This window comes from Pezoporus occidentalis, unplaced genomic scaffold (genome assembly GCF_034315485.1).
Source record: "Pezoporus occidentalis ecotype Australia unplaced genomic scaffold, CSIRO_AGI_Poc_V1 ctg58, whole genome shotgun sequence".
Lineage (NCBI taxonomy): Eukaryota > Metazoa > Chordata > Aves > Psittaciformes > Psittacidae > Pezoporus > Pezoporus occidentalis.
In genome coordinates, this window is record NW_026915921.1 from 3,215,940 (window position 1) to 3,360,118 (window position 144,179).

Here is a 144,179-nt window from a genome sequence, read left to right on the forward strand (position 1 = left end):
CATACCGTGCGGAGATTCCAAATGAGAAAGTAGAACTGGAACCTAGACAGCAGAATTGCCAAAACCCATGAAAGAAAGATGTTGTACCACAAATCAAAAAAAGGATTTGAAAAACCCAATAATACAGCTAAAAAAGTGAATGGAGTTTGATATGCAAAGTCTCCCAAGGGAGGAAGTAAGACTAAGGCCAAAATGCAGAGGTAAAGCTGTAATACTCAGCAGAAGCTCAGACAGGAGTGAGTCTGGGCTGTGAAACCGTGCTTTCCCCCCAGGTATGGATGTTTCTTTTCTCTTCTTGCTGTTAGAGGTCTAGTAATGTGTCATATTCTTTCTCCAGAGATGGTCCTCAGCCAAACTACCAAATCACCGCTCTCAGGTGACAGAGAGCAGAGTAATAAATGCATAGACTGAACTTGATGATAAACGAGGTGGTCAACATGGCTTCATGTTTCTAAATTTTCACATTTTATTTATTTTTTTTTTTTTAGACCAGACAACACGCTTTATCAAAACAGAGCAATGCAAAGTATTCAATGGTTATGAAATTCCAAAACTGAAGTTGCCGCACCTCTTATTCTGGTTATCTGGTTATCTTCATCCTATGAGTTCCTGCTTTATGATACACAGATAATTAACACAATGGCACAAAACATCTTTTTACCCACATCATGCTCCATCAAACACACAGATGGGCCTTTTCTGCTCTTCAGTATTGTTCATAATAGAAGGTATATGGCAAAAAATACAATAAGAAAGTTATTCTCTGGACCAAAATGTAACTAAGGGAAAGCCAGGAAAGTAAACTTGTCCACTGCAGTAATTTGCATATATATGCTGAGCAAGTCAGTCATGTCTATTTGCCTTAAATTTGCCTTTACATTGTGTGCCTAAGCTCCCTCTCTGTAAAATAGGAAATAAGGGGATGATATTATTGCAGATGTACAAGCGAATAATGTCTTTCCAATGCTTCTTTTACTTCCTAGTCTAGATTTAGTCATTAAGAATGAGGAAAAATGAAGCTTACTGACTGAGCACTACCTGTCTTCTGCTCTGATTTAAGCAGGAACCTGGGGGAAAAGGATCTTTATGTAACATGCGTAGCTAAAGCACATAAAAGAAAACCTATTCACCAAGACCTGAACAGAGATTGCACAGGTAATTTTGTTCTCAGCATTTTCTGCCTCTGCATGTGTGATTCCACTATCTGCATAATGTTCCTTTAGCCATTTCTTTGAGTGTATGATGTATCTAAAGTTAATATGCTCCTCTAAATACTTAGATACTTACAGCAGGATTAATGTAACTCCAGCTGAGGCTGGTGAGACCCTCCCGCATGTATATTAAAGTTAACAAGATGGCTTGTTTGAAGAAAAGTTCTATGAAGAAGTGAAAGCTATTTAGACCTCACTTTGTGTATATATAAATATAAATATATTTTTATAATTTATACTCTATATTATATAATAATATATTTAGATATATCATATGCATTCTTATATATTTTTGTATATGCAGCAGTTACCATCTTCAAAATAGTTTTAGAATAGTAACTGTGAAACACTTTTGAAGTATCTTTCTGTTTCTAAGAACATGAAGAATTTTTTTTAATTTGCAAATGGAGTTTGAATTCAACAGACCTAGAATCATAGAATAGAATACTTTGGGTTGGAAAGGACCTTAAGATCATCCAGTTCCAGCCCCCCTGCCATAGGCAGGGATCTGCTCATTTTCAAAGAGTAAGAATTATAAGTCTACAGTATTGAGAGCTAAATTTTACTTCTTGCCTTGAAAAACTTCCCACTAACTTCTGACAAGTCTGAGTAGCCTATCAAATTAATATACACTTCATATATAGGCTTCATTAATCTACACAGAATATGTTGTTCATCAATATTAAAAGTACCCTAAGAAGGAGAGAGGGCAGACACTGAGAGGGGGTTGTGTCTCATCAATTGCTGTGCAGCAGGTCAACATCATTAAATGATTATGGCATGGAACAGACCGTTTATACAATGAGGCTATTCCTAATCCCTTCAGTTTAGGGGCTAAGAATGAAAAGCAATTTTTATATTAGTTATCCTTATCTCTACTTGGTTTTATTCTACATTCCTTCCTCTGTCTATTTTCCTCTGCTCTCCTCAGCAGTTGTAATTTCTGGCTGGAAAATCATATCTGCAGGTGATTCAGCTTTTTTCATTTTCCTCTCTCTTTCTTGCCTCCCTGATCCCTTTCCTTCACAATACTTTTCAGCTTTCCTTTTTGTTTGCTTGTTTTGGTTTTTTGCCCCTCTCTTTTCCAGCTTCTCAGGCTCAATTTCTGCTAAAATATCCAATTCAGTCTCATGAAATACAGGTTATTTAATTATTTTTTAAAACACTGGATTGATTTATAATTTCTGGCCTAGTTTTTTGGTTGTGGTAAATCAGCAAAATTTTTTAATCCTGTTGGAATTTCCTAAGTTTGCATTTTTTGCTGGATCTATCCAGACCTCTCCAGATTTATCCATGAAAAATGAACTAGATTTTAGTACAAGTTTAACATTCTTTGGCCGATGTTGCTCTTGGCTGAACATTTGCAGAAGGAAAAAGATTTTCTCTTTACGTAGTGAGTAACTTTACAGATGACGTTGTCACAGGGCCGGGTACTCTGGAATGGAAAAGTAACATGATAAATCTTGCATCAAAAGTAGTTTATCTGTAGAAAGAGCTGTTGTGAATCCATAAAGACTTAGAAAGGGGAAACTGGAAACATGTTACAGGCACCTGCATGTTAATTCATCAGTCTTAACTGAGACCAACTTCTTTAGCCCTCTAGAGTTGTTACCAGAAGGGAAGGAAAAAAAGAACCCCCTGGGTGTCTGTGCTTTTTCTTTTTTTTTGTAATTGCCTGAAACTTTCATAGGGCAAAACTGAGCCTCCTGAAACCAAATGATAAAGGCACTCACTCAGGTACTGAACGTGGCAGGGAAGAGCATGATTAATGCCTTGTTGGACTGAAAAAGGAGAGGAGGCAGGAAGGAAAGGAAGGTTTCTGAGGATGGTGTGCTAATACTAATTCAATTTTTTGTTATTTTCATAATTAGGTTGTCTTCTCACTATCTAAATGGGGAAGGTAAGGGCTGGCTCTCTAACACACCAGCAACCAAGCTGTCTAGCAAATAATACATCTGAAAATCAAGTATTTTCACCTTGTTTATTCCACTTTATTTCTGGCACAAAGGAGAATTAATTGGGTGGTTTTGAGTTCAGTGTACCTACATATATTTACAGTGTATCTATACCTGAAAAATATATTCCAATGAGCTTCAGCTTTCATCAGACTACATCAACAAACAATAGTACTACTGTGTGTGTATGTACATGGGATGCAAGGTATCATTGTGGTGGCATGGTGGCACTTTGTTAGATGATATGGTATGAGTTCTTCAACTTAGACAATACAAAAATCTCCCACAACTGCATGCCATTTTTTAAAGGAAAAGAGTAAATTTTCATTTTTAGTTAATGTTACCACAGTTAGAGTCTTTGATTTGATGAGATCCATTTTAAATGAAGCTTTTTGTATATTCCATTCCTATGCAAAATGAATTGTATTGAGGTGACAACTCGCTCTCCCTGCTTTCTACACCCACTGTCACAACAGATGGATGGGTGATGGGATCTCTCCAGAGGAGATTGTGTCCTTCCTTCTGGCGTGGCTATTGAACCCCCTCTTATCTGAGTGGGCAGCCAGCATCTGGCCCCTTCCTGGGTGTTTGTATCACAAGATGATACTGGTTACACATGGTTTATATCTTTGCTGTAACCTTGTTTACAAAATATGTATGTATGTATGAAAGCAAGAGAAAAACACAAAGCTTCCTCCCTCACCATTTTCTTGTGATCCATCTGAAGGCAAAGTGATGCAGGAAGGAAGCAAGGGAGGAGGAGAGGAGGGAAAGTCTTTTGGTTTTGCTTTGGGTAAGCTTCATCAGTAAGACAGTAACCTACAGTCACTCATAACCTGCTGCAACACCATCAGCCCCCTAGAGTAGTCTGGACTTCTGCTCTGACAAAGGCAAATGGCCAGACTGCACAGGCTAGCTCATTGCTCCATATAAGCTCTGATTTGTACCCCCTTACACTTTGAAAATAACGGGTACAGCATGATAGCTTAAAACCCAAGGCAGAGGATAGCTTTCCCTACTGTGCATCAGTCCATAATTGTGATGAAATGTGGCCAGCTAAATATGTCCAGATGGACATCTCTCCTTTGATGCAAAAATCACTAAAATGCAGCAATATGTGGCAGTCTAGGCTAGAATAAACTTTCACACAGAGCATTAGTACAGAGCACAAAGTTGAAAAAATTATTCTCCACACTTGTAACTAAAATAAAGAAGCCATTAAAGAGACTCTGTAAAAGTTGCTACTTCATGGATCTTTAATACGAGGCATGTAAAACTCTGAAAACAAGGAGTTTTGTCATCTTTCAGCCAGTCTGCTAGTGCTAACATGTAAAATGCTTCCAACATACCAAAGTTCTCCTTTCAGCTGAATTCTAAGGAAATATTTTTGATCAAATACTCTATCTAATACTATGTGTTTATCATTTTCAGGCTAGGCTACAGAGGGATTATACACTGCAGCGACTTGCACCAGCACAAGCCTTGAGATAAGACAGGTCCCAGCAGCTAGCTAGTCCCCACTTGACACTGCAGTTAAGCTGCAGTGGCTTTGAGGAGGCTATTGCATCTGTGTCTGGTATTCCTATTGGTGCAATGGCTGTCCTTCAGGCTTTTCCTGAATGCCATGGAAGCACACCAGCTGGTCCCAGGAAAACTCTTGTATGTGGGAAATTTTGAAAAATGATGTTCAATTTACTGAAAAACCATTGAAAAACAATAAAAGTAAAGAGAAGTACCACTGAGGAATCTGGGAGATGTCTTCCTAACTGGGCTTTATTAATGATAGTTTGCTGCTGTGGTTATTTTCATACATTTGATGAGCACACCAGAGCTATTTTCCTTGCTCTGTATTTGTCTTATAAAACTCCAAAGCATAAAACTGTCACTCGTGCTTGCCAGGGATGAAACGTTGGTGTGATGTAATTTAAGGATAGGCAAGGTGGCTTAACAAATGCTTATGCTTTATTTTTAATAGGTGGGTTTATGCTAAGCATCTTTGTTTTGTAATAACTTTTTTAGCTCATGTGTTGTTTATCTGTCATACAACTATGCAGCTCCACGCAGGGTCAGGGAAGCCTTTGTTCAAAATAGTCAATGCCTTTGGGGGACAAATAAACTGGTAGCCTGTTTTTCTAAGGCTGATTTATTCCAACAGGGAGATCCTCATACAGTGTGAAGCAGCACTGTGCTGATCTCAACACATCTACTTTGGTGGGGGATAAAAATCCCCTCCAAAGCGTGTGTGATTTTCTCCTTGGGCTGATGCAATTATCACCACTGTGCTTGAGGATGGGTTTGCCTCGGTCTCCTCTTTACAGTCTAGCGACCCTACAGTGCACTGTTTATCTCTTTGCTTCTGTTGAAGGTGAGCCATGCTCATGTGGCAAGCTGGATTTGTGGCTGGGTGAATTTGTGCCACAGGATCATCAGATGATGGTAAGATCACAGTAGCCATGGCACTGCTGAAGCCTTGCTGCTTGCACCATAGCCCCTGGGTTCACCCTGTTTGTCCAACCTCAGCCCACGGCGTACTGCTGGCACCTAGGCTGTGAGCACCTCCAAGCCTGCGTTTGCCTCTGCATACCAGCAGCATGCTTTCCTCCCCACAGCACGGCATGTTGAGGAGTTACGCTGGCTTGTGTTTCCCTGCCAGCAGTGGCTTATTGCGCTATATTGATCCGGCTTGCTTCTTACGCAGGGCAGCTGGAAAACCCCATGCTGCTGCTCCTGCTCAGTTTATTATTTAAAATACATGGTCCATTTGACTAGCACTGCGTCTGTGTTTGTAGGTTAGACACAGCTCCTCTGGGTCAGTTTTACGTCTTCAGCTGTAAATGTAGGTCAGCTGGCTCACATGCAGTGTGTTCCTTATCCTTTAAAGCACAGGTCCTCACACGCAACTTCACAGTACATTGCGTTTGCCCATCTTTTATAAAAGCTCATTTTGCTAGAGTAGTAAGTGGTTCAGCAGCTTATTACATTAGCAGGCCTACCAGCAGAGCAGCAAATTTCCAGTCTAGGTATTGCACACTCATAATGAGGGCGTTTTCTACTGTTTCACTTGAGGTTTTTCCTGCTAGTTTTTTGATAAGGAGACGCTGATCTCAGCTCTACCAGTGAAATTAATTATCAGGTGTGATGGTTGATGTCTGTAAATCAAAGCAAGTCTTTCACCTTTTCTGCTGTGCTCAGTCTCTCTTCTGAGATTTTTCCATTCCTGCGTACTCGAGACCATCAGAGGGTTGAAGTCTACATGAGAAAAGGATGCTCACAACCAGCCAGTTGGTTTCAGTTATACTGCTGAAGGACTTGCCATTTCCTTTATCATATGCATTTGCTACATTGTTCAAATAAGTCAGAAAGTAGTTTACATATCATAGAATCATAAAATCCTAGAATAGTTAGGGTTGGAAAGGACCTTAAGATCATCCACTAAACCACATCACCCACTAAACCATGTTACCCAAGGCTCTGTCCAACCTGACCTTGAACACCGCCAGGGATGGAGCATTCACAACTTCCTTGGGCAACCCATTCCAGTGCCTCACCACCCTTCCAGTAAAGAACTTCTTCCTTATAGCTAACCTAAACTTCCCATGTTTAAGTTTGAACCCATTACCCCTTGTCCTACCATTACAGTCCCTAATGAAGAGTCCCTCCCCAGGATTCTTGTAGGCCCCATTTATCCTTCGGTATGATGCTTAATATACAGTGATTTATTAATTTGATAAATACTAATTAAAGAAAAGAAAGGTAATGCTGGGGATGGAAACACAGTAGCTGTAGCAGCAATGTAAAGAAAAGCATCTTAGGAAAGGTTAGAGGAGACTTAAAAGCAGCAAATCCTACCTGCTGCCCAATTTTCATGTTTGTGAGATACGTGCTGTTGAAGTTTGTGGGTTTGAGAGCTAAATTTGGGAAGAAAAATACTTGTTGTGTTGACTAATGGTAATGTTTCACACCTTTGAAGTTAAAGACATGTCCAGTGCCAAACCCTGCCTCCATGAGTGGCTGACAGCGCTGAGGATGTGTCAGGATGAACTGCAAGACTTGTACCTTTCTTTTCCTGAAATGTGTGCAAGATTTGGTGAGTCTGTTCTGTACCACACACTTCATTTGGACACTGGGATGGAATACATCAATTGACTTCCACCTACTTGGCTTACTGCAGCTACTTCGGTCCTTAAAGACCAGAGGCAACAGACACAAACAAAAGTTCCCTCTGAATATCAGGAAACACTGTCACTCTAAGGGTGACCGAGTACTGGCACAGGCTGCCCAGAGAGGTGGTGGAATCTCCATCCTTAGGGATACTCAAAAGCCATCTGGAAATGGTCCTGGGCAACCGATTTGAGGTGGTCCTGCCTGAGCAGGAGGGTTGGACAAGATGAGCTCCTGAGTTCCCTTTGAACCTCAACCACTTTGTGATTCTGAGATGGCTGATGTGCAGTGTTTCTAAAAGCAGACATTTAAAGAGAGTCAGCAAGAAAATTATAAGGTATAAATGATTTTTTTGAAGCAACTTAGTAACCAGTTTTCATAGCATAATATGTGGTCAGGAATAAGTTTTATATTTATCATTGAAATTACCCCAAATCTTCTCTTGAGATTATTGTCTCTTTCTGGAATGAAAACATGAGCTAGATTTCAGCACTGGAAACCACAAAATACTGCACAGATAGGGTAAAACTTGAGTTCAAAGAGAAATAGTGTTGGGTTTGATCTCTGGCTGCTGCAAATATCCACATGTTAACTCAGTCATTAATATTTGGGCTAAATTCTAGTAAGGTATTTAAGTAAAAAAATATATCTATTAGCAACAGAAGTTAATTAGCAACAAGAGTCATGTATAAAACAACAGTTTGTCTCTAAGGATCAAAAATATATGGATGATGAAAAACCTTTGCGTATCTATTTACTATGGAAGTATATACAGAGCTGGCAGAGACTGCAAATAATAAACCATATTCTTATCCAAGACCACCCTTTCTCCCATTGGCAGTGAAAAGAAGCAGACTGTGGAGAGAAGGAATTACCAGAACTGGCTACTGCAAAAAATCACTGTCTGAAAAAACTCTGTCAGGGCATAGAAAATGAAACCCATTAGCCAGCAGGAGTACTGGTCTGATCGAACATGCTAGCATGTACTCATTGTAAGGAGCAGGCGATATGACTTTTACTCTGCTTTCTCCCTGTAGTCTTTAATCCATTAGGAGCTACTTGAACTGGAGAAGACTGCAGTCTGATGACTTATATTGAATGATATCTTTGTGAATCCATAGTTTGTCTAGAAGCTGGAAGATATCTTTTAGAAAGAGGCAATTATGAAGCTACAGGGAGAGACAAATCCTCAGGTGATTTTCTTCAAAGCTTAACCACTACCCTGATTAAAAATGCACACATTATTTCTAGTCTGAATGTATTTAACGTCAACTAGATCTGGTTGTCAGATACCATTATACTTTTTCTTTCTTCTAAAACAGAAAGCCTTATTGTATCAGAACTCTTTTTTTCTCTCTGGATAATTCTAGGCTGTGAACATATTAACCTTTCCTTTGCTGGACTGCTGCCTGAGCTCTTGTAGCCACTCACTGCAAGGTAGATGAGACTCACTCCTCAAACACTGGTTTGGGGCTATCCCTGGAATACTTACAAACAGCTTTACAAATGGCAAAGTGTTTATAAAGATTGTTTTGGATATTTTTTTTCCTTTCAGAGGTTTTCTTTTCCTCTTGCCACTATCCACACATCCAATTCCTCTATCTTCGTTGCCCAGGCAACCTCTGCTGTCTGAGCCCTGGGTGCAGTGCTCTCCACCACAGAAGGAGGCCGATATGAAGGATGGAGGAACAGGTAATGAGCTTAAACGGCTTAGGAAAGCCCAATTAGGTGACTGATGTCAGTAACAGGATTTTTATTTAAAGGTTAACAGTGCTAATAAATGCATTTATGCAGATAATAAAAAAAAAATCCTATGACTTGCAAGAAATAGGAGGGAGGGGTTTTACATCAGTGCATTTCTACTGTCAGCTGAAGTGTGATTGCTAACAGTAATACAAAGACATGAGTGACATTTGCTAAGCATCTTACTTAAACTGAAACTGATACAGCTTGTGTTTCTTTATGTATGCATGTCCTTGAAGTAGCAGAAACTACCATCCATGCAAAATAAGACCATTTAAGGTATTCTGAAAGGGCTTATATTGAGACTTGACTTAATAAATGAAATAAAATGAAAGATCATGAGCCATCTCTATCAAAACCACTTCAAATAAATAATAGAGATTCATTTGCCAAACAGAATTGCATTTTCATTGATGATCAGTAGTTGTGTTGTTTTACAGCTACAGACACATTTGCTTGCTGTTAAAGATACAGCAGGTCAGAACAGGAAACTCACTCCAACAAAAGGAAAGTTTTGACATTTCAAAAGTCCCAAAAGGATGCTCTCAAATTAAAACTTTCTTCTGGTGAGGATTTTGGTGTCTCTTTTGGTCCAACAAAGAGATGAATCACATGCGAACATCTCATTTCTAAGTAGTTAGACTGGATCCTGGATCCAAATGGTAATTCAAGTCAGTTTGTACCACCGCGTCACTGTTTTGAGGCTGGTGGCAATCCCTGTGAGCTTCAAAGTGTTGCAGGCTCTTGGTATGTAGGTAGAGTGTAGTCTTTGAACTCTATTTTCAAGAGCTTTTAAGCTTTTGAAAGCTTTTGACATTTTGCACTCCCACTGACTGATATGGGTATGGTACTTCAGAGATCTCTTGGCTTATTGATCGTCTTCATTTGCAAGCACGAGTGACTTATTCTAAGAGGGCAACAAAGAAAAAAAATCTCAAAGAACAGTAATTTTAAAATATTAGAACTATAATAGATGAGAAAACAATCACATTATTGAAAGAGAGCTATACCAAAGGTCACAGTTTCTGCCATCACTCAAAGAGGAGAAAAATCATATCATCACATGGGACCTTGCTACCACTTGAATCAACACCTTCCTCCTACAAAAATGTTCAGTTTTCTCAGTACAAAATAATCAAGGCTACTTCCAGTTGTCTTGAAGGAGCTCACAGGCTCAGGGGGTTTTGAGGGATAAAGCATTAGGAAGATTCTAGCTGCAGTTAAGGAAAAGAAATGTTCAGACAACTGAGTTTTTATTTAGACATGAATCTAAAATGCCTAACCACCAAAATTATGCTCTGAAAATATTCCGTTTTCTGGAAACATTACTATACTGCTACAGCTACCACTGTCAAATCAGACAGTGGTAAGGGTAATGAAGCAAAAGAGTTTTCATTGAATAGTCTTATTTCAGCCGTCCCAGGCTTAAAGCACAGACAGCTTCAGGCTTTCTTCAGACAGAGAGGTGACAGTGCTTTTATGGCCAAGGCTGGTTTAGGGAGCACTCCTGGGAGAGTGAGACTGTATCTTCCCTATTTCCACTGCATTTTTATTTGTAAGAAATACGGTGGGGCGTATTTTGTGAACGTTTTCCTAGGAAAAATTCTTCCACAGAAATGCTGTTTAGTGGAACAAGGAGGAATTCACCAAGATTAATCATTCTCTGCTAAGTTTTTTTGGTTTAAATTTCTTTCTGATCAAACTGCTTTTTTTTGAGTTCCCTGAAGACAGCAGTTTCTTACTGTTCTGACTCCCATGAGGCAATGAAAGACTGAGCTTCTGGAAATTTCAATTATTATAATCATTTTTTTTAAAGGAGCTAAAATTAAAGTAGAAGTGGTCATTAATGTGTAACTTGTGAAGTTTATCTATTATACAGATGTTTTGATCAAACAACTGTACAATACATTATACGTTTTGTTCAAACATGCTGAATAAAATATAAGTTAACTGAATAGTTTACACCTTCTTGCTATAACTTCTTAGACTAATAACTCTATAAAAATCACAAGTTTAAATTAATTTAATGAATTAATAAATAAAACAAAAGATTTTTTTTTGTCATTTTCAGCAATAAGCTTTCAGTCCCGAATTTGGAGGCTGCAGGGGGGAAAGGTTTTTCTTTTTCTACTCTTCCCTTTCTCTTTCAACTATCTTCATTGTACTGGGGAAATTTAAAAGGTTAATTAAAGAAGGGACAGGGAGAAACAAAATGTAACATGAAACTTGGAGACTGAAATCCTCTGTAGTTTGGTTTTTATTTTAATTTTCAGTGAAAATCCATTTTAAGCGGAAAGTCACAGAAATTTCTAAAGCATTTTCAACGTTTTAAATAAAATTTTAATTAATTTTCCTCTGTTAACAGAGAGGTTTGTATTTCATATTTATTTAATTCCGAATTGCTAGCTGTCTGTTTCTAAATTTTCTAATCTGGGGGCTGCCGGAAAGATTTTGAAGCATTTTACAATACTAGAAGCAGTGTAGTTGGTGGGCAGAGTGCAGGTGATGGGATCAAGCTTCAAGGCAGAGTTTTCTCATGGCTGCTAGCAGTAAAGATATATTTTGATGCCAGTCTAGAAAGAGTGGCATTTCCAGGTAAAAATAATGCAATAAGCATATTCTGATCAAGCAGCTCCAGTAATAACGTGTCCTAGTAGCCACTGTAGTCATGATGAGGTTTTTTCCTCTTATGAATTTTTATGACTTTCAATGTTTTGTCCTGTAGTTTGTAAAGGAAAATTGGTTGTCATACAATTACAAACTGGGGAAAGCAGCCTTGAGTTTCCATCTTAAAAGAGATAAAGGGTACCAAGAACCACCTCAAGACATGTTCCCATGGGAGTGTTATTTAGAGACCCAATTTTTTTTAATCCTCTTGTCTCAAGATACATCTCCTATACAGAGTTAAAACATACCAGATACTTCTATGATAACTCTTGATTGGGATTAACAAAAACAGTGAAACACTGCTAATTAGATTCTTTCCTCTTCCCTTTACAATGGTATATTTTGTATTTTATTTTCATTAAATATTCTTTTTTTTTTTTCCATTCCAGCAGGCAAAACAGTAACACATTCCCCAGACAAAGCTGTAGGTGTGTTGCCAAGGACAACAGTTTCAGACATAAATTACTTTTGAACTGCAAACCCTTTTATTGCTCTTTATTGAAGGCCATCTGTATGTTGTTATGTAAATTTAAGACTTTCAACTAACCCTCCTGAACACAGCAATTTGGTGTGTTAGCGAATGTCCATACTAGAGCCAGTTTTCACAAGGCACTGACATTAAGTCACAGACTGCAAACAGCTATGCCGCAGCACAAGTTTTGAAACAAATTTCATGAAGTAGCGGAAAACATTTGGGAAAGAGCAATTCCTAAAATGCAACTGAAAGAGAATGAAAGCAACCCTATGAAAAAATCACAACTAATGATTCACTTTATTGATTATATGTGTCCAAGAAAAAAAAGCACAGTGCATTCCACAGGATCTCCCACTTTCCAAATTGCAATTTCATACTGGTTGCCTAGACTTAATCCTCCATCACTATCAATTGGAGCATTACTTTGTCCTGTTGAAGCTGGTGGAGCTTTAATAAGCTCTATATTTGCTGAAATGTGGACTAATACCTTACAAAAAATTTTGCCTGATGGTATGAAGATTTCAGTCAATTAGAAAGAAGTTCTCAAGCCGGAAAGATATTTTTGCCTTGGTATCAGATTCACTCCTTGACACTGACTGGGGACAAAGATGAGTCAGGTTCTCAGGGAAAGCGTGCAATTGATGGCTTTATGAAATTGCACTGAGTTATGCCAGTAGAAGACCTGGCTGTTACTCTTTGTTTGTTTTGGTTTGATTCTTTCCTTAATGATCCATAGATGCACTCTGTGTCTGGCTAGATCCAATTATAAAACTTTCAGGTACATAAACCGTTTGGCTTTTGTGCCCTGTGCCTTACCAAAGACACCGTCATGGCTGAATCAATTGTAAACATCGTTACGTTAGTGAGTTAGCTGAAGAATGCTGAAGAGTTTTGAACACTGCCTTTTTAAAGACATCATTAATTTGTTTCATTCCTTAAAGACCTTCTGAGGTGTTATCTTTTGAGAAAAAGAAAAGGCTGAATAGCTGATAGCAACACAAAACACAGAAATATTCAATATCATAGAAGGATAGCCCTCCAAAAAAACCAAACCCAATCTTTAAAGGTGGCAGCAGAGAGAAGATGCTGCCAAGTTTTGCATCTGACACTGTTTCATATTTTATAAAAACTCCATGTAGTAGATTTGGAGCTTGGATGTCTCTGTTCTGTTAAACGCTTGAATGCAGTACTTCGGGTGGGGTCTCACAAGAGCAGAACAGAAGGGCAGAAGCACCTCTCTTGACCTGCTGTTCATACTTGTTTTGATCCAGCCCAGCATGTGGTTGACTTTCTGGGCTACAAGTGCACATTGTCTTTGTTTTCAACAAAGATTTTCTAATGCTCTTCATTTGTTGCCAAAACTGAGCAATGGAGTCACAAAAAATATAGCCTAAAAATAGTTACAATATGTCTAGAATAGCCATTGCATCCCTGAGAGCAATAAACAACAAAACAAAGATTCCTTGCTTATCTTGCATGACTTTTCCAGACCAGAGACTGCAGAATGTGTATATGCCTCTGCTGATCATTTTCCTGCAGGATTTGGACCTTGAACCCTTAGACCTCATGCATCCCAAAAGTATTAAGGGCAGCACTCGGAGAGCCCTACGCTTTCCATTACTCTTTATGTAGTTACACGTTACTGCAGGGCCAAGTGCTCTGCAATGTGGGGTACTGAGACTCCCAAAGCCTTAATTTTCCATCCTGGTAACCAAGTCACTTGTGGGTTAAGTGTTATCCTGGGTTCAGCAGTAGCAGTCATTTTTTCTCCTTCTTAGTAGCTGGTGCAGTGTTGTGTTTTTGACTTTCAGCTTCGGAACAGTGCTGGTAACACCAATGGTTTTAGTTGTTGCTCAGTAATGTTTAGTCTGAGCATGGCCTTTCTGAGCCTCATGCTCTGCCAGGGAGGAGGGGAAGCTAGGAAGAAAGAGAGACAGGACACCTGACCCAAACTAGCCAAAGAGGTATTCCACACCACAGAACATCATGCCCAGTATATAAACTGGGAGTAACCTGGAAGGGAAGTTCTCTGCTGGGTCGGGCTAGGTATCGCTTGGTGGGTGGTGAGCAGTTGTATCCTCTTCCCTTGTTATTTCCCTTATCATTATTATCATTGGTGGTAGCAGCAGTGATCTGTGTTATACCTTAGTTACTGGGCTGTTCTTATCTCAACCCGTGGGAGTTAATATTCTTTCGATTCTCCTCCCCATTCGTCTGGGAGTGGGCGGAGCAAAGAAGGTGGGGGAGTGAGCGAGCAAGACCGCGTGGCTGACTGAGTTTAAACCACGACAATGACACATTAAGTTAAGACACAAAAACTGCTTTAAAAAAGAGTTTGAACACATCTGTTTCAAGATCTCGTTTAGGGCTCTGTTTAGTGATTCAGTATTATTTCCTCTGTCTTTTCACTTTCTTAGAGCAAAACTTCGGGAATCCCCATGCTCAACTATCTATTCCCCACTGTCCCACTAGGATACAGAGTACAACAGGTAATAAAATGTAGTGGAAGATAACCCATGCATCATACTTAGTACATTAGGTAAAATAACTGCCACAGGAAGGGTAAAAAAGAAGAAAATCAAAACATAATGTTAAGATTTTTATTATCAGCAGTAAGAGATGGACAGGTAGGTTGTCAGCAGTGTATGTGCATCCAAATGTCTGTGGAAGTCAGTTTATGTGTCAAAAGGTGATTGAGAACATAAAGGAGAGGCAGTGCCCAAAAGGGTTAGAAAGATAAAATACATACATCGATGTAGAGCTGAAAATTGCAGAACACACCTCTGTTGGATAACATGATTAGTGAGGAAAGAATTGCAGAAAGATCATTTGGAAAGTGCTAGAAGGAATAAAAAATATAGCAAGAGATATGCAGTTACTTTGTGTTTCTGGAGTACCTTGGATAAACTCTTATATGAAATACAGTGCAGAGAAAGAGCCTTGGGTAACTTTTCATGTGGGTTTTGTCTGGACAGATTATACCTTTCATATGCATGCAGAGAAATCATTTTGAATTAGTTTTCAAATGAGCTGTTTGAACAGGAATTTCAAAATATGAAGAAAGGAAAATGTTAGAATTTAACTTGGCAGAGGCGCAATTTGAGGGATTTGAGGGATTTCTCTAATTCACGCCATTAAAAAGGATCACTTACCAAGCCATGCTTAACTCCATTTGATAAAGCATAGCTCCCTAAATAAATGGCTCTGCAAATATGGCTGGGCAGACTTATACTATTTAAGCAAAGGGGATGAATCATTGATGATACAACGATAAGTAACAGAAGAAAGGAAACAGAGATGACTTTTAAGAAAAAAGTCATGGGGACATGGGCATTAGTCAGTCTGTCAGTCTCCCAAAGGAAGCAAAAGAATATTCAGGAAAAAATTAGACACTGCAATACAATAAATGGTCTGAAAGCGAAATAGAGCACTTCTTCATTGGCAAGGAGTACAGCAGAAAAGCAATCTCTTTTCCAGCTCTGATGCTCTAGTTCTTTTGCTTCACTTACAAGTCTTCTGGCAAACGAGTTTGCTAAAGACTGGCAAGTGAAGCTTAAGGACTACAGCACTAGAGCCAATGAAGAAATGCAATAATTCTTTGCCAGTCAACTAAAACAGCTAATGGAAACTAAGCCATGTTTAATGTTTAGTTTTTTTTCATGTCAGTTACTTGAGGCTCATTCTGCTTTGAATTTCCTTTATGGAAATGTAAAAACAAATGTCATATGGAAATGTAAAAACAAATACCATTTGGAAATGTATGGACGTACTCAAAGTGTTCAGTTTAATATTTTCCTGCGACATACCTCTGCCTAGTCAAAGCAATGTCAGTTTTAACTAAGCCCATTTTCCTAGTTTGTGATTTCACTTTTACAGCATAGTGCAAATTTTCCTCTAGGAGAGGAAACAACCCACAGACTCCCACTTAACACTTTTGCCAGTTTCTCACTCTGGCCCAGTGTCAGACCCCACCTTATGAGTCAGAAGTTCTTCAAACAGTGATTTGTTTGCCAGTTGCCTGAAAATAAGACAGTAAAAACTAGGGCTTTAGAAGCAGACCCAAGGACACCAGGAACAAAATTCCTTCCTCTCTGCCAAGAGAACTGTGACCGATATTCCCTGGAGCTGCTATTTACCATTTTTGGGACTTCTAACTAGAGCTGAATCTGAACCTTTTACGCATCACAAACTTTGTACATCGAAAATAAAGCTTAGCAGCTAGCCCTCGTTTTAGCCTGTTTAAGGACCTGCTTGAAAGAGTGCCATGGTGTACAAGGATGAACAAGCAAATGGGTCCAAAAGATTTGTTTGTGCTGCCATTCAAAGGGACCTCATCAGGCTGTAGAAACAGGCAACAAGGATCTTCTAAAATTTAATAAATAGAAATGTAAAATCCTCTTCCTGGGGAGAAATAACCCTATGCACCACTACAGGTTGGAGGACAGCCAGCTGGAAAGCTTTGCAGGAAAGGACCTGAGTGGCTGGCCTGGTGGGCACCAAGTTGCTCAGGAGCCAGCACTGCATCCTCACATCACCCTTCTAGCCCCAGCCATTCTGTATATTTTTGTCCTTGATGTCTTTGTGAAACATTTCATGTCATATTTTCCTCAATCTTAGCAAAAATTTATCACATGCTACTCCTGTCAGCTGGCTGAGGGAAGAACAGCCTTGCCATCAGAAGGGACTTTCACCCATCCCCTTTCACCTGCTTTTAACTCAGCTGGTCTCATGCAAACCTATGATGCTTCCGCTCTGGTTACTCTGTAATGCAGATCCTAAGCAATACAAGCATAAGAATCAGAACATTTGTAAGTACAATAAGCCTGGCAGACAAGTTATAATGCTGCAGACTGATCAAAAGATGTCTTTCATTGTGAAGCTGAGAATACTGCAATTCAAGAGAAATTAAAGTCTTCAAAGTTGTGGCTGTGCAGCTCAACAGATGGGCTTCTTCAAAGATTCATTATTAGTCTAACGGAAGCTATAAATACCAGAGTGTGAACCCAGCAACCAAAACACACACCTGCCAGTTTAAATGTGTCAGAAATATGGTCATCTCTCTGCAGCAAAGGCAATGGGAAAACACGTCTCTGTTGGCTAAAAAGAGCAGCATTAAGCACCTTGTCTTGATAGGTGAGACACAATGGTTATTTTCAAAATATAAATGATTAGACCAAATGGGATGTAACTCAATTTCATTACATTTTTAGGAAAGGAACATGAATGCAAACACAATTTTATACAGAGGTTGTAGTTCTGTGGAACAAGGAATCTTTAAGACCCGGGATTATCCTACAGGAGAAAATTTCAGCTTCTTTTCAGTACAGCTCTTTGTCCTCCCTTCCCTACACAACTCCTGTCTCTGCTTCTGTTGCTCAGATTAGTTTTAGGCTGACACCCATTAGACAATGGCAGGCTGTTTCAGGACTGGAAATGCAAAGCGGCAAAGGGAAACATAACAGAAGGAGTACGTAACGACATGGCATCTCTAGATCTACCAGTAGACAGATGCCAACTAAAAGGAAAACTCAACATTGTAAGCTTTTTTGAAAGCTCCTCCTACACTAGGTTTAGAAAAGCCCATGCTGACAGCCATGCTGCTGTGGTTACACAGCTGTCAATACCTTCACCATCTAAATTAGCACTAGCTTCAGCATTTGCATGTGTTGAAATCTCACCATCAGTTGTGGTAGCAATATAACTCCACAAAAAACCCTCCTATGCTTGGGAGCACAAAGAATAAAAGCAGGGGAACAGCCATGTAGAATATTTATATTGGACCTTCCAATGCATGGGCATGGTGGTTTTTGACACAGAACAGGCTTAGTGCTGATGGATAGGACTGCTCCCAAAGCAAAAGACAGTGATTTTAGCTCCCTGCTGGGCTCTTTGCCACTGCTCCGGACAATGAATTGAAAGTCTGTTCTTCATCCTGGAAGAGAGTGCCTCTTTGCAGAGACCCTGCTGAATGAGAAAGTTTTAAAAATTACTCTTCTTTGTGTCCCTTGCAATCTTGAGTTAGCACCAGAGAAGATGTGGCCCTTGTTTGGTTGCTCACATGGTTACATGCAGCAATAATCTTCATCTTAGGCAGCAAATACAGAAGAAACCTCTCTCAATTCTGCTCAGCTCTCACCCCACATGTCTGTTTCCAGCTGCTGCACTGTATCATAGAATCACAGAATGGTTTGGGTTGGAAAGGACCTTAAGATCACCCAGTTCCAACCCCCTGCCATGGGCAGGGACACCTCACACTACACCATGTCGCTCAAGGCTCTGTCCAACCTGTCCTTGAATCACTTACTTTCATAGGGTTCTTCTGTGCAGTGATTTGCTGCATCTCATCTTTTGATAGCATGTTGGAGCTTATACTTAAATATTTTATCTGAGGTTTCACTGGCTTCACTTCGCTTTCTCCTCACCACTTCTGTTCTTCCTTTCCCTCTTAAAGCTAGCTATACCATCTATGATTCTATGATTCTGATACCATTGTGTTAAGCCTAACTCTTCTCTGAAACTGAAAGTGAATTTGCCTAGAAAACAGTCTTTCCTTGCCCAGCATGGGTTATCTTACTCCTAAAATTAAAAAAAAAATCTGCAAAACATAGGGTTTTATTTTGCACTCTCAGATTTATTTTAGGCCAAGAGGCCCAGCATCAGTGCCTTGTTTATACCAGACAGCAGCTCTGAGAGTCTCCCAGTGAGATTGGGATCCCTTGTGTTCACTGCACACAGAGTGACTCTGCACTACCTACATTTTGCAATACAGGAGATGCAGATGGTGGGTTATGAAGATGCAGTCACAACTATTCCATACGATTCAGGTTTATTCCATAACTGGAGTCTGGAGGAGCCTGGGATTACACAGATTTTCAGAGCCTGGGCACAGAGAACAGTAACAAAGAGGTTCTGCATGCAAAACCAGCTCATGTTCTAACTCAGCTGGATATATCAGCTTGATGCTGTGCTGGAGAGGTTCTCCCTTGCAGACAGGTGAAATCATCTTGGTTAACTACATGGTTTCTGATCTGAGCTATCTGCATCCGGGTGGCTCAGCAAGCTTGCTCCTCCATGGCTGCGAAAGACCACGCAGGCATTCTCTGCTACCTAGGACAAAGGCTTTGACTGTCCATCTGTACAACAGAAATATATTGTCCTCTTATGTTTTGGAGGTCTTGTAAGGATTGTCACATTGAACAGTTTTATACACTCAATTACTATGGTAATATAAATATGATTGATAAAAGTAATATTTATTATAGTGGCAAAATTGCATTAAAATGCTGTCAGGCCTCACTGAGCTTCAGGTATTGAAAATTCAGAGATTTACATTTGATTTTGTAGTTGGCTGAGAATCAGTTGTCGCTAAAACCTGAGGTGTGGGACTCCAGCCGTGGTAAGAGTGCTGCAACTTCATCCTCCTGTCACTGGCATGACTGTTTATGCTCACATTCATATACAGCACAACTCAGGTTATGCTTTTGTATGAATCCTGAAGGGTTTGGCAAGGATGAAAAGGATGGTAAATTGTTAGATAAAAGATTTCCATCAAGACATCTCGCACCTCAGTCCCCATCCCCATGATGTGTTTTCTCTGGCTGACACCATCATTCTGCTCCTTTATGTAGAGGAAGCTGGCAACAAATAAGCATTAGTCAGACTTTTTTAGGTGGGCTTTTACTTAACCTTTGTTTGGAGCAGCTTTGTCACAGTTCTCTATGCTCATGCAGGGAGTCCCTATTAAGCTTACCAGAAGTGTGGGGTGAAAAAAGAAAAGAAGCTTTGTGCAAAGTGTGTAGGTGGGGAGAGCCACTGATGAAAGTGGCGATTTGAACTCAAAGCTGCTCATTTCCTTTGGAGGAGAAGAAAAATTGAGGTACATGAAGGAAAAAAACAGAAATTGCTGAAGAATACTGTATAAGCATATCCTCCACAGTCTCCTACAGCAGGTGGTCGTATTTGGAAGGTGAGCACACGTTTTCACTGGAGAAGAAAGGCAACATAAAACACATATAAATTAGCAACCAGCTGAAGTTAAAAGTTAACTTTTACAGAAAAAGGAAGATATACTCCTTTGCTCCACATGAAGATAGGCCTACAAACCTGAAGAGAACTAGTCTTCTATCTAAACTGCTTGAGTCCTGGTAAGTCGAAAGCTATGACAGTGGTACTGTTATTCTAGTAATGCACTATTGTAAGATATATTCTCCACATTTTCTTCTGCTAGTGGATTTTCCACACAATATATGCAGTTTCTGGCAAAAAATACAGATTTAATTTTAAGTTAAGATGAAATAAATGTTGTTTTCTTCCTATTGTATTTTAGCTATTCTATTTAATAAAATAATTGTGAATTTTTAAGGCACTTTGTATATTCTGATTGTAGCATTCTCAGAGCAAGAAGGGGAACAAATATATGCTTTCTTCATGAAGTATGTATCAGTAGGGTTCCCTGTTAATTTTCATTGAAAAGTGGAAAGAGAGGAGGTTTGTTGATAAGAAAAACAGCCTTCAATGGCTCTTGGAAATTAGAAAATACATCCCAAGTGTGCCTAGTAATCTTTGGGAGTCACACTCAGTCAGTAATACTTGTCTGCACTCAGTGCACGCAGTTTACTGAAGAGGGTCACTTTAATTTCAGTATCCCTGGAGAACCTCTAAAATCTCATCTAAAGTTCATCATTTCTTAGGCTCCATGTGCTTCACAATATTCAACAATTGTGTATCCTATAAATCAGTAAGTCTTGATGTGAATTGAAAAGCCCTGGCTGGAGTGTTTAAGAGAGCCGGCTGTGGCTTTTTGGCTTTCATCCCTGTTTCCAGATGGTAACACGCATTTAAAGACATTGCATACATTTCCACCCAAAACATAAACAAATAAACAAAACCTGTGCTAAAAATGTTCCAGCGTTTACAAAATCAAGGACCAGAAGTTAAGAAACGTGAGAAGGCAGGGTCACTGTGAAGCCAATCCACAGAGTACGAAATTAGAGCTTTAAACACTCTGCCTCACTTCTCTGAATTTCTTATGCATGAGTGATTAAATTTGTTTGCAGGTTTCACAAGGATCTGCAATACCTCTCATTGCTGTCCGTAATGGATGTATTTTTTTGCTGGGTCAACCCTAGCCTTTTCACAGCAACAGTACAACAGTAGCTCTCAATCAACTTCAGTCAAAAATACATAGAATCATAGAATAGTTAGGGCTGGAAAGGACCTTAAGATCATCTAGTTCCAGGCCCCCTGCCATAGGCAGAGACACCTAGCACTAAACCATGTCATCCAAGACTTTGTCCAGCCTGGCCTTGAACTTGGCCTTGGCATCTGTATCTTCACTTTGTTCCCAGTGGATGATTACTGAAAGGGTCTTGTTGCCAGCCCCATGACATCGTGTCCCCCATGAAGGACTGAAAGCCTCTTCCCATCTCCCCTGCCTGACAAGGCACCCCACTCTTTGGCAGATACCTGAGTCCACCTCTATGCTTCTTTTGCCCAGAGTTTTCCTTCACCTACGCAACGCCAGCCCAGTTTATCTCTAAGCATCAGATGCACCCAGGACTTCTTTCCCACTAAGCTGATACAGCCTATTAGCAACTTTTCCTGGGGCAGTTCCTTGCCAGTCTGATATTACTTATGTATTAAAGGTTTATCCGTATTCTGTCCTGCAGCAATACTCAGAGCAGCCTCAGGGCAGGTCTGGGCAGGTTGAGCACACATATTTGTAGAACCAGTTTCTTTCACAACACTTCACTTTTGGAAATTTGGGCTAATCTGCAGCACACACATACCAAATTTTTCTTCCTGGAATCCTTATACAGAAATATCCTCCCATTTTATACGGTTTAGCTTTTGTTTATGATGCTGGACACAAATTTCCATAATGGCATTGATATATCACTGTCTACAAGTCATTACCATGACTGAGTTATTTATGTCCCTAAATATTTACGTATTCAATTTCAACCACAAACTATTTATCAAACAAAAGCAATCACTGTGAAACAAAGTCAGCCTTTTGCTTGTGAAGAATGATCCAAATATAAGCACTCTCTTCCTTCTGACTACACATTAATCTTCTATGAAATAAAAAAGTCTGTCCCTTCTTCCAGGCCAGGAGCAGCAAAATGATTTCAAACTGTTTTTGAATCATTCTGTAGAAAATTGTTCTTTTGAGAAATCCTGGTCAACATATTTAGTGCCATATGCATATTTCATGTCATGATGGATCAGTATTAAATGTACATAACAGCAGAATGAGAAATACAGTATGAAAATGGCAGCAGTCATTTATTTGATAACAATCTTTCTTTCAAATGGCAGTATTAGCTGTTACTTTACATGCAAAACACACCCTATTTCATTGGCCAAGTTGATGTTTTTTTTATTTTTACAAAGGGATGAAAAGTTCACCAAGAGCTTTGCAAAGGACTAGAGAATAAGACTGAATTCAATGGAGCAGAGCCCAGCTTTTCTCTGGCTGAATAGTTTGCCATCATCCTACACATCCTAAGCCAAACTGGGCCCTTCAGGCTGATTTTACTACTAATAATTTCAACATGGTTTGCTTGGACCACTGCATCCGTTATATGAGCTGCTGTATACACATCTCTCTGCAGAGACACTCCCAGAAAAGAGAGACCTCCCAAGTCCATCCCTCTGTACTAAGGTGAGACCATCTGTACCTAAAGTATTCCCCACAGGCTTTACATTGCCAGCTCTTAAAAATCTCAGTAATAGGAGTCCCATCAACTATAACACCAATAACAACACATTTATTATTAACAGCAGTGTTAAACATTGCCTTTCTAGCAAGTGCTGCTGTCATGTTGATAGAAGCCAAGCACATAATACTTTTAAAAATCACTTAAAACTTCGGTGCTTTGTTTTAGACTTATTTCAAAGCAATCTTGGCTCATAAATGTTCACTTAGCAATTGCTGGTATTTCAGTGTATCTTTCTGGCAACTAAGTTTGATTCTCCAGCTACATCTATCTGCATCAGGCTCTACTAAAACACTTATCCCTTTATGAAAAGAATGCAAGGTTCCTGTGTCTCTAGTAAAAATCGCAGTAATTGAGAATATTAAACTTGCAAACAGTTCTGCACTATACAGTTCATGGTCAGATCATTCTCCGAGTTGTTTATCCACATAAAATAACTCTTTTACTGATTTGCATATGAGAGGCGTATACATTTCTGGATTTTATTGTCATCATCTGTTTACTTGCAGCTAAGACACATAAAAGAGCTAAATTCAATGAATAAATTATTTGCTGTCAACAGTCCACCAAGCACTCATTTCTGTTAAAATTAGAATACCGTTGGTTAGCTTCAAAGGAATTCTTTTTGTCTATTTTTTTTTAATGGACCAAATTTCTAGAATAAATCAGCTGAAAGAAACAAAAAAGGCCATAGAAATATTTGTTCTGCCATGTCTTGGGTGAAACAATGTGTGTCAGCCTAAAAGAAGCTGTGGTTGGGGATGTTCCTTTGCCAGGCCCTGCTGTGGGCCATCCTCTCCTCTCTGCAGACCCCTCTTAAACTGCACAACAGCACCCGTGAAGCTCACGTTCTCCCATACTGACATTTTATGCAACAGAAAATTGAAAACGTTCTCCCATACTGACACTTTATGCAACAGAAAATTGAAAACAAAGCAGCTTTTTGCTGTGAACAACTGACATCAGTCCCTGGAGAGCTTCAGAAAGCAGCAGATAGAAAGAAACCAAGAAGGCAACGGGCTTTGAAATCATGGAATTTGCTGCTTCCACTGCCTCGTAAAGACAGGATGATGTGCGCTTGTGGTGGGAAGTCACGGGTTATGATATGTAGCTAGAAAAATCCTACCTCTAATGATACATGTGTATTCAAGCTCTGTATAAGCATGACATGCTCTATAGACACAACTCCGAAAAAATAGATTGTACCTTCCACCACCCCAATAAGATGGTGAAGTGAGTTAGGATTTTTCTCCAAGATGTCCTTAGAAAGGCAGGAATCCAGCAGGCAGTGTGGATGAGGTGTGGGACGCAGCGACAAGAAATAACACCTTTGCCAATTGCAGCAGCAACACCAATGTCTCTACCAGATTCAGAAAGCCACATCCATCATAGGGCTTGGCTACTTAAGCTAGACTGTGCTAGTTAGTTTTTAAGACACAGCCACATAGTCATAGTCAAGTAAGTTTTAATTAAAACCTAAATATATTAATGGATCATTTAATTGCTCTTCATCTCCTGCAGTGCACAGGCAGTTGAGATATCTGACTATTTCAGGGCTGTTTTAGCTGGGCTGTCTTTGTACAGAAGTAGGTGAGTTAAAAATACGTGACCTACCCATGTGGCTTTGCCTTGAGATAGTTACTTTCAGAATGTAGTAGCTAAGGACAGTTTTCCTTAAACTGCTCACACCGGTTCTGTAAGGATCTGGATTTGCATATGGACTGGGGACATCTGAAAGTTTACACCATGGGCATGCTGCTTGTTAATGATTTTTTTCCCTAAATTTGGCTGGAAAAGGAAGATTTAGTAAGCTACATGGGCAAGAGTCTAGGACAGGCAATTTGGAGCCATGCCATGCAATGCAGACACATTATGCCATTCTGATTAGCAACACCCAAAATCCAAAGGTCTTGATCAGACTGCTTGGCTCTGAGTGATTAATAGTTACTGCTAACAAAGAGTTGAGTTTTACAATAACCCAGAGCAGGTCCCGTTTCTCCTGCAGTAACATGTTTTTAATACAGGGATTCCTACTTTGCTCTAAATCTACTTTTCAGGAACTAAACCCCACTCATTCTTTCTCAAGCTCACAAAGCAATTTTGTTTGTTCTGGTAAAACAGCAAAGGATAAAGCAAGCTTATCTGTAAACAATTTCTTTTTCTTTTATCAGTTCCACATGTTTCAGAGATTGCTTGCCACAATATCAGAAAAGCTCCACTTAAAAAAAAGGAAAAAGGAGCCTGACTCACATGTTGGACTGCTGAGATAACACTGCAGAATTGGGCTCAGGGGGAAAAAAGACAAGGTAATGTATCAGAAGCGCAGTGTGCTGGGGCTGCAGCTGCTATTATTTTGTGGTCCTAAAATGCCTTATAATTAAAAAACAGCTGCCACAAAGCCAACCAGAGTGTAATACTGGAGTAGAAGAGCATGCTAGCAGTGCATCCCAGATGCTGTGAGAATTGACTCTGCTCAATTCACCAACTGTTAAAACAACTGTCAGTATAGTTCTCTAAAGTATACATATGAATACATACATGTGAAGAGGAAATGCTTTTAACAATTAGTCAGAGCAGAAACACTGACTCAGCCCTAGCTCAGCTCTTTTGCCAACCCTTTTGGTGCTCTCCATGCAAGCAAATGGATCCACGCAGAGTGAGCCAAGCCTGTTTCTGCAAATGATGCTGGGAAGGGACTCTTCATTAGCACTGTATTGATAGGACAAGGGGTAACAGGTTCAAACTTAAACAGGGGAAGTTTAGATTGGATATAAGGAAGAAGTTTACTGTAAGGGTGGTGGGGCACTGGAATGGGTTGCCCAAGGAAGCTGTGAATGCTCCATCCCTGGCAGTGTTCAAGGCCAGGCTGGACAGAGCCTTGGGTGACATGGTTTAGTGTGAGGTGTCCCTGCCCACGGCAGGGGGGTTGGAACTAGATGATCTTAAGGTCCTTTCCAACCCTAACTATTCTATGATTCTATGACAGTGGCTCAGATGGCAGAAGTAGGGCAAGTATGCCCTAAATGCAATTAATTAGCTGGGTTGGTAACGCTAATGTGTGCTGTTTGCAGTGCCAGACAGAGCTGATTTTCCTGATTTCTTATATCCTTGTCAAACGTGCCCTTCACCAAAACCCAAAAAACATGGTTTAGTTGTACCCAAAAAACATACATGGTTTAGTTGTACATTATAGTGGCAGTCATAGCCTTTTATCTCTGTCACAAAGATAGCACGACAATCCACTACAACAAAGTTTGTTCAAGAAGCCAAGCTTTCTGGTTTTAATTAGGAGCAGTAAATTACAGATGACTAAAACGATGGCTCTACTAAGTTTTAATGGAAATGAATTTAAATGTGTTTCTAACATTTTCAATACAGCTACCATAGTTTTTTAAGAGTACCATGAAACATTTTACAAACATTAATGGGACAGCATCTTCCTTTTAGTGTTATTTTTGTCCTGTGGCTTTTGCAGGTAACATTAAATTTAACTCTCACTTTCTGTTGCATGTTGGGGTAATGAATATCACCTCTTGTTGGGATATTTTTTTCTAAAAAAATAAGAAATAAACTATTACTTTAAATAACTATCTAAAATTATTAATTCACAGTATTTTATGTTGACACTTTAATGGGATTATGGTGAAAGGGGAAATAAAATTTCACCTCTTCAAGGCTAATTGCAATAACTGAAAGCAATCACCTTAGTTTACACATTTATGGAATTAATTCTCTTATACACAATTAGAAAATAATTTTAAAGCATTGAATTAAAAAGTAGAATAAATTTAAACTGTTACACAGTAACATTATAAAAAGATATAATACTATATCATATAGTACATTTATATTGGAAAATACTGAGGTACTGACATTTAGAGACTTGAAACTGAAGCAAGTATGTTCCCATCCTCATAAATTCTTGCTGAATTTAGATTTCAACATGGTTCAGTAGGTTCAAAAGCAATAAATCAGCCCTAGAAAAAAATGGAAAACTGTCTTAAAAGAACAGAAGAAACTATATGAACACACTTCTTGCTCTTCAGATTGCTTTCTGACTTAAACTTTTATGGTGCAGTTCACCTGAGTGGATTACAGAGATGGCAGTTTAGCCCCTGACATTCTATAGCCCCTTCACAATGAAGGAGCAAAACAACCATCAAGGGGAAAACACATCCTGCCATGGAAATCCCCAGTGCTGGTGGCTGATGAGCAGCCCTGGGTATGGCAGGAGCATCCATGAGCTGAACAAAGTAAAATGCAGAGAGAAAAGGATTCTGGCTCAAAGCCTGCCCTGCGCTTGCTTCAAGATGCTGAACAAAAAGAGCTATTCTTCCAACCATTCCCAGAGACACACTGGTACCAAACTCTTTGTCCTACCAAATTCCCACTTGTTTTCAAATTTTGCCATGCAGAAGTTTGAGCATTTAGCACTGAATCTGTTTTTTCTCTCCCTCTCTTCTTCCCAGCTCCTAATCTCTGCTTATTTCAGCTGAAGGATCTAGATGCCTGTCCTGGAGCTCACCTGGGTGAAAAGGTCACACCCCCGTTCAGCAGCAGCTTCTCACCTCCACCTCCCTGGGAAAAACTGCCACCTTTTCAAATTGCCTGCTGCAAACTGCTCAGCCAATGGCTCCCTAACCCGACTTAGCCAAACCCAGCAAGTTCAGTTAAAACATCGTAATATTTGCTTAAGCAAAGAGCTCATCCAGGCCAGGCAGCTGTCAAACCCAGCGCCTCTCACTGCCCTCACCCGACCTTCCAGCCAGAGATCAGCACCTCCTCAGGGCTGCACTTTAACTGCTGTTTGGTTTGGTTTTAAATACCAGTCAGTTCAGAGTTTGGGGCATGCAGTACAGCTAAAGAAAGAAACTGTCCCAAATGGAAATGAGGGGAGGAGGATGACTTCTGGCCAAGGGTTGGAGCCAGCATCCTCACAGGCAAGGGTGGGTGTGGCATCTGGAGATACTTCACCTGGACCTGCCACTGCTTCAGCAGAGTTGCAGTACATCTTCTATCTCAGATTGCCGCAAGGCAGCCTAGCTGTGGGTCAGCATGAGGGTAACAGGCTTTTTGATATCCTGAATTACCTGAACACAGCCCCCTCAAGAAGCAATTTGAAAGGTTTTATAGTTGCTTCCAGAGAAGCAACATTTTCTTTCTCTCTTGTTCATCCAACACAATTGTAACTGCATTTTAATGATCACAGAACTCAGACTTCAGAGCAAGCAGCTGCTTTACGATGAATTTGCATATGTATAGTTTTAACAGAACAGTCGCCTTCCTTCTTAAATTATTGAAGGGCTCTTGGATGAACCTGTCAATATGATATTTTGCTGAGAAAAGAAAGAGAAAACTGTAAGAGCTAATAATAATGACAAAGGACCTGGTATAACCTTGTTGCCCACTAAATACCCTATTGCCACTGCTAGTAACAGGCCACAGACATCACACTAGCTTTTCAAGGTCACAGGAGTGAGGCTTGCCAGGCTTTGCCCAAGCTTATCTTAGTCTGCCTTGAGGTAGTTTTAGTTTGTTTAACTGTAACAGCATTTTTCCCTAATGAGGTGGCTAATTGCTAACTTGTTTGAATAATCTACTTGCATATTCATTGAGTATAACTGTACTTTTTATACGGCTAGGAGTAACAAGCAGCTATCTGGTGCAGACTGAAATATTCGTGACCTCAATAGGATGATGCTGTGTAGAGGAATGTGGCATGGTGTGATCAGAGCGGGACCCAGGATGGGGTGCAGAGCAGTACAGGCAGGAGATGACGATGGAGCAGGCACAGGCCAGCACTGGATGGACATTGCAGGCTATGAACTGCACACAGTGAGCTGTTGAAGAAAGGAAGGATTTGGAGCTATGCAAAACAGGTTCCATCTATAACAAAGCAAGCAAACAGGAGGTATGCAACACTGCATACAATATAAGGATATTGACAGGTAACATGAAATTGCAGCCAGTGAAGACAGAGAAAAGGGTAAATCATCAGAATCTATGTAAAGATGTTCTTAATGATAGTGTCATGTAGGCTCTGGAGTGAGGCAGAACATGTCGTCAACATCATGTTACTGTTGGCAAAGTGGAGGAAGAAGTCTCCCCCACCAGTGTCCCACTGTCCTCTGAAAGGACCTGGGATGTGATAACTCAGCACACAGCCACCATCCTCTGGGGCTGAATCCATCAACCTTGCACCCAGAGGGTGGACTGGGGCAAGTGTAACAGCAGAGATGGGGTAGAGATTGGGAACTGTCAGTATAACAATTTCACCTGTATTATTAATTAGACTTTAATACTATTCATCTGTCTATTTCTCACTCAACCTGTATCAATGAGATCTGGGCTAGTAATAACTGTTCAATTAGACTGTTCAGATTTGAAGTACACTAGCAATAAATTCTTTCCATATAAGGCTTTTTTATCTCTTCACCCATAAAAAGGTATTTTAAGTCTAACACTGAAGATGCAGTGACTATTTATAAGACAGCCAGGTCAACAGTGCAACAGCTATTTCTGTCTATATGGTAACTGGTATGTTGAGGTGGTAAAGAAGGAAAGGACTATAGTTATTAAGCAATCCCAGAGAAACGGGATTCAGGCAAAGGAATTAATTTTCTCCCTGGAGTTCAATGACAAAATAAGATAGCCCTAAATCTTTAGACATGAAACCTATTTAAGAAGAGTTATAACGTTGCGCTTTTCCCTGGTTACATTTTATTTAGTGAGATGTATTTTTAGGTTTGTATTTTGCGTGTTTGCAGTCTGATTTGACACTGCACTCGCATTACAAAACCCAACACAACCAAAGGCAGCTGTCCTCACAGTACTGCCCAACAGTTCCTGTTCAGTCTGGGTTACATTCTCTGTATGTTACAGATCTACTTTTAGCACCTCCACTTTTGACAGCAACCCCTCAATATTGTCAGTCTGGGCTATGCTTATTTAGCTGCTTGGCCCAGAACAGAGGAATCAGTCTGAAATCTTTACTCTAGGTTTCCTTGCAATCTAAGCCAACATACGAACGGGGTATGCTTTTCTACTCAGGGCATGAATTTTAACAGACAAATGCGATTCTCTGGCCTACACTGTAAAACAGCTATAAGAAATAGGAAACACTTAGCTGTGTGATCCATGTTTCTGTGCTTGAGAGCCAAGAGGGAATTGCTCTCATACTTGCCATACCATTCCTGAGCTATTTGTTATTGCTAACTTCTGTAATGCTTTTTTCTTCTGCTGAAACCACAATATGGCAGAGCAAAAACAAGCTGTGCTGCCAGCACTGAGCAGGCAGAACACACACACACAACAAAAAACATCCTGAGAAAACATAAATCACATTTTCTTTAGGAAGTAGGAAATTTCAGTAGGGAAAAAAGGTAAAGGAAAACAAACTAACAAACATTTACAACAAACTTTACATGTGGCTCTGTTACAAAGACTGCTCAGCCCTGAAGTCTCGTTGTAGCATCAAAACCTGCACTTGCATTTAGAGATCTCACAAATACAGCCCTTCTTTTTGACTGGTTGGTTTTGCTTCCAGGCATTCCAGAGATTTCCTTCTCCTGAATCAGTAAAGACCAACTCAGAATCACTAAAAAGAAAAGAGCAACTAGAAAAGTGCGACAAGAGCTGAAAGCGTAATAAATCACACTGCTAAGCCAAAGGGAAAATGTTTGCTTCCTCTTCCAAGCAGTGACAAAGAAGAAAACACAATACTCTCAGAAAAGGAGGCTTTGACCATCTCTGCTTTGGCACTGGTCACTTTGCTTCTCTGCTGCTGAAAAGATGCATCTCTGATGTGTAAATGGGGAATTTTTAAGCTTCTAAAACAAATTGGTGCTGCAGCCCTCGCGGCTGGTGGAATAAAAAAATAAGAAAAAAACAAAAGGCAATTCCAGAGAAACCAGCTAATTCTGTAAAAATGCAAGGAAATATCCCCTTTGTTATAGTCAAATGTCAGCCTGATGTGTGGCTGAAAAAGTCAAGACTAACGGTGTTTTTTGCCAAGCCACAAAAATGACTGAAATCGTGTTTTGTATCTAGTGTCTCCACAGATATTTACTTTAGTTTTATAAAAAATAAGAAATTAGGGCAAAAGCTATAGTTCTATAGTCATCCAATGCTAAGTAAAATGTTTTGCTAGTATGTCTATGCAGTAAGGTTCTGTTTAATGTAAATAAATGCATCAAAATTTGGCTGTTGCCAATAGCAGCAGCAACACATGAATGGGAAGCTCGGACTCCCTGATGCTTTACCAAGTCACTGCACTAGAATGAATTCTAATTAACACAGGTGTGACTGAGAAGAAAATTAGGCCTCATCTGTAGTGTGGATCTAAACATATTGCTGGTGCTTAACATATAAGTGTGGTTAAGAGAAATGAATTTTCTTCCTCTATACAACTGTTCTTACTAAACACATCCTTCTAAATGTCAGGCTCCCTGAGGAAGTAAACACAGTGTGAGTCATAAGCTTCTTTAAATGCAATGCCACTATACTGAAAAAAAAATGGAAATTACTTTTAATTTTCTCCTTAATGATACTGAAGAGTGCATATCTGCAAGATGACCAAGTCTGACACCTAAGGCAGAAGCACAGATGCAGTCTCTTATTGTCTGTAAATCATCGCCCATTCAGTATTTCTTATTCTAGTACCTTGCCTTAGCTTTTTACTTCTCAGAATTCAATAAATCATATCATGAGATTTAATCATAGCCTTCTGTATGAGTTATGAAATAATCATTGTCTGCTACATTATTTCTCCTTGATAACTTTGTTGCATAGTGAAACTCCAATGTCCTTTGCATCAAATAGCTAATTCTTTATTAACAGAGAAACAACAGCAGCAGCCCATAATAATCCTTTTCATTATGCTCCAAAACCCTGCAAAGTCCTTGGTGTTTCTTGTATTGTGAGACTCAGACACAGAAGTCAGACACCTCTCATGAGATTGCCAAGAGAAGAAGAAAGGAGAGGGGGAGAGGCAGAAAAGGAAACATTTATCACTGGAGATTAAGACTGAAATTCAGTATCATGAAGTAGAAAAATTATTCCCTTCCTGGGGCCAATTACTAGGGCTGACCCAAAGCACAGAGGCCTCCATATCTGAACAGGAAAACCAGATTACCCAGTGCTTCTTGCTCACCTTTATCTTCTCCTCTCCCTGGCTGGAGTCTCACCACCTCCAAAACAGCCTGGACTCCTCAAAACAATGCAGGTTAAGTGGAGATGTTAGAGTGCAACTACACTACAAGCAGGCCTACTTTAAGACAATAAAGCAGAGGGGAAGCTCTAGTGCTTAGTGAGTCATTCATGGCACGTGCAGTCCCTCTAATGGGCAGTGGCAGAACCTGAGCAGCCGCAAAACTTTGGACTCAAGTTTTGCATGGGATGCCCATGTATCATCCTGGATAAATATACTAACCGGTAAGGACAAAGCATTACTCAGTGCATCTATTAGGATGTTACTAAAGAAAGAAAGGAAAAACAAGAACAGACCGCTAAATCTTATTTACAAACACTCTCCTAGAATTCATCTCAATTTTCAAGCCATTTACAACTTTGCTAATGTCTTGTCTGTCTCCCCAGCTTTGATTCTGGTATGTTTTGGCCTCACTTCTGTGTCTTTATGTTCCTCTTGTTCCTTTAATGGCTTATTGTTGCTGCTGCCATTTTTTCCTGTCAGCCTCCCTGTGTATTTTGTGTATTTTGACCATTTGCCAGTGGATAACTGTTCTGTGCAAGTCAAGCAATTTATAACATAAGAGTTTTCTGAAAAGTACTTGAGTGTGTTTCCCCAGAGATACCCAGGAAGCCCAAACTGTACACAGTCCTTCTGTTCTGGAGTAAAAGATGGGAAGCTTGAAACATCAAAAGACTGTTAAAGGAAACATCAAAAATAGTTGGTTCATACAAATAGTCCTCAGTTGCGGATGGAGAGGACAACTGAATGGATTATCTTCCTTCTCCATTGCATCTCTCAAATGAAGCACAAAATTTACTTTTTGGTCTGAATTTCCCCCTACCACCACCACCTTAAAATTGTTTTCTGTGACTGGAACTCCATTACCTTTAACTAAGCCCTGATTTATCCATGGAAGAGCAGCAACCATGGAAAAGATGAAATGGTATGTGGTTTTAGTAGAAGTCATTGCCATTGATCTCATTTTGTGGTGACATCTCAAGCCAGTTGCAGTTACCCCTTGCATGCCATCACGGGTTAAAATATTTTGCTGTTTTGTAATAAAAGACATAACTTACACAGGTGCTGCTAAATTGCTTTGAAAGGTTTTCCTTTCAAACTGAAAAGCCTTGAAAGAACTGGATGCCTCCTTATTTCTCAGCTCCCATGAGACAGATGGAGAATCAAATGAAAAGTGGCCACAGCGTACAGCATCATTAAACTCCAATGCTTGTATATTTCAAACTACATTTTCTGTAAGTTTTTGTTGTAGAAATGCATATTTGCAAACTGGATTTTCATGGCCATGCTACTCTTACAGCAAATTTGCTGGAGCAGCATATTATATGTGTATACTTTAATTCTGGAAACAGATAGGGCTTCTGTTATGCTGAAAAAGGAGCCAGTAGTTTAAGTGCTGTCAGTAGAGCTGGGTGCCAGGTCCCCTGCTCTGTTGTGGGACTGCTTCTCTCCAAATTCAGCTCCCAGGCAATTCCAGGCTCCCTCAGTGACAGCGCAGAGAAAAGTCTGAACGCAGAAATTCATGGGGAGCTGTGTTTTCCTGGGACAGCCCATCCCTTTCAACTAGTATCTGACCGAGAGTTGTGTGTTAGGGGAAATAGCCAATGTGAGCTAGATGTAATAACTTTTTCCTACGAAGAAAACAAAGAAATGAACAGACAATGAGAGTGATGAGATTGAAAGCTCATCTATTTGGGAGCAGCAAAGAAAGTCAGTCTAAATTAGTGGAGGCTATCAACACACAGGCGAGGTACAAGGGGGAGAGGCTGTGAATTTACAGCCTAACTGTAACCATTTCTGCAGCTGTGTCCGTGCATCCTCCTGCCACCCAGAAAATGGAAGATAATTTATCCCTCTCATCCACTGTGTCATCCTTAGGCTGTGCACACAGGCAGTTGCCTCTGGTTAGAACTGCTTTGCAAACTCAGTCTCACTCATGGAGCAGTAATTAGTGCATGGGTCCATATGCTGGACATGGCACACATCTGTGGCAGGAGAGATATCGTGCATTACAGTCCTGTGACAGAAAGTCTGTATTTTAATTGGGATTGCAATGTTATTTCAATTTAGCACAATTAACATTCATGATGAGCTGACCAAAACCCACTTTAGTTCTGAATTTCAGTGCTCACAGAAGGACTAAATGCTTTCTAATGCAATCAGCATTAGGTTACAGTGTTGAGGCTGGGGATCTGCTGCAGACCAGCCCTCAGAAATCAGGTGCTCATGAGTTCCCTCATGTTTCCTGCTAAATTATGGTGTCCTATTAAAACATTTGACCTTGTTTGACAGTTAACAGAGTTAGTTAGGTAAGAACTAGATTTGTGAGACACCCTCGTACTGACTTCTGCTTAAGTATTTAATTAAGTGTAAACGAGTATGAAGCTCTGGACTTCAAGATAAATAAAGGTTAAAGAAAGAAAAGTAAATATCAAATTAAAATTAAATGCAATAAAGGTCATTTTTATTCATTGTGGTATTTTCCCAGGTTAAGCTTTTATGAGTTTTGTAAATGGCATCATCTGTTAACTACTTAAGCCAGATAGCAACCTCTACAAAATAGCCCAGTTTTACCAGAACTATGAAAAATGAAGCAATACCAAAATGAAATGAAATTGTTCTCCTGCACTTAAGTAAAAGAATCCCTTCCTTATCTGCACGCAGCCAGAGAAATGGGCTTAGGTGCAGGTCTCCAGTGCAGCTAGCATTTTTTGAAGAATACAGGTATTTTAGAAGCAAAAGTATAATTGAAAATGCTTTCCTGATGGCTTCTTGAACCATATAAATACTACTGAGGAGCTCACCCTCAGAAAGTCAGACTCAGTTCTTCAATTCAAGGATGTCTGGAAAGCCATCTGCTCAGCACAGACTTGCACTGTGTATAATCAGGCACCAAGATGCAGAAGCCTTTTTGAAATCACAATTTCCTCACAGGGTGGCTTGTTAAGCCCGAGCCAGGGCACACTCACCTCAGTAAAACCACCAGCTGCTCCTTAGAGGATTGCTATGGCATGGTACAGAAGATACCCATAGTAAGAAAGCTGGTGTGTGCTGTCATTACTGTCGCTGCCTGGGGATTTTCTAACAAAACAGTTTTGGCCTGGAAGAAGTCCACTTGTCAAAAGCCAAGCTGTCTACTGAAACAGAAACACCATTTAAATGGGAATGGCATTATCAAGGGACACTTCCTTTGCTCTAGTGCGGCTCATGAACAGTCCTGTGACAGGAGCACTCGTCTCAGGTCTGAACAGACAAACTTCTCCCTTGCTCTTCTGAGCCTCTGTCTTGATTCACAGCACAGTCCTCACTGACAGTGGAAGCAATGAGTTTTCTCCTGGCTCCAGCATTGCTGGATGGAGGTTCATGTCCTGGAGTGCTCGGTGCTGCACTGTTACTTGAGGAAGCAGTCTGCCCATCTCTGCCAGCTGAGCCAGTTGCGTGGTGGGATCACCCAGAACTAAACGCTATTCAGATAACATTCTTCTTTTCCATTAAGGTTAAGAGGCAGCAGCTGCACAAATATCTTGGTCAAGAGACCTCAGGCACCAGCAACATGTGGCTGAAGGTTAACTGGCAACAAACAAGCTTCCTAAGCTTTCCTACAGGCACTGTTTTACTTTACAGGAACAGTCAGTCCACCCTTGGTCCTTCTTCACTCCAACTGAAACTTTTTTCCTCTATGACAATATACATTTTCTGGCTGAATGAATACTGAGTTATGGAATATTAAGTGAAGCAGCTCAAAAAGTGGAAACAAAGGTCCAGAAAATGTAAATTTTAGTAATTATTATAATTATTTAAGGTTTTTCTAGGCCTTAGAAACCTATTTTTTATCCTTCTCAGGTTACAGCATGATCTGCAGCCTCAGTCAATTACCTTGAGTTTCTGTAACCCAGGCAGGTACTAATTATGTAGGCAAATACACCATTTTATGGTTGCCACCTATTAATCCATTTGATTGCTCCATCGCTATTCCTCCCCGATGCTTGTCTCCCTCTTTCCTTCTCCAAAGTTAGATTCAACAGAGTTGATCTATAAAAGCCTTTCAGTTCTTATCTGTAGCAGACAAAATCCTTTAAAAAGCTAATCTCAGGTTTTGTTTCATTTGACACTAACACATTAAGCCTCCAAGAAGTCTGTATTGTGCTGTCAGATTACATTTCTCAGTGCTATAAGACTGAAAAGATGAAAATTAAATGGCAAGCCAGGGCTCTCTCCATCAGCATCAGGAGATAACTGATTCAATCTCACCTCTTCAGTGCATTTTTAAAGGCAACTGAACAGGTTTTCACCCTAGATGTGCAAAACTTCCATTTTCTCTATAGCTATAATACATCCCTGCTCTGAGGTCCTGCCAGCACTGCATGTAACTTGCAGGAGCTACTCTGCCTCTTCATGTCACGGTATGGCTACCAGCGCACTTCGATGGCAACCACATCCTTCCTATGCTGACTGAAACAGCAATTCTTAATGCTTCTGTGGTGCAGCAGCGCTGTTCACTACAAGCCAGACAAGGCAGCCAGGCATATTTGCTTTTGTCACTCATGACAACAGCCTGCGGCTGATAGAAAATTGCATTTTCAACTGGTTTTCTACCATTCAGATTGCTTTAACAGCACGGACACGGTGTTCCTAGCTTCTTTCTGTGTGCAGTGCTCTCTACTACGTGAGGCAGGAGGTGTTTCACACTGCCCAAGTACATTTTTGACCCTGATGGTTCATGGCCCAACATCACGCACCAGTGAAACAGAGCAAACATGTGCCAAACCCTTCTGCTGCAGAAGAAAGAATTTTGAAGCAACTTTGTGCTTGTGTAAACTGATTCTGAGCATGATATGTTCAAATTGTTTATGTTTCATGTTGTTTTCTTGCCAGGGTGGGTGGAAAGGAAGAGAGGGCTACTCTTCCTCTTCAGTTTCAAAACCCATATTGGTTTCTCTGTGCCTTAGCAATCCCTGAGAGAGCAAAGGGTCCCTGGTCTGTGTGAGCAGCCTACTCACAAACCTCATCCCTGCTGCGGCAGAATGGCCTCACTGCTGAAATGCAATAGCTTCCTAAAGAGCTTTAGTTCTGGTGCAGCAGCTAATGGGCTTCTGTTAATAACTTGACTTTTTATCCCGATAGCAATTATAGTCTAACACCAGTCAATCGTTAGTCTCCTTAAAAAGATATCTGACCAGGCAACACTGCAAATACCTTGGCCTCTGCTTAGCACAAATAAAAAGCTCAGATCAGGTTCATTTAATCCATTTCATTTGTCTGTTCAAAACTTCACCCTTGAAAAGCTGCTTACAGAAACCTGGACCAGTATGCAGAAATATCACGAGCAGAGAAAATAGACAAATGTATTTAAATGGAGCACATCTGTTTAATGTATATCTCTGTATACATAATGTGCATACATCTGCATACATAATGCATACAGCAAATGTGTTTAAAAGGCAAAGATGCTCCTACAATCAGAATATAAATCAAGAATTTTTATGATGGATTGTTTTGTGATTGCTTGAAAATCAGGCAGGTAGCTACAGGAAAATTAAGAACAACTCATTTAAAATGCATTTCTGAGTAAACTACCTATATCTACCTACACATATATATATTCACACACATACACATAAAATGTCAAGAAAACTATGCATTAGAATCAGTCTGTGTAACAAACTAACCCATTTTCAATAGGAAAAAAATCACACAGAGATAATAATCAGTAAGCGTATAATGCCTGTATTATATTTGTTTGAGACTTTTCTTTGTAGGATTTTCAGACTTAGGAACACTGATTTCTTGATCAGTATTTATAATAAATAGGGAACAGAACTTTCTGCAAATATTTATGCTAGTGAAAAGAAAACATGAAGCACTTCTCGCAAGCTTGATAGTTCCTTAATGTACTGAGGGTTGTTTTAAGGAAAACAAACATTCAAAAAGCCATGTTTCCTGCTGCATGGAAAAATGCAGGCATCTCCTGAAAATGGATCCCAGTATTATCTCCTAATCCAGAAAAAATTCTGGTCTAGTCAAGCTACTGGGTAGCTTGCTTTAACTTGCAAAAAACTAGCATCCCTTTTCCTACAATATCTCACGATGAAATTCTTACTCTGTGTAGGAATAAATGATACACAGTGGGTTTGAAATCGTATTTTAATGAAATCAGGATCTGCATCCTAAAGTTACTGTAAGTTTTATAGCATTCACATCAAGAAACAGAACAGCATTATGACTAACTTTTTTGTTACAATCACTCTTTTTGTTCACACAAATTAACATGAGTAGATATACTCCAGCTATTAATGAGCTTGTAGAGGACATCTTACAGCAAGGCTTTGCAAGCATTTGCATTTCATGAGCTTCACTCACTTTTGTCCTAAGGCATTTTTAGCTTCTTTTCCTGTTCCTAAAATCTACCTACAGGGAATAAATATATATTTGTTGTTTCTCCCAAGAAGTTATAGAAATAGGGACTAGTGTCCCCTGTGGTATGGGGGGACCTGAGCCAGGCACAATCCACCTAATTTACAGTTAATGGAGAAAATTGGACACTTCTGTCACACGTTTCCTTTTATCCCACAGCAGACAGCTAAACCAGATTGCAGAAACCCCACTTGAAAATGTTTGCTGCTCCCCATTTATTACAAAAGGAATTTAGGGAAGATACCTCATATGTTAATCATTCTAAACAGTGGTGAATCCCTGCCACTGCTGTCCAGCTTCACGAACCTGGCTACACATTTTCATTAGGTTCTTGTGCAGCAATAGAAAAATACACATCATAACATACTCTAAACTGCTTTTCAGCAACTCAGTAGTGAACAGGGCCAAGAAGGAGCCAACACCATCTGGGCAGGCAGCTCAGCACCGAGTCCCATCATGCACTCCACAGGATGTGCTTTGAGAGCCACTGTTACACAACACGGCACTGACAATATTTTCATTGCATCCGTGTCTGGGGATGAATCCAGCAGAAACAATGCACAAAAGGCCTTTTACAAGCACACAGACGAGGGCTATTCTGGCAGACCTCGTGAAAACTGTTTGGATGACTGTGAAGGGGGAGGAAAGGCAAAGCAGCACTGAAAGCCACTGATCTCCAACAGCAAACAGACCTAATCTTAGCCCTGGTTCATACCCAACCCACAAATTATTTGCATAAAGGCATGTTTACTTCTAGCATACATACGGTCATTCAAGTCTCTTGATGTTGTGCTAAAGATTTTGTATCTGGTACAACCAGGTCTCAAACTGCACAGAAGCCATTCATTGGTGCTTTTTAATGGTCCTTAATAAATGCCACATGTTGAACAGTGCCAGCAATTTTGAATATTATGACTATCTGTGACATTTTCAAAGTGCTCCCTGCTAGGAAAGACTGAGGTCCCATCCAATCAAGCCAGCATGACTCCAGCAGAAGGGGAATCAACTCGAACCTCTGTATTTGGTTTGTAACATTTGGAAAGTAGGCTTGTCCTGCCATGAACTTCCTTCAAATTGTAGAGCTCCTGATCCCATGTGAATTGGCTTTCATATTTAAGCAAATTCAGTTTTCAGAAGAGTTTATATGCGACTTGGGTAGACAAATCAAAATATTTTTCTCTCCATACCTCCTTATACATGCTGGCCAAAAATTTGTTTTATTTGGCTATGGAGCTATATTTAACTTCACTGAAGTGTATCAGGCAAAGAACTAGAACAGGAAGAGCACCTTTTCTTATTGTAGATATATGGCTTCATCTTGGACTGCAGGACCACAGTTTTGTCTGTGAGGGCAGAGATTTATGTTGACGCATAAACTTGAGCATCTTCACTTTGTTGACTCTCTGAGGTACATGACAGGTTTCAGAGTGGATAGGCACAAGCTGTACCCTAGAGTTTAGGACTCCAAGTGCTGTATCATAGATAATTTTATTTTTTGTGGCCTCCGAATTGCCAATTTACGCAACCTGCAATACAAATTCCCTCTCAAGTTTTCTTTCCATCACACCTCAGCACTTTGGATACATGGATGCTCTCTGCACCCAGAAAATGTAGTCCCAGAAGCCTCAGTGTCATAGTCTCACCACTTCATCACCACTACAGACAGGAGTACGTATTGTGATAACACTTTGTGCATCTGTCTGTTACTCATGATATTCAAATTCAACCTGATCTGGGATGTGATTCAGTGAAGAGTGAACTACTTCCTGGCAGAAGGAAGCAGGAGAATCTAGGCCAAATTCATTCCCATCACTTCACTTGCATTTCTAATGAGGAAAGTGGCAGGTGTTGGGAGAGTGAAGCAAGAAAAGAAAATCCTGTATCTTTCCTTGAAGGAAGAGAAATGGAAATGAAGATTGTGTGATACATTTTGCTTTAAATCCTGAAAAAGGAGCCTGTAATCTCCATAAATTCTGTACCCACTATACTTAGTGGGTAAATCTACTAACTGTTAGAAAGCCATAGCTTTGGGACTGATTAGGATGTGTGCAAGACACAAGATAGAACAGGGAAATACCTGCCTTGTTTATTGCTGTCCTTCCCCAAGCATCCATTAGAACACAGTCTGAGCTAGACAGTTCTTCAGTCTGATACTCACTTTGTCCCTCTTAAATTCTGATTGAAAGATCTACTAATGTCCTGGGTTCAGCAGTAGCAGTCATTTTTCCCCTTCTTGGTAGCTGGTGCAGTGCAATGTTTTGACTTTCAGCTCGGGAACAGAGCTGATAACAAGCGATGTTTTGGTTTGGCCAAGGACTTTGTGAGCCTCATGCTCTGCCAGGGAGGAGGGGAAGCCAGGAGGAAGCAGAGACAGGACACCTGACCCAAACTGACCAAAGAGGTATTCCATACCACAGCACGTCATGCCCAGGATGTAACTGGGGGTTAGCCGGGAGGGCTGGGAGACGGCAGGGTTGGAGGAGGTATCGGTCAGAGCTTGGTCGGGCTTGGGGGGCGAGTTATCGGTCGGCTGGTGGTGAGGTGTTGTATTCTCTTCCCTTGTTATTTCCTTTATCATTATTATCACTGGTGGTAGCAGTAGTGATTTGTGTTATACCTTAGTTACTAAACTGTTCTTATCTCAACCCGTGGGAGTTGCATTCTTTTCGATTCTCCTCTCCGTCCCTCCGAGAGCAGGGGGAGGGCAAGAAAGGGGGGGAAGTGAGCGAACGAATTACCTGACTGGGTTTAAACCACAACAGTTCTTTTTGGCGCCCAACGTGGGGCATGAAGGGTTGAGATAACGACAGATCTGTCCAGATTAACAGTCACTCATCACAATGCTGATTTATTGGCTCTCAGAGTTGTTTCGCTTGATCTCACAGCTTCAGAATGTTGTAACTTACGTAGAGCCGGTATTTGCTGTGATAGTGTTTATCAAGTATGGGGCCTGGGCTAAGGTTCTTGTCTCACTGTGCTTTATGGCAATGGCTTGTAATACGGGCGGGCTCCAGCAGCAGGGCGGGACGGACGTGGCCGTGGACTTGTACGTGGCCGTCCGGCTGCTCTTCACCGTCCTGGCCCTCGCCCTACTCTCCATCTTCGTGAGGCTGCGGGGAGCCGAGGGGGAGCGGCCCCGGGAGCCGGCGGCAGCCGAACCGGCCCGGGAGAGCGGCCCCGGGGACCGAGCGGCGGCGGGAGAGGGGCCGGAGGCCGCGAGGGGACGGCGGCCGGTGGAGGAGGTCGGGGCGCTCGAGGAGAGGAAGGAGGCGGCTGCCGAGCAGCGGGAGAAGGCGGCGGAGGAGCCGAGCCCCACGGAAAAGCCGAGCCCCGCGGCCGAGCCGAGCCCCGCGGATGAGCCGAGCCCCGCGGCCGAGCCCAGCCCCGCGGAGGAGCCCAGCCCCGCGACGGCCGAGAGCATTTCCCGGAAGCCGCCCGCCGAGCCCCAGGAGGATGCAGGAGACCACGCAGCATTTCCCAGCAAGGCAGAGGAGGAAGAGCTGGACTCAGGAAAAGAGAGGCTGGCGGTGGGAGAGCCGGCAAGCACAGCAGCTACACCAGCCCCAGTGACAAGTACAGCAGCTACACCAGCCCCAGTGACAAGTACAGCAGCTACACCAGCCCCAGTGACAAGTACAGCAGCATCGTTTGAGAGTTCTGAAGGTTTTGAATGGCCTTTGGGTATCCTTGGGACCTGCCTGCTGATTGTGATGGGGATCAGCATGTTGGCACACACACAGACTGTGTGCTACCCACAACCATTTTGTCTGATCTCAAAAGTTAAGCAGAGTCAGGTTTGGGTCTTGTCTGGGGTTAGACGAGGATATAGGGGGACCAAAAGGTTTTCTCCAAGGCTGGACAGTGATGAGTGGCAGGGTGTGTGGGACAGTATGGGCAAGTATCTAGTCCACTGGGCCCCTCCAGTGCTTTGGAAGCATTGGAAATGGAAGGCAGCTGTATGGAGTCCCCAGCAACAAGCTGCAGAAACTGCTTAAGGGGACAGTGAATTATTTTAAGCCTGGTGGGCCCATGGCACTTCAGGCCATCAGAGCAGAGATGCAACACAGAGATGGACTCATGATCAAGGGGTGGACTTAACAATGGACACTATTGCCCAGGTTATTCACAAGTGTGAACACTGCACACAGTCTCTCCTGCTCTGGAAGACTGGTACAAGAGATGGAGCCTGACATCATGGACCAGATGGACTCAGCAGCTTTATAGGGGACTGGTCCATGCACTAAGATAAGAGTGCACTGAGATAAGAGTGATGGTATATTGAAAATGTGGGATCTGAGCATGACGTGAATGGTATGGAATAAGGGGTGGATAATGTCCTGGGTTCAGCAGTAGCAGTCATTTTTCCCCTTCTTGGTAGCTGGTGCAGTGCAATGTTTTGACTTTCAGCTCGGGAACAGAGCTGATAACAAGCGATGTTTTGGTTTGGCCAAGGACTTTGTGAGCCTCATGCTCTGCCAGGGAGGAGGGGAAGCCAGGAGGAAGCAGAGACAGGACACCTGACCCAAACTGACCACAGAGGTATTCCATACCACAGCACGTCATGCCCAGGATGCAACTGGGAGTGAGCCGGAAGGGCTGGGAGACTACCGGGTTGGAGGAGGTATTGGTCAGAGCTTGGTCGGGCTGGGGGGGGCGAGTTATCGGTCGGCTGGTGGTGAGATGATGTATTCTCTTCCCTTGTTATTTCCTTTATCATTATTATCATTGGTGGTAGCAGTAGTGATTTGTGTTATACCTTAGTTACTAAACTGTTCTTATCTCAACCCGTGGGAGTTGCATTCTTTTCGATTCTCCTCTCCGTCCCTCCGAGAGCAGGGGGAGGGCAAGAAAGGGGGGGAAGTGAGCGAACGAATTACCTGACTGGGTTTAAACCACAACACTAATTAACACCGTTGTGTTCTCAGACTTACATCTTGCAAAGATACCCTTGGATCCTGTGAATCACCAATAAGCAATGTTAAGCATTTTTTCCCCAAGTGAATCCCATCTTAACCGCAGCTGTGAATAAGATGTTTAAAATATTTATTTATTTAGAGACTAGACTTTATGGCTTAATTTTACAGATATGGGCCCATTTAAGTCACATTTTAATTAACAAGACGTACTTGAATACATTGGTAAAAATAATTAGTGCTTCTTTTTTCTTCCACTGAAGCAAATAGATTTTCTGTAGGGTCAGATCCTAGCCCCATAATTGTTTTATAGCTGAACAGAAGAATCTACAACAGATAGAGGTCATGCTGACTGCAGTCCTGAGAACGACACTATTTCTTATTGATTTCTTTCTTCCTCAAATAAAATGATAAATTTAAGTCCTGATCCACTAGCCAAATGTTTGATCTGGCCAGAATACAGTAGAGCAGTTGAATAAATGACCCATAAATTTTCAGTAATTTACACTTGTTTTATGTTTAAAAGCCCTCATATAAAATTTCATTACCCTATAACTTTTCTGCAGTATGCTGGTTTATGTAAGGAGAGCTCTAGCCAAGAAAAATACAGTTACGTAGTTTTTATTATTCCCCTTCAAATAGCCAAACACAACTTTCAGCCCTGATGTAAGATGGCATATCTTAATTGCAGTCATTACAGTCTGTCTTTAGCTCTTGATGTTGAAAGCTAGGAAGATGAAACCTGTTAGATGAAAGAGAATGTCAGTGTTTGATGTATAACCTTCCTTCTCACTCCCATTCCTTGGCCATGAAATTTATATCTACAGAAAATCAGAACATTTTTCTAGCACTATTATCAAGATTTTATTTCCCCAAGCTTTCATTTCCCCAAGCTTTCACTTAAGAAATTATTAATTTAAAGTAAATATAAATTAACCTCATATGTTAATTACTCTATTAAGTGTCTAATAGAATTAACGAGAAAAAAAGAAAATACAACTCCCAACCTCTTTACGTGTATGTAGAAACATCTACATCTACAAAAGTTGTTTTAATGAAATAAAAACCAGAATATTCTTAGAAGTGGTGGTTAATGTGTAAAGGTCTGAAATCAGAAAATATAATTCCATGATTATTTTTATATAATAACATACATATAGGTTTCTCTGGATGAGAATTTAGACAGTCATGCACAGTGAGCCAGCAAAATAAACTCCAAATCAGAAGTCACCAGTATCAATGAGAATACAGCTTCAATAATGGTTACATTTCCTGCATCCATTTCTGTTGAAGAAGGGACAAACATTCATGTTGACAATCAGCTACACAATCACCTAGCTGTGAGCTGTCAAATTCACATCTTCTAGGTACATATTTCAACGGAAGAAGGAGCATAAATCAGCTGTATTATTGATTTTATATACATGACAATTACAAATACACAGAGTACCTGCCATTGTGTCTTAGCTGTAGATCCAACTAAGCAGGCTCACCACTCTGTTTCTGAACACACACGAATGTATTCAACTGTTCTTTTATTCTCTCACCTTCTCTCTCCCACTGGATAATTGTTTAATACAAAGTAGAATAGCTCCAAGACATGACCTTCAGACAAAGAACTCTTCTCCTTCCTCCAAAGTGAAAGCAGATGTAGGTTCAAATCTTTCTTTGAAATCAGTTCAGGAAGAAGCTGGACCCAGGTTTACTATACTTCTGGGAAGTTCTCCAAGTGGAGGGTTAATAGCCATTCTAAGAGGCCTTTCCTTTTCTCCTCATGGAAGAAAAACAAAGAGTTAATCAGGAGAACTTAAGCAGAACTTTGGCCAAGCTAAAAAATGAATGAATCTATTGGTCTCTGTCCTGCCATTTTAAATGTTTTTAAACAGCACTCCCTCTGGCCTAAGTCAACTCAATTAGCTCTGAGGCTACACCTGTAATAATAAAATATAATTTAAAGACAGATCAAGGTTGCCATGACTGCCCATATAGTTAAATGGCTGGCTTCACTAGTACAGGTTTGTCTTATGCTAAGATCTCCCAGGCAATGTCCAGGCTGTGAAACAGATGAGGCTGCTCTGGGCAGGAGAAAAAGCCGGATGCAAACAGTGTCATGTCATTTGCTACCAAAACCACAACGCAGGCTCTGGCACACTTGCTTACTAGAATAAGCATAGCCAGCCTGTCTTCCCTTGGGTATTTTACATATCTCCGCTTTACCAGGCAACAAATGATCTAGAAGTTCAGTCCAGCAAAAGATAAATATTGGTGTCAAATCAGTCTTTACTTTCTCTGTGTCTTTCTTCATTCTAGGTACAGTGGGCCAAACTTCAATTATTTTTCCCTTTATTCATATAAATAAGCAGACTACACTGTGATGCATATCCGTCATCTGGCAACAGTCCAGTTATGCACAAAACCAGGTGAAAAATTAGTCCCAAGGATCTGGGAATACATCTATTAAATTGAAGTCTTGGAAAGACAAGAGAACTACTCTCCACCATTTCCCCTAGATCCAAGGGAAGTTCCTTGATGAGTGATTATTTGCACACAAGAACAAACTGGTCAAATAACATGATGCTTTTATGTTGGCCTTTTGAGGCCCTGCACATAAAAATACGTTTGATAGATGAAACAAGTACTATTGATCATGACAGAAAAATAACGATCCCCTGACATCCATAAGTGGGACATTTGCCAGTGGTGTTACCTTGCTGTAGAAAAAAAGAATATTCGCATATGGAGAAAACAAGTTCTCTGGGAACAGGCCAACAAGATGAAATTAAAGCAGGAAAAGAGTAGGAAGATTTCAACAAGTCATAAAGAGAGAAAAGGCACCTTCTCATCTGTGAGGTTGCCATCTGGGGGAAATCTTTATCCAGTTCCTTTGCCTTTCTTTAAGAAAACAAAAGATTTTGAAATGCTGACTGAAAGGCAAACAGGCAATAAGCACCCTCCTTACAAAATGCAGCATTTGCCAAAGCATTGCCCAGGATTCTCCCTGCTGAGGGAGGTTTCTGAAGGGGAGGGACCAGCTTCTGGGCAAGGGATATATACTATGGGTCAGCTCTGGGCTATTTCTACTGCAATTCAGTTCCTGAGCAGGGCCAGAGGGCACAAGGGTGGCCCTGTTTCACAAGTTGTTCCACATATCACTATGAGGCATTCCTTGTAATAGACTAGTCCTAAAGTATGACATCAAGTTCACCTCAATGCCATTGTTCATCTCTAATATAAACACTGCAGAGAAAGGAGAGGGAGCAAGGGAAGGCATGGTATGTCAGGCACAGTAGTAGATCCTGTCCATTATGGTGACAAAAGGGTCCCAGCAAGAAGATGAAAGTGGGAATGAAAATTAATTGGCAATGAGGCTTTTAGGTTTTTAAGTTTTAATCAGTCTTTTGTGAGCCTTCTTACAAGTAGACCTAAAATAGAGCAAATCAAATTTAGTTTTTGTGGGGGAAAAAAGAACAGCAGATGATTTCTTTTCTAATTCCTGAGAAATAAAACACATTGAAAAGTAACTGCACATTTTTAAGACAAAGTAGAAAAACACCTAAAAGAAAGACTGAGAGAAATAATTCCTGTAGAAAGATGACTCAGACACCACACTTCCTGAAAAAAGCAGATTTTAGTTCAAGTTTCTGCTTCAAACTGGGCATACCAGGTCACATCACCCATGTTCCCAAAAGTTCTCTAGCCAGAAAGCCAGTGCCTCCTGTTGGATAAATGCTTTTTCCTGCTAACTCTGCAGCTGAAATCATGGCTACCTTGAAGTCTGTGGCAATCCTTTTACTGAAACTAAATAACAGTGCAACAGTGTTATTAGACACATAAACTACCATTACATTAGGCTTATGAATGGGACATATTGGGTGTTTGGCAATTTTTAAAACTCTACTTTTAGTTTAGGTGCTAAGTATCACAAAATCTTCTTAGCAGAATTATTTTCCACCTCTTCTGCTAATTCTTGAGATCTTTTTCCCTTAGGTATTGAAAAAGTCTGCCTGGTGTTGGTATTGTGATATCCAGAATTGAAACCAAAAAGTCACAGAAAAACAAGGCATATCTTCTCAATTCAAGGTGCAGTATCCTCATGTCTTACGACTGGAGACATACAAAAAGATCTTTCTCCCCATAAGTCACTGTCCATTCCAGTTATTTTATATATTTTTTTAGAGAGGCTGACCAGTTTTATGGGTAATATATCAGGACTAAAGTAACACAACTTCTTTTCCTGATGTGCCAAGAGAACCTTTCTGTACTTCAGTCTGGAAGTACCACCATGGCTTCACTTGATGAATGCCTCTTGGAATAGCTTGTCTGGTTTAAGCCAGAAAATTGCTTCTCTTGAGAATGCTCTGCTTTCTGAAGAATTCATCTACAAGTATGCTGGCATCTCAGCTGTAAGATCTATCAAATAGTGCCATGGTTTTATAAAACAACGTATTATAAGTTCTCTATCGGTTTGCAGTTGTGTGAGTAATAACAGGAAAATCATTACAGAAATCTAATAATGAAATAACTAAACTATTACTCTGCCATTCAGTATTTAGTGTAAAATTTCTCCCTACCACTGAGTTTTGCGTTGTTTGGACTACTTATTTGTCCTCCTGTATTCGATCATGTGGAATCAATTCTTGGCTACCTTCTGCAGGTAGTGTGAATTGTTCTCATTTTCCTGTTTGACTTATTTCTCCATCTCTTTCAAAACTCTTTTAAATTTCATGTTATCTGTAAATATCAATGTTGCAGATTTACTTTTTATTTGGAAAAAAATGTAGGGTAGGAGTACATGTGAAGAGGAACACAGAATATAATAGTTTTCAGTGAAAAAAAATGAATCTATTTGCAATATATCACTGACCAAAATCCTCTGTGATACTGCCTAGGAATACTGGACCTGCATAAATTTCTGATAAGAGCACCACAGTCGGGTAGATTCCACAGGCCCATTTCTTACCTGGCAAGATCTGATCCAATGGGTTTAAGACAAGGTTAAATCTAGTTTAGCACATCTTTGCTGACATCCACTGAAATTCTGGGATCATGCATGAGCCACCTGTTGAAATGGTATAATGACATAAGAATATCCAAAGTAATACATAAAAGTTATCAGCACATATGTCCAAAGAATTTAAGGCCAGAAGCTCTGTAATTATTGAAAGCACATTTATTTAGTTAATCCAATGCCATTTATTGTAGATCGGTCTTCTTTCAAAGCCAATAACTCTCAGATGCCAAAATAAGGAGCAAAAATCTTATTTATTTTGAAGTGGACTTAAGAGCCTATGTCTGGTGTCACAAATTGGTAAGGCAAAACTAAGAGCACAATAAAAAAAGAAAACCAAACCCTAGTTTCAAATATCTGTATGAAACCTCACCTGTGTTCTCAAAATATTACTTTAGATTTCTGATTCATGAAGTTTATCTTTCATGTATAATTTGTATGGTCATCTGACATCATAAGGCAAGTTGGAAGACACAAGGAAACAAGTTCAATTTTGGCTCAAATTAGAGACAAATTTGATTTTACTTCTATTTTCACAGGATTACCCTAGTTGCAAAAGTATATTTGCATAGTGCTGATTTGCAACTCCTGTTGTCAACTGGGTAAACATAGTATAGTACCTGGGCTCATTTTGCAATGAAAGAGTCCAAAAACGTAAACTGGAATCTGTTCACAAAGCTGTACTGATCTTTGTGGATTGTGGGTGTATTTGACCTTTCTAGATGTTTGCAATATCCTATCATCCCCCTGTACACGATTAGCCTTGAAGAAATTCTAGATACAATAACATATGATGGCAATTAAGTAAGAAGAAACATTCAAAAAGTAATAGTGCACACAAATACCATGACAGCCCTTACAACATATTCAGTGCTACCTAACAAGCAGTATAGAGAAAACAGAGAAAGATTCTGAGAGAAAATAGTTTGTTCTGACACTGATACTCCTGCTCATGTCCTCTGCTCGATGTCCTAAGTACCGGATTATCAATGCTTCATGTTAAAAAAAAATGTTACTTTTAATTGTTTTCACAGCTATTTCAATCATGCTCAAGGATAGAAGTGAGTTTAACTGCTTTAATGCTTCAGGTTTTAGGAGATTAGCTCTGGAAACATCTAAATGCACATCCTTCCCTGCTTTCTCCTTGCTCCTTCTGAAGAGGGAGTTATCTGCCAGCAATAAATTAAGGTACCCCCCCTACTGTCACAACAGTTTTGCAGATTGCTTTCTTGCCATGCTGCTCCAGAAAGAGAGTAAGCAGGTGTATATATAACCTTCAATTATGTGTAGCACTGCCTTTGTGTACCTTAGGGATGATGTTCAACAATCAGACAGCATGACTCCCCAACTCAGATGGGACTCCTTAATAGCATCACAGAGGCAAGGCTGCTCAAGAAAGGAGTTTATCCATCCTTAGAACTTTTTGCTCCTTTCCACATTGGGCAGAAAGTTGAGAATCTATGCATTTCCTCCAACCAACCACATGAAACCCCTTTTGAGACATTCAGAATATTTCATATTTGTTCTACACAAAAGACTATCATTATGATGCCTGAGGAGAAATGAATCATTCTTCTTCAAAAAGTAAGATAAATCAAAGGAGCTGATTTCAGAAATCTAGTGAAATGGAGTATTTTGATAAATCATAAAAAGGTATCCATGTTTCTCAAGTTGGAAAATACTTTTTTTGAAGAATTTCCCACAGTTTTGGTGAACTGACACTTTATGATGGAAGAATAAGAAGTTCAAAGAACATTTTCAAGTATCCCTAGTAGTAGGATTTTATCCTACATCTCCTCCCACAAGCGTACAGTTGAGGTTACTCTTTACTTCTGATTTTCATGCTGTGTTTAAAACCAACTTGTGGTTGTCAAATCTTCTCCTATCACTTCTAAAGCAAATGAAACATTAATTCCTAAATTGGGCACTGATGGAAAAACTTTTATCTAAAGTATAATGGTTAGCACAGCATGGCAAGGGTCTCCATTTCAATTATGTGCCCCTAACTTCACAATGTTTCTAAATAAAATGGCAATTCTCCAGAAAAGTGTCATAGCTTAATTGTCACTTTTCTCCTGAACTGAGATAAATATAGAGTAATATAATTAATGCAGCAGCAAGAAAAGTGCTGCTTCTCAAGAAGAATTTGTAACTTCCCTCGTGTTGTCCTAGCAACTTTGAGGAGTTGACATAGACTTCTCTCTGAAGGAGTAGGTATGTGTCAGTTCTGAAATTGTGGTGTTATCTGTCACCAAATTACCTTAAGCACTGAACAGAATAAAAGAGTGGTTTTGTGATTTGACTGAAATGCTAAAATCACTAAAATAGTCAAGCAAACTCCTAATTCAAAGTTTGTTGAAGTAAACAGAAATGGGCTTGTCCACGTCAATAAATTTTAGCTGAAAGAACAGATTTTTAAAGGTATCTAGACAGCCAAATTTGTTCATAAGCCCCTCAATTTACAAAAGAATTAAGTGTCAACATACTTCAAAAACTGTGGTCCTGCATTACTAATGAGAAAACAAACATTGTAATTTAGCATACAGAAATATATCTGCCTGCTTCTTGGGATAACATAACAACATAGAAGATAGGTGGTACTGCATAGCACTGACTTCGATCTTTCCTACTCTGCTGTGGGTTCTTCTTAGGGTTGGGCTGCTATAGGTTGCTAGTCATAGACAACACCATTTCCTGATGCCAGCATGACAGTTTTGCACCTGTGCCCATACCCTGCCATTCAGGGTACACAGCCCACCACCATCAGAACTTTCTTGTGTGCTGATGGACACAGGTGACTTGCTTCTGGTTGGTCCTCTTTTTGCTGGGAAGCCTGCATCAAGAGTTTCAGCCAGATTAATTTTGTGCTAATGTCAAATCATAAAACCATAGAATCAACCAGGTTGGAAAAGGCGTTTAAGATCATGAAGTCCAACCATTACCCCAGCACTGCCAAAACCAGCTCTAAACCATGTCACCGAGGGCCTCATCTACATGAGTTTTGAACGCTTCCAGGGATGGTGACTCCACCACTTCCCTGAGCAGCCTGTTCCAATGCCTCACCACCTATGAAGACAGTTTTCCTAATATCCAATCTAAACCTCCTGTGGTGCAGTGTAAGGCCATTTCCTCTTGTCCTATTACTTGTCACTTGGGAGAAGAAACTGACCCCCGCCTCACTACAACCTCCTTTCAGGTAGCTGTAGAGAGTGATAAGGTCCTCCCTGAGCCTTCTTTTCTCCAAAACGCCAATTCAGCCTGTGGTTTTATAGTCTACTCATAGTTTTCATTTTCCCTTCCCAGATCTGCAAGAGATCTGGGTTCATCTTGCCAGCACATGCTTCTGCCATGCAGTTGCTTTGCCTTTTTTAGTATTTTGTTTATTTTAAAGGTTTCCTTTTGGTGCTTTTTATTCCTTGAGAAAGCACTGAATCTCTTGGCTTAGATAATTTCTCCTCCACCTGTGTGACAGCTGCAGCTCGAGTCCTGTCATCTCGGGGGACTGGCCATTCCCCCTTAGTTCCAGACTGCTTCTCCACCACTTCTGATGATGCCTCAGAAGATCTCAGTTTTGAATTTCTCCCTGCTGTCTCTTTAGCTGTCAGTCATAAGCTGTTGATTGTCACTGCCCCTTTTTGGTTAAAGTAGATTCAGGTTTTTGTGCCAATACAAAGACTGAGGTTGCTGCTCTTACCAGATGCTCAATCTATCCTTGAATCAAGGACACATGCTTTGAATGTCAATTACATGCAGGTTGATTCGACTTCAAAGATGCATAAAAATGTGGACAAAACCAATAATTGTATCAATCTGACAAAATGTTCTGTCATCTTGATTTTACCAGTGATTTCCTCTAAACTATATTTAATGGTTTTTATTTAAACAGGAAAAAGTATTTCATTTAGAGGAGGAGATGCCTTGGTTAAGCTGGCTTTAAGCAAGATTTAACTATTAACTAATAGTAATTTGGTTCATTTCTTGAAAACTTTTAAAACAAAAAGGTCTCATACGACAAAAAAAAATTCTCCAGAGGAGCTTTTTTCAATTATAAATTTTGATGACATATTCAAAATTTTTCTTATACATCAACTATGTGCTATGACTACCTGAGGAGAGATCTGCCTCTGCTGTATAATTTTGACAAATTCAGAAGGTGGCTAATTGGTGCACATACCTTCAAGAAAGGCAAGCAGAACAGTCAGCATGACTACAAGCCAATTAATCTAACATGAGCAAATTCTCAATTAAAACCTGTCTCAGTCTATCAATTAAAAAATAAATGCTGGGATATAACTACAGCCAGTGATAATGATCCTATAGGAAGCAGATTTTATTGACCAAATCTTATTTAATTATTTGATAAGGTCAGAATTTTGTTTAGAAAAAATAACTGTGAGGATATATTTAGACTTCTATAAGGTATTTGAATTACAGATAAATGCATGATAATCTGATCTAAAAATTAATGCTGTACATTATTAATAAAGCATACATTAAGTGAATTAAAAAATGGCCCACGAATCTCTAGAAATAGTCACAAAAGGAGAAACACCGTGGAACACAATTTTAATATGATTCCTCAGGGACGGCACTGGACCTCGGAATATGTAACATTTTCATAAATGATTTTGAAATAAGGCTAATGCAATCTTAAAACAGTTACAGCTGACAAAACCAGGCAGAATGATAAAGAGCAAAGACAGAGAAGTTGCACAGGTGGATCTGAGTAATTCAGCATATGAAACAAGCCAACAAAATATTTTAATAAAAATCACATTCACATTATACATCTGGAAAGAAAAGTGCAAATCATACCTACAGAAAAGGGGCAGTGACTTAAAATTAATCCAGAATTAGAATGGGCAAATGATAAACAATTATTTCATAGAATCATAGAATAGTTAGGGTTGGAAAGGACCTTAAGATCATCAAGTTCCAACCCCCTGCCATGGGCAGGGACACCTCACATTAAACCATCGCACCCAAGGCTTTGTCCAACCTGGCCTTGAACACTGCCAGGGATGGAGCATTCACAGCTTCATTGGGCAACCCATTCCAGTGCCTCACCTCCCTCACAGTAAAGAACTTCCTCCTTATATCCAATCTAAACTTTCCCTGTTTAAGTTTTAACCCATTACCCCTTCTCCTGTCACTACAGTCCCTGATGAAGAGTCCATCCCCAGCATCCCTATAGGCCCCCTTCAGATACTGGAAGGCTGCTATGAGGTCTCCACGCAGCCTTCTCTTCTCCAGGCTGGACAGCCCCAACTTTCTCAGCCTGTCTTCATACAGGAGGTGCTCCAGGCCCCTGATCATCCTCATGGCCTCCTTTGGACTTGTTCCAACAGTTCCATGTCCTTTTTATGTTGAGGACACCAGAACTGCACACAATACTCCAAGTGAGATCTCACAAGAGCAGAGTAAAGGGGCAGGATCACCTCCTTCAACCTGCTGGTCATGCTTCCTTTTGATGCAGCCCAGGATACGGTTGGCTTTCTGGGCTGCAAGCGCACACTGAAGCCGGCTCATATTCATTTTTCTCATCGACCAGCACACCCATGTCCTTCTCTGCAGGGCTGCTCTGAATCTCTTCTCTGCCCAACCTGTAGCTGTGCCTGGGATTGCTCTGACCCAGCTGTAGGACCTTGCAGTTGGCATGGTTAAACTTCATAAGGTTGGCATAAGGAACGCTTATCTTTTCCATCAACATATGAACTTGGGAAATGTAAGATTAGACATCAGTGCATTTATTCATAGCAGTACAACAGAAATGTTGCTTCTGGTTTTGGCACCCACGTTTGGAAAATCATGCCCCAAACTGAAAAGACAGAAACTTGAAAGAATTACAAGCTTCTATTGCTTACCTGCTCAAGAAGAGACCTATATGGATGATGAGTCAGAGCAGGGTTTATAATCAAGCAGAGGTGAACCAAGAAGCAGCGCTAGATAGGTCAAGTTGAACAAATTCAAATTGGAAACAAGACTAAGTTTCAACTGCAAGAGTGATTAAGCACCGAGACCTTCAAACCAAGACAGAGTACATCTGTAGAAGAAAGTCACAGACCTTTTACAGCCCTTAGTTCTACCAACTTATTGTAGTTTAATGAACAAGCAGTCAAAGGTAATAGGGATCCAGCTTGAAGCTCATTGCCATCTAAAGATTTTTTCCCATTGAGCTAAGGGCCACAAAAGGAAAAACTGTGACATTTACAGTGTTTTTAAACCTTTAAAGTAACACTTGAAATTGAAAAAAAAAGTTCACTTTCTTCAGCTTAGCCCATTCTTTTATCTGGTTTGGGGCATTTACGTCCAAAGAGCACTAAGCAAAGATGACAGTCAGATCAACATACAGCCTCTACCATGGATGTCAGAAATAGACATATTAGGCCAGATCCTCCATTAATATAAAACATTGCAGGCACACTATTTTGGCTGAATCTCACAGGGAAAGAGGCAATTCTCAAAATTAGGGTTTTGTCAGACATGATTTTCACACAGCCTAGAAGAAGCAAGAACATAGTCCTCAAATAGTTGCAAGTTCATGCAAAAGGATTTTGTGATGTTGTTCAAGTGGCTTGCAAAAAGATTTCCAGGTAAGTGTTAAGAGAAGCTGTGAGTTTTTAAAATGTGCACAGGACGTATTAATTCAACCAAATAATCAAACTCAGTTAACTGCTTCTTACTTCTGTAAGGCACACATTACATCAGAAACACCCCACATCTGTTGTTTAGCTTGCACATTAAAAAGTGCAGGAGTAAAATCTCTTCTCAGCATCCCATTTTTGGCTATTCATTTGTTAATCTGTTAATTCGAAGGAAGGATCTAAGGAGGATCACTGTAAAGAGCCAGTAAGGCTGAAATTCCAGTCTCCCCCTTCAAAACATAACATTTCCTAGATGTACCCAATATTAGGAGAAATCAACCAAAGCTCACACGTCTTGTCACTAGAATATAGCTCCAATAACGTTAGGCTGTTAGAAATGAGTCACTGACAAATCCAAAGAGCAATACGTAGGCTTGGGGGAAGAAAAGAACCATGAAAAATTAATCACTGCATTAAATCAGCTCAGTTGAGGAGTGCCACAAGCAGACTAGTGCCAAAACCTTGCTGAGAAAGCCATCCATTACGAATGCAGGGCAACAATACCCAACCTCACTTCACTGACTGTCATGAGTTTGATAATGACAGACCGCAGCCTCATAGTCACTGCACCAGCACCCCCAGGTGAATCCCAACCACTTCCACAGATTTTAAGAAAACCAGCCTTCCTGAGTAGTCACTAACCTGTTGCTGTTGGTTGCCATCTCCTTCCCAAGCTGCAGCAGCACATGCAGAATCCTGGGAGCAAGCTTGCCTAAGAACAGTGAGGAGAAAAGTTCATGAGAATTTGTTTTCTCCTCATTGTCTATCACTAGGCTCCCATCTTTTCATAAACTCCCTTTGGTAGCTAGCACATTTTTGGAGCCCATTCTTACCATCTTTCGTGTTCTCTGCTAGTTCTAGTTGCAGCTGGACTTTGTCATTTGTAATTTTGTCCCTACGTATCCAAGCAATGCTTTCACATTCTTCCTTTGAAGCTTTTCTTTATTGCTGTCTACCTTTTCCTAGATTAATCCTTGGAGAAACCTTTCTTCACTCCACTGATCCAGCCTCTGATGAAAATTAAACACATAAGAACCTAAAGCATGTTGAAACAACATGGTGATGAGGATGAATATCACAGGAATATGCAGACGGACATGAATACACAGACAGCAAAAAAGAAGCTTGCCTTTGCTTTTCTTCTAAATAGCCCTTTCAAGTCACCTTTACACATTATTAAGAGGTTGGCTGCAGGAGCACAGAATATAGCACAGAATTCAAATTAGGAAAAACTACATATGCCAGACTTGTTGAGAGCTGTGTCCATCTGCTGCAGTACCTTGCTTCTGACAAGGGCTTACAGGAGATTCTTCAAAGACAGACAACACGCTCTGAGAAAGCAGTTTCCTCCATTCAGCTGTAAAAAGGCTGTCATGTCCTGAAATATGTAGCTTTTTCCCTTCTTTTTCCTAAAGTCTTTTTTATTCTAATCTCCTCTAATATGTCAGGAGATTTTCTCATTATCTATTACTCTTTTTTGATCCCATTAGGCTTCTGGCAGCAATTATATCAAGAAACAGTAGGGTTCAGAGGTTAATTGCACCTTGTATTTAAAAGTACTTCCTTTTTTCCATTTTAACTATGTTCATTTTTAAATAATGCTAAAATAGAAACTGGAAAAAAATCTATAGCTCAGTTTAAAATAAAAATGGAAAGAGAGAGAGTTAAATTATGACACTCAAATAATTCTTCCCTGTAAGCCTTGGGGAAAACTTGACGGCACTGAGAAGTTAATGTAAATTGCCACTGTTAAGGTTGGATTAGAAAGAAAATTCAAAAAATAACTCTTTTAATCAGCTGCTCAGCTGGTGTGAATCAGTTTAGTTCTTTGGGAACTGAGTCTGAAGTGATTTATACCACCTGCAGGTCATGCCTTTTGATCTTTAAATATCTAATAATTTTTGTGGATCTTCTGCAGTCATCTTTTAATGTATGTACATCTTTCTTAAGTCATGGTGTATAGAAATGAACCTTCTGCGTCACCTGCAGTCTCACTTCCTGCTCCCTATGCATCACCTTCCCATTCAAAAATCCCAGAATTAGATTTATCCCTCTTTTACAGAAGACACCATTGATCCCTGTTCAGTTTGTGACCCATTATAATACCATCACCCAGTCATGGTAAGGGTATTACAATCATTCCCCCTGTTGTATTAATAATGCCCCCTCCCTGCCTACAAACACACATCTCTCCCCATGTATTTAGCACTTGAAATTACTGGATTTCATCTCACTGATTTCAAATCACTTATGCAATTAGTCAAGATACTTTCGAATTATAATTGTGCCTCTCCCTTTCATTCTTCCTCCAGGAACTGCCTCCTGCCAGCCAGGGACTGTTCTCTCTAGCTACAAACTCAGTTCTGCATCAAACTAATCCAACAGGTAGCACAGCATTGCCATATATATTGCTGACTATAACAGCTACCCTGCGACTCGCTATATACCAAAGCCCAAAATCAAAGATTTTAAGGTTTAATTTCCCCTTTCATAATATACATACTACTGGATTGTGTATTATAAACCTAACTATATAATATGTTTTAGCACTGAACATGTATTAATCCTGTTTCTGACCTGAAGTATTCACACACACAGTGATTCTAACCATCTCTTGGCAAAGCACACATTTAACTGAAGTCATTCATCCATTTTTGTTGGTTCCTACCTTTACTTATTCATTCTTGTTACTAATACAGTTGTCAAAATTCCCAGGAAAAGCCCTTACCTTCTCCATTTGAAGCACTCATTTACCACCATTCACTCCAAAATGCTCACAGCATCTTCCATGTGGCATAGTCTGAAAATGTAACAGGTATAACCTTTATTCCATCATACACATCTTATAAAAGATTACAGATTAGGATTCTAAAACTAGCACCTTGTGCATTAAGACTCTTAATGTATCCTTCAGGCCTAATGTGTCTCTAGAGGTTGCATTTCCACCAGCTAGGAACAAACTTCATACTATTTTCATCTACATGGTCTTAATTCATTAATCTAAACATAAGTATCTCATGCCATTTGACTGATCCTAGGACAGGCAATACACACACACACAAGATATGATAAAGTACCCATATTCCCCTGGGCCAGAAGCTGGAGACCCAATGAGATACCAGGAGATGGGACAATGGTATCTCAAATGTTTTCTTCATGCTTATACAATCAAATTGTTCTTTAAATATTTCCCTGTCTTATAAATATGTCATGTAATGTGTCAGTGCTCACTTATGTATAAGCCTGGCTGCATGTGAAGCATGCTTCTATACGGAAGAAGACTGTATTGCAGCTATACTCTTCCAAAAGAAACAGTTTTATGCCTTCCATCTACATTTGCTTTTGACAGTTAATGAGTCAAAGGAGAATTGTTCAAAGCTGTTTGACTTATGCTAAAAAAAGTCTTGAAAAGCACTGAGCACACACAGATCTCATCTCTGCCTGCACACCTTCCATTTGTTAGGGGAAAATGCTGAAATGGTTGACATACTCAGTAACAAAAAGTGCAGTCTATTTTCAGTGTCAGCCAGCCAGCAGCCAGAACTACTCCCGTGGACGTGCACTGTGCAGTGTAGGCAGTAATTATTTCTTTCCATAAGATCCAAGCAATACAAGTGCAATCCTGCTTTTCACCCTCTTTACAGACCTTTGGCTGTGCTCACCTACTGGGAACCTATCTTACCTCCCTTTCTCTTCAATACCCACTCAGAGGACAAAATGCAGCCTATAGGTTTCTCTGCCAAGAACATACAGCTGATTCCCTGTTTTACTATCCACAGATGTAGACATTGCTATTTGTAAGATGTCACAATGCTTGGCAGAAACTAGTTCCTGTGCAAAGACCAGCAAACTTATCCTGACCCTACAAAAAGTCTAACAATAATCCACAGAGGAAAGTACTTCAAAGAACTAGCTGGGGCATAACCCATTTCTTTCATCAGAAACATCAGTCCCCTATTCATCAAAATGCTGTGAGGCTGCCAAATTCTGTTCCATCGCTGATTAAACATTGACAATCATCATTTATGGAAGAAACACACATAAAAAGCCATTTCCTATTATGTGCACACATTTAAGTATAGTATTTACAGCCAAAACTGATTGCCTGTTGACAAAATTACAAAGTACGTCTGGATTTTACAAAATTAAGCCCATAATCTACTCAAGTGCAGAGGTGGAGTGCTGTGATGGATGAGTAATGGCAGCAAAGGTGTTCAAAGGAACCTGAACCTGCATCAAGGCTTGACCCTGTATCTCAAAGAAGTTAATAGAAAATAGCTCGAGGCCTTGGAAGAGCCTTAATAAAGGGTCCTCTTCTGGACCCAGAGGAGAAAAGAGGTGATTTTCCCTATTTTCTATAAACCAGAAACTGGCTGCAAATAAATGAGGCAGGGAGCAATGCACTTTCCTGTCCAGCTGCAGAGGTACCTTTGCCTTGTGGTCAAAGTGATGACCAAGGGACAGATTTCAACCATGAGGCACTGAAGAATGGCTCCATGGACCTGTCTCCAAGTTGACAGTGATGTGGCAGGTCAGCACTGGAACTTACTTTCACGACCACCAAGTGTCATTTATACTGGCTTAAAGTATTTCTTATTACTATCAAATTTAGAATATTTCTGCCCAGAAGTCACTCTTTATTTAAATTACTGTCCATGGAAGTTACTTGTCCAGTTGCCAAGGAGGACTGTTATTGCTTGTCTGGTTGTTCACTTATGGTAGCCACCATCCACATCACCCATTTTCTTTTACTCTCATCATCACATTAATGCTTCCTAATCTCTTTATGATACATTCCAAAGCCTTAGCAGCAACACAATATGAAGCAGTATCATCAAAGAAACAAACAAACCGTGGTAGCACAAACTGAAAGAACTCCAGATATCAATCCCAAGAATATTTCCTGAGGAAACCATCAATATTTAAACACAGGGAGTGTTTCAGTGACTGAGACACCACGCAAATCAGCTTTGCAAGCTCTGTGTCACATGCAAATAGATGTTAAGTATCTGGTGGCAAAGGAGGAAGAAAGATGACAAGCACTCTTACGCAGTAAGTTGAGCTACTGGCAATTACATGCCTGAGACACAGTTTAACAAGGTAACTTTGGCTGTGCCCAGCCAGCATCTTGCTGAACATGCTTTCTTGCTGAGCATCTGTAAGCAAACCAGCATGTCTATTATTTTTACTGAGACGCTTGGAGTTTAGTACTTAGCTACTCATGCAGTTTTATAGTATTCTCTTAAGGACATGAAGTAAACAAATATCTGTCCTGGTTTTGTCTGGGGTAGTTAATTTCCTTCACAGTATCTTGCATGGAGCTATGTTTTAGATTTGGGCTGTAAACAGTATTGATAATACAGGGATGGACAGTTTCCTATTGTTTTTTCCTGTTGCAATGGCGATTTTACTTCTAACTTATGTGCCTTCCTGCTCAGTTAGAGCAGGAAAAGAAAAGAGTTCACAAAGTTCACAAAGATGGTACCATAAAGACACTTCTGCATATAAGAACTCCCGGGAGACACTAATCTGTATCATTTTGCAGCCTTTCCTGGTTTGTTTTTTGGCCATTACAGGTTTAGAGCTTCCAAGAAGCCTTGAAAACAAGTTTGCAAGATCTCTCTCTTATCTATCAGGAGGTATCGGGACAATTCAGGACTAACTTACCAGAACAGGAGAGCTGGCAAAAACCAGCCTTCCTTTCCATCCACTGCAAGACCTAGAACACCACAGGCATTTTTAGAAAAGAAAACGTTTCAGAGGAAAAAAAAAAAAAAATTGTAACATTTTTTAAATGCCCAGCTTCTTATTAATAATTTGCTTTTCAGCTTGCCAAGAAATTACTTTAGATAATTTACTCTCTCTCATCTTATCAGGGCAATTATCAAAATACCACCACTTACTTGTAATATACTTCAGTTACTTCACTTAGGCAGTTACATTTATACAGAAGGAAGATCCTAGAGAGAAGTAAGTGCAGATTGTATTTTCAAGGACGAAATACAGGAATACCCTGGAAGAATGATGCAAGAACCAGTTGCTTACAACGTCTAATGAAGTACAACGCAGCCACCAGCCATACCGTTGGAGGAGCAGTCCCAGGACCCGCTGGGGAGATGCAGCCGCTGCTGGATTTGCCTTACTGCAGCTTTCTCACTTCCCCCACCTGCTGGCCACATGGAAAGCAGCACAGCATCGATGTGTTCGGCAACAGTAAAAGAATCCGACCCAAAAGATGCTGCCCTCACACCGAGGAAATTCCACAGGAATGAACTTTCTCTGCATTTTTTTACCGTTAAAATCGAGATCTCATCTATGATGAGACATACCAGTAAGAAACAATGCAAGAAAGGGAAAAACCACCTGATCATTAAAGCTTTTCAAAAAAACAGCAGACTCACTTAAAAGCATTTCCTATCTGCTTAGATTCCAAATACAAGAATACGACTGCTTGGCTAAACTCAATATTTATGTTCACAGCGTTATCAGATCATTGCTAACAGGCAATGTGTTCACTATGGGATTTAAAGTCTCTGAAACAATCTGACAAAACAAACATTAAATAAAATAGAAGGAAAATTCAAAAAAAATAAAATACCAAAATGATTATGACTATACTGTTCTGCAGTATAACAGGTAAGGATAACAAAGGCTGTACTGGATGGATTTGCTCATGATGCACCAAAGGCCAGTGAAGCCACTAAGGTGCTGCAGAGTAGAAAGCATTGCCCCTGAGAAAGCTACACATTCAGAGAAAACAAAAGCATGATGTACTGGCAAAAAGACATGCAACTTGAAAACTGTTCTCTCACTATCCTGTACCTGAGAAAAGGGCAAACAATTTTCCCTTCCTCTCCCAGTTTCACGTTTATTCACTGGATTAAAACCTGCTAACACAAAGGTTACAGTTCAAAGCAAAAAGACATATTTCACAGCTGTTGTATCTCTGTGTGCACCCCATTCACAATATTAATTAACACTGAGGACTGAGGACAGTTTCCTTATTGCTACTACAGTGAAGCAATTACCCAAGTATTCCACAGTCAGGGCAGGCTTTCTAGGAGAAGACTGTTTTGATTTTCTGTACAGTGTCTGGCTAGCTGTCAGCAACAAGACTGACTGGCAGCTTAAAGGAGGGTGTTTTCACGGCATGGCAGGTGAGCTCAGCTTCAGCAGTCAGCGTCTGCCTCTTGAGCATCCGCAGCACCACGTACAGGGGAAGGGCTGGATACACAGCTCTGAAAACTAATGCAGATGGATCCGCTGATCTCTGAACAAAAATTTGCCATGATGCTGCTGCCATGTAGGAATCCAAAGCTACAGTCACCCATTTCGAGCTGTTGAAACCTGTTATAATAAAATTGTAGAGGGAAGAGAGGAGCTTGGTTACAACTGCTAAGCAGATTTCATCTGGTAGAATCATAGTAATGCCCAGTAAGAAATAGCTTAAAGGAGTGCCCATTAGAGTATGGTAAATGGATACAAAAGCAGTCATGTATTTCTACCTGTTAAATATGGACATTAAGTTATAATACAAAAAGACCTCGCATAAACTCAGCAAGCCCAAATAATAGTGTTCACTCACCACATGCAGAGTCCAGTCATAAAACCATTGCCACATATATACAGAGTCACAGACTCATGAGGGTTGAAAGAGACCTCTGGAGATCATCTGGTTCAACCCCCCTGCCAAGGCAGGGCCACCCAGAACAGCTTATACAGAAACATGTCCAGGTAGGTTTTGAAGGTCTCTGGAAAGGGAGACTCCACAACCTCCCTGGGCAGCCTGTGCCAGTGCTCTGCCACCCCCAACGTAAAGAAGTTTTTCCTCATGTTGAGCTGACACTTCCTGTGTTTTAGTTTATGGCCATTCCTCCTCATCCTGTCACTGGGTACCACTGAAAAGTCTTGGCACTCACCATCATCTTGGCACTCACCTTTGAGATATTGAGATGCATTAATGAGATCCCATCTCAGTCTTCTCTAGAGAAGACCCAGCTCTCACAATCTTTCCCCGTAAGAGGGATGCTCCAGACCTCTGATCATCCTTGTGGCCCTCCCCGGGACCCTTTCTGGTAGTTCCTTATCTTTCTTGTACTGAGGAGCCCAGCACTGGACACAGTACTCCAGATGTGGCCTCACTGGGTCAAGTAGAAGGGAAAGATCACCTCCCTCGACCTGCAGGCCACACTCCAGGATATTCTTGTCCCTCCTGGCCACAAGGACACACTGCCGGTTCATAGACAACTCATCATCCACCAATACTCCCAGGTCCTTCTCAGCTGAACTGCTCTCTAGTAGGTGAGCCCCCAACAGCGCTGCTGCCACAGGCTTCAGCAAGAGGAAATGTGCCAATGCCCTGGAGGAAAATCTTATGACGCTACTCACAGGTCCAGCATGATACAATAGCAGAGCAAGGTGACTGTGAAAGATAATCCTCTTGATAACGTGGGCATTATGCTCTGGGTGAATTCCCTATTAACTGCAAGATTTGTATGAAAATACTCTTCCAAATATATAAGCAGAAATTACCAGCAATGACAAAACACAGTGTCTGACTTCAGTTGATTCCAAATGTTTAGACACTTCAGTGGACACCTGTCTCAATATTTGTTTCAGCTGTCACTGGGTAGGACTGTTACAGATTTTACGTTTCATGTGTTGATTCTGAAATAATTTGCCAGTATGATGCCTAAGCAAAGCTATGGATTGCTCACCCTTGCCTTATTTATATAGCTAAAGGTAGATTCCAGCTCATTAAAACATGCTAAGATCACTGAAGGTAAAGAGTTAGTTTGTAATACCCTACAATGGTTTGGGTTGGAAGGGACCTTAAAGATCATCTAGTTCTACCTCTCTGCCATGGGCAGGGACACCTTCCACTAGACCAGGTTGCTCAAAGCCTCATCCAGCCTGGCCCTGAACACTGCCAGGGATGGGGTAGCTAGAAATTTTCATTTAAAACTCTGAATCGGAACAAACAAGCCCCCAAACCCATAAGCAGCAGCCTGTTATTACAAAGCATACCTAGAGGCCTATATTTGCTGTCAGGCAAGCTAGAACACTTCCTCTAGGAATTGCTCTAAATCTGAGCTAATCATTTGTAACGTGAAGTGGTGACAGTAACATCGTAAACAGAACAACCCAAACTGACACATACACAGAAAAGTTTCCTGGTTTGAAATGTGCCAGAAAGAGACTGCTGTGAAGCTATAGGTGGATATTCTATGAGTAAAAACTTTTACTATATTTTTTTTTCTTTAGGTTTAAGGACCTGATAAAAAACTACAATTCAGTCCTTCACTGAGGCTTAAGGGAGAACATAAACATATACTTTTTGGATCTTATTTAATTCAGAATATTTCTGTAGACTTAATGGAATTGTAGTTCATCTGAAGATGGAAATACAAAATCTCTAGACCCCAGCATTTCTGGTTCTAGACATCTAACTTCTCTTCATAGTCTCACTCTTGTGAGGTATCTACAATACCATGTATTTTCCCTTTATAACCTACATGTCAAATAATGACAAATTAACTAATGGGAAGTGATACTAATAAAGCACAGAGTAAAATGAGAGCATCACCTGAAAAATTCAGACTTTCATAGAATCATAGAATAGTTAGGGTTGGAAAGGACCTTAAGATCATCTAGCTCCAACCCCCTGCCATGGGCAGGGACACCTCACACTAAACCATCGCACCCAAGGCTCTGTCCAGCCTGGCCTTGAACACCACCAGGGATGGAGCATTCACAACCTCCCTGGGCAACCTATTCCAGTGCCTCACCACCCTGACAGGAAAGAATTTCCTCCTTATATCCAATCTAAACTTTCCCTGTTTAAGTTTTAACCCGTTACCCCTTCTCCTGTCACTACAGTCCCTAATGAAGAGTCCCTCTCCAGCATCCCTATAGGCCCCCTTCAGATACTGGAAGGCTGCTATGAGGTCTCCACGCAGCCTTCTCTTCTCCAGGCTGAACAGCCTCAGCTTCCTCAGCCTGTCTTCATACAGGAGGTGCTCCAGTCCCCTGATCATCCTCGTGGCCCTTCTCTGGACTTGTTCCAACAGTTCCATGTCCTTTTTATGTTGAGGACACCAGAACTGCACACAATACTCCAGGTGAGGTCTCATGAGAGCAGAGTAAAGGGGCAGGATCACCTCCTTCGACCTGCTGGTCACACTCCTTTTGATGCAGCCCAGGATACGCTTGGCTTTCTGGGCTGCGAGCACACACTGAAGCCGGCCCATGTTCATTTCCTCATCAACCAACACCCCCAAGTCCTTCTCTGCAGGGCTGCTCTGAATCTCTTCTCTGCCCAACCTGTAGCTGTGCCTGGGATTGCTCTGACCCAGGTGTAGGACCTTGCACTTGTCATGGCTAAACTTTATGCTTGAAACCCTTGTGGAGCAAGAGCTTTGTTATCAGGAGAGAAACTGATTCTTACTCTGTATAGTACTTCATCGCTAAAGCTGAATATTGTATTAATGCCATTTTAAGCATGTGGATCACAGAGAAAGCAACAAGATACAGAATTTAGAGAAAGCAGAGCTATTTCACACCTTCAGCAGTTACCTTCACATTTAAATGCTGAATTATATAAGGCTGGCATTTAGATGCAAAAATGTTCTCTTACCACTTCTCCAAACAACAGGGAAGTTTGTGTAATTATAGGAGATTTGCTGGCTGGCTTGCCACCTGCAGGGATGCCAAACAGGAAGGGGAACAGCCTTTGTACATCTGCAACAATCTGTGCACTGGTGAGTTCAGAGACAGTAGGAGGCAGGGTACTACAGTATCATTGTATGCTACACTAGTTCTGATAGCATTGCAAAAATAATAAAAGAGGTAAAGCTAATTCACTGGTCTTCTCTTGTGTGCATTTTTGACTTCAATGAGTCAAGCAGGTATTTCATTCACCAGTTATTGGAAAGAATGACGTGATAAAAAAGGCACAACCAAAATACAGCCAACCTTCTTCCAAATTCTTAACCCTGACTTCCTGCAAGCCCATCTGAGAGGCTCCACAGGTGAACTCTATCTAACTCAGGAAATGTTTCAAGTCAAACACATCCTACCCCAATGTGAATCATTAGAGAAGACCAATGACAGGAAAACAATTGAAAGTCTGTTTTTGCTCTTTGCACCATCTGGAAGCAATCTTCATATGCAGATCACATGAACTTAAGTTTTATAGGAGCCTTCTTCTCATCAAACATTATGTTTACCACAGTAAGCATCATGGGGAATTCTTACCCTGCATGTAGCCAAATAAAGGCTAACACAAACGACTTCACACTTGATTGCATGCAAGTTTATGTAATTCCATGGCTGTTCTCAAATCTGTCCCCTCAATAAGCTATTTTCCTGAGATTCCTATACCAGTAAGAAGACCATCAGCTGTGTTCCCTTACTGTGCTGCCCTGCTTCACAGAAGTTGCAGTTCATCTGGCTTACACTATTCTTTCCTTTTTTTCCAATCACCCTAACTGAACTACACCCAATTTGCCCCTTACCCAAGGGTTTATCTTCTTTTCGAAATGCCTAGTGCTAAATTCAGGACATGGTGTGCTGCTTTTGTAATTTTCTTCACAGTAGCTGGTATGGGGTTATGCTTTGGATTTGTGCTGGAAACAGTGTTGATAATTTGGATGTTTAGTTATTGCTGAGCAGTGATTACACATCATCAAGGCTGACTGGGTTTCCCATACTGCCCCACCAAGTAGGCTGGGAGTGCAGAAGGAAGGGGACACAGCCAGAACAGCTGACCTTAACGGACGCAGGAGCTATCCCATACCATATGGCGTCATGCTTGGCATATAAAGCTGGAAGAAGGAAGGGAGGGACATTCAGAGTTACACCACTTGTCTTCTCAAGTAACTGTTATGCATGCTGGAACTCTGCTTGCCTGGAGATGGCTGAACACCTGCCTGCACGTGGGAAGTGGTGAATGAATTCCTTTTTCTACTTCACTTGTGCATGTGGCTTTTGTTTCACCTATTAAGCTGTCTTTATCTTAATCCATGAGTTTTCTCACTTTTACTCTTCTGTTTTTCTCCCCCATCCCACTGGATGTTGGGTGGGAACAACAACAGTAAGTAAGTGGCTGTGTGGGGTTCAGTTGCTGCAGACCAGAGGCATGGGGAAAGACTCAGAGCCCACCATAGCTCCTGTGCTACTTGGCATACTGCATAACATGGTCTGTGATCCAGGAGTAAGGTACTGCTGCACTTACCAGGGTCACTGTTATCTATCAAGAGCTACTGCTTCTTCCAGGAGTGCAAAGAGAAGGGAGAACATGCAACACTTCAGACGTGCTCCTGGCACGTCAAACACATTCAGACCCTGCTTCCTCTGCATACACTGGACTGGAACATGTTGGATCAAAGTTAGGGTGTTAGAAAAGTGGCTTTGGAATGGTTTTGAAAGGTGTTCCCAGTGTCATCTTTCATTTCTCCTCTGCTTTGTCCTCAATTATTTCATTCCTTTGTTCTTCAGATTCCCTGAGCTCTTACAGAGTTCTCACACAGCTTACTCATTCTTATCCCTAGACCTCTTTGTCTTGCAATCCACTTCTATGTCATTGCTCTCACCTCCACATTTCAGATACTGAATTTTAAAAGTACTTTGCACTTGACAGATATGAATTATGACACTAGTTCAGTGACTGTTACTGGGAAATAATTAGGATTTCTGCTAAGTTCATAGAATGACTTAGGTTGGAAGAGACTTTTAAGGTCATCAAGTCCTACCATTAACCCAGCACTGCCAAGTCCATCACTAAACCATGTCCCTAAGTGCCACATCTACATGTCTTTTAAATACCTCCAGGGATGGTGACTCCACCACTTCCCTGGGAAGCCTATTCCAACAGTTTAACAGTTCTTCCAGTGAAGAAGTTTTTCCTCATATCCAATCTAAACCTCCCCTGGCACAGCTTGAGACCACTACCTCTTGTCCTTGTCAGACTTGGGCTCCAGACACTTCACCAGCTTCATTGCTCTTCTTTGGATGTACATTTAAAGTTAAGCCTTTTACATAAACTAACAGCAAACCATCACCCGCACAAGGTGCCAAGACATTCCTCTGTTATCCGATAAGCCAAGCCCTTCTACTCCAATGTTACTGTTACTCCTTACTTTAAAAATAAGAGGGAAAGCACAGGATGACCTACATAGCCATAAAAACCTACACTTACTGTGAAAACTTCCACAATGATTTCCCAGGGAGTTATTCTTCAATTTAGCACTGATTTTGAATCAGTATGAAAAACATGGACTAGAGGACTAGGGCCTGACCAAGAAACAAAGGATAACATGTAATATTATATCATAGTAACAGGGAGAAGACGCTGTCAGGTCAGGAAAGTGAAATCTCACCAGTTTGACTGATAGAGCCTCTGAGTCATAAGAAATCACAAATACTCCTGGACAATCTTGAAAAAAAAAAATCAGCTGATTTTCATGGTCTGAAAATGCTGCATCATGTACATTTGAACTCATTGAGGATCATGAAGAGTGCCCTAGGAAACAAAGCTTTTAAACTTTTCAACTTATACAAATGCACGCTAGTCAAGCCGAAACAAAATCCAAAAGTATTACATACTTTTACTACATACATGTAGTATGTTAATGACAAAACAAAAGAATGAGAAATGCAGAACTTGTAAATTAAATGGAAAATAAGATACATAGGAATTGGGAAACCCCTCCATACTGTACAGATCTTCATGCACTAGGCAGTCCCAAAGTCAGTCACATATTTGGTTATGTACATCAGCTTAAACGTAAGTGGAGGCATTTTATTACTGTATATTTTTCTTCTTTTTAATCTTCTGAGACTGCCTTAGTTCCTCAGTCCCATGAGCATATGGGCAGGATTCAGAAGGCAAAGAACAACCATCAGGATGATGAATGAAAAACCAACAGAGACGTGTTTTAAATGCTTCAGCTGAAAGGCGGCGCTTCACTTCAGGCTTAGTTTTCCTTGACGGTTTCTCTTTTCTCCAGTCACGAATATGAACTCTCCCATTTAGAACTAAGATTCAGAAACAAACAAAAAGCAGCTGTGAATAGACAGCCATGGGAATTATACTGGAAAAAATGCACAGTGACAGCCTGTGAATAAAATATATGTTCTACAAATGGATCACTCAGGCAAAACCAAACGTGCCACGTGCACAGGAATGGAAAGAACTATGTAACAAACCAAGATGATATAGACATGGTCTAAAGCAGAATTGATTGTTTTCCCTGTGAGATGCTTTATTGTGATGCTGAATAGTTTGAGGTACCTTTGTATCAACTTTGTAGACGCTTACTTCAAATACAGCAGTTAGGATCATTTAGACTAAAATCCTCTGAATTTAGACTACAAATCCTGACAAAGGAGTTTCAGCTTCAAGAACTGTAATCCTTCCTGTGTTCAAAGTATCCCACATTTGAAATGTGATTAACAGTAAAAATCTAGTAAGAGTTCTATTACTTTTTCACTACACAGAAATGCTTTTGCAAAGACAATGGTTTACTGACCCAAAAAATACACTGCACCAAGGAGATGAAAAGTCTAATCCTTCATATGAACCATCAGGGAATTATAGTTTGTCACTTTGTGCACTCTTTTAATTAATCTGCTGCATCAGGACCATAAACTGCACACACACATTTGGGAACCTTTGCCAGCTCCTTAAATGTGTGAGCAAAACAGAATAAAATTTAAGAGAGAAAGAAAAAAAAAGATTAAAAACAACAGTGAAAATGAGGAGGGAAGAATCTGCCATTTCTAAGTTGCCATGCTCTATTTTCATATTCTGCTTCAATCATACCTTCTGTATTACACACTTGCATCAGTTAACTGACACCATTGTGCATTCTGGTAACTGCTATTCCAAAGGTAACAAGTCAAATGAAAGCTTAGTATCACACATTTAGGCCTGGATGAAGTCATCCCTCAAGGTTTCCCTGTGATACACAAATTGATCTGAACTCATAGAAAGGCAATCCAGGAGTGCGTTCAGCTTTAACATCTCTCTCAAATGATGAAGAAAACTGAGCAGATCTAGTGCTATTTATGATCAAGTGTATTTTTAACTAGAAAACCAGACCTGTACTGGACAAGATGCCAGATCAAAAGAAACTGCCACAGATCAGCCACTCTAAGCCCCTTTTTGTGTGTGTGTGCATCCATCTGTTTTCCTTAAGTTTAAAAGAAATACACTTTAGAAAAAAATGGCAAAAAAGCTGCAGCCATGTTGTTCTCTGTTGCCTCTGGCATGAGCAATGTCCTCGTAGACCACTTGCTGATAGAAGTCACTTGTTATGGTGACATGGTGAAGGAAAGAATCAAACAGTCCCTACTGAAGCTCCATGGAGCTTCCATGTGATGTAAATTGCTAAGAAAGATATGGCCTTAATCCTAGTCTTTCTTCAGAGGTTATGTGCAGACAGCATCCATACCTAATTAAAATGCTCACTCCATTTAACAGGTTGTAAATCTATTCTACCTATCCCTAACGACAGGGAATCCAATTCAGACACATAATGAATGCAGTGTGACTAGCTCAAAGCAAACAAAAAATAAACTCCAAACAAAACAACAAAGACCCCACAACAAAACCCTCAAAAAAATCCAAACAAATGAAAACACACACCAAAACCCACACAAAACACACCACCACAATGGGGAAAAACACCCCAAACATACAAGCAACAAAATTATTGACAAACCCAGGCAACCACAGAAACTTGCTACTGAATTCTTTCTGCCATGCCACCATAGTCTATGTAAGCACATCAAGCCTCACAGTTAACAGATTCTCATGAAGACTGGTTTTATTTTGTGTCAGCACTTACATTGTGGATCTTGATAAGGCCAGACAGATATTGAAAGTGGTTAAAAAAACAAAACCACCACCACAGTAATTTTCCAGTTGTGTTTAACAGCATAGAGAGGAGACAAAATAAATTATTAAAGAAAACCAAACCAAAACTAAACCTCACTTCTTTACCTTCAAATACTTGATGATTGTTCTTGAGAAGTGTCTGCAGGCCTCCATATTCACTCTTCAGCCTTTTTAAAGTCTCTTTATGTAAGTGTTCTGCTACTTCTTTCAAGGAAAGGCTTTCTGCAATAAATAATGGTGTAGCTATTGAAATGTATACATATGTAGAAGTTAAATTTTCTTAGGACTTTATAAGTTAACAATTATGAGCAGAATCTATGAATTATTTACCAGTACTGCATCAACTTTGAACTCCTAATATTATGTGTGATACAATTTTATATGTATATTGTCTGTAAAATAGCAGGTTTCATTCTACAGGACTCAAGTCAGAATTTCCACAGTAAGGAATTTTTTATTTTCATCCTTTTTTTGTAGTACCAAGTAACCTTCATTGCAATAAGCACTGTTTACATGCACATATTTAGAGAAAAGAGAATGACTCAAGGAATATCCTGTAACAGTAACATATGACAAACAAGAAGTAAGTAAATAATAAAAATGGAGAAAAATGGAACGATGGTAGCGAGAATGCTTATAAAATTAACAACGTCTGCTCTTTTTCTTCCTAAGACTAAACTAAAAATTCCTAATCATGTCATAATCAAATGGCACTTCAAAGCACTTCTTACACGATTCTTACAAAATTATAGCTGCTATGTTAGAAAACTTACTGTTCTCCACAGATAGGTGTATATGTTCTGTTTTAGTACAGAGGGAGGAGCTGTGGGTTTGGTTTGGCTTTTGTAATAAAAATTGATGCAGGCCTAGTATTTAAGTGTAAAGCAAAAAAACCCACACCAATTCCAAAATATTCCTATAAGAATATATAATTCTTATAATTATAAACTTATGCTTTATTAACATCCTAGTGTGCAATAAAACATTGCAGAATAAAAAAAAAGTACCTTTAATTGCTACTGTACTGCTCATGGTATTGCCTAAAAACTATACGTCACTTGCGAGTACTGTGTGCAGTTCTGGTGTCCTCAACATAAAAAGGACATAGAACTGTTGGAACAAGTCCAGAGGAGGCCACGAGGATGATCAGGGGACTGGAGCACTTCCTGTAGGAAGACAGGCTGAGAAAGCTGGGGCTGTTCAGCCTGGAGAAGAGAAGGCTGCGTGGAGACCTCATAGCAGCCTTCCAGTGTCTGAAGGGGGCCTATAGGGATGCTGGGGAGGGACTCTTCATTAGGGACTGCAGTGATAGGACAAGGGGTAATGGGTTAAAACTTAAACAGGGGAAGTTTAGATTGGATATAAGGAAGGAGTTCTTTACTGTGAGGGTGGTGAGGCACTGGAATGGGTTGCCCAGGGAAGTTGTGAATGCTCCACTCCTGGTGGCGCCCAAGGCCGGGCTGGACAGAGCCTTGGGTGATATGGTTTAGTGTGAGGTGTCCCTGCCCATGGCAGGGGGGATTGGAACTGGATGATCTTAAGGTCCTTTCCAACCCTAACGATTCTATGATTCTGCAATTCTATTTTAGTAAGTTTAAAAACTATGTCAATGCATTGGAAAAAGACATCCTCTACCAGCAAAAGATAAAGAAAGCAAAGACAGTCTCACCTCCTTGATTCCAGGTATTTGTATTTCCATCACGCATATCAGAACATGAGTTTTGGGAGGCTGCATTTAACAGCAAGTTTGCCACACTGAGAACCACATCATCTACAAAATCCCGAGGGAGGGAAGCACAGTTTCTGATTTGTTCTACTTTTTCTCTGGGTTGAAATCCAGGCATCCAAATTGTACCAGCAGTCTTAGTCTCATTTTCAGGAAGTTCAGAGCTGGCTTCTTTGCACACATCAGAGTGATCCTTATGATTACATGCAACTTTTCTGTTACACATGAGCAGAGCACAGGTCTGATGAGTATTAATATACTGTGTTATCTGCTTGTCAATCAGAGCATGTTCTGCAGGTGGATAGGTCCTGCTTTTTCCAATAAGGCTTACCTATTTAGTAGAAACAGATAAATAACTATTTAAACAGTCTCCCATACACACGGCCTTCCAACGTGCACATGTCTTACACACAGGCTTCTAAATCCACCTACAGGAGATATCCATTCAAACTCAATGCTCATTAACATCTGAGGGTTTCTTGATTTTAGTCTCCAAATATTGGTGCCACAGAAGAAATCCAGTGATCAGGCCATAAGCCATCATGACACAAAAGCACAGAGTAAAGTTTACTTCTGGCCCTCAGATTGTTTATAAAATTAAAGCTGGATACCTCTTCCTACTCTGAGGACATTCCACTTTGAATTTCATGGACATGAAAAACAGAAAAATTAAGTTCAAATAATGCAACACAGGCAGCTGGGAAAATTAAGTAAAAAAAAAAAAACCAACAAAAAGCTTCACAAGTTTTCCATCCTGTAGCCTGGCAAAAGAAATAATCATAAAACCTTCCCTTTCTGAGTATTTATACTATCTCTGCAGAGCATACTGTCTCAAGTAACGCAACTGATCTTAGGACAATAATGAACAAACATCCGCATGTTTCAGACAGCTAGCAGCTTAAAGTAATAATAATTAAAAAGACAAAAGCCCTACATAGTCCAAAATTACCCTCTTTGTTGATGGAATTCTAAGGCAATCTTCCTCCACATTAAAGCCGCATACAAATCCCACTTGGGCAACGAAATCAAGATACTCTCTGTACTGGGTTTTCTTGCTTTGTCTTCGGCTGTATTTTCCATAGAAATCAAAGAAGCAACAGGGCAGCACAAAGTAGCGACAAGAATAGGAAGACCTACAAGAAGGATAACAAACTCTTGAACAGAATGTTGCTTCAGGGAATGCACATATTTAACAAATAACCCATTAGATACAATAATGGGAATTTTCATTAAGTGACAGCTGCATGAAATAGTATTTATATTTCCCTCTTGTAGTAGATCTATTATCAGAATCAAAAACACTGTTTCACAAAGTATTTGCTATAGCAAATTACTGCACCAAGTTGGGTTGCAAGACTACAGCTGCAGATATTAAGCTATTGCAGCTGGTTGCAAAGGGCACAATGGTTCAAAGTAAGGAAGAACCAACAGCAATTTTAAAAAACAAGCAAATAAAGAACACCACCCCCCCCACCCCCCCCACTACAAAACCAAACAACAGATTCACATCAGTTCTGAGGTTTGAACTTGGAAAGCAAAATGCTGTACTGAATTCTATAAGAAAGTAAACACTACATCTGTGCTTTTCCACAGGAAATGAAATTATGTAGAAATAATCAACTGCCATCAAAAGCAGCAAGGAAAGCAGATGTGGCTGCAAAGTAACAGTGTGCACCAAGCCCACATATGTAATTATGCTTTGGTTTGTTTGTTTAATTCCTTCCCTCGCACTTCCCTCCCTCTGAAGATACCTAGCTGCAATTACAGGTATCCATGGTGTTAATTCATCTGAATGATTTCCTATGAGCCAGTCAGTGTCTGGAAAGAGATGAGTGTCACCTGGCATGATTGTAGATTCCTAAAAAAAAAAAAAAACACCAAACCAAAACCAACCAAACAATACATTTAATGAATTATATTACAGGTTCCTTTTAATCCATTTTATTTGTTAATAAAAGAACTAAGCAACAATATAAAATTATACAAGCTTACAAACACAAGGTGAATGAGAACCACAGACACCAATGTTTTTCCTCAGTCTACAATTTTGCCAGGTTGTAATTTGTTATAGCTATAAAGCAGTAAGTTAGTGACACTGGTTGGACAAAGAGTGGAATAACAGTTTTGGTTAAGGTATCTGGCACCCTAAAGATGGAGTCTTGGGTGACATGGTTTAGTGTGAGGTGTCCCTGCCCATGGCAGGGGGATTGGAACTAGATGATCTTAGGGTCCTTTCCAACCTTGACTATTCTATGATTCTATTAAGTATCACATATTGGATTAGGATTGCTTGCCGTTCTCCTTCTGCTGCATGTATGCATGGACTTAATTTGGCAGAAAGCCACTATTTGGTATGTCTTACAGACCTAGGACTCACATAGCAACTAATCAGAACACAGCTTTACTATTACCTTCTTATTCACAGACTCTTCCCAAATCAAATCCTAATAGACAGAACATCATCCTTCACACCTAATCATTCAAGAAGAAACCAAACCCAGCCTAACACTTGCCATTCCACACCCTGCTGAGTTGCACCAAAACTACCTTACGATACATGCGAAATCAGGAGCAAAAACAGGAAAAAATAGGTTAAAGACAGAAGGTTTCTTTGGTGGGCTTTGGAATAGTATTTTGCTTCATGGAATTTCAATATATATGGATTGAGGAGGCATCAGCACAGAAGTCTTCCCATCACAGTACTGACTCGCAGAATAGTTTTCATACCTTGAACCAAGTTCAGCAAAGAAAGTACTTAAAAGATTTTGATACTGTGGAAGTACACATACTCTTCTGCAAAACCCTGTATGAATCCCAAAATAATTATGTGCAGATTTGAGAAAAAGTTTTAAATTAACTCTCCAGAGACCTTTAGGAAAAGCCCTGAAAATGATGCCCATACTCCTTCTATAGACAAAATGCATGTTTTACGAGTTCAAAATTCACATGTATATACAAAGTAGCATCTATATAGGAATTAAATAAAACCACCAACCAACCAAAAAACCTAAACAAGACCAAAAAACACTTACTAGAGAATTTCAGAAATCTTAAGACTACCTCGATTACATCCCAGTTTCCCCCTTCAGAAAGCACTATGTTAGGTGTTTTAAGTATTAGTATAGTGTATTACTGCTCCCCTTAAATACAATGTCTAACCATTTTTATTTACGTAGATATATGTTTAGATATTATATGTAACATTTCTTTTTGTCAGGTTAGTAGATGTTAAATCAAATGTTTGGTAAGATTTTCCTACAGTTGATTAAATAAATTACTCCTACATTACTGTTCAGTTTTGATTGTTCAATTTAGGCATAGAAGAATTATCAGTGCCACACTCCACATTTTGACAGTGACCTGTAATCAAATTTGTATTCACCATGTCTGACAGCAGTTTGGCAATGTGTAACGCCACCTGTTAAATTCATTTATATTGTTAGTATTGGCAGTGAGTGCCACAGATGGCAATATTCATCCTGCAACTCATGCTTTAAGTAAAAATCACAACTAAATTAGCTTTGAGTTTAACAAAAAGCTGCAAGTACGTGCTTTCTCCGACTGTGGCTCCTGTAGCTACTGGAGCCTTGAAAAACCATTTCACCCTTCCTGTTTGTTATATAACTCCTTCCCTCATAAATTAGTACTTTCTTTATATATATATATATATATATTGGATATATTTGTTTTGTGTCTGGATTTTTCAAGTGTTCTCTGAAGTCTTTTTTTTTCTTTTAAAAAAGACAAATAACACATGCCCTTTTGTATTTTGCTGCCTTATGCTGCAGAGAGGGACAGCTGATGCTCAGAAGTTTCCTTATGATTCAAGAAATATGAGAAACTGTAAACAGCCAGACCTCAATATGAAACGAATGTCCAAAATTCAACACTCTCCATAATACTGAAACATGGGCAGAAAAACAAACATATAAAACAGGTTTAGTATGATCAGAACTAACATAATATAGTGTAACAGTGAGACACTGGCACAGGTTGTCCAGAGAAGTTGCAGACGCCTCATCCCTGGAAGTGCTGAAGGCCAGGCTGGACAGGACTTGGAGCAATGTGGTCTAGCGGAAGGTGTCCTTGCCCATGGCAGAGGGTTGGAACTGGATGAGCTTTAAGGTCCCTTCCAACCCAAACCATTCTAGGATTCTATGATTCTGTAACACAAATGAAGGCTTACCACAGCTTGACGTTTCAGATTGTTTCTTGAAGCCTTGCAGTACAATCTGCTTGCAGAGTGCTGCAAAGGAATCTGTCAGTTTTGGCAATCTGCACCCAAAATGGCAGGGTGGCAAAGAGGAGGCTGCACAAGGCTGTGAAAGCTCCACCTCCCATCTGTGAAAACTGCTGCTCTTTTACTGATTTAACACAAAATATTAGCATTCAAAGATACCTTGAATTAACTTTTAAACAAAAATACTAGAAAACTACAGGTGGAAAATTCTAATATATTTGACGCTGCCAATTTTTGAGAGAAAAGTGAGGAATTTCAGGAGTCTAGAGAACAAGAAGCCATGAACCTCACCTCCAAAGGGCAACTGTTCATCAGTACCACACTTTGACAAGTATCTGACCAAGAACAGATGGAGTTAGTGAATACTCCAATGCTCACAAAAATGCTATGTGGAACTTGAAATGTAATCCCTCTTTCAGACTCATTTTCCTGTTCATTTTTTTATGAAGGCTATTATTGCTATTATTTACCGTAAGCTCAGTACAGCAGAGATTGGCTCCTCTGAGGTTCAACAATTTTGTCCCCAAGACAGCACATAGCACTAGAAGGTCAGAATCACTTTCAAGAATAAACTGTGCACAACTCTGGATATTAATACTTTTTAGGAGGTAGAGTGGTAGAAACAAAGCTGCTTAATACTGATCTTCCAGTAAAACCAAAGATTGTTTCTGGTGTGCATGTCTGTATATGCAGAAGGAAATCAAGACAGCCTTAGCTGAAAAATAAGGAAGTTGCAAATATACAAGTATTGCTCTCCTAATTCCCTTAACAATGCACAGTCCCACAAGATATATGGGGGTCATCATCCCAAACCCACAGATCACTTTTAGAGAACTGTCTGCAACCTCATTTGTTTGATTACATTTGCATCAACACAACCTGAAGCAATGAAGAAATGAATAAAGTTACAAATCAGTAAAATTGACATACATTTGCATAATACCTCTAAATGAGTTCCTGATCCATACATGTCCCATATTTTTCTTCTCCTCACATCAATTCCTCTACCTGAATGCTGAAATATTTGAAGAAGAAAAAGTATCATTTTTAAGTACTACATTTAGCAGAAACTGTCAAATAGCCTCACTAAATGAATTAATACTGACTTAATTCATTCATACTACAATTTAGACACATAATGAAACACAGCCTCACCATTTTGGGTAGAAGCTTTTTGTTTGCTTTTAAAATATCAAAACCTATCCCGAGGCGAGTATTGCTGTATCACCCACAGGGCTCAGGGAAGAGGGCTACTCTAAGCAGTTCTTGCTGGACAGACACCCTTCAGCTACTGAAGTCAATTAGCCTGCTGGAGTCCAAACACACCTTTCCCTGTGTGAACTGATGAAAAGAGGAAATAGGACTGGAAACTAAAGCAAGACATAAAAATGCATAAGTTACAGTATTTGGATTTCAGTAATAATGTGCAGAACTAACCAAAATCAGGTACCAAGTCTCATAAAACTCTCACACATGATTTCTTGCCAGTCAACAATGTTTGTCAGTGCTATAGCAGTGATGACCTAATGATGTACCAAAAGAAACCTCTACAGGTAAAACAGTGGTTTACAGCAGATCAAATTTTTCTGGCTACACAAAGATAGAAAACTTGTGCTAGGAGAACTTGGGACTTTTTCCTACTGCCAATGACATCTATTGATCAAATAGGAGGTAGTAATTTCCTAAATTAACACACTTAAACATGTTCTCCCAAAAGTGGAAAATACAATTTTCTGAAACAGACTCAACTTCACTGGGTTTTGTTCAATCTCACTTTCTTTGCTGTTTCAGAAACCATGCCTCAAGCAACTAAATTCTGCTGTTGCCACATTTTCACTCCCAAAAGCACATTACATTGATAGGCATTTTCACAATTAACAGATCACAGGATTGTTTCTAAAGATACAGAAAAACATTTTTAGGGCATGACAAGTAGAATTCAATTTCAATAAAATTAAGTTCATGGAAAGCATCTTGCTAGAGAGAATCTCCAGATTAAGATTCCCCATTCCTTTTTGCGTTGTCTAGAGCATAACTAAATTATGTAATCACTTTTTATTTTCCCTCTTAGTGTCTTACCTCTGAAAACTAGCCTGGAATTGAAGTGAATTACACTAATAAGAACAGTAAATAAGTGAAAGGTTTCTGAAGCTCTGCTAGAATTTTAACCTGGTAACTAAAGTGACAAAAGTCCTATTTTAGCAACATGAATTAACAATTTCGGCTATCTGCATGCCAGATAAAAGAAAACATAACAAGACTACTGATTATCTCTGGGTTTTAATTATTATTTAAAAAGCACTCTATTTACCCCTTCATTATTTAGAATATGAACCAGCAGACCATTTCCACATCCAAGATCTACAAATGACTGTTTCTTAGTCAACCCTTTTTCCTTTCTCTCTTCTTCCCAAAGAATCTAAGACAAGAGAAGAAAACATTTTAGACTTCTGCTCTCATCTCTCCTGTAAGAAAGCAGCAGAGGTTATCGGAAATTAAAGAAGAAAGCTTGAAGAGAATGCAGATGTGACAGAACATATTCCCTGTAGTCACAGAGAAAACAACTCGATACACGGGAAGAAAAAAAACAAGCAAACAATAAAACCACAAACTTTACAGAGAGGGGCAGTAATTATGTGATCATCAACTGACAGAATAGTTAGGGCTTAAGATCATCTAGTTCCAACCCCCCTGCCATGGACACTAGACCATGCCACCCAAGACTCCGTCCAGCCTGGCCCTGAACACTTCGAGGGATGGAGTATTTATTACTTCTTTGGGTAATTTGTTCCAGTGCCTCACCATCCTCACAGTAAAGAACTTCTTCCTTATACCTATCTTGCACTTTACATATGTAAGTTTAAACTCATTACCCCTTGTCCTATCACTAAAGTCCCTCATGAAGAGCTCCTCTCTAGCATCCTTGTAGGCACCCTCCAGACACTGGAAGGCTGCTATGAAGTCTCCACACAGCCTCCTCTTCTCTAGGCTGAACAGCCCCAGCTTTCTCAGCTTGTCTTCACATGGGAGGTGCTCCAGCCCCCTGATCATCCCTGTGGCCCTTCTCTGGACTTGTTCCAACAGTTCCATGTCCTTTTTATGTTGAGGACACCAGAACTGCACAAAATACTCCAAGTGGGGTCTCATGAGAGCAGAGCATAGAGGGGCAGGATTACTTCCTTTGACCTGTTACCATGCTCCTTTTGTTAGGATATCATTTTGATACCATGCTGCAGCCCAGCACACAGTTGGCTTTCTGGGCTGCGAGCACACACTGATGGCTCATGTTCAGTTTCTCATCAACTGACAAAGTATCAATCATTTTCTAAGTGCTAAGCACATCCTCCAATTTCTTCTGAGTCACCTGAATTTGAAATTAATCAAGGCTATACAGCCCTGGGCTAGACTGAGTGTAAATGTAAAGTAACTTGCTAAAACAAAGGCAGCCACAGATAAACAGAGGAAGCGGCAAGTAAACTTCAACAGTAAGTAACACCACAGAAACATTTATATCCACTGTATTAAAGAACTGGTGGCAGAGCTGAAAATAAAACCAAAAATGTTATTTGTAATCAACTGGCTATATATTGGCACATGTAACATTCTTCCAGTACCTAAAGGGCACCTACAAGAAAGATGGAGGGACATTTTACAAGGACATGTGATAGGACAAGGGAGAATGGCTTTAAATTAAAAGAGAGAAGATTTAGATTAGACATTAGGAAGAAATTCTTTACTATGACAGTGCTGAGGCACTGGCACAGGATACCCAGAGAAGCTGTGGCTGCACCATCCCTGGCAGTGTTCAAGGCCAGGCTGGATGGGGCTTGGGGCAACTTGGTCTAGTGAAAGGTGCCCCTCTCTGTGGCAAGGGGGTTGGAACTGGATGATCTTTAAGGTCCCTTCCAAACCAAACCACTCTACAATTCTAGGATTCTACTGAAACCCATAAACCCCACATCCTTTCTCTCAGCATCTTCCTTTTGCCTTGTATGCCTGTAATAACTTCAGGTCATTCTATTAAAAAAAAAATGCAACAAGTATAAAATGAAAATACTGATTTTCTGTAGGATAATTCTATTACTGAGCAACAGAAACTTATAGAATAATCTTAGGGAAGGCAGTTCCCTACCAGCAAGTAAGTGGCAATGGCAACATCTTCATAAACAAATTTCTCAGGATCTGTCACTTCAGGCCACACCTTCAAAAAAAGAAGAGAAAAATTATTTTCTGCACCATCTGAAATTACTTCAAAAAGTGCTCAATCTGGATACTCATCCACTTCAACAGGTTTCTGCACTTCACGAATGCTGTATGTTAATCTCATTTAAAATATACAGAAAATATAAATAAAGACTGTCTGACTTTGTGAGTCACACAAAAGAATTGTGGCATAAAGAATGTCTACTGTCATCCAATCAAGTAAACAGCTACAGCTGTTCTGTAATAGAGCATGCATCCTTTTGCTTGACTCAGAAGAAAAATACTTGTATTATTCCTGAAACACTGATAACATGAACATTTGCAAATGTATTTTCAAAACATAATAGACACAGAATTATCGTGGCACAACAGAACATGAAGAATCAAAATCTGAAGTAGGAAGACACAAAGTATCATCCCTATTTTGTGAATGAGAACCAAAACAAAGATTAAAACGCTCCAACACTACGCTAATTTTATTGCAAAGCTAAAGACAACCGTTACCTTTACCCAGAAGTCCAATTTTCCTCTAATTATATCTTTCTATTAGTGTAGAAATATCAACAATAAAACCTTTCAACATTTTCACAGTATGTTTTACAAAATCATTTCTAATTTTTCTTGCTTGCAGCTACAGTCTGCTGTATAGGCATTAATTCATACAGCAATTAAGATGATCACAGTAATCTTTCAGCATCCCCAGGGTAAACAATAATACAACATTGCCCCTCTAACTGAAACACATACTAACACAGCATCCAAATTTGAGTAAGTTTAACCTATTTGCTATCCAGAGCTGCTTCCAGACTAAGCTTTTGGAGAAGGAAGGGCTTTATGCTTTCTAGTGTGAATGACTTCATACACTGCTTGTGGATTTAGTGAAAGAAGCAGCTTCACTAAAACTACAAAAAATATAAGAAAGCATAGGAAAACATATTAATACTGCATTTACTAAATTTACCTTTACCATCTCCTTGTACTTTTCTTTAAGGTCTTGATAAACCTTGCTGTATTTTGCTACAGAAATGAGCGAGAGTGTACTTTTAAACTCACTGGGCTTTTGCTCCACAGACCATTTAGCCAATTTGGACAAAAGCTCATTTTCAAGCCATGCTAGTTTGGGGTATGCAATTCCATCTGAAAACCAGTCTTCTGGAAATGGAGCTACAACAGAAACAGACCTTTAAAATAAAATAAGAACTTCGTATAAATATAGGATATTTCATAATTTCAGCTACCTCAGAGAGAATACAATGATTAAGTGGATAAAAAAAAGTCAAATCAAAAATATAAAAGTAGACTGGAGAATAAGAAAATACATAATACACAAAACCAAACAGTGAAGTTACTGAATAACGGAACAGTCTCCCCTGAATTTTGTTAGCTTAATATCTGCCTATTCAAACACTGCACGAGACTTCTTGCTGCATTTAACACATAGACCAAAGCTCGCATATGATGAAAAACCCGATTTAGCAAAATGTCCAAACACTAACTAGTAGAAGTGAATTAATAAAATTTTCATGAAAACAACAAGAAAATTTAGAAGGAAAATATATCAGTTGGTATGTTTGATTATTTCATCATCTCCAGCTTTACTCATATTTCACTAGAGCTATGCCTGCAAATGCTCAGGACCAAACTGCAATGGTCTATGTTTCAATGACTGTAGCTCAGTAAGTTCACAGCAGTTCTAGTCTGACCCTCAACCTTATCAACACTTTCAGAACCTGAGCTCTCACAGGCATAGCTAGTTCCTCATGATCAGAATACGCATACTTTTTTCTAGACCCCACGAGTACATTCAATGTATACATTCAAAGTTGAAACAGATTTGTGTTGTTTTGTGTATTGTAGATGTTTAACAATCACTACTGTCACTTACTTAATCAAGCAGGAAATTACCTAGATACCAATACTAAAACATGGTGTGATCCTTGCCATGACTCGGGGTTTGCTTCCTCTCTTGCCTCCAGCACTTACCATTCCTCATCTTTTATGTACACAAGTTGAATCTGATAAATATTGCACTTTTTAATCTTGTATTTTCCTTCACTGTTTTCCTCCAAGGGCAGAAAGGTCACAGTTCCATTGTAAACATCTGAAAAGATACATAAATAGTGATAGGTTATCCCATGGTTCAAACCATTCTTTTTAGCACCAAAACAAACTTTTATCTCTTTTCTATGTTAAGTGCAAATTAGTGAAGCGATACCTATGACAACACATGAAAAATCACAGTGCTAAGAATAAATCCATTTCTTGGTGTGCCTGACATTTAAAACTACTATCCTGTTTGCATTCCCAAAATTTAGCATTCTGCTGCATGACGTTTTCAGAACATCCAAGGCTGACTGCTGAGACCATTTTCTTTAAACCTATTTCAATAAAGTAAAAGCTAGACAACGAGATTTTTCTGCCACAAAATTGGTGCCTTCCCCTGCCCCACAGTGAATCCAGAATCCTGGGAAGCACATCCCAAATTAACTGAAACCCCAGTATTAGATTAATAAAAACTGAAAACTAAAAAATATCAGTTCAGTATTACTAATTAATATTATTAATATCTATCATTTTTGCCATGTTTAAGCATGGAATCTATTTATTGTGTGAACTATTCTACAATTATAATTGAGCAAAGATACCTTCCTCACTGTCATTCAGCTTTTCCAAACAGAGTTCATGGATTAGGCACTGTAAAAACCACATTATCTATCCCTAAATTAGTATCTCATAACTCTGAAGGCAGATAATCTGATAAGATCTGGTTTTAGGTGAAGGTGCATATATTACGTTAACATGTTATGTTCAGCAACAACACTACTGATCTTAACAGTATTAACCACCTGCAGAATAAAATGTTTATGTCCAGTGACAGATTCTAAAACTAGAGATTCTGGAAGAGTTGAAATGGGCTGACAAACAGCTGGCAATGCACTTGAGTGCCTGTATTATATTTCAAGAAGATATTCTGCAACTTTGCCACATTTCATTCTTTAATATCAATCATACACATACTGTAAGTAACCCCTACACAATTAAAAAGAAAGACTGTGTCTTTTTGAAATAACTTACAAATAAAAAGGCAACTGCAGCAGAGTATGAATTGCATGATAAAGCCTAGTACTCACATGCTGATTCATTTTTAATCTTAATAACTTATTCCTATATCCTTCCTATAAAGTGACTGTAAAAGCATTCACTTTTACATATTTTATGGCACATATGTATGCATTATTGCTTTATAAAACACTTGCAAAATCTTTTAGGTGTTTATCCAGGGTGACTTCTTCAGAATACCTTGCTCTCATTTTTGAAAACATCCTGACAAATGCAAATCTTCAAACCAAGAATGCTGCATTGGCTGAGTAATCAAACTTCAGTGGACAATTTTCTGAGACAGGAAATGATAAATTAGCAATAGAAAAAAACATTAAGTCTATCTTGGCCTGTCCTTAGTTAATTCCCTCTCTTTCTTTAAATTTTGCTTTTAAATTTGATTTTTACTAATTAAATTACTCTCCCAAGCTTTTTGTTACAGATAGGCTCTCTAGATGTAGCTCAGGAACATCTTAACATCAAAAGAAAAAAAACATACACTTCCTTTTGATTTGAAGGCATCAAATAATTTTAGGCCCCAAGAGCATCCCATAAATGATTACAGGTCTTTTTGAATTGTAAATTTCATTGCTTCCAGAATTCTGATTCTTTTCAAAGCTTTACTATAAGAATTTACTCCCCATCCCTACTTCTCCCCAAATTTATCTTAAAAAGGTGTCAACTTCTACCTTACACGTTTCTTAATGAGTAGGATTTACTGCAGCATATTACCATCATACAAGGTAAAAAACCAACCCAACCAAAACAAAAAAAAAAATATTTAGCTTCATCTTTTAAGCAATACTAAGTAATAACACAAACAGCTCAGCTTGCTCAGACAGGTGCCACAGCTGCCTGCTTTTTTCATTAAGTGCATTTCTAAAGGCTACCATCATTAGGTGTGCACCACAAGCAGCATTTTTTGTATGGGCAGATTACTCAGGGCAGAAGCACGCAGGATGACAGCCCTTCTTGCTTCTTCAAAGAAGACAAAAAGATGAGCAGTCATCTACACCTCTTCAGGAGCAGAGTACTTAGCTTCCCTAAATGCTTTCCTCATCTCAGCAGCACCTTACACATAACACATTAGCTCCCCCTTTACTCTGCCTCGCTAAGGCTGTAGACGGGGTTGTTTAAACAGGATTCCTACAGGTGTTTGGTCTCTGTAATTTGCATTTCAACTGTTCACACTTCCCAGCACTACAGAAAGAAAAAAAAAAAGAGGTAAAAATAATATCTAAGCACACGACAACAAGTCTGCACTCTCACAAGTAGAAACAAAGTGGTTTCCATCTGACTTGCGAGACAACCTAGGCCGGGCCCGCAGCAGACACCGCGCTCCAGCATGGCGGTGCCCCCGCTGCCCTCCGCCCTCCCTCGCCGCCGAGCTCCCGCTCACCTTGGACCGCCAGCTCCTTCATCGGTGGGGCGGGCGGACCGGCGGGGCGCGCCCGGGGCAGCAGCGTCCTCAGCACGGCTCGGAGCTCAGCGCGGGGGTCCGGCCAGGCCCAAGGCGTGACAGGCGGCGGCAGACGCCCATGCTCCGGTGACAGCTGGGCGCAGACCTCCCTCCAGAGCCGGCCCAGCTCCGCAGCCCCGGCAGACGCCACTCGCTCCCCCTGTTCCTCGCTTCCCCATACGGCAGCGAAGGAGGACGACTCTTCCCCGCCCTCCCCAAGCGCCACCGTCCCCTCCACCTCAATGGCGGCGCCGCACAGCCGCCTGTTGGCCACCTGCGGCTTCTCCAACCACACACGCACCGCGGCCCAGAAGCCGTGAGGCAACGCGGCCCCGCCATCCCGCACACCCACTGCCCGCACCAACCCCATCGCCCGCCCCGCCGCCGCTTAGGGGTAGGAGGCGGAGCGCGTCGCAGGCTGCTTCCGTCAGTTCCTGAGGCGGGGACAGGGACGGGGACAGCAGTAGCACAGGTAAGAACGGCGTCCTTGCCGCCCGGGTCGCGGTGTTGAAGCCCAAGCGGCGCGGCCGCGGGGTGTCCGCCTCACGGCGCAGTCGCGGCGGGCGGGCAGTGCCTCCCGTTTACCCTCCCCGGGAGCCGCAGCGGCTGCCGTGTGGGGCGCGTTAGGTAACTGCTGTGGGTGCTGCAGGTGGGAGACACGGGGCTCCGTCCTTGTCCAGAACGAACGTGGGCTAGGGCACTTACTGTGCTTACAGCGTGTGTTTGAGGGAGAGCGGTATCGTTGTGCTAATGGCTATGGTACATCAGCATAAAAACACCTTCTTGAAAGCGGACTCAAGCTTGGGAGGCACCCATCTGCCCGGTGCTAATGGAAACAAATCTCGGTACGTTTTTCGTAGTAAAACCGGTACATTAGGTGTTAGTTTTCTTTCTGAGGAGGAGTGAGGCCCCGTTCCGAAGTGGGGCAGTTACGATAGCGGTTGTGCAACGAAACCTCAAGGACTCTTAAAGTGATTTCTTTCCCTGCCTTTAACTTAATCCGATGTTGTCTTTCTCAGGGCAACTGCTGTCGGTAGCTTTTAAATTTCATTTTTCTAGCGGCTCTGCATTTGCGAGTGTTTCTGGCAGCAAGATGGCACAATATCGGTATTGAGGATAATTAACGGTAATACACTGCAAACGAAAGTACTCGCTCGTGATTTGCACGTTGGTGTTGTCCTGTCGTGAATCTGAGTTCCTGGCAGGAGCACCTTCCACGTATAGAAGTTTTCGACTCGGCATTTCCAGTGAAGCTGCAGCAGGTCTCAGCAAGTTGCAAATAACATGAGTTAGTAGTGCCACATCCCCAGGCAGAGGTTGGAGTATCAGTGCAAGGCTGCAGTTAACACTGATGTCATTCCTCAGGGCAGTCTTTCGCTACTTTCCTGTTGTAACTGCCTGCTTTGGTTTCCTAATTAGTTTTGAAACTGTTTGCTTGGAGCCAAATTATGTTTGTGTGAGGACAGACAAATTCTTTTTTTGAAGTACAGGATCCTTTTTCACAAGCACTTATGTTTTCTCATTTGAGCAATCTCAGTGAGTTACAGTGTAAATAAAGTTAGATGCAAAACCTGCGATGTAAATTTTTGTATGTTCTGAGCCAGAAGCATTGAACTCCTGCCTGGTTTACCTGGTTTCACATTAGAAGTGCAATGTCTGTTTATTTAGCTTCAGGTTGAAATGCTCTTTCTCAGTCCCTCCCTCCTCCACCACCTGCTCTCTTTCCAGACCTGTTGCTCAGTACTGGAACTGCACCTTCCTAGTAACGATGTGGAAGCCGTGCAGAAATGCTTCCTTGCAGTCCTCTTCTATTATGTCTGTACTGTCCAGAAGCAGACAGTGACCTTCATAAGGGTATTAGGTTGAAAGAAAAGAGAGATGGCAAGGAGCTGTATCAAGATAATGAGGGAAAAAAAAAAAAAAGTAGTATGTCAAACTAGTAGTTTCTGTGCTTTAAAGTCCATCCTGAGCCTTTGGCCAGCCCTGGGCCTGGGTACCCTTCCAGTACCCTTGAGAACTGCTTTTTCCAGCCCGTTCCCTTTTTATAACGTGGCCAGCTTCTGTTTCCCTGCTCAATCATTTTTGCATTTTACAAATACAGCGCACGTCTCTGCCGCCTGCATGAAGTGACCGAAATTGCTGGGTGTGATACAAGCAGGTAGCAGCAGAGGGCACTCCGACATCTGTTTCGGGAAGAGGTATAGCCGAGGAATAAGCTTTTACTCTTTGGGCCAGGTTCTAAAACAAAGCGAGATTCCCGTTCTCTCCAAAACCAGTGCGGTTGTACCTACTGATAATGAAATCCTGCTGGTTCTGTGAAGTTTTGCAATGCACTTGCATGACCCATACACACAACAAAATGCCAGCAGACTTAATAGGGCCTCACTGCTTTTGATCATGTACATAATGAGGTCAGCTCAGCGCAGAAAAAAAGTGTATTTGGAAAAAATATATAGTAGGAAGACAGACTAAAAATGTGACAAGCCATCACATAACAGTGTTGCGGTTTAACCCCAGCTGGCAGGTACTGGAGTTACCATGTGACTGCTCATTCCATCCCCCAGTGGGATGGGGAGAGGAATCAAAGGTAAAACCCACTGGTTGAAACATGAGCAATCTAATAATTGAAATAAGGTAAAATATAATAATAACAATAATAATAGTAGGAAAAAGAGAGAGAAACCAGGAGAGACAAGTGATGCAAAACACAGTTGCTCACTACCTGCTGACCGATGCCCAGCCTGACCCTGGGCAGTGATTGTCCCAGGATGGGTGACTCCCCCCAGTTTCTATACTGGGCATGATGTGCTATGGTATGGAATACCCCTTTGGCTGGTTTGGGTCAGGTGTCTTGTCTCTTCTCTCTCCTGGCTTCTTGTGCCTCTCCTCACTGGCAGAGCCTGAGACTGAAAAGTCCTTAATCAGGATAAGCGCTGCTTAGCAACAACTAAAAGATCCGTATGTTACCAACATTACTCTCACACTAAATCCAAAACACAGCACTGCACCAGCTACCAAAAAAGAAGTTATCCCAACAAAAAACTAGGACAAATAGGAATGAAAATTTGAACTTTAGGGAAGAAAGAAAGAAAGGTCAAGTTTAAGTGTTGTTGCAAAAATTATACCTTATTTTAAATTTGTTCTTGAGTATGACAGTATGACACATAAGAGAAGTGCATACCTGTGTGCTTACAGTTTTCCAGAACTCCGTTAACCATGTAGAAGAAAAGCCTTATAGCTTTATATGTTCTGTAGAAGTCACTACTGTGGTACTACTGCATGGATTTTTATCTCATCCTCTCTTTCTTATTATGCAGTATTAACCAGTGGTGTCCCTGTTTCATATTTTTCTTATTTGACAAGGTTTAGCTTTTATTTTAGTAAGGAAGACTATATAGTTAATTTGTATTTGGTTAAAGGCTTTTTTTTCCTAGGTTGTACCAAGCCAAGTGAATTAGAAAACTAAAAAAAGGGCAATCTTTTAGTTGGCTCTCCACTGTTGTACACATTCATTTGAAAAAGTCTGTGGATTTAATTAGCAACCCTTTTGATTTTTTATTATTAAAAAATTAGTCATCTGTGGTGCTTCAGTTTGTGATGTATCTTTTCTTGTTTGGTGCAGTTTAGCTAAAAATGGCACCCACACTGAAAGAAGCCACTGGCAACCAAAGCTCATGGGATACTTTGCTGCCAGATTTACCTAAAGGACCACTTTGTAGATATCGTAGGAAAGCCTCCTTCAACTGGAAGGAGATGGCAGTGTTCCTAGATGGCGAAGATATCATCCAGCTGAAGGTAAACTTTGCAAGAATTGTAAGCATGTTTTAATTCAGGGAATATGTGATTTTCAAAGGGGGAGTATTTATACTCTGTAGATATGGAGCATTTATACTCTATAGGTATGGAGCATGAAGAAATTGGTTTTGCACATCCAGTTTCCAGAACAGAACTTTTAAGCAACGTACTTAAACTGTCTCATTACCAAACACCAGTACAGGCGAGACCAGGAGGGGCTATATTGCAGAAATTAATTTCAAACTGAGAAAGAACTATATTCTCCCATATTTCTTTACTGTCCTGTTTGCATTAAATCATATATCCTATTCTTTTACAATGCACATGATGAGCTAAGTCAAGCTTAGTATTTCTGTCTTCCTTTGACCTGACTTAATTTCTTACAATCTTCTGTGCTTGCCTTAATGCTTATGTGGCATTGCAGTTGAACAGATTAGCATGCCTACCTCGCTGAATGCTAGCCCTGTCATAAAAAGAGATTAATTGCAGCACAAGTGACAAACCATTTAAATACATTTTTTATCTCTCTGGAATTTTGGCTTTATAAATTTAAGTTTTCTATCAGACAGTTGTAGTTTGAGGCCTAGTATTATCCTAGAAGAACGTTAACTTGTTTTGCTAATAATTTTAGGTTAACAGTATCATGTCATTTTTTTCACCTCAAGAACAGAATCTTCTCTGCTTTGGAAAGCGATCCTCTGTTTGCACATCATCCTGGAGAAGATTTATGTCGTGAAAAATATCAGGAGCTGACATTCCTGCGCTGTAAAAGGCTCTTTGAGTATAATTTTCTTACTCTGCAAGAGATCAGAGAGAACCCATTAAAGATACTTTGTCTGTTGAGCTGTATGGGAATGTATGATTGGTCTCCATCTCTCCAGTACTTACTACATTGCGGTGTAAGTACAGTTCAAAGGGTATAGGGGTGTCAATTTGAATTTAAGTGTCTGAATAACATAATTCCATAGTTTTCTGCCAGTTTTATTAAAACTATACCTTTTTCCCAGTCCTTTGTTTTCAAAAATGGAATTCAGTTCAACTGTTTAGAAGAATCAGAGAGCTGTGGGATGAAGTTAGCACATCTTTGTCATTAAGCCCTGTCTCCACTGGAATCTCACCAGGAAAGTAAAGTGGAGTGGTATACACAGGGCTACAAAAGGATATATTTGATGCCTACAGCTCCACTTTTTTTTGTCCACTCCTCTGCCTCCTCTCTAGCGTAGTAGGAGCCAAAGGTATGTCTTTGCCTTTGAAACTTCTTTGCCTAATCCCCAGTGGCTTGATTCAGGGCAGAATCCCGAAGGAATGTAAAGTTTCTTACTGACATCAGTGGCTGGGATTCTGTTCATCAGTTGCTGCTGAGTCTCTCAAGAAGAATAATTGACATAGCTGGTCAGATAATATTAGTTGAATTAATTATTACTCTTCAGATGACAGAGAAGTTGTAGTTCTGTTATGTGAAAACCTATCTAGAAAAAACAAAGGAAGCTTTAAAAACAGTGTCTGATCTTGAAGCAGCTACCTTCAGTTGCAATAAAATGAACTAGAATAGTCTTAAAGTTTTACTTTACTCAAGGAGACATCAGGACCAGTGGAAAGTGAGCTCATAAGGCATTTTTAAGAGCTTGCAATGAAGTCTTGATCAGGTTAGAGCTGTGTAAAGTTCAGTCCTCCGCAAAGGGGCCTTGACACAACCAAATCCTGACTTACCTCCTCCATCTGTAGTCTAAATAGTAGTTTACTGTGCAGCCTGCTTTCCCTGGTCTCTTTAATGGACATCACTATTACAAATTATTATGCATGAGCAATTTGTGCTTTCTGTCCCAGGGTCACAGAATTCATTCATAATTCTCTGTTTTTACAGGTGTTTGCAGGTCCAATTTTGAGTGCTTCTGAGAGGTTTGCAGACTTTGTGAAGCAAATTTATGAAATGAAGGTAATTTTTTTTTAATAACTTGTGAGAAATGGGCAGAACCAGAACCGTGGCACCTCCTGACCTTTGTTTTATTTCTGATCTCTTTACATACCTAGGCGCTTCTAAACAGCAAAAGAAAAGACTAAGGAGCAGATTCAAGCACTGAGCCCTGACTACCTTCACTGCTAGCTATTATGCCACTCCTTGGATCTGTTTTAGACTGTCCAGGTTAACATGCAGACAAAGTTTAGGGACTCCACCCAAAAGGCAGTATAGATGACACCAATTTGTTCTCCATCCACATTCATTTAAGAGTACGCTAGCAAGTTTTGCATGCTCAGACACTCCCTCCTCCCACTTCTACGTCATACACTGTGCAAAACATACCCTTGCCGTGATGCTATAAAAATTACATTCTGAATAATGTCTTAATGCCACAGAAACACCACATGGAGTCCAGTAGAGACTCAGGACCAAGTACCTTGCAGACTAAGTGCAGCTTATCTGATATAGAAGGAGCCAATCCTAAACAGTTTCTCCTGTCTATGCCATTTGGCCATGTGGGCAGCATTCACTGTCCAGCCTGACCCTTTTCGATCTATATGTTAAGTACACTCCAACTTAGCTTCATGCTTCCTTTGTTATTCTTTATCACTTCTTATTTTTTAATTTTGCCAGCCATGCACCTTTATAGCTTCTTTAAGTTTCTGGAATCATGTGTTTGTCTGTCTGCTCGTAGACAACAACATACCGCTACATAGTTTTCATTGGATACCCCATACTGAAGATCAGGATGAATTCTTCTAATGACTCTCAGCGAAAGCAAAAGCCTTAGGATATGTATTTGTTAGAATAATTTTGCCTGAAGCTTCAGGTTTTTTGTTTTGTTGTTTTATTCTCACTTGTTTTTCAAATGTTTGTTACAGAAGAGTATACTACAGGCCAAACCAGTTCAGGATAAGGAGTTGCAGAACACAAATCTCAGTTTGGCTTCTGTCAGACTGTGTTCCCAAATGCTGCTGAGAACCAAGCATAGCCATACATTGGTCTGATATAAATTTATCCCCTTCAATAATTAAAGATATTTGCAGTTTTAAAAATAAACAGCCCCATTCTGGTTTTCCTCTAACTTGTTCCCAGAACTGCTTGTAATGCAAGGAGGCTTGCAGATTTTCAACATGGGGCAGTTGTTTCAACACAGACAGCTGAGAATTGGTCAGTGGATGTAATAATCTGTACTTACCTGAATGAGTCAGCCATCAGCAAATGAAAAAAAAACACCTTTAACTCTACCATAGGCATGATGTTGTGGGCTTAGGGTTACATTTGACTGGTTTCTTGCAATTGCAAGTTACTTTCAACAGCTTAATTTGCAATCATTTAATAGTGTTACCATTTTAATTGCTATGACAAAGTGGTTTTGAACCGTGCCTTTTACCTCCTTATCTAGGTTTTTGGATGTTTTGCTCTGACTGAACTCAGCCATGGAACTAATACCAAAGGCATACGGACTACTGCCACATTCGATCCTAGTACTCAGGTTAGTCCTTTATGCATAGGAATAATGTTTGACATTTAAGCTCTGATATTTACTAACAAAGCAGAATGATTCCGAGATTTATTTGTTTAACAAGAAAGAATCTGTTCAACTCCAAATGTAAAAAAAAAACCAACAAAACTCATATAATTATGTTATTATAAATAATTAAAATAAACCCAGCAGTTTCTGGTTTTTTGCTTTGTAATGAACTTTTTCAGCTCCAAATTCTTCCTAACTTCTCTCCAAAGTTGAATACATTAAGAGAGATCTTGGCTGTGGGAGTGGAGCACAGAATGAAATCCTGGCAGCTAATGGATGTTTCCAAAACATTACCATGGTCATGAAAAAAAAAGAAAAAAAAAAAAGGAAAATATCTGTGTGTTGATTTTTAGGATTTATATCATTTGCTACTTTCTTTCTTGGATACAGGAATTTATCATTCATACTCCCGACTTTGAAGCTGCAAAGTTCTGGGTTGGTAATATGGGGAAACATGCCACTCATGCAGTTGTGTATGCTCAGCTTTATACTCCTGATGGACAGTGCCATGGACTACATTCCTTTATTGTACAGGTAAAGTACAAATATTGCCAATCTTTTTTTTTGTTTTCCTTTTGGGAGGAGTGGGTTCAACTTGATAACTTTCTGCTATGCTGTTATTTATGTCTGACCAAACAATTCTTTAATTAATGCCTTTAGCATTTATTGCAGTTGTAATGAGGATTCTGGTTTTCAATGTTCATTGATTTTCTGGTGGTGGTGCAGCCAGCTTTATGCTCACAGTTTTCTGCAAAAAACTCTGAAAAATACAAATGAGCTCCAGAAAAGCCTTGAGATTATCACACTGTTCATGAAGTTGAACTAACCTGTGCTATATGAAATCCTGAAAGCCTGGGTGAGGCTTAAGATGATTTATGTCTGCCTGTGCTGCAGCCTGATCTGCATGAAATCTGCAAGTTTCTGCCCCAGATATCAGTTTCTAAGATTAAAGGCATCAAAAAATACAGCAGTGCAACAGGAAAGTTGTACAGAGTAAAATGAAGTATTCGCAGACTGAGTAGAATTTATTGCAAAATTAGGGAATATCTCAAAGCTGGTTATTACATAAAAGTTCCATTGATTCCTGCTATGTTTGTGTATACCTGAAGAAGTTTTCAATGGTAGTCTGATGAAAGCAGTCGTCAGTGTTAAGGCATATTTAACACAGAGATGTAATTAGTGTCATATTGGCAAAGTAATTTACATCAAGGGGTCTTTATTCTGAACAAGTATGTTATATCCAGGGTTATGTGCTTGAGAAAAAAAACAGAGCATTTCTTCAGCATAATAGCAGAATACAAATTGGGAATATGGTCACTGTTTGAAAAGTTCAGCCAGTAACTTTCCATCATTTCACAACTGAAATAATGTTTTGTTCCACTTCTATGCAGATTCGAGATACAAAATCTCTCCTACCAGTGCCAGGTGTGATGGTAGGTGACATAGGAATGAAACTTGGGCAGAATGGGTTGGATAATGGGTAAGTCAATCCATCTGAAGGAGGAAACATTCTAGATTATATCACACTCTGGTGGTGCAAATATCCTCCTGTGTCAGTTCTATCTTTACTTCTGAAATATTCACCAGTGGTTTTAAATTGTTGGTATTTCTAAAAACACTTGAATACCAGATTGAATTTCAGTACTTTCTATCTGAATAACCATCAGCTTCTCTGACATTTTAGAACTTGAACTGCCTCTGATGCTCTGTAAATATCCCCAAATGTTCTTTCAGTCATAGACTCTGCAACAGTAATAATGAAAACAAAAAAACTGAAAACCCCAACAGAAATCCACTAAGTTCTGAGTAAAGAACTGAGTCGGCCTTTCCACCCATCTGGGTGTAAGCTTTAATTATTTTGTCTGTCGATTTCCAGCCCACTGTGCATCTAACAGAGGTCCACAGACAAGGATTATTCTTAGTAAAGATGTAAGATTAATGAGACCCAGTAGAGAAACTGGGTGTCTTGTTTAAACCATGGGATTTCTTGACTAATCCTGCTCGCTGCAGAAGAGAAGGAGAAGGTTAGTTATTTTTTTCTGTGTTATCTGTGTAAAGTTGAAATAAAACAGTACCTGGGCTCCTTTCTGAGTCATGGACTTCAGTGGCTTTACCGTGGCTCTGCTTTGCTTACTAAAGGTGTCCAATGGGGAGGAGAGACAGTGAGGAAATGATGTTAGATTTCTGTATTAAAACAGCCGTTATGTAAAAATTGTGATTTAAACCCCTGTATGAGTTATGTAGCTCTGTGTAAAGTCAGAGACTTAAAATTGTAAGGCGAGGGTGGGCTGGCATTTCTTTATGCCTCAGATTTACCTTTTTGTGTTGATTTGGTTCATTACAGATACATGTATTGTCCTTCATAACATGCTGTTTCAGTAAACAAAGTATAGACATCCTGAAGTTTATCCTGCTTTCAAATGCTTTGGCTTTTCAGAAGGTTGTAGCTGTGTAGCTGTCTATACCAACGTCCTCCTGATGTCCCAAATAGCCTGTAGTGGCAAAAATAACATTGACTTTTATGTCTAGGTAGCTCATTTTCATTGATGTTTTTTTGCCTGAAGACACATGAAATAAAAAAAAATACAGAAAATTAAGTTTTATAAAGGAAAAACATGAAAAGGTCTGGAAAAGAAGGGGAGGGAGGATGGACTTTGTTGATATTTTTGCCTGCATCTGCGTTACAAACTAGTACCCACCAGATGGCACAGCAAGATGGGACTGAGCAATCAAAATGTAGTTCAGCTTCCTATTTCTGTAGAAATGTCCAAATTCTGCTGTTCATTCTTAATTTGCAGCAGTTTTATGGGCAACACAAGGAAGAGCGTGCTTGTCACATAACATCAAATTGCATGTTATTTTAAAATCCACTTATCCCTTGATCTACTGGGATAAAATAGAGCATATCTGAAAATAGCAGTAACAACTGAATAATCTGAAACTGTAATACACTTAATATATAATGTAAATAAGAGATACCAGTGACTTCCAATCTTAATATCAGATGGGGTCTCTTACCCTAATTATGGCATCACATGTCATTTAAAGCAGTCATAGGGCATTCTAACCATTCTGTTTACTTTCCTTTGCTTTAAAAATGATTATCATTTTTCTGCTAACAGCAATGCCTCAGTTTAAGGCAGCACCTGAGGATTAAGATAGAAGGGCAAGGGAGCCCAAGTTATCAACAAATACCCTTAATTCAGCTGAAAACTCTAGAAGCCTGCGTTCCTCATCAACCTTAGCTATTTTCTCTGTAGGTCTGAGGCTAGATGCCAACATTGTTCATAAGAACCAGAGGACTAGTTTTTGTTCTGCAACATTTCTGCTCACACTGAGCTGTCAGAAATGTCAGGACTTGTCCACCTTGTTCTTCAGAGGTACGTGAAGGCCTCGATGAGGACTGTAGAGATCGTACTTAGCATCAGCACTTAGTAAATCAGATCTACTTCCATGTCATTACACTGAGGATAAATGGTCAGAGTGAAAATCAGATCCCGACATCTCTGGCAGAGATGTCAAATTTTGTTCCTGTACTTTACAGCTACTGATTTTCAGTATGAGCACAGAGAGTTAAGCTTTTGAGCACTTATGAAGGACATGGGGAAGAAATTCCAGGACTTCCTTGGAAAATGCCATTGTTTTATGCTATGTAAGAGAACTCAGAAGGAGATTGTAGTTCTTCCTTCTGTCTTTGGAAAACAATTAATCTCTTGGGTCATTTGGCTGAAGGCTGGTTTCCTGCTAATGCAGAATGTAATGTTTTCAGTAACAAAAGAATTTCAGAAGTAATGTGGGAATTTTTGCAGTGTAAATCCAATTGACCAGCCTGCTGCTTCCAAGTTTGTCTTTCCAAATACTTCTCATAGTTTCATAATTGGAACGTTCAAAAATCCCATGGGTTTTGCAAGTCTATATAACTTCAGCTACCCTGACAAAAATGACAAAATCACTTTAAAATATTTTTCTTTGTTGCTTGCAAAAAAAGTTTGTGTAATCAATGCACAAATGATTAAAAACAGGACTCCCAATTTTTCTCATGGAGATTTTAGATTGGTCTTTTTGTTACCAGAAAATAAATCAAACTGCCACCAGGGGATGCACCTGCTTTGCTCTTTTATGATACAGAAATGTCCACCTGTTGCTAGTGCTCTGGCAGTCTTTGAAATATGCTGTTGTCTGAGGTCCCAAAATGAAGTAGCAAAAACAATCACTGGAAAACCTGGTATCCAGGGGCTTTTTAGTAAAATGCATGGCAGGTGCAAGAAGAGGGACATAAAGGAAAAGCTTGCGTAAGTGCTGATGTGCACTTCTGTTTCTTCTCATTGGTGTTTCTTTTGTTTTGTTGCCTACCCTGGCTGGTGTAACCTCACCAAAATTACCAGTGGCTGCAGTGCACGTCAGTAAATGATTGCCACAGAGTGGGTGGTGAACCGGTTTCATGTCCAGTTTTAGCAAATCACTGCTTTCCTCACTCCAGAAATTGAAATGATGCCCAACTGAATCCACATGGCAAAGAGTCTGAGAATCAGTTATAGTTGTGTTTCTGGAGTGGTGTTTAACATGCCTGCCTGTGTAAAAAAACTGTTCTGAGCTCATTCAGCAGTATCCATCAATAACGTGTAGTTTATTGAGCAGCTGAACCTGTCTATGATTAGGGAAGAACTAGTGACATGAAACTATCAAAGGTAAAACAAATCAGTGCCAGATAGAATACTATTTATTTTAACTGAATTCTTTGTAGGAGAGAAATGGGTCTTTCTGGAAGAAAAAGAATTGTTAACTGTATCTAATTATAATGATGGTCTTTGGAAAACTAAAGTTTTTAATTAGCTGTTTAACAGCGTTTCATGTACAATTAAAAGGTCATCAGTTTCTCCACACATACCACATGCTAAGACATTCATCATGTTCTGTAGCAATCAGCGAGGCCAGATTCAGTTTTATGGATACTGAAAGCAAAACATAGCACCCAAGAGAAAATGGACAGAGGGGATTTATTGGGCAGAATAGCAACAAAGAGTGTAAAAGAATCCATCCTGGAAAGAGACAGCAGGTTCTGAAAGTCTTCACGACACTTCCTTGGGTACTGGTGAAGATGGCATACATCACACAACCTCCAGGCCTTTACAGATGACTTTTAAATGGTTAATTACAACTTTTAAGTGGTTACTTACAACTTTTAAATGGTTCATTCCTATTTATTTTCTTTGTTACTATTTCAGTATCAGTGCCAATGATACATTAAGATTCTACTAGTGCTAGTTTAAGGGCAGAACAAATGAAAGCCTTGTCCTTCAAGGGTTTTTTGTCTCCTGGTATTTACCCTCCTGACTTTTAGATTTTGCAATGGTTGCAGTTGTTTCACTGGGAAGATAGGAGCTGTAAGGCATGGTTGAAGCCTAAATAGTCTTTGGAACTTCATCTTACAGTCTGAAGCAGTAGTTCGGTGAAGATAATCTCCATACTCAGCTTCTTTGGTTGTTTGCTTCTACTCCCACACTGCCTTTTTCTTTGTGCTGGGACAAACATTTATGTAGCAGTATAGGGGACTCAACTAGGGACCTGGAAATGCCTGGAAACTAATCTGACAAAAAAAAAACCAACATAGCTTGGCTCTCTTCGACTGGATCGTTTGTCAGGTCTGGTTCACTGCAAGGCCACAGAAGAGGCTGTTCCTGTACAGGGAAAGAAACAGTACAGACATGTGAATAAGAAAGCAAATGTAGAAATCAGTCCTGCTTCTCAAGTAAACAAGCTTATGCTTGTCTGTTGTCTTGGTTTTATTGTCTTGCAGCCTCTGATCAGAGGCACAAACAATTACAACAGTAATGAAGCAGCTATAAAATAAAACTAAAAAATGCTTATTCCTGTACTTACATTATCTGAATACAGTATCGTCAATATTTCACTCCTTGTGAACGCTAATGCCACTTTCACAGTTAAATATTTTGCAAGATAAATCTTGCAGATTTACAATTTAGGTCAAAACAATTATTTTTACAGTAGAAGCATTGATACTTCCCTGTTTTGACCTATCCACTTAGTTTTGACAGTCAAGGCTAAACACTGTATGGGTATACACAGTATTATGCACACAGCTGAGATGTAGTCATGTTGCTGAAGAGTGCTGCTTTATCTCCTCAGTTTTGTCACTCACAGGTACCTTAAAACTGTGTAGCCAAAGGCAGTTCACACTGACAGGTACTTGGTGGTGCTAATGGGGAAAGGTAGATTCAGATCTGGTCACACATTTGCTTTATCAACCACAGAAATACAGCCTCACATCTGCAGTGAACTTCAAACAACCTTTTATTCTTCCTTATCAGAGCACTGTCAGCTCTTGACAACTGCGGGAGTCTACACATCCAAAACTCCTTGCACAACTTGCACTTAGACTACAAGAATTTCGGCATGAGCAGGTCTTTGTGCGTCCATGAAGCACATTAAGATAGGATTACCTGGCATATAAAGTGCAGTGCTACTGAGCATTACTATTACAGAGTTACATTCTTAGATTAGAGCCTTGATTGTAGAAACTAGAGCTAAAATTTTGCTTCACTGTTTTCTCCAGCTTCTCTGTAACTTCTCAGCTCTAACCTTTCTGTGAGTTTCAGTCTGTAATATGTGGCTGTTCTCTTTCCTTCTGCAAGTTTTCCACCAAACCTCTCAAGTGTTACTCTTCCCAAGGTTTACTGTATCCCATAAACAGCCATGAGATCATTTCACGCTCAGCCTTCCAATACCGTTCACCTGCTTTCTGTTTCTGGCTGGAAGGACTGAAGGAACTGTCACTGCACCATCTCTAACGTAGTCAATAACAAAAGCTGGCAGGAAAGGCATTTTAGTGACTCTGAAATTCACCAAAGCATGTTTGAGCTATTTGTAGTATAGGTAACAGCTTATTAATTTAGTGCTGGCAGAAGGAGCTCATAGCTGTTCCAGCTGCCTCTTTTTTATCAGTGTTACTGCACACCAGATGAACTAATCTTGCATGATTTAAAATCATTAAGATTAACTTTGCTTGAAATATTCCCTAAGCCACTGGCCGAAGGACCCAGACAAGAATGCTCCTATTGGAATAGTGCTTCACTCTGCTCAGCTAGTCTAGGTAGAAATCTATGTGTACAGGTTTTTTTGCCTGTGGACTGCATGATGCAAAATTACGCATTGCTATAGAGCCCTGTGATACATACTTAAAGTGACAGCTATCTATCTTTCTTGCTGAGAGGTCTTAATCTCAATCACACTACTTGCTATGCAGAAGAGGCCCTAAGTAGGGTAGCTTTCAAACCTATGGTCTTGTCATCACCATGTGAAATGTAGCCATTTCCCAAACTTGCTGGTACATGATATCCCCAGAACTGTGTATACAGTTCCATTATTGTAAGATAACTGCTTCAATGCTTTAAGGAGATTTTTCCCCTGAATGCGTTGACAGATGTGGACCATGTCTATTCACTGTGCATTCTAGGCTAATAACCATTAGAAATGTGACCGTTGACTTCATTAAATCTTGCTATTTTTTTTTAATATGTTCCAATATCAAGTTCAAATTGGCCAGTGTGTCTAGCAATTTCACATAGCAAAGTTCCTGGAGAAGGAGCGTAACAGCAGTTGGCAGTGATCTCATGAGGTCACCTAACTCCCAGGTCCTGTAAGATTCTGCTATTATTTTCAACACTGGTGCTTATAGGCAATATATCTTATTCCTTTACACATAGGAATTTTCTGTGTGATTTTTAATGGCTAGTTCTGTCTTTCTCTTTTGCTTCTTAAGGTTTTTGCCATCTTGTATGCATTTATTTTGATAGCTTACAGAAAAAAAGGAATGTCTCTAATGCACAATATTAAGGGAAAAATCTAAACTTTCAAAAGCTCTTATTTGAACTATTTTGATTTTAACAAACTAGATTGTTATATAATGATTGGAAATTTGTTCTGGTTCACTAGCTATGAAAAATGTTATAAAAGGGTATACATGTGGGTTTTAATGAAAATAATTCTAAGTAATCTTTTATGTGGTACAGAATTAGCTACATTATATTTATGTTAGACAGATTATAATAAAACTTTCCACAAGAATTTTTGCTCTTTCCAACAAAGGATTTCCTCTAGATTTAACTATTTGGGGTTGTATCACAACAGAAAGTGAAAGTGAGTAAAACAGCTTATGTCATTTTGGGAGCTGTTCCGTTCAGCAGGCATCTGCCACATGTTCAATATTAATAGGCTTGAATTTCCTAAAAGTAGGCTATTAATATATAGATTTATATATTAGTAGATTGGAATTTGCTTTTTAAGATCTCTAGTGTTTCAAGCACATATCAATATAAGTTATTTTCTGCAACTGCAGAGGTTTGCTGAATGAATTGAACAAATCACTGCAGTGTAAACCACAAAAGGACATTTTGCCACCTTGTTAATTGTTATTACTACCACGAATCTTACTGTTCATTGCACATAGGACTAAACATGCTCCAAATATGTATTTCCAAAGAGAAGGCCCAAGAGCTGGAGGCCTTTGAAATTTCCTAATCTGTCCAAAGGTTGTATCATCTCTCTGTTAGGTCAACTCTTCCTTTCATATGGATTATGATTCCAGTTTTATCACCTATTCAGTAGCTTTAAAAGTAATATTTCATTGCTTTCTTCCATGCATCTTTTCCTATTTGGGATCATATATAAACATCCATGAAGCTCCCTTACTTTCACCACTTAGATTTCTCCTTAAAATTCTCATTTGCTCTAATGGCTTATAAAACAATGCCAGTGCTTAGCTGCCAATGTGCTGTGACTGGCAGGTATCATATGAAGAAAATATCCTTCAGTAGTCAGCGTCTGCTCACCAGAACTTTGAAGACACTTGTAGTTTCTTGCCTTATGCTTGGATTGTAAGCTTGTAGGAGGAAGCACCTGCTTGTAATTCTATGGATGTCATTAGGAAAAGAGAGTGCTAAACAAGGGACCTGAATCTTGCCATACACTCTCTTCCGTAAGTAAAGTAATGAGTAAGAATAATTAAAAAGCTAAAGTTCTAACATGCATGCTATTACTTATAAATATTGGGGTTGCAATGCAGTTTTAGTTGTGATGGATTTTACTTGTGATACAGGGAACAGAGAAATTGAATTTAAGCAAAAGGTCTTTTTTGAATGACATTTTTTATTTTCAGTGATATAAGAAAATATTAACAAAGATGAAAATCAGATTTTTTTAGAATTCTGAATTTGCTTCTGTTTTACAAAGCAGAGTCTCACTGAAACTGGCACTTCATAAATCTCTTTTTAGCATCATCAAGGCAGCTGGTGCTTGGTTAGGATAGCACACTTTTCTCTATGGCTAAGTCCGAAAATACAGTGTATCTCTAAGGCTGAATAAATTTGGTATGCAGATATGTTTCCTTGGAAACAACTTGTAATTTTAAAGCGCATGCAGCCATACACAGGCTTTATGTAATTTATTAATGTGAAATACCTGGCTCTCGTGAGCCTTGTTAAATAGATCAGCCTGTATTGGCAGGAAAAAGGAATTTGCTTTGATTACAAATACAGCTTTTCAAATGCTGTTAGATACTGAGGTATTCATGCATGGAGCTGGTATTACTGCTACTGTGCCAAGTTGTATTGCCCGTTTGGGTGAAGCAGTTCATACACTTTCTTCCTGAGTAATACAAATATTCAGGACATTCTGCCTATTCTGAAAGACTTTGATCTCCCAGGCATACTCCCCTTAAACTACCACCTGGCTTGATGAGCACTGTTTTCAGTTCAGTGATATATGCCTGAGATCATTGTGCAAGCGTGTCTTCATTGTGACCTTTTTTTTCTGTAATGTAGACATCTCAGACCATGTCAGGGTAGATTTTACATTACTTGTGTGTTTGTTTCAACAGGTTTGCCATGTTCCACAGTGTCAGGATACCCAAAGAAAACTTACTGAATATGGCTGGAGATGTCACACCTGAGGGGAGGTACTCAAGTTCAGTCAAGGTATGAATCAAGGTTATCAAGGTTTTGTTTCATTAATACAGTTCATTAAATATACAAAGGTATAAGCAGGTTAAGAGAGGAGCATAGGCCTCTCATGTTGGGAAATCCTAGATACCTGAACTTAGTTTGATAGATAGGGCTGTTGTCAATTTCACAAGATAGTCAGAATGCTGGGGTTTTAACTGCCTTTCAGGGATGTCTCAACTCACTGATTTTACTGACTTCTTGCTCTTTTCGTTGAGTAGTTTAGAGAAACTACTTTGAATCTTACCTGAACATCATATCTATCTGAATGTGTCAAAGACCAAAATTGGCCAATCCAATGGGCTTCTGATCCTGCTACCAGAATTGTATCTTCATGGGGGATATAAACAAAACATTATCCTCACCGTTCAGTCTGTGCCTTTTATTCATTCAGGATGCTAAAGAGCGTTTTAGTGCAGCTCTGGGATCCTTGTCCACTGGCAGAATTTTCATCACGGCAATTTCCATTACGAATTTAAAGCTTGCCCTATCAATAGCCATTCGCTTCTCAGCAGCTCGCCGTCAGTTTGGACCAACTGATGATGAAGAAATACCTGTTCTTGAATATCAAATGCAGGTAAGTACTTTGGTATTCACATCTGCAGACTTTCATATAATTAGACTCAGATTCAGAGCTACTGCAGATCAAAATACCAACACTGAAGTTGGTGAAATCGAAGTTGTCTGTGTCATCTGAAGTGTCATTCCTAGTGCAGCTAGTGTCCAACCCAAGACATTCTCCTGGCACAGTCAGGCTTTTGACATAAGTTCTTGGAATAGCAAGCCCCAGAAACATTCTATAATAGTAACCTTTTCAGAGGAAGACTCTTCTACACACACATGAAAGTACTGCAGATGTAAAAACTACTAATCGTGTAAAAATGTTAGTGCCTCTTTTGCTGCTGTACTAATTTTCTCTTTTCTTAGCCTTTATGCTTTAAAGTATAGAACTCAATGACATTCAGTGTCGTAAAATCTAAGATAGCACTTATTTTGAGAGTAATAGAACCGACGTTTGCAGATTTTGCAGATGAAAAACACATTTTGCTCTGAAAAAATAGAACAAGAGTATGTAGGGTAATTGGGAAATAGAGAAAACTCAGCTCTGCTGAATGAGAAAGGTTAATGTATAAGAAGTGCTGAGAACAAACTTGACCAGCTTGTCTTTGCAAAGTGGGTGTTTTTTCCCAGGTTTGCACTTAGTCTTGCAACTTTGAAAGATTTCATGGATTTCTAAAAACTGGTGAAAGCTGCCTTCTTTTCACCTCTTCTGTATAAGTCAGGGTCTGCTTCCTACTATTCTCTGAGTTTCTGTTTTTCTGTTTTGGCTCGTCCCATGACCTCTACTTGCTGAATACCTCATTCCCTTATTGCTCTACCACAAAAGCTTCCTCAAGTAGTTTGTCTTTTCCCATGAAGGGTTTTGAGTTGCATGGAGCAGCAAAGATGCTTTTTTCTCTGCTTCCCAGACTTTTTTTTTTTTCCTCAGAATGCAACCAGCACTAATACACATTCAGCCCTGAACAGGCAAGTGAAGCAGTTACAACCTCTGTCGTGATGGTACTGAAGAAACACATAAATCATGACTGGCCCCAGCATGCCAGCCATTGTATAAACACAGGGCAAAAATACATTGTAGGTCCCCAAACCTTCAGTGAACTTTTTCACTGGTTTAACGGGATAGTTATCACGAATTCATAAAATGCATGAATTAGATAATGTAACTGTGACTTGTGTATGGTTACACTTCATTATGTTTATAGATGGTTATATTTATGTTATCTCCATGAAACAGATTTCCAATTTGAATGAAGTAAAAACAAATAGGTCAGTTCAATATTATAAGATACTTACATATATATAACTAAAAAATATATATTGATTTGCAATCAAATCTGTTTAATTTCTGTTCTAGCAATGGCGTCTTCTTCCTTATCTGGCTGCTACATATGCCTTAGATTATTTCTGCAAGTCCCTGGCTGGGAACTTTGTAGAATTTTATGCAGGCTTATTGACAAAACAGAGGAGTCAGAGACAGGTGAGATATTTGCATTCTTCTTCTTCGCTGAGTTCTTGCTAAAATAAACTTGAAATTGTTAAATGAAGGGCCTACTTAGACATCCTAGGCCATCTTAAAATCAAGATTTCACGGTATCTCAGAAATGTGGGAAATACAAAGTAGTGATTAAAGTTGCATTCAGAAAAGCATACAGATTAATTTGGATGTAATGGTTAAAGTTTTATTGATTTCTGTGGGATTTAAGGTGTTTATCATAAACGTGTGATGGTAATGCAAATTCAACTATATAACTTATAAATGATACCTCAGAGGGCATATATCAACGACTCTCTGAAATGATACTGTTCTTAATTTCTGCACAGACTAGGAGTCTGACTTGAGTTCACAATTCATATTCCTATATTAGGATAAATATTTTTGGAGAAAAAGGTTAAGACCGTTAAGTCTCGATGCTGAATTTTTCATCCACAGTCATACCATTTCAAGTAAATGCCACCCCTTTACAGAGGAAATATTTTGATCTATCTGTCTCTGAAAGGACTGATTCTCAACCAAAATAACCACAGTGTGCTTTTTTATGGTATATAAATTTGATTTATTTTTTAAATGTTCAACAGTATTAATCCTTAGGGCCTTTGTACTGCCTCTGTATTGCTCAGATCTCACTTAAACACTCAGGCTTTTTTTTGAGCTAAGATAAAACTAATGAAAGAATTGTGTGCTAATGCCTGGGTATTCTGATTTCTTGATTTCTTCTTTTTGCACAAACCTCAGAAGAATCTGTTTGATGTTTTTAATTGGATATTTTACCTCTGGAGGTCTCCATTGCAGTCACTAATCTTAGGCAAAACTGTGGCTATCACAAAAGATATCATGATTGAAGGAAATCAGATTGTTCACAATGTTAAGAATGTAATCCTTATGAATTCCTTTGTTTTACGGGAGATCTCAAACAAATAAATTACAAACAGGTTTTGGCAGTATCAACCCAATATCTCCAGAAACTGTAGTTCCAAACACATTTTCATAGGAGGGCTAACAGAGTTAGTGTAAATGCAGGCTATTGTGATTCTCTAGAACTTGGGGGGGTGCATTTAAGTTTTCCTACTCTGCAAAAATTGCTGCGTGAAAGGTTAATGAAAACCATGTAAACCAGTAAATATTATAAATATCCCCTTGCTGACTGGGGAGAGAGGGATTGCTTACGTCAAAGAGGGGGTAGGAGCTTTCTCTGGACATGCCACCTTCAACCACTTTCCATCTTTGGAAGGAAAAGGTTGGCAAGCAGTGAACTATCCCATGCAGTGCATGTCAGCCGGCACATCTGAGCTGAGATACACCAATGTGTCCATTGCGTGGCACAAATTATTGCTGTCCTATATAAGAAAGTTATTGCTGAAGGTTTTTCAATTGTGGGAGATTTTTTTGGGGCAGCAATATATATATACTCTACTCTCACATAGATCTCAAAAAACTTCATGTATGTATTGCCGGTAACTCTTCATTATAAAGCAGTACACCTAGCTATGGCCTTAATTGGGCATAAACTTAATTTGTGTAAAAGTTATTACTCATTTGTAACTTATTTTTCACACAGGTTGATTTGGGACGTGAGATTCATGCCTTATGTGCAGCCAGCAAACCACTGGTTTCTTGGACTGCTCAGCAGGCAGTCCAGGAATGCCGAGAAGCTTGTGGAGGACATGGTTACCTTGCCAGTACGTTGCACACTCCTGCATACGCTGATCAGAAGGAGAATGGTTATGTTCATGTGTTCTTTGAATGTTGTTGTGTCATGGTGTCTGAGTGTTAGGAATATGTTTAGAAATGTTTTTTTCCTAATGTCCGTGTTTTTAAAGCTCCTTTCATACCTGATACCACAAAAAATCCCACTAAACCCATGCGGCATCTGGACAGACTGTACATGTGATTCAGTCTTCCAAAAGAAATGATACAGACTTCAGAAATGAAAACTCCTCTTGTAAGATGAATGCCACACTTTACTAAAATCTTTCCAATATATCCATTTTTGCAAGCTAGACAGCTTTCAAGATCATCTGTTGGTATCAATAACTATACATATAGGAATAGAGAACTGTCTTGCATTTTGTCACAGAATAATTATTTAACAGCTCTTTAGCTTCCATTAATACACTGCAATATATAGAATTGTGCACTTGTTCTTATTAAGTGAACCGTCTGGGTGATATCCGAAATGACAGTGATCCAAACTGCACATATGAGGGAGAAAACAACGTCCTACTTCAGCAAACCAGCAACTACTTAATGAGCTGGATGAATTGCATAAGAGGTAAGTTTTCATTGTTGAATCCTGTGCTGGACCCAACAGTGTGTAGCTAATGGAATTAGGAGGCAGTTTCATACTGAAAGCAATTGACAGTCATTTAATCATTTTTTAGAGCATAAATAATGTGCTATAGACTCCATCATATGATACATTCACCATACAAAGATATTTGCTGCAAGAAATATTCTTTCTCCTAAGTCTTGCAGAAGCTAGCTATCCCTAGTTTTGCTATCCCTAGTTAGGCTAAGTAGTATCTTACTCTTTGAAAACTGTGATTTAGTTCAATGAACCTACTCCTACACTTATGTTAAGTCTGGGTATCACACAGTATCACAGTATGCTAGAGATTGGAAGGGACCTCGAAAGATCATCTAGTACCCTCTCCTCATTGTACTTAAAACTGTTTGTATTGCCCAACTTGGTAGCAATATTCATTTTGTAGTTCTCTAGATTTTGTTTTCACTTTCTAGTAGTGCATTTTACCAGCATCTTACAGAACTGGAAAACTCAGCAATAGGAGTTGAATCTTATGGGGCTACCCATCACTGCCTATAGGTAGTGATGTCAGGTCTTTCAGCACTTGTCCACCAGTCCTCTTTTGGCTGGACTAGGCCAGAATAAAATAAATATTAGGGTCAAATTGCATCTGGCCTGTCAAATGTATGCGTGACTCTGTAATAGGCTTTTAGTTCCAAAGGCTCTGTTTTCTCATAAATATTTTTTTTTCTTTGGTATTGCAGATAAAGCTCCTTTTGAATCCCCTTTGGGAACAATAAAAGTTTTGCAAGACTACCATCATATCCTTGGCTGGAAATTCACAGCCAATAGTGTTGAAGATTGCATGGACTCCTCAGGTAGCCTTCTGCTGTTGTTAAACTGATTCTAGAATCTTAAATTCCTTTCCAGAGTAAAGGATCCATAGATTTGAGATTCAGCCTCTGCTGTATATTAGATATTTGTCCTGTTTGCTGAATTTCTTTATGTTGTATACATTTCAGTTTACTAAGAAGATAATTTGCATTTCAAAGTATGTCCTGTTGCCCCCAGCCTCAATTCTAAAATGGGGGATACTGTCAGATATTTTTCTTTCATTTTTGTGCCTCTAAAATAGCATTTGTGATCTAGGTTTTTTTTGCCACTCAGTTGTTGTTGTCAAGTGAAACTATTGTAAGGAGCATTGATTGCCCCTACCTTGTATCACTGAAATATCTTATTTTAGAAAACCATACAAACAATTTAGAAATATGTTGAAAAGACTTTAAGCATGTCTGCTTTTGACAATTGCTTTTGGTTGCATAGAGTGAAATGAGTAATGGTGAAAGAAAATTCTCTGCAGTTTTCCTGGCTTACTCTCCTATAATCAAATCAAGTATGACATTAGATACTGTTCCTACTTTTATATCACTGTGAACCCAGATTGGCCCTTGGAGGCAAAAATTAACAAATTAATGAGCAGATAATGAGATAGTGACAGGGCATTGAGCAAAAGTGAGTCTGTGAAGCTGAGAACATACTGGGGGAAGAAACTCCAGTCGTAATATATAAGGGGCAATCTAGTTGAGTTCTAGAATTAGTACCCACTTCAGTGCTCAAGTAATTGCAAAAAAAAGCTGAACTTTGGATAATGTTGCATAGTACCAAGTGAGATGGTATCATAATAGCTAGGGGGTAAAATCTGAATAACTTCAAAATACAAAAGCTGATAAGACAAAGACTAGCTCAAAACAAATGCTTGTTTTCTTCATTGTTGTATGTCTCCAACTTGTGAAACCCAGGAGAGCACAAGCTGATACCTAAGCACATGCTCTCTCTTGTCTTGTAATACTTACTGTGCAAGACTGTAGTTTTAAAAATATCTAGATCTGTTTATTTTTCCATTCTATTAGAAACTGGACTGTTAATTTCAGTGCCTAAATTTAGGCAACACGTGAACATTTGCCTAAATAATATACTACATTAAATCTTAAGGTAAGACACAAGCAAGCAGAATTTATAAAAGGACTTTATGCTGTAGTATTTTTTTTTTGTTTAAGAGTTCCAGGCTAATCTAGAAATGTAACACATTTATGTGTTACAAAGGTCATTTAAATGTAATTACATTTAGCCACTTTTGCAAGGCTAGAAGTCATGTGCTTCCACTAAATGTGGACTGCCTTCTGTTCTTGTATTCTCCAAAGCAACTTAGTGCCTTGCAGACCTAACTCTTAATACAGGAAGAAAATAATAACCTGAAAATATTTGATCAAGTCTGAAATCTAAATTGGGCTGTGAATTTACCTTGTCTTTTAGCTTGGAGTCGGTTTGAGCTAGTTGTATGGTCAGGCATGGTATGTCTTCACTGTACAGTTACAATCTGATTATTTTACCCAGGTGTTATTTATTGCATATACAGTAATGTGCAATGTGTCATGTTAATAGATTGGTTAATGAACACTTTCATCTTGGATAACAAAAACTGAGACTGCAGTAGAATCCTCATGTGAGTTCTTGCATTATAAACGTGAAGGTTAAGGATTTTGGTTATCTCTTTTACACAGTTCCTTTAGCAGCATATAAATGGCTGGTTTGCTACCTGCTCAAAGAAAGTGACCTAAAGCTCAGGAAGGAGAAGCAGTCTGGGCGAAGTGATTTTGAGGCAAAAAACAACTGTCAGGTAATACTTGTTCAGCTTTCTTATTTTATTTACTTGTTTTTATCCAAGTTTGTCAGATCCTCTTATATTCTTGTGCCGAGTATCACTTCTTCAAGCATGAAGTCAAATAACTAACTAATAAAATGTAATACCTGTCCGTTGTATAGAACGTGATAGCAGGAGGACAGTAACTATTAGCAGAAGTCTTCCAGGACATATTTCCATTCAGAAAAGTTGCAGGCATGTGCTGTGTTCTGTCTGTAATTTTGATAGCAACTTCTGAAGACTAAATCTAATATTAAATCTACTGCAGCATGTGATTATTACATCTCCATATGCTCTTGTGGCCAAATACGTACTGTAGGAAAGAATCTTGCTCTGGCAGGTAGGTAAACTAGATGACCTAATAGGTCTTTTCCATCTCTAATTTCTATAGTGCAAAGTACTCATGAAAGATACCAAACTGACAGTATTGGAACCTGAAAAGGAAACATTGACAGTCTACATATAGCAGATCCATTCTCTCACCAGGGAGTTTTAACAGCTAGGGATGGCGTAACTCCAAATTTCAGTGTATATCACCATGCTCCCCAAATTCTTCCATTAATTCCATGAGAAAATCTGTCTTACATCCAATGAAAGAACAGTTGTCATTTGTCACCGAGGAGAGAGATCTGTTCCCTGAAGATGGCCAGTGTCATTCACCTTATCTGCAAAGCTCATTAAAAAACAGGAAGGAATATTCAACTCTGCACCTAGAAAGAGCCAGACTAGCTTCAGCTAGGGGGTGGTCTGTGTGAAACCACTGTTAGAGTGGAAGAAACCTGTCCTGGTTTTTACCCTAGAAGCAGATTATTAGAGAAACTCCTCAGGGTCAAATTCAGAATGTGAATTGCCAGGAATTCAAGTCTGATGGCCTGACAGTTGGCCAGATCTTGGGAGGCTGGTGGCAGGGCCAGTGTGTTAGAGAATGCTTTGCTCAGAAGTATGAAGGTTCTCTTTTATGTTCAGATGTGCTAAAATTTACTTAGGCACACAGTTGCTTTTGAGATAGGCATTGATCTACCTTAGGTCATTAGCTTTACTTCCTACAATTCATCTTCAGGACAGTGGGAATTTTTATTTTAAATGGCATGCCTCAAAAACATCTGAAAATGATTTGCAAGCTTTGCTTTAAATATGTATGCATATTTGATTTAAAACTTTCTGGGCATGAAGGAGCACTTTCCTGTCAGCCCAGTGGTTGACTAATATATGATATTTGTTCCTGCTATGGGAGATCTGGAAGAGATTCATAGCTTATCCCAAGGTTATTTTGGTTTGGGGATGGCTTGATAGAAACAATACAGAAGTGCAAGGAAAGGTAAAGAAGGAAATAGAGTTATAGTGCAGAAGAATAGGCATTTAATGCTTCATTTGGGATGTTAAAATTTATTTCATTCTGACTAAGCGATTGACATTCATATCTAAAAAAGTCCGTCTAGCAAGGGGGAAGTCCTTGGTAAACCTGCAGAGGATAGCTGTGCATTTTGAAGTTCATGCTTGTATCTGAGCTTGAACGTAAGTACGTCACTGAACATCTGTCGAGAGAGATGGTGATCTTTGGAATATGCCTTTTTTAAATGCCACACTGGATTTAAGTGCAAGGATGATACAAATATTTAAAATAAAGAAAGGAAAACTAATCAACTAATTCTAAATGAAACAAAATAAAGCAAGCAAAAAACCCCAAACAAACAACCCACACCTAAACATATGGGCTAAAACCAAACACCAGGTTACAGCACTGCAACAAATTGATCACAACAGTAGCAGTTTCTTATACCCTTCTGTTCACTGACTAGAATGTTCTCAGTCAGTAGTCTTTTGTGATAGGACATATGCCATGATCCTGCAAAGGTGGAATATATAAAAGTAGACACGTATTCCCATGTGAGTACAGTTCCTTAAGGTTTTCTACTCCATATTGACAGTAACTGGTGATTTGCCTTTCTGATCAGAGAGTTGGCAAGGATTAGTTGGATAGTTCTTTCAAAACATATTGCAATCTATTGCAAACCATAAACAGAATCCACTCATGCTAGCATGATCAGATTGTTTATTATTTGAAGGGACCGTAATATGTTTTCAATAGGTTACTAAACCACTTTGCAGATTTTATCTTCTTCATAAAGCTGTGTATAATATTAAATGAATGTAAACCTCCAATGGTTTACACTGGTCTTCTTCAACAAACCTGTTTTGGCATGGTCTTCTCTCTGATGAAGAGATCCCTGTCTGGTTGTAGCTGCCAAATTACACTAGTAATGCATGTACAATTTGTGCTCCCTTTGGTATAAGACAATACACAAACTGGAACACAGTAGAAAATTTGGATCTTATTTCTGGAAGGCATTTCATGATGCATTTCATGACTAGCCTTTGCAAAGACGTTGTAGATGGTTTTCTCCTAGAGTTTCTTCTTAGACTTTCTTTAGTCTCAAGATAGATCACCAGATCTAAATCACCAAATCTCCACTAACTTCAAAAGAGCAATGCAGTTTTGTACCAGCTGAGGATTGGTTTCTTGTATTTTGTCACTCAGTGATCTTTTCTGTTTCCTAAGGTGTACTACTGTCGATCATTAGCCATTGCTTTTATTGAGCAAACAGCCTTACAAAGATATCATGACTACACTCATGATCCCAGCATACCATCTACTCTACAGCCAGTGCTTAAGAAACTCAGTGCTCTCTATGGACTCTGGTCTTTAAGTAAACATCTGGCTGTGCTCTACCAAGGTGAGATCAGCTCCCTGAATGTACTGTGCGTGTCAATTTATAAAAGTCTTTTGGCAGGGGGAAAGAATCCTAATTAGGATTTAGATTAGAGCATTTTCTTTTTGCCTGTGTAATAAAAAACAATTATTCAGGGTAAAATTTTGAGGAGCAGGAATCCGGAGTGACAAAATAACCGAAAAGACTCTTAGAGATGAGGAGGGCTCACAAGTTTTGTGCTTGGGGGAGAGGATAAGGGGTGGGCACCAAGATGCTGTGGTGTAGCTTGTTAGTGGAAAAGGCTCCAAATGTCTTAGATCAATGATCTTGCAGGCAGCTCCAGTTACACAGGAGCATCTATTTAGTTGCATGGAAACGGGACTAATAAACTTCTTTGTAAAAGGACTGAGTCAGAGTAACTGTAACTGGCATAAGCTTCTTTGTGAATGTATTTGCAGGTGGCTATGCTTCAGGTGAACAAGCTGGTAAATTTATTCAGAATGCCATTCTGGAGCTCTGCTACAGGGTAAGCCCTGATTATTGTTTCTTGTGATTAAATAATGATATAGTATATGAATCATGAAAAAGGGATGTATCAGTTATTCTGTACTTCAAGAGGTAAATTAGCAATATATTACATCAGTAGTTTCTGAATAACTTCCTGTAAAGTTTAGTAACTCATCGACCCTGAATCTAGTCCTAGTTTATTTATCCAAAACTGAAAAGAATATATAGCTTACTAAATAACACTCATTTGTAAGTGTTATTTTATATATAACATAATCATTTGTGGCCTTACTATCTTAATTGGAAAGCCAGTGAAATACTGCAGTCCAGTTCTGTTATTTTTTTCTATTTATTTTAACTCACGAATTCTTTTTCTTTGTATTCTTCACAGGTAACTAAATTTCAAAGAGGAATCTGGACATTGTTTTTAGAGTTCAAAAACATGGGGTTTTATGTATGTAAACAGTACCATCTTGGTTAAAATGTGGTTTAAAACCACATTTTAGGAGGGAGGAAAGCATTTAAAAATTGGTCTCTTGGCAGTTACCCTGTCAAAAGGAGATAAAAAAGCAAAATAAATCCAGACTTCTTGCATGAATTTCTTTTAAGTTAACAATAGCTGGTTCTTTATGAAAATAATCTTTGTGCCACTCTCTAGTTCACGGGTAACCACAGACAACTACAGAAGTTGCCAAATGCATGTTTTCTTTTTTTAAACAGCTGAAGGATGATGCAGTTGCCCTGGTTGATGTCTTTGCGCCTCCAGACTTCATCCTCAACTCTCCCATTGCTAAAGCTAATGGAGAGGTAAGAAAATCCATTTTGTAATTTGTAAGTATAGTCATTAAGAAGAGTATTGCCTTTAAATAGCCATAACACGTCACAGCTACAAAAGAAAAGAAAGACACTTTTTCAGTGGAAAGTACTAGAGTTAAATTGATGCCATCAGAAAATAACATTTTGCATTTGCTGAAGGTAGTCTTTGATAGGAAATTCATACAGCATTGCTTTAATTTGCTCTTGTGGGCATCTGTGCTGCTGAACAACAACAACAACAACAAAATTACACCACCTCCTAAGATTCCTTAAGTAGTAGCATGTCTTTAGTATACAGCTTAATACCTTGGAGATGTAGTAAGGTGTATTTCTTCTCTGCCTAGGGCTTTTGCTGCCCTTATTGATATTCACATTACACCTAGTTTGTGTGATGTGCATGTAAATGGTGTAGAAATTCTTTTTCTCTTTTAATTCCTCATAAAATGTGTATTTTAATAAGAGAAAGAAAAATGTAAAACTTGTTCCAGCTAAAAATTATGTCAGAAATTGCACAATTCTTTGAGAATTCTGTTTATCCAGTGGGAATTGTAAGATATAAGGAGTATCTTGTACTAACCAGGGACAAGATTATCCAAGGGAGCTCAGTAATCTTAATACAAACGGGAAGGATGCAGTTTTGTTAGCACCTGTCCTTGCTTTAATGAAGATACAATCCGTCCTTATTAAGCCTGAGAGATATTTTTTTTATAGTCTAAATTGCACAAAAAAAGAGTTGAATTAGGAGTGTAATAATGGCCATGCTGGATCCAGTTCACAGAATACTCTCTAACTGACAGAGAAGGATGGCCAAGGAGAAAACTGTATGAAACAGATGAAATATTGAGGTGTTCTTTCCCTGGTGTCTCAGCTGTTGGCAGTTGGTGGTCTAAGAGATACCTCATGCTTTTACCTCATGGTTGTACTTGAATCACTCTGTTTAATAGCCACAGATGTGTCTATCCTCCATTCATTTTTCCCATCCATTTCCAAATTCAGCTGTCTTTTGGCTTCCAAGACACCATAATTTCCATAATTTAACTATGAATACTGTGAAAAAATATATCCTAGTCCCAGCCTGTATACATTTATTATCTGTGGAGGCCTTTTAATTCCTCTGACAGGCATTACTTTCCTTCTTTCTTCCCTGGTTCTGCCATATCCTTTCTGAGGTGTCATAACCAGACCTACAAGCAGGATTCAGGATGTGGTTGCACCATGGATTTGTCTATACTCAGTCATGGTCCCTCTCTGCTTTTTTTTCCTTGACATATTCAAAGATCTGTATTTCTTTCCAAAGTCTCAGCAAACCAAAATTCTTGCTTACTGGCCAGCCCTACTCAGCAGGGCCAAGCCGTGGGGTTACTGTTATGCAGAGACTAGTGTCACAGTACGGTAGTTTGGTTTAGTGTGGATAGACCCTGTAGAGAATCACTAGAGCCTGGGGAGACTGCCAGGGTGTTTGACAGGGCTGCTGAGTCAAGTGTACTCAGTGCTCTTCAATATTCTCTGTGTCTTTGCATCTAAAGTTGTCCATCGTTCCCATGGTGATCAAGCGATACAAAAGGCAGCCCAGATGTTTCTAATGTGACGCTGACCTAACAGAGTGATTACTTTGGTAACACAGTCTCTACAAATAAAGGAGGAAAGGCTAGCTCTAGGTACCCAGCCATCTCAACAAGAGGACAGTGATCATCACTGGAAACTTTGTTTCCGTTTCTGTAGATTTTTGAGGATTAAATTAGTGAAAGAGGTGAAGAGGCAAGCTCTAAGAGAAGGAACATCATCCGTAAGAATGTTAAGGCTATCTGCATTGGCCAAAAGCCCATTTTTGCCATTACTCTGTCTCTAACAGAAGCTGTGAGCAGATGCTATAAGCAGGAATATAAATTATGGTGCAAGTACACAGAGATCTGTTCCTAGAATACTACCCTCTTTCTAACAGTCAGCTGGAGATTTCTTATCAGCAGCTGATAAAGCTGTCATGTAATGGATTTGGCTATCTACTCTTTGGCTCGCTCTTAACTCACGCAAACAAGGAAGCCACAGAGGCTTACTAATATTAGAAGTTAATTTTACAGATTAATATTAGGAATATAATATGAGACACATGCAGATAGGACTCCAAAAATTACTGACTTCCTTGTATACAAATATTTGGTAAAGTTTCTTTAAATTCATTGAGTCATATCGAGAAAATAATTTAAGCAGTGGTATCCAAACCATGTTCTGCAGAGTTCAGGAAGGTTTTCTGAACTGCCTTTAAGCCTGTGGTTTTCAACTCGTATAAATATTTCCAACTGAAATTTGAAAAAGGCTGCCAATCCCTCACTCAAAGAAAATAACGAAGCTCCTTTTCTCCTGGCTGTCTACATTTAATTCATTGCTACCTTTGCAACTTCTAAACCCCAATGCAAACATTTTAGTTAAAATTACAGTATGGTAAAGAATAGATTATCCAAGCATAACAGGGAAATTAGTTTAATTCAGGGTAACCTACGTTGTACTTCAGTGCAGTGCCTTGCACCGAGAGACACACATCAAGATTGGAACAGAAGAAAAGCTTGCAGATTTGTTATGGGAAGATTTAAGCACTAAATAAGAATCTAGAGCCTCTTTAAAAGAAACTTTGATGGTGTGGACAGCGTTTCCCCATAGAAGCTTTGACAATTTCAGCTTAAGTATGCGAAGTTCTCGCCATATTTATTTCAAGATTAATTCTAAATTGTTAGATAATATTAAATCAAACTTGGAATGGAATAAATAATTAACACTAGTCCATGTAATCAAGGTAAAAATGTGTTTTATATTAATTACATGGGCTGCATCAAAAGGAGCGTGACCAGCAGGTCAAAGGAGGTGATCCTACCCCTTTACTCTGCTCTTGTGAGACCTCACTTGGAGTATTGTGTGCAGTTCTGGTGTCCTCAACATAAAAAGGACATGGAACTGTTGGAACAAGTCCAGAGAAGGGCCATGAGGATGATCAGGGGACTGGAGCACCTCCCGTATGAAGACAGGCTGAGAAAGTTGGGGCTGTTCAGCCTGGAGAAGAGAAGGCTGCATGGAGACCTCATAGCAGCCTCCCAGTATCTGAAGGGGGCCTATAGGGATGCTGGGGATGGACTCTTCATTAGGGACTGTAGTGATAGGACAATGGGTAAGGGGTTAAAACAGGGGAAGTTTAGATTGGATATAAGGAGGAAATTCTTTCCTGTGAGGGTGGTGAGGCACTGGAATGGGTTGCCCAAGGAAGTTGTGAATGCTCCATCCCTGATGGTGTTTGGGGCTGGGTTGGACAGAGCCTTGGGTGACATGGTCTAGAGTAGGGTTTCCCTGCCCCTGGCAAAGGGAGGTTGGAGCTAGGTGACCTTAAGGTCCTTTCCAACCCCAACTATTCTATGATTCTGTGATACAGGGCCAAGCCATCTTTTGCTGTTGAAGAAAGGCTTTTCACTTCATTTCACTAACTGCTTTTGTACTGTCTTAATATGATATACTGTACTGCAGCTTACTGCTGAATATAAGGCCTTTCTTTCCTCATATTTCTACAATGTTATTTAAAGTTTTAAGCTTCGGTTAATTAGGAGCTGCCAAATAATGCTAAAATTATACTTTTGCAGAATTTACTTCCCATATGTTTTTTTTAAACTGTTCCACATAAAATTGCAAATTGATGAAGATGATGAATTAACAATCTGCTTATGAGAGAAGAATTTCTTAGGCTCAAATTGAACAGTTCACATTTGGGAGAGAAGTCACGTTACTTTCCAGAAATCTGTTGAAATAAAGGTAAAACCAGACATGTACGACTACTTTCAGACACAGTCTTCGGGTTTGGACAGAGCAAAGATTAGCTTAATAGAACCTGGTTTCCAAATTGCTACCTTTGATAATACAACTCATGTCAAGTTGAAAACAAGAAATTGCAAAGGTTACTGTTTTCCTGCTCTCATGCCAAGGATGGTCTAAATGATTTTCACAGATACCTGATTACTGTACTTAGAAATTTTGTGTTTATTCTTGCCTGTACATAATTGCTCACATTTATTGTCTAGAAATTCAATCAAAATCCCATTCTTAACCAATAAGTTAGATAATATTTCTCTTACAGAATTTTTCTTTGGTTTATTTTCCGTATGAATTAATCCTTTTTTATTATTATTTTGCAGCTATATAAAAATATGTGGGCAGAGATCCTTCAAGGCAGCAAAACTCTGAACAGACCTTCATGGTGGGCAGAATTATGTATTAATAAACCTGTTATAGGCAGGCTGAGGTCAAAATTGTAAACCAAACAGCTTGCAAGAGGCTGGATGGGCCCGAGATGGATACTTATTTCAAACATCAGGAGGAAATGAGACCATATGTTGAACACTGAAAATGAAGGAGATTTTCATAGAGAAGTGCCAAGTTTTAAAGTAACTTTGAAATCAATTCCAACTTGGTCTCAGGCACTGTTAACATAATAATGACAGGAGCAAGAGCAGAACATATAGACTGAATCATAGAATGATTTGGGTTGGAAGGGGCCTTAAAGAGCATCTGGTTCCAAGCCCCTGCCATGGGCAGGGATACCTTCCACTAGACCAGGTTGCTCAAAGCATCTGCACACTTAATCAAATACAAAATCAAATACAAAAATTATGAAGATTTATTATGATCACTGCTTTGCAAGGTTTCTATAAAAGAAATGTTCCAACCAGTCTCTTGACTTTACTGTCATATTACAGAAGTTGAGTGATTAAAAAACATTTCCCACCAGGGATTATGAATAAGCTGAACAAAAGCAAAAAGGTATTTAGGACAGGCTGTACAGAAGCTTTATTATGATCATACTGGGAGAACACTGAAAGATATCCCCCCCTCCGCTCTCCTGTTGTCAGCCAACTGATTGCAGAGACCCAACCTATATACTATTTCAGAAAAAAAAGGAAGAAAAAGTTGAGGAAGAGCAATCATTTCAATGTTAACAAAGCCAGATATCCATCCCTAGAGGGTACTCCTTAGGTAGCTTGCTAGCTGCCACAGTTCCAGGGAATCAAACAGTAAATAACATGACAATATGATGAGATGGCTCTTAGTGGAGCCTGTATTGGTGACACAGCCTGTTTTATCTTAGCTCAGAAGTGGGAAGTTGGAAACTATCACAAACTGCTAGATTTTAATAAAGATAATTTCATAGCCAGACATCTTGATCTTAGATGTTGATAATTTTACCACCAGAAGATCAAGGTCAATTAAAGATGATCACCCTCAAAACACTGCAGTAAAAATAACAAGCAAAGAAAAACCTCAAGCTGATGAAACTGTTGATTATGTTGGACAAATTAATAAAAATGATCTTGTTAAACCTTACCTCTCTTTTTTTTAATGAACTTTTTTCTTTGCCGGAGATAGTCAGTGTTGCCTGTGTTTTTTCTGCCTTTTCTAATGAGGTACCATAATTTGGGATGTCTCGTTGTTGAACTGTGGAAAACAGTCAAAAGTTTAGCCTTTGCTTTGAACTGTTTTGCTTCTTTTAATGATGACCAATAGGTGGCATCATCCCTTGGGAAAAAAGAAAAAATAGATCCATGCAGCTAAATACCTATCATTAGGTATCATGGAATCATGGGGTCTCGTGATTATTTATTTTCTGTGTCAGTAGACAATCCAGAAAGTGTCTCCTGCTTGCATTTGTACAGACTTAAGTAGTCAGAGCACATTTATGCCCAATATCCAGTGTGAGCACCAGTATTTAGTGAGACAGTGAGAAGGGCAAATGGGGAGGAGATGCCCCGCTACATAAAACACAGAGACCGCTAGCATTGATCTGTCACTCCACATTTTGTACTACCAATCAATCAGCAGCATTATTTCACTGTCTTACATGTGTATGATTTTGCCATCACCTCTGACCTCTTCATAAGTGATATGGTCTTATCCTGCCTCTTTCTTTGTTGCTGGGAAACAGATTACTGTATGTAAATCTCACATATAAACTGTAAGTCTTATTTATGAGGCATTTGTGGCCTAGAGGAAAAAACAAAGGTGTTTGACATGTAGCTGACGCCACCTTTATAAAAAATAAACCCTGAGCAATCAACTATGTCACAGTAGAACAGAACTGAAGACCCAGGAAGCCCCAAAGATAGCCACCAAACACATGGCAGGATAAACAGACACCCTGTGGAAATATATCCCTGAGCTGTTCCTGCTAATCTTATTTATTATGACTAGTCAATATCCAAATTCCCTGATAAAAGCTGAGGCCCTATATGCTGATAAGGACTGTGCAAATGGTCAGGGAAGTGTGCTGTTTGTCCTGAAAAGCTTCTGACTTCAACTAGGGCAAGCAGTGCAGGTCAGCGCAGGGCAGTGTAGGGCAAGGAGTACATCAGCAGGAACATGATTATGGGTAGGCAAAATGGGCTACTCAGTAACACGTCACAATTATAGACACTAATATGAACTGTCACACAGCTTGCACTAAGCTTGAGCTTTATGGCATCCTTGGATATCCACACAGTTAATGGCAAAAGTTAGAAGGCTGCACACCAAAGCTGAAATAAATAAAAGCAAAGCAGGCCTGTGAGGCCTTGGGGATTTGCTCTGTATAACACTACACATCTCTCTACCCCAGCTGTGGGTGCTGGTGGCTCCTCACCAAGACGGTTTGCAAGTTAATGCAGGTGTTCAGCAGCTGTTGGGCTTTATATGCTGCCAGCAAAGGCTATCTCCCTTTACTCTCACACCCAGTACAAAGCCACAGCACAGCAAAGCCTGGCTCGTTCTATGGGGCAGAGCCATGCTGTACTCAGTATTGTCAAAACTCTACTATTTTCTGTATGAATATCTGGGTAACCATTCTTTAATCAGTTATGACTATGAATTTCTGACCTGTATGTTAAGCCAGACCTGTGTAGTTAAAGGAGCAAAATATCCTCTGCCTCTGAAGTCAACAATAAGCCAAAGGTTCGAGAGGTTTTCTCCATCCAGCTTCTCAGAGCAGCTGGAATTGTGTGAACTCGCAGAGCTGCAGCATGGAGGAAGAAAGATGTCATGAAATTTGGCATCCAATTATCTACTAAATCATAGGGCAATAATTCAACCACTGCCACAAGATGTCATGATCATATGCAGTTTGTTCCTCTTCATAGGACATTAAATAAAAGAACAGGAAAGTCATTTCCCTCCCGGATCACATGCCAAAGTTGGATGTGTCATTTTAGCTTGGTTGGGGAGCTGGGTCAAAGGCTGTCAAATAGCTTCAGTCCAAAACAATTTGGCCATGGGAATCTGTCCTTTCAAGCTGCCACATGAAGGCACCAGAAGGTTGAATCCAAGCAGGCTGAAAGATCCCTAACCTGCTGCTTCTGCTGTGCCCATGATGGTCTCTCTCCTGGATAGCGGCATTTTTTGTCTTCATGACTTTATCAAACCATCTACCTGCCAAGGGTATTTCGAGCTGGTTTCTTCCATGATGATGTCTTTCTGTTGACGTGAGTCAGTTAAAGCAAAAAAGCTCTTTTCTAACAGAAAAAAAACCAAACCACATTGGTCTTGTTCTTCAGGACAGTGAATGCATACGCTTCCCTCGCTGATGTGAGATAAATGCATGAGTATTTCACATCACCTTTTATAGGGGCAGTGATATCAGGAGAAAGGTCTGGTGAGCCAGATGGAAGCTCTGCATCTTTACAGATACAGTTCTATGGATACAGGTTTAGCAGTGGTGCTTGTTTTCTGCAGAGATAAGTAGACTCATACACTGCCGTTTCTGTCTGAAAGCCTGTTTCCTACTGTAATAAATGATTTATCATGTGTTCTGCAGGGTAGCAAGTTCCTCTTCTGTTTGTCTTTAGTCATGTATTTTCTTTACTGACTTAATGTGTTTTCAGACATGAGTGGTGATTTAATACTAACACATGCTACCAGCATGACCAGTCTCTCTAAGATGCAACCATACAGACATCAGGGAGACCTGTGTGTCCTCTCATAGCACTGCACCTTCATGGGCCTCAGCAGTGTTTTATTTCCAATTCTCATTATCCTGTGATCAGAGTAAGCCTGCAGAACATCTTAGCTCGGTTCACTGGCCTGAGGAGCACCTTAAGCAAAGGGGAGCTCACTGCATGAGACATCCATGTGATAGTATAATGTGAGGCAGGCGGATCCAGCCAAGCGATGGTCAGCTGTGAGCACAGCGGGCTGCCCACAACACTGTCAAATACGAGGAGAGCATTTCACATCATTTCCTTTCAGAGGCAGAAGGAGATAATGCAACTTTTGCTGAGAGCAACAGTTCTGCTGACTACCTTGCCTTTTTCTTTCCCAAATTTCTGCAGACTGGTTGCATTTGTTCAGCATTCCCACATAATGAATCTCTCTTGAATTAATGGAGATTTCCATCATGATTTTCTTCCCTGTGTTTGTCAAATAGACCAGCAAGTGTGTGGCTAAAAAAATTCCCAGTGGATTTCCTGAAGAAAATTTGCATGTGTTTTATGTTTTAGTTTGAGAACTATGGTCAACTTCAGCATCCAGCATCTGCCGAGGTTTGCAGAAGACTCCAGAGATCCAGTGTCAGTGGACAATAGCTGCCTTTACCTCCCCATGTTCTTCCATCCTCCTGCAGAGTGCCCTCCCCAGCTCATTTCGCTTGTTTGTCATCTTCTCTGTACTCAAAACTTTGCTAAAAATTAATTTTTTCCAAGTCATGAAATATCCTTTGTTATCCCCCCTTTTCTGCAAAGAATATTTTAAAATTTAAGTTCTTTGATAAGAGAAAATCCCTCAATTCACAATGACAATTTTGTTTAGATGGGCGACTGCTTGCAATGTGTTTGCTATGGAGAGATTACCAGGAGTTGGACAACAGCCCGTGAAAGGATCAACATGGCACTCTAGTATGGTCAGACCTATGACTGATAGAGACATGCCTCATGCTTTCAGTAGGTGATTCATTGGCCAGGACACCTTCTAAGTCATCCAGAGAAAAGCAACCCTACTGCCAGAGTGCTGTGCAGCATATACTGCACCCTACCAGCTCCACAAGGGCTTTTGGGGCAGCTTGCACATAAGCAATGGATGAGCATTGCCTGAGAACAAATCCTCTTTAACAGTGTAATGCATTCTTTACATATAGTGTAAGAATCAATAGGCAGACATCATTCCCTGTAGCAAAAATACAAGCTGTGATGATAGAATTGTTTATAATGAGGAAAAAAAAAGTACTCAACAAATAGCTCTGCACTGTATTTCCTCGCTTTTATCACCAGGATGTGATGAAATACTTTCCCTAACACAGGAGGATGTTAAGCAACACATACTATGATGAACACTTTAAAATCAGCAGACCCATATAAGTGGAAAGAAAAGATTATGAAGGCTTGACTAGTAAATCTTGACTGTCCTACTCATACTCGTTTCTGTTGTATTTATGAGTATCAAAGAAATTCCACCAGATCAGTTTGCTGGATATTGTACCATTATTTTAACCGGGGAAAAAAGTGGTGAACACGATTCTATTGCAAGATAATGGAAAACGTTAAGGAGCTAATAAAACAGTTAGCATCCAGCAATACTGTAAGTATCAATTGGAAATTAGACTTTGTCAGACAAACCAGATTTCATTCTTGGAAGAGTTCCAGGTATTCTTGAGCCCTGTGTTTTGAACGTACGTGGCACACAATGTACACGTTTAAGACACCATATTTAATGTTACATGACACTGAGTGAAAAAATCAGCATTCCATCTATCAGTAAAACACACTTCAATTGGATAGGAACTTCCTGACCGACAAGATCCCAGGAAGCCATCCATGGAGAAATCATTATGTGTACCTCAGGGATGTTATTAAGGATAATCCTAGACCCGCCACTGCTTATTATTTTCCTCGGCAAGCTGGAAGTAATTGTAAAATCTCTCATTAAAATGTGCAGAATTGGTGGACTGGTAAGAAAAGATGAAAACAGACTGGACACACAGCACAGTCTGAAATGCTTCCTAAGTTTAAACAAGCCTGGGTTTAATGACCTAAGCATGTAACAGCTCCTTCAAAAATACAGGGGTGAAGAGAGATTCTGTCATTCTAGGTCAGACAGAGCTGAGACAAAGTGAGTGCTTTCCTCTCCGCAGTGGCTGATTGCTCTCATCGAGAGCTGACCTACATTGATGTATTAGGGAGAGAATTACAATTGTTTTAAAGGTCACAGGAAGAGTAAGAAAACGTGAGAGCCTTACAACCATGATCAGAGAATTGCTTCTTGTCCAGCCCTGTTTTTAAAAAAGCCACATCCAAATGCTGCCCTGCCTATGGCAACTGTGTTGTGGAAAAAGAGCTTCTACAAGTAACTCTGCTTTATTCTGTGCTTGCTGAAACCAGGTACCAGACTACCACTTCCTCAGGGCGCAAACCAGTAAAGGATGCAAAAAGGAGCAGCAGTATTGACTTCAAAGCTGGAGGAAAGTGTGTACAATGGGAAACTGGACAAACTCAATGTTTAACATGTCAGATGTGCTTAAAGTAGGATGCAATAACAGTATTATCAGCTTGTCCAGAAGTGGAATAAAATATTGAATGTCAAAACAAATACAATTTGTGTCCCAGCACTAGGGAGAGATTTCAGGAAATGGTTGACTTTGGACGAGAACGTGTGCATATACGCATATTATTTGTGATGACCGAAAAATGGTGTATGGTTTTATTATATGCTGCACCAATATCCTTTAAATCTCCTTTTCAGAACAGCTGGTGCCATTTGAACTGCCCTCCAAAGAAGTCCTTCTCTGAGTGTCATTAAATAATGATTATTTTTAAGCCCATAGAAACACTTGGCTTTTCCATCTAGTTTATCGATGATGAGTGTCTGCTAAGTCCGGAACTGAGCACTGGCTGTATTTCACTAGCGTGATGAAGGAGCCAGGAAAAACATATGTCCTGGGGAGTATTATCCATTGTAAATTTACTTTTGACACATATAGGGTGGAATTGGGTTTCTGTGCTTGTTTTGATCTTTTTACAGATTCTTATTAATAAATGTCTTCAAGCTCCACAGAAATAACATATCCTATTCCAATCCTAAAGCTGTGGAAAAGTCCCACAGCCCGACATGCAGGGCAATGGGAGAAAAACTCAAGTGCCTGAGACACTGAACAAGGAGTAGCCCAGTTCTTTGCTCAGCACATGAATATTCACAGGGTTGAGCTATAGTCTATAGCAGATGAAAACCATGCACAGCAGTTGGTTGCACTGAACATTGTTTACCCAAGGCACAACCCATCAACATGGATGCAATCAGAGCCACTCTCAGTGGTGGGCTGTGTTCTGCGGTGGCCCCATGAAAGTCACCAGATACTTTGGATGTGTTGTAGTGCTGTCCTACTGGATTCAACAAGGAGAAATCCACTCTCAGCCTGCAGAGTCCATCAAGGTTATAACAGGAGCAGGTCTTCAGGGAATTTCTCTCTGGTTTTGGTTCACTTTTTCTTTTGGATTTTATTTGTGTTTTTTCTTGTCAGGGAGCAAGAATTCTATCTACCAGTTTGTCTGTTTTGGTAGGCACAGCATTACTTAGCCATGTCATGGTTTCTCCCCAGTGTCTGTCTAGTGTCTCCTCATTATACTTCATCTGCAAGGCCAGTTCCACAACAAAAGTTGGAGCATTTGCAGTTTTACTTCTGTTGCCAGGCTCCCTGTCCATTGTGGGAGGATTCCATATGCAATCAGAGGATGATTTTCCTCTGTGTTAAGACATAGTCCTGGCAATGAACTGTTTGAGTCATCTTTCTGTTTGCTTGACTTCTCCCATAATAATATTATCCAAAACTTGATTCACCAGCTAATCTCACAAGACAGGATTTTAGATGTTTAGAGAAAAAAAAATCTTCCCTTGTTTTTTTTCATTTTGACCCAAGAAAGGTCATACTTGAAGAAGTTGTGCTGTATTTTGTTTCAGTTGAAGTTAGAGAGCAAAAACTTCTACAGAAAGGTACATTTCCAACATGTTTAATTTGCAACATAGAATTATAGACTCATAGAATAGTTAGGGTTGGAAAGGACCTTAAGATCATCTAGTTCCAACCCCCTGCCATGAGGGGGGTATGTATGTTTTTCTTGGTTTGGGAGGAACATGGTAACATCATCCTTAGTAGTGAGGTGTGTCTTACCACTTCTCAGAACCATCGTGTTACCTCTGAATAACAAGAGTGACTATCTCATATGGGAATGGGAACTTCCCATTGCAACTTCCCATTCAAGGGTGCAGCAGTTCAAGAAAAACAAAAGGTCCCATACAGACTCACTCACAGATGCTCCTGCACCGTTAGAGTTGACATCGTCTCATCAAATGCTGTTCTTCAAGACAAGATTCACTGTATCCATGTTAGTCCTTAAATCTGGCATTTTCTGGGGTACAGATTCAGTGTTAAATTCCAGTTAACATAGTGGAACAGGCAGGCATGGCTGTTACTCTAGAAATCTAGTATCATCACATGGTTTTGTAGATTCTGGTGGAGAGAGTGGGAGGGCATAAGAGATGACATTGACGATGAGAGCCCCACCACCCCGAGTGCTGTACAAAGCTCTTACAAACACATCTCCAAAACCTTGCACTTTAAATAGAAGACGAGAAATAACACACTATGAACAAATCAGTATGTCAGTACTGCATAGCACTATGTGCTGCCTCTCACTGTTCCAGTTGTCATTCTTAGCCATATTTTTTTATAAACATGGTGACAGAGCAGTTTAAGGGTGCTTAGTTTAAGCTAATGGGGAATTTACCTGGAAATTTTCTGAGAGCTTCCTAATTTAGAAAGGAAGCTTATGAGCAAACAGGTAGCGAGCTAGCCAACACATGCCATGAAGGATGGCATCATGGAGGCTGAAGTAAGTGTCCTACCAGTAAATGAAAGGTTTCAAAATTAGGATTAGGCTATAATGTGTCTTGTGAATAAGACGAAGAATTTATACTTAAGCTAATGTAGAAGACATTGCTCCGGCAGGGGGATTGGACTAGATGATCTTTCGAGGTCCCTTCCAATCTCTAGCATACTGTGATACTGTGTGATACTGTGAAAGACACAGAAAGCAAAGGACAGTGCTAAAGTCCTGTGCTAAGAGAAAGTGTAAATTATCTCTTGTATTTGGCACGGAAATTATAAAGACAGAGGTCCCTTTGCCAAGGACAGAGAAAAGGAAATAATGGGTACATACTTTTATGCATAAGTTTTGCTGTAGGAGAGAGAGGGAAGTCAATAGTTTTTGCAGAAAACTTAAAAGAGTTTCAAAATTTAGATATACTCTGGACATAAGGACCAAGCTGACTGACACTAAGTGCTCACCCACAGTGGAAGTCCCTCCGTGAACCACTACTTTAAGTAATTACATCTGTTGCAAGCTTTCTTCCATTATTTTTGCTTCCATATGTCTCTAGGCAACACCTGGAATGATAATATTCTCTAAAATCCAGGGGTTTATTGCAACATGTTGCAACATTGTCGTTTCAGAAATACAGATTTCACACACGCACAGGGACACAGACACACATTTACAAAACTCAATCCCTGCGCGTGTGTTCAGATGCAAAGATAAACAACTCTTAAGCAGGCTCAAACAGTTTTCCCTCAGGGTGCTACTTCTTTTTGTCAGAATTTAGCCAGAAATAAATGTGTAAAGCTAGGTGTGTGTATATAGTTTTAAACATGAAGTCATAACTCTACCACGGTCATCAGCTCCTTATGAAAGCATTATGAACAGCAAAGAGATAATAAGGAACTATTTCTGATGTGGTATATTAATTATAATGAAAGTAAGATCTTTATCTTGAGTTATACTGTAAAATATGGGAGAGGGAATTCTCTCATTGCATTCAAGAATTGGAGCCGAACTGCTAGCATATTTTACATTTTAAGTTTATGGGGAAAAAGAAATAGGGATAATCTCATTTGTCTAATGAAGCTGCAGCTATATCTTTGAGTAATAAATTCGTGTAGGAGAATTACTGTAACTTTAACAATTGAATCCTACAGAAGATATTATTTTAATTACCTCAAGATGTTTAGAGTTAGCTCCTTTTAATTAAAAATCAGAGGATCTAATAGCAGTGGTATGCCTAAATAGCCCAGGGAAATCATTTGTTGATCTGTGGTTGCCATGAGAATATTCAGAACTATAGATTGTCTGTGGATTAACATATAGCTATGTAAACTACAACTGCTTTGAAACCTTTAATGCAGATTACATTTTGATGCATACGCCCTCTCTACTTACTTAAGCAATGTGTTTTAGATGAGTACATTGTACTATTTCCACACTTCAAAGGCAAGCTCTGAATTTCCCTACACAGTGCACCTATACAAACTCTGCTGTCCCATGCAGGTTACAGTGCGTGTGTGTGGCAAAGCAAGCGAGTCAACATTTAAACCACACAAAAACCCCACCACTGAATAGTCTATGGTAAGCAGTGGCCTCTGAGCCAAAGGTTTTCAGCTTATGCAGGGTCCAGGGACTGTCAGTAGATTCCCGGTGCATTGGAAGCTGCCTCCATAGCCCCAGGGGTGTGCACTGGGCAACCCTGCAGAAGACCCAGGACAGCAGCTCCATAAAAGCAGGACTTCCTTGTCATCTATCTGAGCCATGGTATACGGGCAGGCCACATTCACTTGTCGTCTGCTCGTCTGCCAGTTTGGGAAATGTCTTTTTACTTTGTCCTGAAACTTCATGAAATATGTGAGTGATGGGGAAAACTGGTTAAATCTGGCCAAGGTCACAGATATGGGTTAAATCTGAGCAGCAACAGCGTGTGTTTTGGAAGAGTCACAAGGGGAGTGCTAAGACAAGCTGTGGTTTCCTCCTAGCGTAAAGCATATGGCATGGCGAGAGCCCAGCACCTCTGGCTATGTGGTTTGACAGCACCTGCCCATCCCCAGTGGTCCAGACAAGAAGAACATCTGCAGAGGCCAGGGCTGAAACATCTGCACCGCACTCCATAAACACAGCTTACCATATGCCACCAGATTTCCAGAGCAGCCTGTGATTCAAGCGGAGGACTTCCGATGAAAGCAGAGGACAAGCGTATGAAAAAAACCTTTTTATCTGTGCTGCAGCATGACCAGAAGCAGATTTATAATTGCATTAAATTGTTTACACAGCAAAGACACAACTGACACAGCTGTTTTCTCCTCCCACTTGTCAAATACCACTTTATTTTTGGTTATTTGGACATTTTGGTTATTTTACCAGACAGTGTCTTCCCTGATTTGCCTCATGGTTTAAAGATACTGTGAAATTATTAAAGTCCCAAAGATGGATGAATTGCCATCTATACCATTACATCTTCCTCAGTGGTGAAAGAAACATAGATTTATAGACAGAATTCATCCCTTTAAGGGGGCTCAGCTAAACACAGGAAGAAATCTCTGTTTTGAACTACCACTTTACAAAACTAAGTAGAGCCCTCCAATGACATTACACCAGCAGCACAGTATGATGAAACAAAGTTCAGCCTTGCCTATCACCTCTCCTACAAATATTCCTATCTGCAGGAAACAACATCTCAGAAACTACTGTTCCTCTGTTGCCAGCTGGCATTTTTGTCTCAGTAGAAAAGCCAGAAGACAGCCAGGAAGGCTGAAAAGCAAGATTTCTGATTTGTGTGCAATTTTGGTCCAATTTGAGCAATTACCATGGGTTTGTTTCTATTCTAATTTCCTACAAACAACAACTCAGAAAATCAGTTGCAGAATCGCTGCTACGTGGTCTTACAGAAACTACATTCCAGAATCCTCCTACTCCCTTGAAACTGGCCTGCTGTTGTGTCACAAGATCTCAAAAGCTCCTCTGGGTACAATGGGGACAGGAGAGAACGTTGTTCAGCCTTTCGTCTCTTCTCTTCATCATCTCTATTTCTCCACCTTTCTATAAGCTTACTTTCCTACAGCAATGTAAAGGGCAGAGTCATATCCATCAGTGTTGTCAGAGAGCCATACCCGTGGGCCACTGGCTCATGTAACTTGGCCGTAGTCTTTTAGCCTGGTTTCTTCTGCTAATAGAAAGTCACACGCCTCTCCAACCCTTTAATTTCACAACACAAGGCTGTGAATACAATATTTGTATACAAAGTCACATGATTATGTGGCTCTGTGGGAACCTTATGCCCCAGATCTGGTAACAGATACAAGACACGTAGATATAAGGCTGCCTGGTCACAAAGAGGCCAGGACATCCTGGCTCACCTGATGGTGAAAGGAGTGCATGGGGGCTTCAGAAGGTTTGCAGTGCTGCACTGAGCGTGTATGAGATGCACTTACCAGGGCGTATGGTTGTCCGAGGTCGTGTGTCCCCCTGGTTTCCTGTACTTGAACTGGTAGTCTGTTCCAAGAGTTTCCACATCTGACCCATATGGAAAAGGAAAAGCTAGAAATTCAGTCACCATAGGGTTTTTGATGGGAACTGTGTTTGATATAGTTTCTTCAAAGAGACAGAACAGTAGCATCATCGCATCACTGTGTACACATAATAATAAAAGACAACCCATGAAGAAGCTATTGCCATATTTCTTTCTACTTCCAAATCCTATGAGTAGCTTACTAAGGAAGGACATCCTGAATGTTCCTCTGTGAGTACTGAGCAACTCTTATCACATTACAGATCTTTCTCATAGTAGGAGCTCTACAGGCACACTGAGCTGAAATTACCTACTCTTTACCTCTGAAAAATCTAAGCACTCACAAGCTAGATATCTGTACTGAATGGCAGTGGAAGCATAACTATCACAGGAGGGTTTTTTCAGCATCTTAAAGGAGCCGATGACTTGGGCTAAGAGTATATGAATTGATAGTCTCAGTCTCTATGGCAAGATGCTTTTATATCCAAGATAAAGGTCAAGCACATCTGGAAGACATAATAGCTGCGTCCTATAGAGACTGCATCAACTATCTTGCTGCCAAAATCTACTATAAACAGGCACAGAGAGCCAATCTTCTGATTTTCCCAGCTGTCACTGGTTTATTTAAGGGGCTAAGTCAGTTTTCAATTATTTTGTTCTGTTAAGAAAAAAAACACATCTATTGTGTAAGCTCTGTGCCGAATTACCATTGCTGCATGCTAAATTTCCTTGAAGTTTGGAAAGCTCATTTTCTCTTGCCCTATTTATCTCCTTACAATGTAGATAATTATTAAATGGTCCCTAAGATCTTTTAGCTATTTCACACAGCAAGACAAACATATTTCCTTGAAACACTTATAGCAAGAAAGCTGCTTTAAGTCAGACCACCATTTGCTGTCCCAATCTAAATGGTCCAATGCACCTTTTAAACATTATTTATTCTGACATTATTAACAGTTATTAATTCTGACATTAGTTTTGAAGTGCTGAACTAACTCATTCTTATCACATTACTCAAACCTGTGTGACACAACTATGGGTGAAAAGGGTATCACATCTAAGAACACAAATATAAGAAGTTGCATATATTATGAACAGGACTTGCTAATAGGGAGGCACTCTGCAGAAATCCATCCAAAGTCCTGCTCCTCCCTGAAGATACAGAGCCTAATTTAATACAGTGGTTGACACCCAGGATCCTGCAGAGCCCATAACTCTCTTCTTTGAATAAGGCTGAGTCCTTAAAACAATGCTGCCAGCAAGAAGGTGGCACTTTGAAGTACTGACTCAGGGAAGGGGAGGACAACGTTCAGCTCCCTCAGCCTGAAATGTCTGAAAGGCACTTCCCTGGGAAGTGTCTTTATTACTTGTTCTGACTGGCACTGGCGTCTCTCCCAGTGCAAGTAGGCCTACGTTCCTCCCGAGGGGTCAGAAGCAGAGCTGCAGCTCAGCAGTTGGAGTTTAGACTTGGTCCATGGTCTCCACCTCCTTCTGTGCTCAGCAAAGCCCCCAGCACAGAGCATGCGCTTGGCTGAATGCTGAACCAGAGGAGTGTGCTCAACTGCATTTTTGCATCACATCTCCAGCGAGGCTACACTTCTGACCAGGGTCTCCACCCATTATGGCAATTCCAGGCTCTATCAGTTTATATTCAACAGGCTGAATAGCTTCTGTTTTTAAAAGAAAAATTAGAACAGTCTCATATTGGTTTGTGCATTTCATCAATCACCTGTAAATTAATACATTGCTGGAGAGCTTAATCATTAGCAAAGGGGTATTAAATGCAGCGAAACATTAACATGGATGTGTGTGCAGCAGCTGGTTTGAAAGGACAGGCAGGAGGTGAAGACATCGTCACGCACTTGTTTATCTTTATTCCTAGAATCAGAGCAAGTGAGAAACTGCCATTGCAGTTGCTTCTTTTGCACCAATTTTATCTTTTGGAGAAGCAAGGAAATAGAGAGAAAGAAGGTGAGAAAACAAGAGTCAAATTAACCTTTACTTGTAATTTATTCTACTAATTAAATGAAGAGACAACATTTGATGAAAAACCCACATCACAGAGTTTGCCGGGGATTTACAGCACTCTCCTGTGCAGCAGCTTCCTTCATACTTACTCGCTTATGGCCTCAACTAAATTTTAGACTGCTGTATCCTTTATTTAGCCCTTACTGAACTTTTGTTTGCCCCCAAGCTTAACTGCTTGACCAGCAATGTAGATATTATACAGAATGTATGAACACACTGATATACGTACATATATATACATATATATATATATATAAGGAACAAACTTTCTCCCACCTACTGATCAGCACCTCTCTAGTCTTTGGCTACACTTTGCTAAAGCAGGACAAACTGGCCAGGTACAGTATATTTATAAAAACCTTTTTCTACTGTTGTTCTTTTTTACAGACTAGATAAACATTTTTGAAAATGATGATTCAGCTCCTTTATTTCAACATAACCTCTGTAGATCACCAGAGGTGGAGGACTATCAAATGCCTGCTTTATGATGTGATTCGCAAAGGGTGAGTTGTTTTCCTGGGAACCCTCTGCTATTAGGGATGATAGGGTCTTGACTCAGTTCCAAGAGAAAGGGGAAGACCGTACCAGAACACAATGGGAGAGGCTCTGATGAATCAGCACATCGGAGAACAGCAAACCCAGGCAACCAGTATGTTGACTGGGACCTGTTGGAGAAGCAGGTGCACGTTAGTCAGCATCTACCAGGAATATTCCCAAATGCTGTCCCTGGTGTACTTTACTGGGCAAGACCCCAGCTCCCAAAGAACTTCCAAAACCGCCGATTCTGTGATGTGAATGAGTAGGTCTTCCTCAGATGTAAATCAGGCAGGGTGGGAGGAGAACTTGGGCTCAGTCTGCAAGCTGGACACTGGCCATGGGGCGTTGAATACATTGGGTTGCGGAGGGACTTGTAGGAGAAATAAAAGATTTAATCTCAGATTTTTATTCTTTGAAACAGTGCCTGAGTGAGGAAATCACTTGTAATCTGTACTACTTCATCAAGTTATGAGCTGAACAACCTTCCATCTAGACCTACGTTTAGCACAATGGATTGGTGTATGAACCAGCCTCTCCTGGCCTTAGGTATCATCTAACTGGATGGTGTACCTGAGGTGATCATCCTGAATCACTTTATAATCACTTAATAAAAACCAGGCGCCTGAATGGTATGGTTCATAACAGCTGTTTCAGAGGTCTATGGCTAAGTGAAATGAGCAGCATTCTCTGCTGACACTAACAAAGGTACTCCTTTCCAGATTCAAATCTTTGTTAGGGCAATACCTGTGAGTCTGCTTTCACATGTCCCCTGATCTGCTGCACTTGCACCCAACCAGCTCTGGTGAGATCCAGAAACAAGCTTGTAAATTTCCTCCTACAGCCTCTTCCCTTTCAGCCATCACGAGGGAATGAATTGTATCCCACTGATAGAGTGACAGTCCCTCCGCTCCTGAAGCACTGAGAAAAAATATGACCATGAGCCAGAGAGAGAAAGAAGATAAGGGCAATAACAACATTTCAGATGAGTTCATCTTTTGTGTCTCAAGAAATGAAAATTCTGTTGCCATCTAAGACCAATCTCCTATATTGGATATTGGACACATCAATTAAACTGCAAGTTCTGCAGGAGACAACCTGTTTATCTGGAGCCTAACACAAAAGTTATGAGTCAATATGGTGGAGAGCTGTGTGTTCCCAGCCACCTCAGCCCAGCCACTGCTCCAGCAGCTCAATGCCGCAACCAGCCACCTCGGCGCCTGTGGCTGGGAGCAGTGCCTGGCATTGATAAGTTATTTGTAGGAATGTAACCAATAGGTGAAAATAGGCATTTAGGAAGAAAGAAATAACACAAAAATAATACGTTCACCTTTGTCCTGAGCTGCAACAAAAAGATTTAAGCAGGAATTTTCAAAACTGAAGCACCCCATGGCATATTGGCTTTTTCTTTGAGAGCTGTGTAAAGAGGAAAATCTCTAGTCTATAGGAACACTCTTTAAATTCACTGGGATCATCAAACATGGCAGAAGGTAAAGAAGTTTGTCTTTAACAGTGTGCAAATGTGCCTCAGTGTCAGAGCTGGAAAAATGTCCAGTACTCCAGATGGAGAGCAAATTGGAAAACATTCTTTGTTTATATTTATTTACTCAATCTCATGGTGTCCTTGGTTGCTCAGAGGAGCTACTGAGAGTATTTTCTACTGTGCTGGTGGTTGGAGTTAGGTTACACACACTTTTAGAAATTCAGTTGTCTGCCACTAATGGATTGTTCAGAGTTTCTTGAGGGTAATGACGCAATTGGCAGAAGTAGGCCAAAATTGTCCCAGGTGAAACTCTGCTGATGTCAATGGTTATATTCTCGATGATGTGCTTGTTCCAGTGTGTCTAGAGGCAATATGTAGAAAGAGGAGTCTTGCAAAAAGACTTATATGGATTTAATTTATCTTTTCTGATACGCTGAATAAAATGTAAAATTGCAACATCTGCATTGACATCAGCTATGCATCTCTGTAGACCAACTCACAGGTTAATTATTCATATTTTTAATAGTATCCTTTACAATTCTACCCACAAACATAAAATAACAGTTGTTCTGTTCCTTGACTACATGCTACTTTCTCGAATCTGCAAAACTAAAAGGAAACTCTGAAAGTCTTTGTTGTTCCTGGCTGGTTTAGGAATGGGTTTGCTTGACAAGTGTCATGGTGTAAGCCCAGCCAGCAACCCAGAACCATGCAGCAGCTCACTCACTCCCCCACTTCCTCCCCCCGCTCCCAGAGGGATGGGGAGAAGAATCAAAAGAATGTAACTCCCACGGGTTGAGATAAGAACAGTCCAGTAACTAAGGTATAGCACACACCACTACTGCTACCACCAATAATATTAATGATAAGGGGAATAACAAGGGAAGAGAATACAACCGCTCACCACCCACTGACTGGTATCCAGCCCGACCGAGCAGTGATCTAGCCCTTCCGGGTAACTGCCCCCAGTTTATATACTGGGCATGACGCGCTGTGGACTGGAATACCTCTTTGGTTAGTTTGGGTCAGGTGTCCTGTCTCTGCTTCCTCCCAGCTTCCCCTCCTCCCTGGCAGAACATGAGTCTCAGAAAGTCCTTGGTCAGAGTAAATATTACTGAGCAGCAACTAAAAACATCGGTGTTATCAGCACTGTTCCCAGGCTGAAAGTCAAAAACACAGCACTGCACCAGCTACTAAAAAGGAGAAAAATGCCTGCTACTGCTGAACCCAAGACAGCAAGCATGGCAGGCGTAAAGGGTAATTTTGCCTTCAACTCCCTCCTGAATAGGACACTGTGCAAAAAAAAAAAAAAAAAAGCCCAAAGGCCTTTTAAAGTCTATTCCATCAATTATTTCAAAATTGTAGAATTATGGAATAAGACGTATTGCAGTGAAGTTACCATGGCTTCAGTGACTGGTACCCCAACGAATAGGAAAGGAAGTACAGATCCAAACTGAGAGCACAAACCAGCCATTTCACTCAGGTCATGTAAGAAGTCTGTGTCAGAGCTCTGAAACCATTCGCATTCAGGGTTACTCAATTGTTTTTTCTGGACTTTGCTGGAAAATTGTAACACTGTCCCCCTGGTAGAAGGAGAAGCCATGATACAGGTCTCCAGGCCAGAAAGGCTCTCCAAGCTGCATGGAGCATTTGCTTGTATTAGCATGGGAGAAATAAACTTCTGAGTTTGTGACTTTGAGACTGTGACAACATCCAAGCAAATCGTATTTCCAATCAAGATTTCACCCAGAAAACAACAGCCCTGGTTTGGTGTCTTAATAAAGAGCCATCCTTCTTTTTATTGCTTTCTAAACAATGACAGTAATGAGGGCAAATTTATGACTAGCAGGATAGTCCACTTGATACTCATCCAAAGGGTACAACCTATGGTCCTCAGTTTTATTATCCCTGAAAAAAAACAGTGCTTTTGTAATGGATCTGCTTAAGTGTGACCTCTTAAATTATCTCTGCTAGTAGGTTGTAGCAACAGTTCCCCAGCTGTGCTGTTATTCATCAGTAACCATAGAAATTAAAGTGCTGCCAAGTATGTGCTCTTTGTTTTTATCGAAGGGCTGAGAGATGATGCAGTGATGTCTTTGCCCCTCCTGACTTCATTCTGAACTCACCCACTGGCAGACCTGACGGAGAGGTGCAGATTAAACCTGCTGTTGTTGGAAAGCTCCATTGCCAGAGAGCTCAGTCAGAATTGTCGCTGCTGCGACTGAGCTGCTCCTACAGTTTCTAAAAGCCTGAAGCTAGAAATAGGATGTGGTGGGAAGTCACATCCTGTTATTCAGTAATTGCAGTTTTTAATGAAAAGCTTTCTTTTTGCTTGTTTGTGTATTTCTGTTGAGATTGAACTGAAGCAGCCCTGGTATTTATAACCAAACGGTTTGTTTTGGAAAGAAAAATGTTGTACAAAACCTCTCCTAAAGGGATGCCTTCAAGTTAATTTTTGGCCCACATTGACCTTTGAGTTTTTTGTGTGTAATTGTGTTATTAGGATTGGATTCTTTGACTCTGAACAGGTTTTCTCAGCAGTCAGTAGAGTGGCACACTTCCAGTGGGCAGCACTGATCATATGTTAAAATGGCATGAATCCTCTTCTTCCCCAGTCATAGAAGGAGACTGAAAGTAGACTCCTAACTTTTAGTCAGCTAGAGTTAGTTGAGAGAACTACTCACGGTAGATTAATGCCCCTTTACAGAGCAATTTGTGAACTGAGAAACCTTGGTATTATGCTTTGTATCCGGCTGGTTTCTTTTCTGCTGCACACTGTATTCCCCACTAACAGCCAGCTATCCATGAGCAATGTCTCACTCAGCACACTTTTGGTTTTGTTGGGTGTACATCTGCCCTGCAGAAAAGCAGGCTTCATCCTGTTTTCCCAGGAGAACTTAGAGAACATCTATGACATGTGGGGAAGTGTGCTGTGGGGATTTCTACGGGAGCTTTTCCAGAGGGAAATCACTCAGGAGGACTTTCTAGCTTGACTTGGCAGCAATAAATAGCGCACATCAGATTCAGGTGTCTCTGAGCACTTCTGGCGTAGGATGCGCATGGGAGGAAGTAACTTGTGTATATCTCTGCAATCACAACAAAAATAACACCACATGGGACTTGCTCATCAAAGTTAAACAAAAAGAATCGATATGGCAAAAATGTAAGTCTTCCCTCTGTCATCTTCTGGGGGTTCACTACTTTTTGCCATCTTCTCCACAGGAACTTTGTCTAGGGGGAAAGAAGTCTGGTTTTAAATACTGACTAGCAAATACCAGCTATTCCATGCAGATGTGCAGCCAAAATGTTGGATCACTGAAATGCCTGGAGTCTGGAGGAAGAAAAAAACAAAACAAGCACTTCACATTGGTTCAAATAAGGAAATCAGTACAAATACCATAAAGACAAAACTGCCAGCTCCAGATTCCAAATAAATTAAAAAGCCTATATTTAGCTCCTTACTATTTCTGTTTCAATTATAGAACATCTCTTGTTAAATACACACCATCATCTCAAACTCTTCACTCGACATGGTTACTTGGAGCCCCATAATTCATGCCTATTTTTAGTTTGCTCACAGATAAGGGAATGGCACAGGATAGCAAGTAAATGCTTAAGGCTGGTGTTTTTACAGGACCTTCACAGTTGCAGCTCTAGGAATTGCCCTGGAAACAATCCAAACATGGCCAAACTCCCATGATATGATTTCTTTTATAACACTAGGTGTCAGATCTTAAACAACCCTTTCCCTGGTTTTGGGAAGGGGAGGGGAAAAGGGTGCATGAATCCCTGGTACAGCAGAAGCAGCAGGTTTTCTCAGTAGGCATTTGACATAAAATGCTGCTTTGAGGCCATGAAGGGGAAAATGAAGAAAGTCACACCTTGAAAGAGAGCTGTTAATTGAAATGCCAGGCCTGAACCTTACCAGGGGTATTCGGCTGTTGGAATTTTTTATCCCAGCTATTTGGATTTTCATGAAAGATTTGCAATTCCCGAGTTGCTCATTGGAAACAAAAGTGTTTCCATCTTCTAATAAACTCTAAACTTCTTTCCAGAATCCTTTCAAAATGCTCAGCATATGTTGCATGCGGCCTGTGGTCTGCCACAGAGGATTTCAGATTTACCTGTAGCCTGTACCCAGGAAGTGAAACAGGGAGAGGATACAAGATTCAGTTCCAGCTGTGGTAAATAGCAGTGGGCTGAAAAACAGGGGGTTTTATTTTATCTCTGCAAGCAGCAGCTTGTACTAAAGGAAATCAAATTGATGGAAAATCTGTATGGACCTTGGAGATGTAGGTCAGCTTTCACACAGGTTCATACCAAGGTGTGAAGGTGCTCAGGCCTCAGGAAACCAGTTCAACACTATTAGGGTCTTTGTTTTATCACTCTGTCACGTGCATGGTGCTTTTCCAAGCTCAAAGGAACTTAGACCCATCAAGCTTGAATTTAGCCAGCATCAATTTGGCTGAACTGGATTTGGCTTGGTTATCTGGTATAATTAGATGGGTTCTCATAGGATGAACTTAGGAAAAAGGAAAATTTAAACTGGAATACAATTTCTATCGCAAAAATGAAGTGGGATGTGAAGAAGTCCCATGAGGAAAGAGGCTGATTCTTCTGTCCAAGATCATTCAAAGCTGGACCACCCAAAACCCTAAGTATTTCTCCCAGGAGCAATCATCACTGCTGGGAAGGACGGAAGGGATGAGGTAATATAAGATAGATATCAAACCCCTCTTTGAGGTACAAGGAGGGAGGTATATATCCCCAGTACAGAGAAAAAACAAGGAGCAAGGTTAAAGACTAGCTCAAACAAAGTCAGCAAAAATTGCTTAATAATCTAAATTCATAAGTGTGATGTGGAAAACTCTCCTTCAGCTGCTGTTAACCCTGGAAACAGCTAAGTTTTACTGGTAGCTCACTTTCATTATAAAGTCTTCCACATGAATATCCATGCTTGCCTCATCACAAAGGCCCTATGCAAAGCCTTCTAGTAGCCCTCTTAGCTGCAGGAACAGTCTGAAACCCTCAAAGAAATAAAAAAACCCAGTAAGATCAGCCCACTTTTCTCATTTCCTAGGCCAATTTGTAGTCATTAGGGTATAACCTAAAAGGTCAGTGTTGGCTCAACCTGGTCTACCTCCAACCATTCTTCACAAATCCCCCAAGTCCCGTAATCCGGATGATACATCCTAATGGGATAACGGCACATCCCAATGGCCCCTGTGCAGCTCCCAGAAAAGACCACATGTGGGGTTCCAGTGGTCAGTGGTTCCTGGTTCCTGGCTGTGGCACTGGGCACATTTCACCCACCATGAGCCCCACTGTGCAAGTGTCAGCCCAATGCGCACCATCTCCAGCCCTATCCTGGACACTAAGGCTTTTAGCACACACAGCGATGTCTGCACAGGCAGGATGCCCAGAGGCTGGAACTCAGCCCCTAAGGGACAGGCAATGTTTTGCTTCTCTCTTTGCTGTGGCCAAAATTTGATAAAGCCATTAGAAAGTCTGTGTTTGCAGCCTTAATTTAGCTGCTCTCTTAAATATGGGCTTGAATCTCCTATTAGAGCTACAGAGAGGAGCAGACTCAGCATTGTCATATATCCAAACTCAGTTCACAACATTAAACTACTTAACTGTACTGGAACATGTATACACAAGCTGTCTAGGAGGTAGAAGACAAATGTTAATGTCTTTGTGTTTATACGTGAGTAACAGCAGTTTCTTCATGCGTGTAAGACTTCTTTGAAACTTACAGCACAGAATAAAAATGATCACAAGTGTGATTTGATTTGATTAAATTAAATATTTGTGCCAGCAGGCTATCCAGTTTGATTAGAAGGATTTAGAAAAATAGAATTGGCTTGAAATAGCTGCACATCAAACAGCTACTCTCAAACAAAATGAACAATTAAAATATAAAGCCCATAGTGGCATATATGCCACTATGTTACATTGAGGCCATGTTAATGAAAATGGTTCAGTGTTTCTATGCTAGTCAGTATTTAAATATAGAACTAGTTCTAAAACAAATTGTAAATGAAGCAAAGTTTGACATTGCAGGAGATCATTTTGGATAGAAACATTCTGCAGCAGCATTCATCCTAAAATAGCAATAAAATGAGAAGAGTCTTCTAGGCATTATCAAAGAGCTTTTTAATAAAAGCAACTAAAAGGAGGAAAAAAAACAGGAAAGAGGGAAAACAGAACTGACAACTTCCTTGTGACCACAAGCCCTGAATGAATGCTGAATTTCACTTGCAAAGATATTTGTTTTGCAAATTATAAAATTTATTCTGGCCTGTTCTGAACTGCCTGTGTGCAAAGCACATTTCTTTTATCAGTGTTTGAATAGCATCTGATGTTGCTGATCCCTTGGAAGATATTTGTTTTGTAGAGCTCATCCAAGTGCACACACCCAAGTGATGTCCAGTAGGCTCCTTCTCCTCCTAGGAGAGACTGGTTTTTCATTTGCTGCAACAAATTCCTGAAAACATACAGCGAACTGGAAATTATCCTAACTCAAGTGCTTCTCTTCATAATGACACATACTGACTGGCCACATTAAGAAGGACTGAAAATATATAACCTCATTTTATGATAGGTTGTCCCAAATGGCTTTGGAACAATTCTTGAGTGATTTTTATTCTCCTCAAGCTAATATCATGCATTCATTCCATCTCAACGTGAAATCTGAGCAGTATAATTAATCATGAAAGCCCAGGCATTTCACATACAGGCTTACTAAGAGGGTGGAAAAGAAGACCAGGAAAAACAACAGCAAAGCATCCACAGACTCCAATGAACTTTGGGTGAGACCTTGAAATGACTGTTGCCTCTTCTCCAACAACCCATAAATTAAAAAGTAATTAGTTGGATTTGCATATTCACTTCTGATCAAAGAAATACAATAATTTGCTATAATAAAATTCCCACTGCTTTAGTTAGTAATAATTATGGATGGATAGGCAACCAGCTCAAACAACACAGATCCTTTTGAGATGTCTCTGTGTTGCATCTGTATTGTATACCTTTACTAGTTTGGACATGAAACTGTTGCTTCTTATCCTAAATTAACTCCATGTATTAGCACAGAAATGCCAGGTTTATAATGCTCTTTCATTGGATAGCACTCACCAAGTCCAGATGTGAACCAGCCAGTCCACACCCAGGTAGGGTTTGGGGCTTTTTTATCTGAATGTCCTAGGGTTCATTATGCTGCAGCTGGATCTCTGGCTGCAGCTGAAATAGAATAGAGGTTTCTTGGCTGAAGTTTGATGTTGTTGTCATCTTTCCCTTAAAGAACAAAACCATCAAGGATTCATCAAAGCACGGCAATGCTTGTGTATCCAAAAATCAGATCACAAACAACACATTTCCAAGTGCTCATGTCAGACTGCCGACATCAAACCCTTGGCATGCTTGACACAACTTGCTTTTGAAGATGCTGCAAAAAATCCAGTGTTTCCAAAGCCTCTATTGGAAGCATGAAATCTCTTTAAACTTGCTCACTTAAGGACTATTTCCCAAATGCAGAGGAGAGTAAGGTGATTTATAGTTTCTTCACCCAAAATGGTGAAATCTCTAAGCATTAAGGTTGACGCCATTTTGGTGTATTCTGAAGAGATGAAGCTCACCTAGACAAAAAGCTATCCTGCTTCAACTGCTTCTGGTAACGGTATAAACATAGTTGTGCTTCCTTACATATGTTTACACTTGTATAGCTGATTTTGGCCAGGGAAGGAATTATATTGTTAAAGACTTTTAATTAATATATATTCATAACTGTGTCCAAATCAGCATTATACCAGCATACATATACACTGGAAAAATAATAACACTCTTAAGCAATGCTGGCAATATGATTATAAGCTTGTCTCCACAAATAGCTTTTTATCACTCTTCTGAATACTTACTTTAAGGATGAAACATATGACAGTGGGCTGCAATCTATCTTTTCTGCAGAAAGCAGCATAGAATATGATCCATTTAATGTCTTGAAATAACATCAAGTGAACGAAAAAACCTGAAAGTTGGATTTGCCATGTGACATATTCGTAAATCAGCTTTCCATTGCATCAAACCCTCCATTATTTTTAATAATGAAGTTGACATTGCAGCCTTTACCTAAGTAAAACATTCACTTAATATCACTGAATATTTCAAATGGGTATGCAAGGCAGGAGCTGGGCTGTTATGCTCTTTATGTTGTGCTTAGAAGCTGAGGAAAGTCTCAATTGAATATAAACCAGTAGGAGAGTTCCCAGAGGACCTTGGATGTGTCAGCAGCTATTCTACAGGGCAGAAGCTATCAGGTGATTGCACACAGGAGAATTCCTGGGGCAGAGCAGTCAGAAAGGTCCTCCTTGGTTGCTCCATCCGCAGAAGTATCTTTGCATATGGAGATGATTCAGTAGCTGTTTTTTTTACTGGTTGTAAGAACTATTTAAAACTGAAAAAAAAATCAAATCAAGTGTGCATATATAGTTTAAACCTTCAGTTATCATTATTTGGAGGGTTATTTTCTAAGGGCTTTTGGCAAATTAGGAAATTCCTGCCACAGCTGTGAGTACTTCTATTTGAACATCTGAAATTCCACAGCTATCAGCACATTAGCTTGAGCCTTGGTGACTCGTAAATCTTTCTTAGCATCTTATTTCATGAGGTCTAGTTCAAGCACTAAATGGGAATTACATTTTGCAGAGACCATATTCAAACTGCATTACTTAAGGAGAAGCAAATGGATTTTTATGTTAACAATAACCCAGGTAGATATTAGCGAGTGTTCAGAAAAGCAAAGACCTGCTTTGAGCTAGACAGCAGGTCTTTAATAGAAAAAGAAAGAGACATTTTTATCATTAGTAATGACATCAAAGATCAGGGGTAATGAAGATCTGAGATGAGAACACTGTCTGTAACTGCAAACTTGAAGGCAAGCATAGCCCTGACACAGCACCTACCTTGCCAATAGCTGGTGACAGGTAGATCCAGCCACCCAAGGAATGCTGTTTCAATTCCCAATTCTTCAGCTTCCCTTTAAACACACCCTGCAGACAGTGGAAGGGCTGTTTGCAGCATTTTGAATCTATCAGGTGCTGTCTAAGCCTGTGTAAGAGCTTTCTAAACATCCACCCTGGGATGAGCTATGATGCAGATAATGGTACACTTAGTTAAGCTACAAGAAAACTGTCACTATGATGATATTGAGGGTTTTCATGTGATTGGCACCTAGCTGTTGGAGCAACTCCTGAGGAGGCCACGAGGATGATCAGGGGCTGGAGCACCGCCTGTATGAAGGCAGACTGAGAAAGTTGGGGCTGTTCAGCCTGGAGAAGAGAAGCTGTGTAGAGACCTCATAGCAGCCTTCCAGTGTCTGAAGGGGGCCTACAAAGATGCTGAGGAGGGACTCTTCATTAGGGACTGTAGTGACAGGACAAGGGGTAATGGGTTACAACTTGAACAGGGGAAGTTTAGATTGGATATAAGGAGGAAATTCTTTACTGTAAGGGTGGTGAGGTACTGGAATGGGCTGCCCAAGGACGTTGTGAATGCTCCATCCCTGGTGGTGTTCAAGGCCAGGCTGAACAGAGCCTTGGGTGAGATGGTTTAGTGTGAGGTGTCCCTGCCCGTGGCAGGGAGGGTGGAACTTGATGTTAAGGTCCTTTCCAAGC

General features: G+C 40.0%; 2 protein-coding genes and 1 long non-coding RNA gene across 11 annotated transcripts; 1 reads left to right on the forward strand and 2 right to left on the reverse strand.

The window, feature by feature from the left end:
* Positions 1 to 55,680: 55,680 nt before the first annotated feature.
* Positions 55,681 to 61,240, reverse strand: LOC134174135 (uncharacterized). Of its 2 annotated transcripts, none has more exons than XR_009968519.1 (5): positions 61,024 to 61,240; positions 60,788 to 60,839; positions 57,849 to 57,920; positions 55,954 to 56,130; positions 55,681 to 55,832 (listed from the first exon to the last, which is right to left on the reverse strand). It is a non-coding gene; the product is annotated as an uncharacterized LOC134174135 (long non-coding RNA). The 2 variants fall into 2 exon arrangements; XR_009968518.1 differs by having other exon boundaries at positions 55,954 to 56,156.
* A 7,324-nt stretch (positions 61,241 to 68,564) lies between these two features.
* TRMT44 (tRNA methyltransferase 44 homolog) lies at positions 68,565 to 86,177 on the reverse strand. Of its 5 annotated transcripts, none has more exons than XM_062638749.1 (11): positions 85,689 to 86,176; positions 83,174 to 83,291; positions 82,152 to 82,371; positions 81,120 to 81,188; positions 79,299 to 79,406; positions 77,931 to 78,002; positions 74,499 to 74,605; positions 73,697 to 73,880; positions 72,691 to 73,078; positions 71,127 to 71,243; positions 68,565 to 69,157 (listed from the first exon to the last, which is right to left on the reverse strand). In XM_062638749.1, the coding sequence occupies exons 1-11, from the start codon at positions 86,116 to 86,118 to the stop codon at positions 68,925 to 68,927; spliced, it is 2,046 nt and encodes a 681-aa protein (XP_062494733.1). In that variant the 5' UTR covers positions 86,119 to 86,176; the 3' UTR covers positions 68,565 to 68,924. The 5 variants fall into 5 exon arrangements, with proteins under 5 accessions (XP_062494733.1, XP_062494738.1, XP_062494736.1 ...); XM_062638754.1 differs by lacking the exon at positions 85,689 to 86,176 and adding an exon at positions 83,836 to 85,043; XM_062638752.1 differs by lacking the exon at positions 79,299 to 79,406 and having other exon boundaries at positions 85,689 to 86,177.
* Positions 86,178 to 88,873: 2,696 nt separating this feature from the next.
* Positions 88,874 to 119,447, forward strand: ACOX3 (acyl-CoA oxidase 3, pristanoyl). Of its 4 annotated transcripts, none has more exons than XM_062638756.1 (18): positions 88,874 to 89,017; positions 89,371 to 89,543; positions 90,209 to 90,442; positions 91,408 to 91,479; positions 92,909 to 92,998; positions 93,428 to 93,571; positions 94,429 to 94,517; positions 102,933 to 103,029; positions 103,448 to 103,630; positions 104,972 to 105,091; positions 106,671 to 106,791; positions 107,265 to 107,384; positions 108,122 to 108,235; positions 109,919 to 110,034; positions 112,619 to 112,793; positions 113,228 to 113,295; positions 113,997 to 114,083; positions 118,262 to 119,447. In XM_062638756.1, exons 2-18 carry the CDS (start codon positions 89,382 to 89,384, stop codon positions 118,379 to 118,381), a joined length of 2,112 nt encoding a protein of 703 aa, XP_062494740.1. In that variant the 5' UTR covers positions 88,874 to 89,017; positions 89,371 to 89,381; the 3' UTR covers positions 118,382 to 119,447. The 4 variants fall into 4 exon arrangements, with proteins under 4 accessions (XP_062494740.1, XP_062494741.1, XP_062494739.1 ...); XM_062638755.1 differs by having other exon boundaries at positions 88,878 to 89,017; positions 104,969 to 105,091; XM_062638757.1 differs by lacking the exon at positions 104,972 to 105,091 and having other exon boundaries at positions 88,875 to 89,017.
* Positions 119,448 to 144,179: the final 24,732 nt, after the last annotated feature.

What these genes read in the sequence shown, in the direction of transcription:
- TRMT44 (XM_062638749.1), bottom strand. Translation starts at nt 86,118, where the DNA reads ATGGGGTTGGTGCGGGCAGTGGGTGTGCGGGATGGCGGGGCCGCGTTG. An exon ending in TACATAAAAGATGAGGAATG is followed by an intron (nt 82,372 to 83,173) that starts GTAAGTGCTGGA and finishes TTTATTTTAAAG; the next exon opens with GTCTGTTTCTGTTGTAGCTC. An exon ending in ATATTCTAAATAATGAAGGG is followed by an intron (nt 78,003 to 79,298) that starts GTAAATAGAGTG and finishes CAAATATTTCAG; the next exon opens with CATTCAGGTAGAGGAATTGA.
- ACOX3 (XM_062638755.1), top strand. Translation starts at nt 89,382, where the DNA reads ATGGCACCCACACTGAAAGAAGCCACTGGCAACCAAAGCTCATGGGAT. An exon ending in AAGATATCATCCAGCTGAAG is followed by an intron (nt 89,544 to 90,208) that starts GTAAACTTTGCA and finishes TTTCACCTCAAG; the next exon opens with AACAGAATCTTCTCTGCTTT. An exon ending in TTCTTGAATATCAAATGCAG is followed by an intron (nt 103,631 to 104,968) that starts GTAAGTACTTTG and finishes TTTCTGTTCTAG; the next exon opens with CAATGGCGTCTTCTTCCTTA.